Source organism: Cnephaeus nilssonii (genome assembly GCF_951640355.1).
Source record: "Cnephaeus nilssonii genome assembly, chromosome: 8".
Classification (NCBI taxonomy): Eukaryota; Metazoa; Chordata; class Mammalia; order Chiroptera; family Vespertilionidae; genus Cnephaeus; species Cnephaeus nilssonii.
Window position 1 is genome coordinate 24,584,506 of NC_137079.1, and position 106,845 is coordinate 24,691,350.

The following is a 106,845-nucleotide window of genomic DNA, read 5'->3' on the forward strand; positions in this document are numbered from 1 at the left end:
AAAAATTGTTAAAACACTGCAAAAAATTTTAAATGATGAATTGCATAGCATTTATGTTTACTAATCCATGATGTAGCTTATACCATTGAAAAATATTCTCCAATTTGTCATTATATGCATCTATATGACTATCACCATTTAATATATATTTGTATTATTTATATTTATATTTATCTAATACATTAAATTTTATCTGTCTCTTCATCTCATCCTTCAAATATTTGATACTCACTATGATATTATGGATTCTCTATTTTCCAGGCTACTCTTGGGTTCACTCTCACTTTCAAGTTCCCTGTACATTTAAAAACAAATATAATCACTTAAAATTATATTTTCTTTGAAAATTACAGTACAAAACTGTGCACTATATGTCTATACTGAAACAATTTTAAATTCCTTTCTGAGATCTAGGAGCAGCCACTATTTGAAACTGCTTTATCACTGAAATAATCTTTCACCAGTAATTAAGACTAACATGAGAAAAAAAACCCACAGTAATATAAGTTTACCTGAAAATGAACTTAGATAATTTTTATATTTATAACACTATTAGCTAAATAACTTTAAACTTTTTTGACATTTATCTTCTGCCCTGTTTCTTTTATTTATTTAATTTTTTTTCAATTGCAGCTTACTTCCAATATTATTTTGTATTAGTTTCAGGTATATGGCATAGCAGTTAGACCATCATATATTTTACAGTGTTCCCTACAATATTCCCAGTACCCACCTGGCACCATACATAGTTATTACAATAGTATTGGCTATTTTTCCATGCTATACTTTACATTCCCATGACTATTTTGTATCTACCAATTGTACTTCTTAATCTCTTCACCTTTTTCACCTAGCCCCCAACCTACATCCCTCTGGAAACCATCAGTCTGTTCTCTTTATGAGTCTCTTTCAATTTTTATTATTTATTTATTTTGTTCTTTAGATTTCACATATTAGTGAAATTATATGGTATTCATTTTTCTCTGACTGACTTATTTCACTAACTACTCTCTTGGATTTCTCTGTTACCTTTTAATAAAACAGTGCATGCAAAATTCTTTGAAATATATAAATATAAAAAATAAAGTAGTAATGGTTAATACATAGTTAATAATTAAGATGAAATAATAAAAAGAGGTAAACAAACATTTATTAGAAGTAATCTTGACTTAATTTTACCCCTAACAGAGTCCAAGTTGTTATAAGATTAAAATTTTTGACATTTAAAAAAATTATGTTCATTATATTAATCCTTAATATATTAGGAAGTATTAAGTTTCCATATAAAGATAAAATTAAATCTGAATTATTACTTGTAACATTATCATAATGTTATTAATTAATAAGTTACTATGGATATTAACAAATTATAAAAATAATAAATCTTATATATAAAATCAATATACTCATCGCTTGTATAGTCCTCAGTTTTCCATTTCTTTCTTTGGAAATAAACTTTTACCAGGGTTACTATCATTATACAGAGAATAACACAAAAAGGAATGAGTAGGAAAAATGGCCATCTCGAAGGTTTGGAAGGATAAACATTCTCAACATAGAGTCTATCTAGGAAAGAAAACATCAGTGATTTAAAAGTAATTATGAGGAATATAGCAAAGACATGTTTGTATTTCAATATAACTATTAGAATAAACTTTTAGATGGCCGCCTCCATGTGAACAAAAGATGGCCGCCAGAAGATGGCCAGCAGGGGAGAGCAATTTTGGGTGATCAGGCCAGCAGGGGAGGGCATTTGGGAGGGACCAGGCCTGCAAGGGAGGGCAGTTGAAAGCGACCAGGCCTGTAGGGGAGAACACTTGGGGGGGCCAGGCCTACAGGGGAGGGCAGTTGGGGGGGACCCAGGCCTGCAGTGGAGAGCAGTTGGGGAAGACCAGGCCTGCAGGGGAGGGCAGTTGGGGGGGCCAGACCTTCAGAGGAGGGCAGTTGAGAGGGAACCAGACCTGCAGGAGAGGGTAGTTGGGGGCGACCAGGCCAGCAGGTGAGGGCAGTTAGGGATGACCGGGATGGTAGGGGAGGGCAGTTGAGACTGACCAGGCCTGCAAGGGAGGGCAGTTGTGGGGGACCAGGCTGGCAAAGAAGGGCATTTAGAGGTGACCAGGCCAGCAGAGGAGGCAGTAGGGGGCAACCAGGCTAGCAGGGGAGGACAATTAGGGGCAACCAAGCCAGCAGGGGAGGGCAGTTAGGGGTGACCAGGTCAGCAGGGGAGGGCAGTTAGGGGCAATTGGGCCAGCAGGGGAGCATTTGGCATCAATCAGGCTAGCAGAGGAGTGGTTAGGGGGTGATCAGGCTGGCAGGCAGAAGTAGTTAGGGGCAATCAGGCAGGCAGGCAGGCGAGCAGTTGGGAGCCAGAAGTCCTGGATTGTGAGAGGGATGCCCAATGGGATTGGGCCTAAATGGGCAGTTGGGCATCCCTTGAGGGGTCTCAGATTAGAGATGGTGCAGGCTGGGCTGAGGGACACCCCCCTGTGCATGAATTTCATTCGCCGGGCCTCTAGTTTACTAATAGTTTTGAACAGTTTCCTACAGTTCTTTCTACCACACATCATCCAGTGCCAAAGCTATTGCCACACATATTTAGATACTTGTTATATAAGTACACCTTCTGGTATCAAATTATTTTCATTTATATATGAGAAAGATAGATATATAGATGTGATAGATGATGCTAGATGCTAGATAGATAGATAGATAGATAGATAGATAGATAGATAGATAGATAGATAGATGATAGATGGAGCTGTGTGAGCAACTACAAATTTAGTAACTTAAAACATTCATTTAAAATTGATCATTGTGTGGGTCATGAATTTGGGAAGGGCTTAGATGTGTAGTTGTGGTTTTGTGCCTCAATGTAATCAAATTTCATACAGAGCAAATGGGTTTCAATAGAACAAGTGGTCCAAGAAAGAGAACCAAGAATTTGTATTCTGAAAGACCCAGTCAGAATCTTTAGGAAGACTATGGAAGTCCTAGAATCTCACTTCTGAACATTTTATTGATTAATCATATTACTAAGCTCAACCTAGATTCTAGCAAAGGAGTAGTCTCCTCTGCTCATTGGGGAAATGGCATGTGTGTGCACGAACAGAAGCAATTGATTTCAATTGATTTAAACAAAGCTGCTACCTGTTGATTGTTGCTACTAAAATGGAAATAGCTCGATAATGCGTAAATGTTATAATTTAGTAATCTATTACATATATGGTCTTAAACAAAGAAATGAATGTGGAAATGTTAAGAACTACCTCTGGCACAAAATCTGAAAAAAACCTGCTTTAATTATATGCAAATTTAGGTTTTTATATAAAGTCTGGCCCTATGCATCCCTGGATATGCGGGCTTGCTCCAAGATCTATTCCTGCAGTGAACAAAAACAATTATAGGATACTACATTCACCCAGTTTATTGACTTTTTATCTTCTAGTTAGATTTATCCAATGGAAGTCACTAGATACAATTTAGAGTATCAGAAGAGTGAACTACCCATGGTATTTATCCCATTTCCTCTCCTACATCACTAATAATGGCTGTGAATGCTCCATATCTCTACCTCATGCTGGACAGTACCTCTCCTTGTGGTTTACATACTAATATATAGATTTGACCAAAGTTATATGTCATGCCACATGGCTCAGATTCAGGTTCCAGAAATGCCACCTCCTTTTATTGTTCTAGTAGGCCCAAGAAGTGATTGATTTCTGCTGTTGTTAATCTCTGGTTTGCTTCACCATTCTCTGATTGGTTTTTATCTCTGCCATTATGTCTTACCTGATGCCTTATATTAAATTCCTTCTGTATAAAAGGACTAAACTGATTTTCCTGCCTTGGCCCTGACATACCTCATCTACAATATATATTAACTATGTTCTATTACATTACTCTCTGTAAGTAAAACGTAAGTTAAATAGATCATCAAACCTTAGAGGGAAGGTAGGGGGAGGTGGGGTTAGGGGGAGAGATCAACCAATGGACTTGCATGCATACATTATATATAGCCTAACCAATGGACACAGACACCAGGGGGGTGAGGGCACGAGTAGGAGGGTTGGGGAGCAATGGGGGTATAAGGACACATATGTAATACCTTTATCAATAAGAAAAAAATATAGCTATATATGATTTACTATTTGATGTTCAAACATAATCTAAATATAAATTGCTAGACAAAACAGTATTTATTTCTTTACTTTAATAAGTTAAGATGTGTTTTAATTGTATTTTCAATTTGCTATTAATACTTACCACGATTAAGGCCTTGGGACCGTGCAACTGGAAAATTGCCACTGTCAATACTCCCACCAGGAAATGATTCTTTTTCATCTTGGCAATTTGGAGGTAAATAGCTGGGGTTACAGTGGCAGTTTTTTTTATTATTGCATACCTGAAAACAGAAAAAATGTCACTTTATAATATAAGTAGTTCAAATTATTTGTGTACAAGTAGAATTTTAAAATAATACTTAAGTTAGATAAGACCAATTTTATTATCTGGTTTATGAGTACATGAATGAATGTGTGTGTGTGTGTGTGTGTGTGTGTGTGTGTGTGTGTGTGTGTGTGTGTGTGTAGCTGTGTGTTTGATTTCCTAGGATCACTTTCAATGATCTCTATTCTTGTGTGTCATAGTACTGATACTTACACCGTGATTGTTGCATTTTTGTGCAGTACAGTCATAACCCAAGTCATTATCTATACACTTCTGTTGCTTGCATATCTAAAAAGGAAATAAGCCAAAGTAAGTTAGCTGAAATGTCATCTGGATTTGTCATCTAATTAAGATATATTGGTTTAAGAATAAATATTATATACTAACAGTAGGTAATTTATAGTGCTACTATGTTTTTATCACTAGATAAGACTCTGATTATCTGAGAGTAAACAAAACATTAAAAACATTTTCCCTGCTTTTCCTGGGATGGAAGGTACAGACGTGAAATAAATAAAATCAAAGATTAACATGTGTTAACTAGTATAATGAAAAAATAGTTACATTAAAAATAAGTACAGGGAATTTACTAATATATGAGAACAGTAAAATATTATGGAGCACTAACATTGAACAGAAATTAATCAAGCATAGAAATGAAAGACAGGTACTTGTAGAAAAATAAATAATATTTAAAATGATCCTACATTGGAAATAGTATGGAACCTTTGAAAAATATTAAGGGCAATGTAGCTGTTAGACAGAAAATAGCCATTGAATGATTGATTAATGTTTGAGTTCTACAATGTGCTTTGCCCTGAAAACACACACACACATACAAAATCCTATTGTTCATATTACAGTAAAAGATATAGAAACACAAACACAGACCAAAAAAAAAAATCCCTAAGCATGATGTGACTGAAGTTCTTATGACAGGTTTGTGTAGGACCCTCTGATCTCAATCAGAAAGTTGGCCTATTACCTTTAAGCAATTGGTTTTATTTAGAGATTTAATTGAAAATGGGAAGCCAATAAAAGTAGGTTTTGGAAAAGAAGATGGTAAGGCAAAAGAAAATGTAGAGAGATATAGTAGAATGACATTTAGTCCAGAAAAATAACCATAGAGTGAAATTGAGTGATATTGGTTTAGATGGAAACCAGTAGTTGTATTTGAGATATAGTTAAAAAGTTTAATCCACCTAAATTTAGTGATAAATATGATGGAAAGAGAGATGGGTCAATGACAACAAGGTTTCTAGCTTGTCTAACTCTTTTGGTTGTGGTACAATTAATTGAGATAAGGAAAGCTGAGCATAAAGTTCAAAAGTTTACAATATTTTTTAAGACTTCTTTCAACTTACAATATTAAGTAATACTATGCTTTAAAAATTAAAAATAATGTTTATTGCACTCATAGAAAGCCTTAGGGTAACTGATAATAAACCAAATAACACATAATTGAAAATATTATTTTTATAAAAGTTTTCTAAATAATATTGGAAATATTTATTTGGGATTCTTTTCTCTTGAAATATGTATGACCATATGTACTAATTTTTAAGGTCAGAGAGTGAATAGAATCTGCTCACATAGATTTTGCTAAACATTACTGAGCATGGGGAATACATTATTGATAGTGTCTGATAATTATAGCAACACATAACTCTAAGACTTAGAAAGAAATATACTGATGACAAGTATAGTCAGGTTATTTTGAGTGGTTGTGGAAGTAGTCTAAAAGTTCTGGATAGAGACTAGTGTTCCTGTAGTTAAAAACATATCTGTTCTGTTAGAATGATCCCTTAACACCTATCTAGAACTTAGGCAGATAAATTAGATATATAATTATCAGAGCTGTTGTCCAGAAGAAGATAAACCTAATTCTCAGAATTGTTAAACAAATTCTTTGAGCCACACTAGAAAGTTGATATTGTTTCAGTGCAATGAAATTATTTTTTTCTGATTTAGCCTGTTTACTTCTGTTGCACCATGTAGGAAGGCTAGGGAGAAACACCATCCAAAGTAGGAATCTACAAAACTGCAAAAGTTATTTATCTCCACATAAGAATAATATAATGAAAATAATGGTTCTTCATTAAACTCTCTTAAACATATCTTTTTTACATTTTTTATGAGACAAGAAATATAATGCATCTTCTTATTCTTGTCACTTAGGCATAGTAGGTTTCTGTAGAAACCTTCTTGTATGGAGTGCCTAAAATGATGAGTAACACAAACAAAAAAGGTATATATATTCTTTTAAAATAAACATATGTTTGTTACTGGAGATAAAGTAAAAGTTATTTTTAAGCTCCGAAAATGCGAGACTATGTGATTTCTCAAAAGAATCAAATACTGAAGCCAGCATTATTCCAGTGGCCATCAGTGACCAGACATATAGAATTTAAATAATAATGTTTACCCTATGAGCAGGTTTTACCTAATCTTGAAAAAAAAAAATCTGGAGAGTAAAATAGTGCACTGGGAAGTCCCAAGTCCTATTCTCCCTTGGAAATATTTTTTAAAAAGGAGGAAGAAAGAAAGGAAGGGAGGGAGGGAGGGAGGGAGGGAGGGAGGGAGGGAGGGAGGGAGGAAGAAAGAAAGGAAGGAAGGTAGGGAAGGAGGGAGGGAGGGAGGGAGGGAGGAAGGAAGGAAGGAAGGAAGGAAGGAAGGAAGGAAGGAAGGAAGGAAGGAAGGAAGGAAGGAAACCTATAGGAACTTTGGAAGCAGTCTAAGATTTAAAGCAACCAAGCAAATCCCAACCAAGAGAAAGCCAAAAAGGTAGAAACCTTTGTGGCATTTTTGTTCACCCTTGTGTCGTTCCTTTGGCATGCACAGTTTTGGGCTGAAGAAGCTGAGTTCCCAATTCCCTCCCTAAACTGAAGGGAGCATAAGAGACCATATTTTCAATATTACATCTGAGAAGTTCCTGAGGACTTGTCTCATTTACCTAATTTAAATCTCAAATGGAGAGAAGCAGTGGACACAGCTCAGGAAGACTAAGACTTTGCAGACACCTGGGGCAAGAGATTATGGGTGAAGACATACAATAGATCATCTAAGGCCCCAAAGAAATGCTTGCATGAGACTATTTGGAATAATATGACATTTAAAACATTCATAAATGTGGGAAATCAAAAAAGTCACACAGAGAGAAAGTTATTACAAAGTTTTTTAAATGCCTGAATTTTATGTGAGAATTTGGGAAGACAATTCTTCATTTAAAATTTTATTCCTAATTTTTAAAATTAATATTAGTAAAGTTATGTTGTAATAAGATTTTATTATGTATGACAAATCTATATATATAAAAGCCCAGTGACCATTACTGTGGAACAACCAGAACGACCAGTGGCTATGATGCGCACTGTGGCAGCCAACCAGCCTGATCCAGGCCCCAATTGCCCCCCCACCCCAGGCCGACCCAGCCCCTGATCAGCCCCCAACATCCCGATTGGGGGTGGGGCCAGCCACCAACCACCCATGGCCCCTCCCCCTGACTGGTCCCTACCCCAATCAGCGGCCCCCAGAATCTCTATATCACTGCTTGGCTTCCTGGTGCATGTACATTTAGTTTAAGCACAAGAAAATAATTATCAATCCCTTCTGACCCCAACCAGAGTCTCCAAAGGGCTCTGCTAATACTGCAGCCAAGGTTTGGAATTCTCCCCCCATGGCCCACAGCCCCAGGAGACCTTCCAAGTTAGCCAAAAAGGCAACCTAAGCATTAACAGAATGGCAGCCCTTTGCAGAGGAACATAGAGAGGCTGGGTGGAGATTTTGTGAAATTTCGGTGCCTTGCAGATTAGATGAGCTTTCAATCTCTCTTTAAATGGGGCAGCGAAGAGGACCCACAGGCTGCCAGGAGCAACAGTGAAGGGTAGGCACATTCAAAAACAGAAAAACTTTTAAATAAACAGACATGAAGATCATATTGGGAAACTGAGGGTAGTGCCCCAGGAAGAATGTAAAAATCATTAAAGGGCCATCATCCATCTTGATATACATTTGCAAACAACACATAAACAACTTCATCTCATGGCATGTGAAATGCAAAAGAGTTCTGTTGTGGGTTTTCTTTTGGCCATCCTTAAAGTATAATTGGATCTAGCTGGGAGAAAGCTATAGCTTCCAGGATTAGACACCCCGGCTGGCCCATCCCTGACTGAACCCCATTGGGGCAGGCTGGATGGATCCCACCTGTGCACGAATTCATGCATGGAGTCTCTAGTATTTCCATAAGATCAGGTGAAAAGAATATATTATAAACATGTATACATTTATAATGATTTACAATTAAAATGTGAAAAATATTAAGATTTCATTTATTCCTGGTTACAACCAAAACATAAATTTTTACTCCTCATTTCCAAAATAAATATTCTGCTCCTGAGTCAATTATATTTTGCCTTTCCCTCTGTTCTTCATCAAGTAATTTAATGCATTATACTTCTTATTAGATGAGAGAAAATTTGTAACTTAAAATTTAGATTTGAGAATAATTTAAACCAGCTTTGTTGTGTATTTATTTATATATACACTAGAAGCCCACTGCACGAAATTCGTGCACGGCGGGGGGTTGTCCCTCAGCCCAGCCTGTACCCTCTCCAATCTGGGACTCCTGGAGGGATGTCTGACTGCCCGTTTAGGCCCGATCCCACCAGGATCGGCCCTAAACGGGCAGCCGGACATCCCTCTCACAATCCAGGACTGCTGGCTCCCAACTGCTTGCCTCCCTGCCTTCCTGATTGTCCATAACCGCTTCTGCCTGCCAGCCTGATCACCCCCTAACCACTCCGCTGCCAGCCTGGTTGATGCTTAACTGCTCCCTGCCAGCCTGTTTGCCCCCAGCTTCTCTCCTCTGCCAGCCTGGTCACCCCTAACTGCCCTCTCCTGCAGGGTTGATCACCTCCAACTGCCCTCCCTTGTAGGTTTGGTCCCTCTCAACTGCCCTCCCTTGCAGGCCGGGTGCCTCCCAACTGCCCTCTCCTGATGGCCATCTTGTGGTGGATATCTTGTGTCCACATGGGGGCAGGGTCTTTGACCACATGGGGGCAGCTATATTGTGTGTTGCAGTGATGATCAATCTGCATATTACTCTTTTATTAGATAAGATAGAGGCCTGGTACAGGCGTGGGGGCCAGCTGGTTTGCCCTGAAGGGTGTCCCGGATCAGGGTGGGGTTCCCTTAGGGCATGGGGTGGCCTGAGCGAGGGGCCTGTGGTGGTTTGCAGGCCGGCCACGCCCCCTGGCAACCCAAGCAGAGGCCCTGGTATCTGGGATTTATTTTCCTTCTACAATTGAAACTTTGTAGCCTGGAGCGGAGCCAAGCCTGCTGCTCCCTCTGGGGCGGCAGCCATTTTCTGTGGCAGTTAATTCACCTTCTACAATTGAAACTTTGTAGCCTTAAGCGGGTGAGCCTGGCCAGGGTGTGTGGAAAGCTTTGCTTCCCCTGTTGCTGCCGGCAACCCTGGCCTGCTCTCTCAAGCTCCATTCTGCCGCCATTTGTTTGAATTTCTTTACCTTCTATAACTGAAACTTTGTAGCTTGAGTGGAGGCTTAGGCCTGCAACGGCTATGGAAAGCTTGGCTTACTCTGTTACCTGGGAAACCTTGCTCTCTGTGGCTGTAGCCATCTTGGATTGGGGTTAATTTGCATACTCGCCCTGATTGGCTGGTGGGCGTGGCTTGGGTGGTGGGTGTGGCTTATGTAGCGGAGTGATGGTTAATTTGCATATTACCATTTTATTAGAGAGGATTACTGACATGTATTTCATAGAGCAAAAATTTAGGAAGTCAGAAATTGTGATACATATCCATATGTACTATGCTATATAATAAAGAGGTAATATGCAAATTAACCCTCATGCCCTCACAAGATGGCTGTCTACAACCAGGTTGGCAGTGGGCCTAGTGAGGGACTACCAAACGACTGAACAGCAGGCTGTGTAGGGTGACCAGGCTGGCAGGGGGGTTATTGAGGAGTGACCAAACTGAAGAGCAGGCTATGTAGGATGACCGGGCCAGCAGGGGGGCCAGTTGGAGGCAGCCAGGCTGGCAGGGGGGCAGTTTGGGGTGACCAGGCCAGTAGGGGCTCAGTTAGGGGAGACTAGGCCAGCAGGGTGGTGCAGTTGGGGGCGATTAGACTGGCGGGGGGGGGGGGGAAGTGTGGGGCAACTAGGTTGCTTTGGGGGGCAGTTAGGGGCAACCAGGCTGGCAGAGAGGGGCAGTTGGGGTGACCAGGCCAGCAGGGGGGGCAGTAATTGGAAACCAGGCTGGCAGGGGGGGGGGCAGTTAGGAGCGACCAGGCAAACAGGGAGGGGGCAGTTGGAGGCAACCTGGTCGGCAGCAGAGCACAGTTAGGGGCAATCAGACTGGCTCACAGAGGCAGTGCGGGGCAATCAGGCCAGCGGGGGCAGGGCAGTTAGGGGCAACCAGGCAGACAGGCAGGTGAGCGATTAGGAGCCAGCAGTCCAGGATTGTGAGAGGGATGCCCGACTGCTGGTTTAGGCCCAATCCCCAGCCTAAACAGCAGTCGGACATCCCCAGAGGTCCCAGATTGGAGGGGGTGCAGGCTGGGCTGAGGGGACCCTCCTCCCATGCATTAATTTTATGCACTGGGCCTCTAGTTGAATAATAAAATTAAATAATAGAATGGGATGTTCTTGTAAAAAATATGCAGTTAGTATAGGTACATAAGTATGTTATATATTGATGTCCTAAAAGAATGTATATACAATGTCTGTAGATTATATTACATTCTCAGAGAGAGAGAGAGAGAGAATGGATAGAATGTTCATAAAAGTAGAAAGAGTAGTTACACCTCATTTATGTACCTTCTATTAATTTTTGCTTTACTCTATTCATTCTATGCTGGAGGCCTGATGCACAAAATTCGTGCAAGAGTAGGCCTTCTGTCCCCCGGCTGCTGGCACCAGCTTCTCTCCAGCCGCTAGCAGGCACCTGGAACCCGGGCTTCCCCTGCAGCCCCAGCTTTGTCTAGAAGGTCATCCGGAAGGATGTCCAGAAGGACATCTGGTCTAATTAGTATATTATTATAGATTATTATAGACTAGAGGCCCGGTACATGAAAATACATGCACTGGAGGGGTTGGTCCCTCAGCCCGGCTTGCTCCCTTTCACAATCCGGAAGCCCCCAGGGGCAGGAGGCAACCCGGTGATCAGGGGAAGGCAATGCTCCCATCACACTTCTGCTGCTGCCACTGTTAGCAGCGTGAGCCACAGCCGGCCCTGGTTACCTGAGCCTCGGGTTGGCCCTGGCTGACTGGGCAGCCACCATCAGAGGCTTGTCTGCACCTTGGGTCAGCCCTGGGTAGCTGGGAAGCCACCACCTAAGGCTTGCCTTCACCTCAGCTGGTCCTGCTTGCCTGCACCCCAGTCAGTGGGAGGTGCAGGAGGACCCAAGGCCCCCAGTGGGGCTGAGGGGACTGGGCACTGCCATCTTGTGAGGCCATGACAGTCAATTAGCATATTCCCTCTTTATTATGTAGGATTATTCTTATCACTAAAATGGTAATATATTACTTAACAGTTATTTTAAAGTAATTATATCATAAGATAGGTCATAACATTAGAAATACTCTGTGTATTATAATTTAACAAAATAAAGTGAATGAACAATGTGGTTCTCAGATCAGTGATTGCAAAAAAATTTCAAGAAAAGAGGCAATAAAATATTCATGGTGATATCATATATGCATGAAAACAGATTATGTATTTTTTCTTTTTTAGTTTTTTTCTTATTTAAAATTTTTATATTTTCTTATTTTTGAAATTGAATATGTATTTAAATTATAAGGAAAATACTAATCATGCATGTAAAAATAGAGTATAAATTAGAAAGTCATTTGAGACTAAAAGCTTACATACCTTATTTGTACCACAAATAGTTCCATCTTTCACCCACATCTTGTAGCTATCAGTATGGTCATGTTTATATTCCAATGAGACACAGATATTTCCATTTACATTAGCATAAATAACAATGGCTTGCGAAATTTCAAGTATATTTTCACTTTCGTGTTTACATATTAATTTTCCACACATCACGTCACTATAATTTACAAATAAATAAAAATCATTAGTTTTAAACACAAATAAATATTAGAATATCATTTCTAAAGCAAAAATATTTAAATAAAGCACTGAAGTTTTGAAAAACAATTATATGCAATTAATTGTGAAACACGGAAAAAATGAGGGTTTTACCTGCATTGATAATAATGGAACATTTTAGTAATGATGAACTGCTTCCTAGATAACCTGATAATTTTTGTAATGATTATTTTACTTTTTTGATTCTTAGACATAATCAATTTCCAGTTTATTCTATCTTAAAAAATTAGCAACGTTTATCCTTTTCAGTTTTTTAAACATAATACCTACTCTCACCATTATGGGTAAAAACTTTGAAATATTTTATGTAATAAATATTAACATGTAATCACTAAAATACATCATAATGATAGCACTGTGAAGCACAAAAATTATGCAAGTTACCAGAAAATAAGAAAAAGCATTAATAATCTCCAATATTTATAGGGAACTCATACAATTTAACAAAAGGAAATACACAATCCAATAAAAAAATGGGCAAAGGACCTAAATAGACACTTTTTGAAAGAGGACATACAGAAGGCCAAGAGACATATAATAACATGCTCAGAGTCACTAATGATCCAAGAGATGCAAATTAAAATGACAATGAGGTACCTACCATCTTACATCTGTCAGAATGGCTATCTTTAACAAATCAACAAATGACAAGTGCTGGTAAGAATGTAGAGAAAAAGGAACCCTCATGCATTGCTGGTGGGAATGCAGAGTGGTGCAGCCACTGTGAAAAACAGTATGGCATTTCCTCAAAAAATTAAAAATAGTACTCCCTTTTGACCCAGTAATCCCACTTCTAGGAATATAACCCAAGAAATCAGAAACACCTATCAGAAATAATATATGCACCCCTATATTCATAGCAGCACAATTCAACATAGCTAAGATTTGGAAACAGCCTAAGTGCCCATGAGCAGATGAGTGGATTAGAAAACTGTGGTACATCTACACAACGGAATACTACATTGCTGTATAAAAGAAAGAACTCTTACCATTTGCAACAGCATGGATGGACATGAAAAGCAATATGCTAAGTGAAATAAGCCAGTCAGAGAAAGATAATATCACATGATCTCACTCATTTGTGGAATATAATGAACAACATAAACTGATGAACAAAAATGAATCCAGAGAAAGAGAAGCACCTAACGAACTGTCAAACCTCAGAGGGAAGGCCGGGGAGGCTGAGGGATCTGGAGCATAAGAGATCAACCAAAGGGCTTGTACGCATGCATATTAGCATAACCAATGGACACAGACAGTAAGGTGCTGTGGGGTGGGTGCAGGCAGGGAGAGGTCAATGGGGGAAAAGGAGATATATGTAATATTTTCAACAATAAAAAATTTAAATTAAAAAAAGGCGATTTCACCTTCGGCCATGGGTTATGTTGTTTCTGGGGCACTGTCACCCAAATCTGGTTTACTGCTGAGCTGAGGTGACTGCAGATGCCCTTTGAGCCATGGCACTGCCCCAGGTACAGGCAGCCAGGGAGGGACTGCACTGTGGGAGGTTACCTCCAGGGCCTGTCTGGCCTGTCTCACCCAGTCCTGCCCCATCGGGTCAAAGTGACATTAATAAACAAAGTAAACAAATTATATACTGTGGAGCTATCCTATGTCCATTATTTAAAGTATTTGCAGTATTTTAACAAAATGGATATCATCAAAATTATGTATAATGGATTACTGTCCATATCTGCTTGTGGCACATGTTATACCATAAAATTTTTATTTGGTCCATGAGTTCTGTTTGAGGTCATAAAGTCTACCATACATCCATTTCTACTTCAGTGGAGTCAACAAATTCTCCTGCTCTAGAGAGACTAATCCCAGCCCAACTATATACCATGTTCTCTAAATAACGTTCTACTCAGCATAAAATCTTAGCAATAGTAAAATATAGATACGTTAGAACAGCTTTTCAGGGTGGGAGTACCAATTTTCTATGACCTGATTTTTTGCCTTTTTTGCAAAAGAGGAAAATTTAAGAGAGAAAAGTAGCCCCTGACATTCAAGTGAAGGTCTGATATTACAGCAAGGCCTTGAAATTGATACAAGCTAAGTTGCACTCATTGCTAGACCACGGTATGTACCTGTTAAACACAGGCCAGTATAAGAATATCAACTTTAGGTAAAACCATTCAGTGACTATGTAGATCAAGAAAGAAAAAGTCCACACCATAAATCATCTCTGAACATAGGAAGACAAAAAATAAATATTATCCAAGCAACAAAATTACCAAACATCCCTCTCATCCAGCCAATATGAGTGACTATTGTTGTATTACCAACTAGAGGCCCAGTGCATGGATTCATACACCAGTGTGGTGTCTTGGCCTGGCCTGTGGGGATAGGGCCAAAACTGGCTCTCCAACATCCCCCAAGGGGTCCCGGCTTGCGAGAGGGCGATTCTCGGGTGACACAACCTGGAATCGGGCTCCCTCCTCTCTGGTTTCAGGTGCATCACCTGAGAACTGCCGCTGCCAAGTCACTAAGCTCGGCAGCTGCAGTGTTGCGTGTCTTCCCCCTGGTGGTCAGTGTATGTCATAGCTACTGGTTGAAGCATCTGCCCTCTGGTGGTCATTGTGCATCCTAGCTACCGGTTGGATGGTTGGATGGTCGCTTAGGCTTATATGTATATAGATTACAGCTTTAGCTTCACTCTCTAGTCCTCCTTCTTCACATATGATTAAGATATCCAATCACAGAATTACTTTCACTTCCTGAAAACATCCAATTCAGAGCATTGATCCACTTCCTGAAACCCTACTGAAAATTACTTTAACACAAGCTCAAGTCCTATAATAAGTCTCTAAAACTCTGGAGCTAAGATGTTTCACAGTTTCCCATAGTGTAAAGTCTCACTGACTGGAAGCTATAAGAAACTAAACTTGTTCAATTGCAGGTGGGTTCCTTGTGGTTTTTAGCTGGAAGGTATTAACACAGAACTTAACTTAAGAATCATTTATACAGTTAAGAAGTAGGTTGAAGTTGGTTCGAGTTAGGTTAGAATTCTAATCTAACACACACACACACACACACACACACACACACACACACACACACACATACACACACACACTGAAAGCTTTGGAATATAACAACAGAGGGATGAATTGAATGTGATAATTGAGCCATAAGAATGGAAACTCCATATGAGACATTTTGGATTGTGGCTTTAAAAAAAAATCCACAAAAAAATACTAAATCTTCTTAGCTGGAAAAATCAAAAGGCAGAATTAGAAGATGAGCCTAATATCAATTTGGTGACTGAAAATTAAAAGGAACTGAGCGCTAAGATGTGTATATGAACTTCACCCTAAATCCTTTCTGACCACTGAACTAAGCATGTACAATGAACACTCCAGGGAATTATTAAAGTGCATCTTAAAGATAAAGAATACTATTTTCAGCTGCTGCTCATAGAGAGATATTATTTATGAGTCTAGCTATGTTCAATCCCTTCCATATCAAAATTCTACAGCCGTCTGAAATGCATAAAAATAACACAAAGTTTCATTGTATATTATTCATAGTATTTATTATAAAATAAAAAATCCTAGGCATATAAAAAATTAAAATGTGACATAGTCAAGATGCAAATAAATCACTAGATACCAATATCAAAATGACCCAGATACAACAATTAGCAGAGAAGCACTTTGTAGCAACTATTATATAAATTACCAGGGATTTAAAGGAAAACATAGTCATATTAGTTAGAAGGTTTTCTTTAGTCAGTATATATGCGTTAGCAATTATAAAACACACTTCTGTGTATTTTGGATTTGAGTATATGGAAAAGCAATTTATAAATGTACTAAGATGTACTTTATGGTGTGCATGTCATATGTCCGTCCCATTTTAAGTGCTTTTCATAGACTACTGAAACTCCCCACTGGCACCAGACCAATAATGTTAGTGAAATTAGTATTTATATTTTATATATGTGAAACATATGTCCAACGTCATACAAGTAGATAAGTGGTATGGTTAGGATTTGAAGCCATGGTGTCTAGCTGTACAGCACATGTTCTTGAGCACATGTTCTTAAACACAGTGCTTTACTACATCCTGGGTAGTAAAAATGCATGTGTTGTTCTCATTTCATTACTATAAGAATGGTCATCCTTTGTAAAATGAAAGTGACAGCATGAAAAATAAAAATAACCAGTAAATGTAACTAATGGATAATTAGTTAATATATGTGTAAATTAAACAGCCTATGGGAAAATATAAAGGGTAATTTAGATATATGAGAAACAGAAGCACAGACATTCTGTATTTCAAATAATTCTAATTTGATTAAATGAAGTCTTTATGGCCAGGTGAAATTTTTATTACACATAACCTTATGTGGTGGTATTTTCAAATTTAAGGCAAAAAATAAAGTTTCTTAGATAGATTTTGCAAAGCATACTCAGGATCACACTTCTTGTATCCTGAAGCATCAACACCACAGTTGCCAGATCTGTCAGCCATAGAATTAAGGTATTTAAAACACTCTGAAGGAGCCACAGGTAAAGCTGAAAAGGAAAAGTATAGTTAGTCACATTGAACTTATATTAATTTTAAAATAATTAACAAATGAATTTAGCATTTTAAAATAGTTTACAATATATATTGCACAAAATAATGTTATACTATAAATGGAAAATAAAAGCTAGGTTTAAGATCACACAAAACCACTTCAATGAAATATTTAGAAGTTAAAAGTGTTCTTACTATCCAAATACCTTAGATATAAACATTGCATTCAGTTTATTTTTTTTAATTTTTAGTAAGTTTAGAAATACATGTCTGTAAGAAATCTAAAGAATATCTTATTAGTCAATAATTTGTGTTTGCATGAATATCTTTTCAAGTCAAGCCAGTGAACTTATATCTTTGGTTTTTATCATAATTTCTTCAGAACAAAAAGTTTTGAAGTCACAATTGATTCATTTTCACATTTGCTATCCAAACCATACCCAGAATGTGTTTAATTCTCTTAAGATACAACCTACTTAAAGGGCAGTTTACTCAACATAACCCTCCATCATCAGTTCTTCTCTAGGATTAAGTCAAAACTCTTTGATAGAAAGATTTAACCACTCCATTATGACACACCAAAAGAGAAGCCCTAGGAAACACATTAGATCTCTGTTGAAACTCCTAACAGCGGTAGCGAGCAGAACATAAGCAGGTGATTTTATCTAGAGGTCATTTGCAAACCTGGCATGGGTGAGAAGTCAAAAGTGTCAGCCAAGCAAGAGAAGCAGGCGATCGCTGGTGGACATAAAATATGACAAAGTTGGAGATCTTTCATAACTATAGTGACAAAACGAGAGTCTCAAGGGGCATTAACATATAGTTTAGTCCCCTTTCACGGCTTGTTCCTGATTCTAAAGATGTAAAAAGCAGGAGATTAATTAAAATATAAAGAGATGACTTTTATAAACCAGTGCAGATTCTTCTGCACTTTCTGTGCTCTGGGGATAGGAACTTTAGTAAATATACCACTTTTAGAAGAAAAAGACACATTACAGTAATATCTATTCAAGAGAAGCATTTAGACTGAAAACAGAGCTCCTCAAAGGTAAAAATTAAAGGTAAAAATATAAAGTAAAAGAATCTTTTAAAAATAATTAAGAGAACCATGCTGCATATATACTGAAACATCTAAAGGCTGTAATCCTTTAGAAACCTCAGAGGACGGAGTGCACTCTGCCCAGCTCCAAAGTACCAGTATTTTCCAGAGGGGTGCTTTTATACAGGTCTAGTGCCATGATTTTTTAGGTTGGGTGCTCCAGTTTTTGTGGCTGCAGCCCAAGGGATGTCCTTAAATCATCTGGCTCTGGTGGCCACAGGAGCTTTCATTCCTGGGTGGTATGGGATGGTGACAATCAGAGAGTTCTTGGCTCTACCACTCCCAGGGCACTGGACAGATAGCAGACTGAAACACGTGTTCACTCTCTCTGTGAAAGAGAGACCTCTTGGCTGTTCCTGGAGCTTTGGTCTGAGGTAAAGGCATTGGGTTTGGCATACATCTAGAGATTTACTGATGCTCTCTGAGGGGATGGAGGATAGTGGACATCATCTTTGAGCTTTCCCTGTGCTTTGTCTCAGCTCTCCAGTATCTCTCATAAAACAAACAAACATTTTTACCCTCAGAATCACATAAGCTAATTCCTTAATTTTGATAAGTAGATAGAATGCAGTTATACATATACATATAGAAAAAAATTAATTATATTTTTTTACAGATTTTGTTTCTCTGGTGGAATCCTGGGTAAAACAGTTTATAGGATAAATGGAACTGTGATCTTTTAGTTTGGAAATATTCTTATATCTCCTCCATGGTAGCCCAATGCCAGCAGCTTTTCAGTTAATGAAACGGCCTGACCTATTTTGAACTTTTGTAAAAGTACCATACTCAGAGCACATAGTTGATTTATGACAACTTTTCAATCATGAATAGAACAAATAAACATAAGATCAGCAAGAAAATACAAAATTAGAACAATACTACCAATAAATGAGACATAACAGATATCTACAAAGCACTCTATTCAACAATAGCAGAATGCCTATTCTTCTCCATGCATTTGGATATTCTTCAAGATAGACCATACATGAGGTAAAGAAAATTTAAATGAACTAAAAAGACTTAAAATTGTACATATTATGTTCTCTGAATAGAATGAAATTGAATTTAAAAATCAATAATAATAGTACATAAGAAAAATGCAATAATATGGAAATTAAACACACCTAAATAAAAGAAATAAAAATGAAACCTTATGGGAAATTAGAAAATACATTGAGATGAATGGAAATAAAAGCCTGGCACACAAAAATGTATAAGAACCATTGAAAACAGTGCTTAGAAATTTATAACTACAAATAACTAAATTAGGAAAGAAAAATAATTTAAAATCAATAATCTAGCATTCCATCTTAAGATAATGAAAAAAATCTAAACATAAAGTAAACAGAAGGAAACAAATAATAAATATTATAGCAGAAATAGTAAAACAGAGAATAGACAAATGATAGGGAAAATCAATAAAACAAATAGTTTATTTGAAAAGATCAACCACATTGATAAATTTTAATTATTAACAGAAAATTTCCCACAAAAAATGTCTGAGTGCAAATATCTTCACTAGTAAATTCCATAAAATTTTCAAACAACTAGTAGAGTGCATCAAGACTCTTCCAAAAAATATGAATAGGAAATACTTCAATGAATCATTCAGTGAGACTTGATAGTAAAACAACCCAAAGATATTTCAAGAAAGAAAAATTTGAGAATATTCCTCACGAATCCTCTCTAATAAAATGGTAATATGCAAATTAACCATCACTCCGCTACATAAGCCACACCCACCAGCCAATCAGGGCGAGTATGCAAATTAACCCAAACCAAGATGGCTACAGCCACAGAGAGCAAGGTTTCCCAGGTAACAGAGCAAGCCAAGCTTTCCATAGCCGTTGCAGGCCTAAGCCTCCACTCAAGCTACAAAGTTTCAATTATAGAAGGTAAACAAATTCAAACAAATGGCGGCAGAATGGAGCTTGAGAGAGCAGACCAGGGTTGCCAGCAGCAACAGGGGAAGCAAAGCTTTCTGCACACCCTGGCCGAGCTCACCCGCTTAAGGCTACAAAGTTTCAATTGTAGAAGGTGAATTAACTGCCACAGAAATGGCTGCCGCCACGGAGGGAGCAGCAGGCTTGGCTCCACTCCAGGCTACAAAGTTTCAATTGTAGAAGGAAAATAAATTCCAGATACCAGGGCCTCTGCTTGGGTTGTCAGGGGGCGTGGCCGGCCTGCAAACCACCACAGGCCCCTCGCTCAGGCTGCCCCACGTCCCAAGGGAACCCCCACCCTGATCCGGGACACCCTTCAGGGCAAACCAGCTGGCCCCCACCTGTGCACCAAGCCTCTATCTTATCTAATGAAAGAGTAATATACAGATTGATCATCAATGCAACACACAATATAGCTGCCCCCATGTGGTCAAAGATCCTGCCCCCATGTGGACACAAGATGGCCACCACAAGATGGCCAGCAGGGGAGGGCAGTTGGGAGGCACCCGGCCTGCAAGGGAGGGCAGTTGAGAGGGACCAAGCTTGCAAGGGAGGGCAGTTGGAGGTGATCAACCCTGCAGGAGAGGGCAGTTAGGGGTGACCAGGCCGGCAGAGAAGGGCAGTTGGACGTGATCAACCCTGCAGGAGAGGGCAGTTAGGGGTGACCAGGCTGGCAGAGGAGGGAAGTTGGGGGCAAACAGACTGGCAGGGGAGCAGTTAAGCATCAACCAGGCTGGCAGCGGAGTGGTTAGGGGGTGATCAGGCTGGCAGGCAGAAGCAGTTAGGGGCAATCAGGCAGACAGGCAAGCAGTTGGGAGCCAGCAGTCCTGGATTGTGAGAGGGATGTCCGACTGCCCGTTTAGGCCTGATCCCACCAGGATCGGGCCTAAATGGGCAGTCGGACATCCCTCCAGGAGTCCCAGTTTGGAGAGGGTACAGGCTGGGCTGAGGGACAACTCCCCGCCGTGCACGAATTTCGTGCACCAGGCTTCTAGTGTAAACATAAAAATCCTCAAGAAATCTACAGACTAATAACCCTCATGAATATGAATTTTAAAAAGACAACAAAATACTTATAAACTGAATTAGACATAATATTAAGAACACTATAAATACCAAGTGGGATTTATTTCTGAATTGCAAGGATGGTTCAAAATACAAAAATAAATCTGTCAATTAGTCATATACCAAAATACAAGAATGAAAGGTAAAAAAACCCACCACATAATCATGTTAATTAATGCAGAAAAAACATTTCACAAAATTCAGCACCCTTTAATTATAAAAAACACTCAACTAACTGGAAGTAGAAGGAGAATACTTAATATAATAAAGGCCATTTATAAAAAAAAAAACACACCACACAATTGAAATAATACTCAATGGTGAATGACTGAATGCTTTTCCTCTATGATAAGGAACAAGAAAAGTATATCAGCTTTCATCCTTCTATTCATCACAGTAATAGAAGGCCTGATTGTTAGACCAATGGGCAACTAAAAGAAACAATATACATCTAAGTTGGAATAAAATAAGTAAAAGTATGTGTTCATAGATGTAAAGTTACACATAGACAAACACACACACACACACACACACACACCTGTTAAAATTAATTACTTCAGCTCAGTTTTAGGATACAAAATTAACACATAAATATCAGTTGCATTTCACTTCTATATATTAGCAATGAAAAATCCCAAAAGGAAATTAAACAATTCTAACTTTCATAATATCAAAAGGAAAAAAAATTAATATTAAAACTGTATGGGAAAACATATTTGGCAATGATACATCTGACAAAGGGTTAATATCCAAAGTATATAAGGAACTCATACAACTTAACAAAAGGAAGACAAACAATTCAATTAAAAAACGGGCAAAGGACCTAAATAGACACTTCTCCAAAGAGGACATATAAATGGCCAAGAGACATATGAAAAAATACTCAAGATCACTAATCATCAGAGACACGCAAATTAAAATCACCCCATGCCTGTCAGAATGGCTATCTTTCACACATTAATAAACAAAAAGTGTTGGGGAGTATGTGGAGAAAAGGGAACCCTTGTGTACTGTTGATGGGAATGTAAACAGATGAAGCCATTGTGGAAAAAAGTATGGAGTTTCTTCAAAAAATTTAAAAATGGAACTGCTTTCTGACCCAGTGATCTCACTTCTGGAAATGTATCTTAAGAAATCCGAAACTCTAATTCAAAAGACTGCATGAACCTCTGTGTTCATTGTAGTGGTATTTACAATAGCCAAGATCTGAAAATAGCCTAAGTGCACTTCTGTAGATGAGTGGATGAAAAGTGGTATGTTTACACAATGGAATACCACTCAGCTGTAAAAGAGTTAAAAATAGGAAATCTTACCTGTTGCAACAGCATGAATGGACCTGGAGATTATTATGCTAAGTAAAAAAAGCCAGTCAGAAAATGACAAAAAATACCATATGATCTAAATAGACACTTCTCCAAAGAGGACATATAGATGGCCAAGAGCACAATAAACTAACAAAATAGAAACAGATTTATGGATACCAAGAACAGACTGACAACTGTCAGAGGGAAGGTGGGTTAGGGACTGGATGAAAGAAGATGAAGGGATTAAGAAAAATAACAAAAACATATAGTATAGGGAAGGCCTAGGAGGAGAGGTGCAGAATGGATGGAGTCAATGGGGAAAAATGTGGGACATTTGCAATACTTTCAAAAATAAAGATAAATAAATAAAAAATACTATCTGGTGATGGCCAGAGGGAAAGGGGTAGGTAGAGGTGGGCAGAAGGAGGATAGAGATGGAAAGAGAATTTGCTTTGGACAGTGGGTGCAGAATGCAGTGTATTGAGTTGTACTCTTGAAACCTGTATAGTTTTGTGAGTCAATGTCACTCTAATAAATTTAATTAAAAGTCTACTTAAAAGATGTATTTTTAAAGTTGTGACAATAAATGTAGTTATAATGATTTGACTTTGGTTGGTGAGCACACAATGCAATATACAAATCATGTATCATGAAAATGTATACTTAAATCCTTATTAACCAATTGTACCCTAATAAATTTCATTAAAAATAAAATAAAAATTTAAAAATATGTTATTAATGTTAAATTGTATATGCGTCAAACATACAAACACATTTCTTCCCCTCAGACTCTTCTAGTCTTAGGCAACTATTAATCTACTTTCTGTCTTTATACATTTGCCTATTATGCATATTAATATAAATGAAATCAGAATTTGTGGTCCTTTGTGACTGGCTTCATTAGCTTGCCATATATTTTAAAATTTATCTATTTTTAACAAATATCAGCACTTTGTTAAATTAATATTTTATTGCATAGTAATATTCCATATTTGCTTTACTCATTCATCAGTTGATGAACATTTGAGTTATTTCTACATTTTGATTATTATGAATAATGGTGCAATGAATATTTGTATACAAGGTTTTATGGGAACATGTATGTTCAATGCTCTTAGGTATGTACCAGAAATGAAATAGCTCTGCTTAACATTTTAAGGAAATGCCAAACTATTTTCTAATGCTGCTACACCATTTTTATATTCCCACCAGCAATGCATAAAAGTTCTGATTTTGCCACATTCTTACTAACACTTGCCATTGCCTGTCATTTTAAATTATAGCCATCCTCAGAGGACCTGAACAAACACCTCTCCCAAGAAAATATACAATGGCCATCAGATATGTGAAAAGATGTTCAACTTCACTAGCTAATAGGGAAATGCAAATCAAAACTACAATAAGGTATCACCTCACATCTGTTAGAATGGCTATTATCAATAAGACAGATAAAGTGTTGGAGAGATTGTGGAGAAAAAAGGAACCCTTATTCACTGCTGGTGTGAATGTAAACTGGTACAACCATTATAGAAAACAGTATGGTGGTTTCTGAAAACACTGAAAATAGAGTTACCATATGACTCAACAATCCCTCTTCTGGGTACCTACCAAAAAAATAAAAACATTAATTCACTAAGCTATATGCATCCCTATGTTCATTGTGGCATTATTCACAGTCGCCAAGACATGGAGACATTCTAGGTGTCCTGCGATAGAGGATTGGATAAAGAAAATGTGGCACACATATACTATTATTACTCAGCCATAAGAAGAGACAAAATATTACTGTCATTTGTGACATCATGGATGTACCTTGAGAATGTTATGCTAAGTGCAATAAGTCAGTCAGAAAAAGCTAAGAACCATATGATTTCACTCATATGAGTGATATAAAACTGAAACTTATAGACATAAATACCAGTGTGGTAGTTACCAGAGTAAAAGGGGTCCTAATATATAGTGACAGAAGAAGATTTGACTTTTTGGGTGCTGGGCATACCGTGCAATATATAAATTCTATAACATAGAAATCCACACCTGAAACCTGTATAATCATATTAACCAATGTCATCCTAATAAATTTAATAAAAAATTACATCAAAAAATCACCATTATATATCAACACCTATTTCTTTTCAGTTTCCAGAAAAATTCATATACAGGAAATAAAAATAAGACAAATACCTTCACCAAATGATTCTGCACATTGTGATGCCAGACTCTTACATAATCCGTTTAGGCAGAGCCATTTATCCTGTTCACATGGATGACCATCCTGAACATGCAAGTCCTCTTGACATTGCGCAGATGTTCCATTGCAATATTCAGCGAGATCACATTCATGTAAGGCATTCCTACATGAAGTTCCTTTTGGTGAAAACTGATGGTGTGAGGTAAATTGTAGTGAATAGAGCAGAATGTAAACATATAGATATTATAAAGAATGATAACTTTACTTATATAGGTAATACCAAAATTTTAAGAAAACTCTTACTTTACAATTGGTACAGCATGATCCTATTAAACATTCGAAACCGGCTTTTAGTGCACATGTGGTACCGTCACAGCAATTGTCTTGGATTTGATCACACTCCTGAAAGGCAAAACAAATGCTCTTAAATATCTTCCAACTTTCATTTACATTGGATGCGTATTTTAATGATGTAAACATCATATAATACTAGCATATATTATATATATTATAGACAAATGCTTAACATACATGTTGGCAAACAAACAAACAAAAAATAAATCCACTTATTTACTCACTAGAGGCCTGGTGCATGAAATTGGTGCATGGGGGTATGTGTCCCTCAGCCCAGCCTGCACCCTCTCCAATCTGGGACATCCCTTTCACAATCCAGGACTGCTGGCTCCCAACTGCTCGCCTGCCTGCCTTCCTGATTGCCCCTAACTGCTTCTGCCTGCCAGCCTGATCACCCCCTAACCACTCCCCTGCCATCCTGATTGATGCCTAACTGCTCCCCTGCCAGCCTGTTTGCCCCTAACTGCCCTCCCCTGCAGGCCTGGTCACCCCTAACTGTCCTCCCCTGCAGGCCTGGTCCCCACCAACTGCTCTCCCCTGCAGGCTTGATCGTCCCCAACTGCTCTCCCTTGCAGACCCGGTCCCTCCCTCCCAACTGCCCTCCACTGCTGGCCATCTTGTGTCCACATGGGGTCAGCCATCTTTGACCACATGGGGGCAGCCATCTTGTATGTTGGAGTGATGGTCAATTTGCATATTACTCTTTTATTAGATAGGATAGAGGATTGGTGCACGGTGGGGGCCAGCTAGTTTGCTCTGAAGGGTGTCCTGGATCAGGGTGGGGGTTCCCTTGGGGCATGGGACAGCCTGGCTGAGGGGCCTGTGGTGGTTTGCAGGCTGGCCACGCCCCCAGCGACCCAAGAGGAGGCCCTGGTATTTGGGATTTATTTATCTTCTATAATTGAAACTTTGTAGCCTTGAGCGGAGGCCAAGGCAGGCCAGGGCTGCGGAAGCTTGGCTTCCTCCGTTGCTGGGGGCAACTCAGGCCTCCTTCTCTTTCCAGCTCTGTGGCTGCTGCCATTTTTGTTGGGATTTATTTATCTTCTATAATTGAAACTTTGTAGCCTTGAGTGGAGTCCACGGTCGGCCAAGGGTGTGCAGGAAGTTTGGCTTCCTCCATTGCCAGGGAAACCCAAGCCTCCTGCTCTCTCCCTGGCTACAGCTATCTTGGTTTAGTTAATTTGTATACTCACTCCTGATTGGCTGGTGCACGTGGCTTGTGGGTGTAGCAGAGGTATGGTCAATTTGCATATTACTCTTTTATTAGATAGGATGCTTGTTAATAGAAATTAATTAGTTACCTACAATGTGCTAGACTGTGTGTTTTTTCTGTCCCTAGAGTAGGTTTGACTATTTTGGTAGTAGGGTTTTCTGAAATCCTGGAGGCTACCAAAGCCAGCCTCCAGAAGCTCTCTGGCTCTTATAGACATAAATAGTTAAATGCAAGACATGAAAGTTACAACTTAACAATTTCCTTATGATTAGTTCTTACTCATCCTTTATGAATCTACTATATTTTAATAAGTCAGTAACTTTTATGAGCTATTCATAATTTATTTTACTTTGAATTCTCTAAATATGAAGAACTAGAAATTGATGTTTTTTAACATGACAAATTATCAACTTTATATCACTCATCCATATTTTATGATGCCTTCTATTTTATGCTATAATTCATCTATGCCCAGTGATTCTGTTTTTTTTTAATCCTTCAAACTTATTGTGACCTTTATTATTTTTGTTGTTGTTGAAATTATTATAGTTGTCCCCCATTTACCTCTTCCACCTCCTCCACCCAAATCCTTCCTCCCCTCCCTCTGGCCCTAACCATGGGCTTGTTGTCTGTGTCCATGGACTATGCTTATATGTTCTTTAGGGAATTTATTACCATGATTCTGTGTTTTTATTTATTTATTTATTTATTATTAGGTTTAATAAAAGCAGTATATAAAAAAGTAGGAAGCTGGAGAGATTATACATTCACACACACACACACACACACACACATTTTTAAAAATTCTCAAGGATTTTTAAAAATGATAAAATGATTGATTGGGCCAAATATTTCAGTAAGTTACACAAAAATAAATCATAAATTTCAGTGATCTTAACATGACTCATAGTATGATACTTAGTAGGGCACATTAATTTGCAGTGTTTTCCAGAACTATTCTGCCTAATCTGTATCATTGCTATTACTATGTACATGGGATTCTGGTTATAAATCCCATGTACGTAGTAATGGGATTAAGCTATATAGCAGGAATTTGGGACATAATTATATGATATTTAAGAAAGCCAAAAGATACTGCTGTTAATTTTTATTTAAAAATGTCAAGGTGTTTCCATTTAGATCCAAACAAGGAAAAACAGGTGGCTGCTATGAATAATTTCTTAAAAACATATCCTAAACCAGTTACCTAAAAACACACTTTTTCATACTGAGGTGAATACATGTGAATGATCTTAGCTATTACAGTATGGAGCATTGAATTCATTTCAGATTTTCTTGAGTCTCTCATGCCTATACCACTCACTCACAGTGAGTCTCACAATTTCTCTTTCCCTCGTCGTATTCCCTTTTTCTATTCTCTTACCACCTCCCTCTGATACAGCAGCTTTTTGTAAGATTTCTGTGAGTATGAAAACCAGCTTTTATGGATTATGTATGGTCCAAATCTTTTTGAGTTGAATATTGACCTGGGTTAAAATACTCAAAGCCAGAAATGCACCTCCTATGTTTTCTCTCTCAAACTTTTATATCTCTCTGAATGGCAGAGGATTTTAGGTTCAGAAAAAAATATAAGAAAAATACACAAGAGGGACAGTTTAAACTTGGGTCAACTCAGCTATAGGATTAATGACGTTGAAAATCACTTATACAGATACTATACAAACCACTAAATCTATACATGAATATATAAGTGCCTTCATTAGTATATTAAAATCCCTATATGCTTTCTTAAAGTTTTTGCAGAAAAGTGCGTGTGATAAATTATGAGAAGTAACAGTATCACTATAAAATTAAATATTGGTATGCAATTCTGGTATGTATGCTTTCAAATTAATACCTACATCTGCAGTCCCACAGTCACATATTTCTCCTTCTTCCACTTGTTTATTACCACAAACTGCAGCTTTATATGATGGATCTAAACGTGGATGATTTCGAAGACACTGGGATTTTGGCTTTGAAATAAAATGTGCAAAATCTTCCATGCTGCAGTTACTAAAGATCTTCACACCACTGGAATGACTAAAAATACATTAAACTTCAAATTTTTATACAAGCATTTTATCAATCAACTGCCTACCCTGGGAATAAACTATTTAACATTCCACCACAGAAAAAATACTCAATTTTGTTAGTGTCAACTATGCAAAAATATACAGTAAATATTTTTAGTAGGAATAAATAACTAATCAATAAAATGTTGTTGGATCTTATATTGGTTATTTGTGACATCATTTTCTCTTGCAGCTCCTATCTAACAGAGTGATCCATCTCTGTTTCATTTTTGCTTCCTTTTCTTTTCATGACTTCTAAATATTGTAATACTCTTTTATTGACAAAAGATATTGGGCTTCTCCACTTCTTCATATTTACTCATAGACAATCTTTTCAGTTCTAGGTTTTAAATTACACCAGAACCTAACAACTCAGATATTTGTTTTCCTAACTCCAACTAACCACCTAAACTCCAGAGTCCCATACCCAATTCCTTATTCAGTATTTACAGAGATACCTTTTCTAAGCACACATCTAGCATACCACCCCCTTACTACTCTTTGTTCCCTTAGTGACATTGATTTTTCTTCAACATATTTATAAAAAATAGGAATATTAATTATTTATTGATTGATTACCTTGTCCTACTAGTTTTTTAGCTCTAGAAAAAAAAGCATTTTTTTAAAAAAAATACATTTATATTGATTTTAGATAGAGGAAGGCAGAGGATAGAGAGGTAGAAACCTCTATGAGCGAGAAACATAATCAATAGGCTGCCTCCTGAACGCCCCATACTGGGGATCCAGCCATTAACCCAGGCTTGTTCCCTCACCAGGAATCAAACCATGACCTGGTTCATGAGCTGATGCTCAACCACTCAGTTATGCCGGCCGGGTGGGAAAATGCATTTTCAATTTTTTTGTTTACTAGCACAAAGCTAAGAGCTCAAAATTCACTTAAAAAAAATGAATGAGTGCATGGTTAAAACTGTTGTATAGTAGATTTTTGGTTGCAGTTTCACTATAATTTTAATTATCCTAAAAATATTAACAAGTAAAAAGAATATAATCATGGAGGTCTGTAATTTGATGACAGATATAGATAATATGAAGTTATTAGTTTTTAAAGCCATAGACTCAAATCCTAGTCATTCAGATTATTACAGGAACATGATATTTCCGTGAGGATTACAAATTAGGGAGTTTCGAACAAACTACCAATTTTGATATTTTTTGTTATTGTCACATCCTGGATGAACATACCCTTCAGTTATATTAACCATAATGAATTAATTTATTATTACATTGCCAACAATTCAGATGAATTTTATCTAAGTACCAGAAACCAAAAAGAGAGAAAGAAATAAAGATTTAATATTACTGAGAACCAGGCAAGGCAAGGTGTGTTTACTATGTGTGAACTGGTCCATAGGGCATATATATTTTGGTGATTTAATTTTTCATTAGAAAGAAAATATCAATAATAATCCTATCTAATAATAGAGTAACATGTAAATTACCATCACTCCGCTATGCCCACGATTGTGCGGCGGGAGGCTGGGGGGCGGGACTCGGGGTGGCCTATTGGCCATTGAGAGGCATGGATCTGCTGCCACTGAGGGAGGCTAACCTGCTGTTGAGAGGCGCAGGGGGTGGGACTCCCGCCCCCTGTGCCTCTCAACGGCCAGAACCGCGGCCGCTGAGGGGGCCTGCCGCGGACACCCAGCTGCGCCTCTCAACGGCAGGGTAGCCAGGTGTCCGCAGCAGCCCCCTGCGCCTCTCAACAGCAGGGTAGCCCCCCTCAGCGGCCGGGGACCATCAAAAGTGGGGGAGCTGGTGCCTGTCTGCTCCAGCACCAGGGGACAGGCACCCAGCTCCACCACGAAAAGCGAAAGCGTGTAGGGGACCCTCCACGTGCATGATTCAATCATGCACTGGGCCTCTAGTTATATCAAATTGGAGAATTTCTTTTCAGCTTGAATCATTGAACAGATTTTCTGGATATTTCTATTCCCCATTCTCTCATATTTTCTTAATTTATAGAACCTCTGATATTCAGTTCAGTATATAATTCCCTTGCATGAATGGCTACATTTTTTAGCTTCTTGCAAAGTTAGGAGTGGGCTGATATAAAGGTTAAGTAATTGGTTTAAAATGAAGCTATAAGTTTAACTTCCAGAAAGTAATGATGACAACCATGCTTCTAAGTGACCCTTTATTCTATTGGTGACTATAAACTTAGTTAATTTAATGCTGTATTTAAAGCTTCCATCATAAGTTATGACATTATCTTGGAAATGAAGGCCACTATGCAGAAATCAATGTGAACTGTCACACATTTAAGAATGTTTTTATTCCAACTAACATACTGAGATAGATAATATGAAGTTATCTATCTATGAGAGGACATGTTCTTAAAACAAGACAGCTTTTTTCTTTCTCTAGCAGCCAGTTTTAGGGAATCCCCATTTAACTGCTGGTGTGAAGTGATTGAGAAATATTGGTGCAATAGATGGATTTGCCATGGGGATTTACCTAGAATCTCTGTTTGTGTTATTTACTTGCACTATCTGGATTTTTTTAGCTTGTTCTAAAATAGACTCTTTTGGTCATCAGGTAGATTCATATGCCCACTTGATATTATAATTCTGTGGATCTGAATAAATACAAATTATGATGAAAATATTCAACTTCAGTAACATAGTAACTTAGTGTTTCCTACATGCATGCTAAAGTCTACAAGGGTCCAGTGGCCCACCAGGAGCTGAAACTCTGGGGGTCTGCACTACAAATATTTGATACTTGTCAGAGATTCCACATAAAACCTAATCTACCAGGAATATCTTTAGTTTTTATTGGACCTTAATGGACATACAAACCAAAGAATAAGACAATGCCCTGTCAGTACATCATCACCTGCCAAAAGTATCCTTGTTGCCATAAGATCACTTATTAATCCAGTTTAACAATCATTTCATAATAGTTTGCTATAGCCACTTCTGGGATAACTACTCTTATATGGGTTCCTCCCAAATTAGAGCCTGAGATAAAAATTTGAATGCAAGTACCTCTAGGAACTGATTGTGGAAGCAGGAGTGAGGGAATGGGGAAAGTGAGATGTTATCAAGTTTGTTGCTGTAAGATATCTGAAAAGCAGAAAATGCCTCCAAAATTGTCCATCAGAGAGAGAAGAAGCTGGCTCTGGTCACTGACTGGATAATGGATTCTCTAATCACTGATTATTTGGTCCTAATTTTATAAAATCTCAGCTTATATTCTAAGAATAATGATGGTAATTGCAACTTCTCTGTTTTAAGGCATAAAAAATGATACTGCAAAAGGCCTCCTTTGATAACAAAGAAAAAGCTGAATAACAGCATCTATGAAATCAATAGATGCCAAGACTTCAGTCTGAGCCAGGGCAGAATGAAGGAGATTTATGCAGACAAGACCATATTAATCAATCATTCTTGTACAGTGATCACAAGCCAGTATTTGCCTTATCTGCTCAGGCTTAAATGCTAAAATCATGCAAGTAAACGTAGTGATAAATGTAGGGGTTAGATCATATATGACAAAGCAAGTGTGACATTAGATTGGGAAATTTTGAGATAGATATTTGGGACTTGGATTATGCATTTTGATCTGGAAATCATGTGTCACAGCTTACATTCGACCATTTAAAATTATTTCAACAACTTAGACTTTAAATACACCAAACTTATTTTCATATAAACTATATGTGTAAAGCATATACAAGTAAAGCATCTTACATTGCTTCTGGGTTCATTATGCAGACAGCTCCTGAACATTGGCATTTGTCAATGTCATCATAAGCTATTCCCATGCTAAGGCTCAGTAATTGAGCTATAATGACTGCAAGTGATTCCAGACTTAAGGTTTTGGGGTGCTGAAAAAAAAAAACACACAAACAAGTGCACACTAATATTTTAGAAGATAATTCATTTACTGGGAGAATAATGCAATTATTAAAAATAGTGACATGACAAAATGGAATAGCGGCTTCTAATATGTAACCACAGAAGTGCCATCCATGTTGACTCAATTTGTTACAGGTACCATTATCAATATGAAAAGAACATAATAGTGAAATCTGAAATTTTACCAAAAATTAAAAATATAGTTCATTTGATAGCACGAAAATAAAATAAAAACTGCTCCAGTAATATAATTATATATAATAATAATTATAGTCATATTTATACTAACCAAAAAGATTTAAAGATATGCACATATACAGTGTCAAATTATTAACAGATTGTGCTAATTTATAATTTGATTATTTAGAGATAATATTTTATATCAATGTTTTTACATGATGTTTCATAAAAAAACATAAATTCACCCATTAAATTAATTTATATTATGGTAATAATGACTGATAATGAGAATGCTGACTTTCCTTCTGGATTCATTATGCAGACAGCTCCTGAGCACTGGCATTTGTCAATGTTATTATAAGCTATTCCCATACTAAGGCTATTTTCAAAACCAAAATGCCTTTATCATTTTCTTTTTGTAAATGTAAGATGCTTGTATAGAACATTTGACCATACTAGAACATATGAAGTTTAAGAAAAATCCACACATCACACTAGGTCTTCAAATATATCTAATAACACCTTTGTGAATATACTTCAAGATAGGTTTCCAGGAATACATTTTGGTATATTCTGTTTGCTTCTCTAAATCAACTTTCCATCATTTTCCACCTTGCTCTCTAGTCAGGGATGGCACCAAAGGATAATATCAAAAGGTTCTTTTCCCCCTGCTTTACTTTGGTCTAATGGGGAGGTCAGGGTAAGATTCTGTTATCCTTCACCTGGGCCCCATAGAGCATTTTAAGGAAATTGATAGTTCCCAAAGTTTTATTTTAACCTGGTTTATAATTATGTTAACTACATAATTAAGAAAAATGATCAAAATCTAAGCTTGAAATCAAAAGTAATTACTTATTAAATACTGAACACATGCAAATTTATGAGAATCTTCTAAGCCTAAAATAGACTACTATATTAATTTTCTAAAATGGATATTTTGAACTCAAGATGAAATGCCAAAAATTGTATGTGTATGAAGTTCAATGAGGACTTGCTATAGTTCAAACATTTCTTTCAGCAGCAGGGACAAAGATTACTATGTTCATTATGCAAATATTAAATACCTAAAAATTAATAAAAATATTGAACTATATATAATCTATACAGCATTTTATTTATATATCTTAGCCAACATTATACCAACCAGAGCAATGCCTCCTCCATATTGTCTATCACACATCTTTCCTTGAAAGGTTGCACCAACATAATCTGATTTTTCTCTGTAACTTAAATTAAAAAAAATCATATACATTTGTAAAACTAAACATAATTAATATTGTATTTGCCAAATATAAATATCTATTTAAATATTTATAAAATATACTCATAGATAGTTCCATGTAACATTAAAGTAACAAAGCATAGGAAGTGACTGTGAATGTTTCTTTTGAAAACAATAAAATAGATTTTAAAACAAATACTATAAAGTGTATTATCAGATAGATTTTTAAAAAATGAAGATTCAGTTTTGTGTAGTATTCACTAAAAATGAAAATATTCATAAAAGATCAAAGTAAGATAATTAAGTAAAATATCTTAAAATTAAGAAAATAAGGCAATGTAGTTGATAATAGGAAGAGTTACCTTATAGACTGAAGTTTCCCTTTATTAAGTTTGAATTAGCTTGCCAGAGTCATGCAAAGTTATGCCATAATTGAGGGGCAGACAGTAATATAAAAGATTATGATTTAAAAATATATAGGGTGTCCCAAAAAATGTATATACACACTTTGAATAATAATAAAGGCAGTGTTTATTAAAATATATTTCATTGTCAAAATTGAGCTATCAACTATTAAAGTGTGTATACATTTTTTGAGGGGGGCTCCTGTATGTATTATTTTATTTAATATAAATATATATATATAGGTTTGGACATTAATAAAAAACAATAATCTTATTAAATAGAGCATCTTATACTCTTTTAAAAGGAAGCATAGTGTGAATATGGTATATTAGAGATGTTTAAACATACAATTGTGCTTCCATTTCCTTGTTATTTATTATTTTATTTTATGGAAATAAAGCATAAAAAGAAGCCCAAATTACTATATTTTTAGAATTCAGGTACATTTCTTCAGATAAATATTATCAATGTTTTATGTATAGTTAGGGACATTATACTATAAGGTAAGAAGGCAAGAAGGCATATGGTAACAAGTTTGAAGGAGTAAATTTTAGATACAAATAAATAAATACAGTGAAATCAATAATTCTATAAAACCCATGTTTTGAAAAATAATATTCACATGATGTTGTACGTAAGAAAAATGACACAAGATATCTTTCTCTAAAGACCTTTGAACTGTCAGAAATTAGGTCAAATGTGTGTTTTTTATATAAGATTTAGTAATGCCAAGATATGCTTACACAAGTAAAAATGCCATATCATGTGGACGCAAAACAAGATAAGATCTTTTCCATTTTAAAAATTTGTGTAATAATTCATTAACATCTCCTGTTACTGGCATTTTATTTTCATCTATCCAAAGCTCCAGTGAAGACAGAATTATTGTAATATTAAATGAAGTAAAAATCTAAAATAGAACACATAAAGAAAATATATTCAAATATCATGGTCTAAATAGATTTGGAAGTTAGGTGTGAAAATAAACACTATTCTGATGACAAATATTAAACAACTGAACTATAAGTCTGTTTTGAATCTTATAATATAAAAAATACATACTACTAATGAAATATGTTGTAATTAATGTTTGAAAAGCCTGTCCTTAAGCAAGCCCTAACTCAAGTGCTATACTTAATTTAATCCTTACAATAACTTAATTAGGTTTCTACAATGATTATTATTTCTATTAAATAGTTAGAAAACAAATTTTAAATGGTTACATACTTTTCCTTATTCACACAAGATATGTATTCAGGCAGTGTCATAAAAGAAACTATGGGAATTTTTTAAGTATCACAAGCAAATGCAAAAGTTCTAAAGAGCAAACACTTACAGCATTAGTCAATCCAATTAATTGGAAAATTTTTTGAGTGACAACAGCCATATCCGAACCCATATGATTATACTGAAAAAGATAATTACACATTTTAAATCTAAATATATATTGCTTAATATTTAATTATTGCTGTGTTGTTTAAATTATCATATAGTGAGTTTGAAATGTTTTAACTACTATTTTTTGTTTTTAAATATAAATTATTATAGAAATAATATATTTATTCAGTGTGAGAAATAGGATATAATAAAAAGTACAAAAACACCTTACAAACTCCAAAAATAGAAGAGAGGGACACTTTCAAAGTCATTTTACAAGGCCAGCATTACCCTGACACCAAAAACCAGACAAAAACACTACAAAAAGAGAAGATTACAGGTCAACATTTCTGATGAACATAGATGCAAAAGTCCTCAAAAAAAACGTTGGTACACTGAGATCAACAGCACATTAAAAGGATCTTACACCAGGTACAAGTGGGATTTATTCCATGGTTGCAAAAATGGTTCAACATTCACAAACCAGTTAATGTGACAGACCACAAAATAAAGGGAAGTATCACATAATTATCTCAATTGATACATTTTACAAAATTCACCATCTTTTCAAAATAAAAACTCAACAAAATATGTATAAAAGAAACATGCCTCAACATAATAAAAACCATATATGACAGACCCAAGGCCAAGATCATAATCAATGATGAAAAGTTGAAAACTTTTCCAATATAATCAGGAACAAGACAAGAATGCCCAGTCTCACCACTTTTATATAACATTGAAATCTTAGGCAGAGAAAGTAGGAAGAAAAGTAAATAAAATACATGCAAATGGCAAAGGAAGAAGTAAAACTGTCACTATTTGCAGATACCATGTTATAGAAAGCCCCAAACTCATCATAAAAAAGCCTGTTAGAACTAGTAAACAAGGACAGTAATGTTGCAGGATAAAAAACAAATATATAAAACTATGTTTCATATACTAATAGAAACTATCAGAAAGAGAAATTAAGAAAATAATTCCACTTACAATGACATCAAAAATAATAAAATATATAGGAATAAATTTAAGCATAGAGGTGAAGGATGTATACACTGAAAACTATAAGAATTGAAAAAAAAACACAAATTAATGCAAATATATTCAATGCTCAAGACTTAAAATTGTTAAAAATGTTTCTACTACACAAAGTAATCTACAGATTTGATGCAATCCTTATTAAAATTTCAATGTCAATTAGGAGTCATAGAACATTTAGGATTGGGCGAAGATGGTTTGAGATATTTATAAGTAAAAGCTTCAAAGTGTTTGATGTTACTTATATGTAATTTTTTAAAAGAAATTGAAAATCCCAATGTGATAAAACTATATACTCATTGACTAGAAAAATTAAAAAAAAATATAAAACCAATGGTTAGCAAGTATGAGGAAAATAGCATTTTCAGTTTTAACTTAGAGAAGTAAAAAGTTATAACCTTTTCATAAATCGATAAACAGACTAGAAAGTCTACAAAGGTGTGTCACTTTATTAAACACTGAACTCGGATATCTAATACTATACTCTGCTTTCCTTGATGTTACTATGGATGAAGTTACATGGTTATGTGTCAATTATATATCAACTAGAGGCCCAATGCACAAAATTTGTACAAGGGCCTTGGCCCCGGCCCTGCCTGCTGCTGCTGTGGCTCGGGGGGCCTCTGCTGTCTCTGCCATGGCCCCTACCTGCTGCAGCTTTGTCCAGAAGGAAGGACCTTGGGTATAATTAACATATTATGGTTTTATTATTATAGATAAATCTGAAGAAAGTAGAAAAAATATAAAATTATAAAAATAACTAAATGGACATTCTTGAGTTGAAAAATACAATAACCAAAATAAAAACTTCATAAAAGGGGTGTTTACCAGCAGAAAAAAGAATAATTGAACATGATGGTATATCAACAGAAACTATCCAACATAAAAAACACACACACAAAAAAACAAAAAGAAAAAACAAAAAAAAATTATTACATAAGACAGAATTTATATAATAGGAGCCTTAGAAGGGAACAGAGATTGAAAAAGGCAAAAAACAAAAGAAAATGTACTAGCTAGTTTGGCTCAGTGGACAGAGTGTTGGCCTGTGGACTGAAAGGGTCCTGGATTCTATTCTGATCAAGGGCACAGGCTTGATCAGTTGGGCTGCAGGCTGCTCCAGGCCCCTGACCAGGGTGGGTGCAAGAGGCAACCAATTGATGTGTTTTTCTCACATCAATGTTTCTCTCTGTCTTTCCCTCTCTAAAAATCAATGGAAAAATATCCTCAGTGAAGATTAAAAATAATAATAATTTTTAAAAAGAGCAAGCAGTTGCTTTAAAAAAAAAAAAAAAAAGAAAAGCAAACAAAGAAAACAAAAGCCTTTAGTAAATAATGGCCAAAACTCCACAAATTTAATGAACATATTTAATCTACACATTATATAGGTTCAATAAACCAAGTAAGATGAAATCAGACATTCACACAGACACATCAGAGTTAACTAACTGGACAAAGGTCATAATAAAATAATAAAATAAATTTTTAAAGTGAAAAGAAAAAATTATGTATCACATAAAGAAGAAAAATAATGCATAACAAGATTAAGAGATGACTTCTCATCAGAATCAATGGAGAACAGGTAGAGTTACAAATTTTAAGTACCAAAAGAAAATATTCTCAATCAAGAATTCTATATCCAGCAAAATTCTTCCTCAAAAGTAAAGGTAACAGAAAGGCATTCCCAAGTTTAAAAAAATAATAATAATAACAGAGCTGCATTGCTAGAAATAAGAAATAATAATTAAAAAATCCCTTGAGCTGAAACCGGTTTGGCTCAGTGGATGGAGCGTCGGTCTGCGGACTGAAGGGTCCCAGGTTCGATTCCGGTCAAGGGCATGTACATTGGTTGCGGGCACATCCCCAGTGGGGGGTGTGCAGGAGGCAGCTGGTCGATGTTTCTCTCTCATCGATGTTTTTAGCTCTCTATCCCTCTCCCTTCCTCTCTGTAAAAAATCAATAAAATATATATATATATTTTTAAACTAGCGTTCCCGTTGCAGGAAAAATCCTGCAATAGGGTTTCCTGCTGCACTCTACCCCACCCTGCCTGCTCTCCTCCCTTGTCCCCCGCCCCGCGATCTCTGCCAGCCCCCCTGATTTTCTATCTTCTCTGTCAGCCAGCTCTCCTTTCTTCTTCCCTGGCCCCGCCTCCGCTCCTCCCTTCTCCCCTGGCCCCGCCTCTGCTCCTCCCTTCTCCCCCGGCCCCGCCCCTTCTCCCCCGGCCCCGCCTGCTCAACTTCCTTCTCCCCCGGCCCCGCCTCCGCTCCTCCCTTCTCCTCCCCCCCCCCCCCCCGCTTGCTTGCTTCTCTGCAGCTTTGCTCCCTTCTGCAGCTCTTGGCTTCTTTCTACGCTGTCGCAATATGCAAATTAGCCGCCATCTTTGTTTTGATAATTTGCATATTCATCCTGATTGGCTGATGGGCGTGGCTTGGCTGGTGGGCGTGGCTTGGGCGTAGCGAAGGTGCGGTCAATTTGCATATTTGTCTATTATTAGATTAGAAGATATATTTTATTGATTTATTACAGTGAGGAAGAGAGAGGGATAGAGAGTTAGAAACATCGATGAGAGAGAAACATCGACCAGCTGCCTCTTGCACACCCCCTACTGGGGATGTGCCCGCAACCAAGGTACATGCCCTTGACCGGAATCGAACCTGGGACCTTTCAGTCTGCAGGCCGACGCTCTATCCACTGAGCCAAACCGGTTTCGGCTAAAATATATTTTTTAAAAATCCCTTGAGGTTGAAAAGAGATGACAGAAGATAATAACTCTTATGTACACAAAGACAGTCAAGAGCTCTGGCAATGAAAATTGCAAAGGTAAATATAAAACACTATCTTTTCTCCTCCTAATAAAAAAAAAAACTTCCAAAAAACAATAATTTAAATTTTGACATTGTGAAGACATCTAATTTAGACAGAATGGTGTAGACTGTTGTCTCCTAGTTTCTCCCAGCTGAGCAAAGCTATGAAAAACTATAAACCCTGAAATAATATACCCCAAAAAAATTATTATGGGAGTTTCCCAAAGAGTGGAAATCAAAGGTACCTGTACAGGTATGCTAGGATCAGAGGAATAACATAGCTGCCCAACAATTCCTAACACCACATCCACTGGGAAAAAGTAGCCCAGGTAGGGATGAAGTGAGAACCCCACTAACATTCTGATGCCTAGAGTAGTAATCTGTGCCCTATAGCATGGAGTCTTCTCATGACCCAACTTGAAACAACGGGTTGCCTGGACCTAGAAAGAGCCATTGCTCCTGCTGGCAGTATCAGTGTAGCTCTGATAATATAAAACAACTCCACTCCCTGATGTTCAATGTCTCCTACTCCCATAAAGAAACATTAGCAGAATAACCCTAAAAAGGAACTTCCACTCCCACAAACAGCATTGAGAATGTAAACAGGAATCCCACTGGCACTGAGTAGGCCAGGAAAACACTTCCTACCTATGCAGGCCCATCATCTACAATCCCCTATGCAGAAGCAGCAGGAGGACAAGGAAGGCTACTACTCCTGCAGGCAACACAGTCAGGTAGCAGTGGCATCTACAAAAGCACCAAGTGAACCAAGACTAAAAGAACATCATGAAGGCTCTGAAAATTTTTGCCATTAAATACAACCACATGACTAGGTCAATACTGATGTGCTAATAAAATTAAAATAAAATAAAAAATAAGTAGAATACAGAATCTCATAACATACTAGTCAAAATGTCCAGAAAACTCTTGAAAATCACTTGCACCAAAAAGGAGTAACCACTACTTATGAAAGTGTCAGGAAGATGAAAGACTGTTAGATGCCTGAGGCAAGAGATTATAGGTGAAGATATGCATCAGGCCATGAAAGGAACTGAGGAGAAGTTTGGGTGTTTATGACTCTTTGGAAAATTGAGATATTCAAAAGCATCCCTGTATATGGTGAAATAAGAAAGCTCATCAAGACATATGCTCAGTAAAGACCTAAGAACATCCTAAACTTCCACCTCACCTGACCCCTAACTTGAGAGCAAGCTTAACTAATCATTAAAGGACTGCCCTGGCATAAAACCAATCTGGCAAAATCTGAAAGAGGTGTTTATTTTTTCAAATGCTGAATTTTCAACCAAAATCACAAGATTCCTCAGTCAGGTGTTATACTAAAAGTATCATAGACTAGGGGCTTACAACAACAAATGAATCTCTCTGTTCTGGAAGCTGATAATCTAAGATAGAGTCTCCAGCAGATTTGGTGTCTGGTGAAAATCCTCTTCCTGGTTCATAAATGACCATCTTGCTCTCTTGGCAGAAAGGTGAAGGAACTTTCTGGAATCTCTTTTATAAGGGCCTTAATCTCCTTGATAAGGGCTCCACCTCGATGACTCAAATCACTCTCAAAGGCCCTGCCCTCCAAAAATCATCACATTATATTAGGTTTTGATATGCATTTCATAGAAACACATGCATTGTTTATATCATGAGGCAAAGAAAGAAAGAAACAAATAAATAAAAAAGCATGACCCAAAGGAACAAGATAAATTGGGAGAAACAATCCTTGAGGAAATGCAGACATACCAAAGTCTTTAAAACAACTGTCAAAAGTATGCTCAAAGGGCTAAAGGAAAACACAGACTAAGGGAAATATGGAAAATTACATAGAAATAAAAGTACATCTAACCAAAAATATAGAAATTATAAAAAGAAACCAAATAAATTCTGGAGTTATAAAATGCAGCCATTGAGGTGAAAATTCACTGAAAAGATTCAACAACAGATTTGAAGAGGCAGGACAGAGAATCAACAAACTTGAGGAGAGGATAATTGAAAGTATCCTATCTAATAAAGAGGTAATATGCAAATTGACCATCATGCCCTCGCACAAGATGGCCACCCCCATGTGGTCACAATATGGCCACCACAAGATGGCCAGCAGGGTTGCGAAGTTGTGGGCAATCAGGTCAGCAGGGGTAGGCAGTTAGGGGTGAGTAGGCCAGCAGGGGAGGGCAGTTGGGGGCGATCGGGCTAGCAGTGGAGGGCAGTTGGGGGCGACCCGGCCAGCAGGGGTGATTGGGCTGGCAGGCAGAAGTAGTTAGGGGCTGATCAGGCAGTCAGGCAGGCTAGCATTTGGGAGCCAGTAGTCCTGGATTGTGAGAAGGATGTCCCCCAGATTAGAGAGGACATCCCCCAGATTAGAGAGGGTGCAGGCTGGGTTGAGGGACACTCCCCACCCCCAGTGCACGAATTTTATGCACCAGGCCTCTATTAAATTATAAAGTTTAAGGATCAGGAAGAAAAAAAGAGAGACTTCTGAAATATCATTAAGCAGAAACAATGTATAAATTATAGGAGTCCCAGAAAAAGAAGAGAGATTATTTGAAGAAACAAATAATTACTAATATAAATTGACATAAGTCAAATAAATCATAATATACTTACCAAATTTTTTTCAACTACAACATGCATTTCTATATAATTAGAGAAATCTGTAGGTGACTGAAAAAAAATCCACATGAGAGTTAAAGAATTACTTAAATATATTAGTATTTGTCACTATGTCATGAATTCATTGTTGAAAAATCCAAATTCATATATACATAAATAGAACCAAAGCTAGGTATCAAAGAATCATTTTCAGAATATTTCCTTGTCACCTCTTTCACAGCTGATCAACCATTTAATTTACTCAGAAAGTAACTTTCCTTTACATTCCATTTTCTATATTCTCATTGGTTTTGAGCTAGCTATATTATTTGCTTTCCTGAAAAAACAAACAAACAGGCATACAAAACCCTTCCACTGACTCCCATTACAAAAGGTGTGATTTTTTTATTAGCTTAAATAATGCTATTATCCATTACTACGTGGTATGGTTTTATCTATGATGCTGAAAGTGTAAGGAGCATTTCTGTGTTTAGAGGGATGATATTTTAAATCACTGCAGAAAAAGGTGAGCAGCAGAGATTCAAAATGAGCAACTCTCAAACTGAAAAATAGATACCTCAAAATGAGTTTCTGGGTATGATGTCATCCACGTAGATCATAGTGGTTAAGTTAGGCAAAAATGTAAAGCCTGATGAATTCTGTCTTATTATTTATGTGACTTAGACTCTGCCAAAATACAGGGATAAAGAAATAATTATCTTCATGATTATTGTTACATGAAGATAACCTAGGAGGAATGCACTAGGGAAAACTTGTAAGACAGCTTTGTGAACTCTTTAAGACTATAGTGTCAATAACTCAAAATATCTTGTTACTAGAATAGCATAACTTCAATCACTGGACAGATCTCTAGAAGCAGAAAAGGAGGATAAAATTTCAGAAATTGAGGAAACTTTTATTATATTTATTTTAATGTATACAGATTTTCCACTTCACATTAAAGTTTAAAACCATCCCATATTAGTAAAACTATTTTCTTTAACATATTAAATTTAGCATTGGAGAATAAGAACTATGGGATTTAGTAGAGATCAGAAAAATCGTGATTACAGTAATTTAAAGAAAAAAAGAAAAGTTGAGAATGATCAGTAAGACAAAATTAGGGCTGATTGAGCACTTATTTTTGCCCACTATTTCTTGGCCTAACCTTGGAGATTTCAGGGTTTTGTTTTAACAAATGCAGATGAAATCCCCTATGGTCTAACTGTTTTTTGTTTTTTTTTTATCATTTCTATTAAAAATTAAGCACAAAATATTGCATGATAGTTTGCTTATAAGACTCAATCTTTTCATTCAAGTCCCTAAATAAGGAAATAATACCACTTTACTGGAAGATAAAAATAAATACAAATTAATTGAGATAAACAATGTACTAAAGGATTGAAGGATCCAAAACCATTTCTTTGTTTTAACCAACATGTGTTAGTTGTCTAACATTCCCTGAAGTAATCCTTGTTCATTTTCTCTTTGAGATTGGGATTGATTATACTTAGTTAATAATATATTCATTCATTTAATGAACAATAAACCTATAGGGAAAAGATACAGTCTATTTTAGCCAAATATATTTAAGACAAGGGTACATAAAAGAATGCCAGGAAATGTGTCTGTTGAAGGGTGAGCAGGTCCAAACAACCTCAAAAGCCATTTTATATAGTAAGAGAATGTGATTATATAAGGAAAAAAAATCCTTAGCTAAGTATTACGTAAAGACTAGAGGCCCAGTACATGAATTTGTGCATGGATGGGGTCCCTCAGCTAGGTCAGCGATCGCGGGGGGGGGTGGGGGTGGGGGGAGAATTGCGGGAGGGTGGCTGACCAACAGGGGCGGGGGGCAGAGGGACTGTGGGAGGTTGGCCTGCCACAGGAGGTTGGCTGTGGAAGCACACTGACCACCAGAGGGCAGCTTCTGCATTGTGCCCCCTGGTGCTCAGTGTGCATCATAGCGACTGGTCAACTGGGCCTTCGGTCATAAGGGCCGCTTAGGCTTTTATATATATAGATGGTAACGGGCTGAATCCTTTCCTCCTAAGATTGGGGCAAGACAGAAATATCTCTTTTCACCTATTTAACATTATACTGGAGGTGCTAACCAGAACAATTAGGCTATTAAAAAAATGAAAGTTATCTTAATTAAAAAGGGAGAACATAAACTATCTTTAGTCAAGTTGACATGACTTTATAAATAGAAAATCAGAGTCCAATTAAAAAGCTAATAATTTCAACAAATTTCTAGAAGACAAAATCAGTACACAAAGTCAATAATTTCATAACACTAATAATGAGAAATACAAATTTGAAATAAAAATTAAATGTGCAATAGCATTCAAATAATAAAACTTTTAAAAATAAATTTAACAAAATAAGTTTACTTGAAGACTGAACGATGCAAAACAATGCAGAAAAATATTAAAGAAAATCTAAAAAACAAAAAGCTATTCAATATTAATAGATAGAAATAATTAATATTATTCAATGGCAATATTTCTCAGAGTAATCTACAGAGTCAATACAATCCCAGGTGGCATTTTGAGGAAATTGAAATAAATTTTAAAATTCATTTGGAATTTCATAGTAACAAAAATAGCCAGGACAATAACTAAAAAGAAGAATGCACACTTACTGATTCCAAAAATTGCTTCAAAGCTATAATAGTAAAAAAGGTGTGGTTCACAAAATGCAAGTTTCCCAATATTGTTATTACAAAGGCAAAAACACTAAAACTTGTGAAAGAAATATACAAATAAATTTTGTAGCCCTTGTGAGATGGTTAATTTATCTGTCACTTGACCTTGCCACATGCATACATATATGCACACATACATGCACACACACACACACACACACACACACATACATGTTGGTTCTGGAAAATGATCAACCTTAAAAAAAAAACTTATCAACTATAGCTGCATATCAGAGAGGGTTGAAAATCAAACTCAGAATCTCATTCTATGAGTAGATTAGTTACAGCACAAATTGAATTTCCAACATCACATGGTGTCTACTGTTAAAGTGAGGGTATTAATTGGGAAAAAATGAGATCCTGAAAATTGGAATGGGGACATATGGGAAGACTGATGAATCTGTGGTTACTGAACTCCTAAAGTCTGGAGTCTTCTTTGCCAGTAGAAGCAGCTTTTCAGTCCTTGCATAAGGAAATTAACCCTGCATCTTGAGGAAAATGTGATGGCTGCCCCTGAGGCAGCTGTCTTAGAAGAAGACCCTAGTGATTCTCCTCAGCAAATATCTTCAATATTAATGTAAATGTCATTTGTATTTGTTATATCAAAATTTTGACATAATGGGTATGGAGAAAGGAGTGAACCTGAAGACAATGAAAGTCTAGATCATAGGGTGGAAAAGCAGTGCCACTAACAGTTAAAAATAACAATTTATAGTTCTGTAAATTTGAATGACTAGTTTTAAGACTTACATATAAGTCACAAGGTTTCTGGCACATCTAGCACATCTATCATCTATCTATCTATCTATCTATCTATCTATCTATCTATCTATCTATCATATTAACTAATATAAGTAATTTGTCAGAAAAATATTGTTTTTATTGATGAATAGTAATAGCCATACAGTTACTCAAATAATCACTTACCTGTACACTTTGTATTTTATAGGGCAAGTCTCTTGGCTCAATACCCTCCTCAGCATATAAGAAAGCACCTGTATTCTTATTATTTACTTGATAAATCACATGTTCAAAACCAACTGAAGGTTCCAAGGGCTCAATTCCATAACTTACATTTTCAAACTGTAGTAAGCCCCTACAAATTTCAAAACACATTTTTAAAAAGTACATAAAATGCCATTTAGTCAAGTTTTAATTTAATAGCATGTAGATAATTTTCAGTCTTAGTTTTAAGTGATAAAGTGGGAAAAAATTCCTAAGTATCCACAAACTTACTGAGTGGCACTGAATAGTAATGCAATCAGTATTAGCGTACCTATTGATATTTCATGGTCTACAAATATATCAAATATCTTAATTAAGAATAAAGGTAGGAGGGATTATAAGAATTTTCATATTATGCTTTTCCAGAGACAGTTTTCCACAATAAGGCATGGCTCACGTTAGAACCCCTGAACATAATTTAAAAAAATTTTAAAGTTATTTCTGAAATAATACTCCATTTTCTCATTATAATATTATATATCCCAACCTGAGTCCAGTACATGTGCTAAGGATCACCATAGAATTTGGATACCCTTCAATATTCCCTTGGTAGTAGCAAAAATTCTGAAAAACAAAAGATAAAATACATTTATTTCTATTAGAATAACTCATGTTAAAGGTACTATTTTCAAATATTTAAACCAAATGTTAATTTGTGCATATGTGTCATATGCTTATGTTTCTAAAATGTATTTAAAGGATTATCAGATGAACATTTGGCTCAATTATCCAAATATGTTCCCACAGGTCCAAAAAGAATTAGTACATTTTCATATTTTTCTTGTTATAAATTAAATATGACAATCTTGGTCACTAGGAACAAGGTAATAATCTTCCAAATCTTATTTTTTCATATTCTATTGACTTAATTTTGCAAAACCAAATAAAATGAATCCAAAGGAAAATTTTTTCTTTTCAAAATTATTTGAGTGTAAAAGCAGAGTAGCTTGCTTTAGATTAACTCCCTCACCAATTACAAATATAAATTCTGGAAAAATAAAGGCAGGCAGGAAAAAAGTGAGAGAAGGGAATCAACACTAGAAAGAAAACCATGATATTTGGTTTGAATTTATATCACTTGAGGGCACCCCCAAGGCAAGGCAATGCAAGGTAGCTAAAGTTCCAACAAAGAACCCAATCTTACTGACCATGGTTTCAAGTTCCTAGAAGTGGAGGTGCATATCCAGGAAAGGAAAGAGGCACAGAGTGAGGCCCCAAAATGTGTGCTATTGATTCAGGTGTAAGTTCTTTATATACATCTGAACTGAGAACATGTGAAAGAGATCTCAAGTAGCTTAGCAGAAACTAAGGCCAGAAAAGCCAGAAATGAGAAGACATTTTGGCTATTTCTGAACACAGGAGGGTAGATTTGAAAATGGCACCAGCAGAGCTCATTGTCTGGCGGAATAAGAATGAAAGCTCTTTAGACACAAGAATCACAAACTCAAGAATGTATCATTGGATATGGCCAGTATGATTTTAAAATATTAGCTGTGCCCTGCTGGCATAGCTTGGTGGTTGAAAATCAACCTATGAACCAGGAGGTCACTGTTCGATTTAAGGTCCAAGCATATGCCCAGGTTGCTGATTTGATCCCCACGGTGGGACATGCAGGAGGCATCTGATCAATGATTCTCTCTCATCATTGATGTTTCTGTCTCTCTCTTCCCCTCCCTTCCTCTCTGAAATCAAATTTAAAAGAAGCAAATAAAATATTAGATGTGTGAATGTGGCTCATAGTCAAGAGAAAAATCAGAAAAAGAGCTAATCCTAAAATATTCCATGATTTTGCAATTAATAAAAGAAAAAGAAAAACAAAGAAAGAAAAGGAAAGGAAAAAAAGGCATCCCTAGAGGCAGCAGAAGGTAGTAGCTCCTATCTTCTGCTACCTAATAGTCACATGGTCAGACCTCTGGCAGGCTCAAGATAACTTATGAGTTGAGTTTTTAGAGGCATAAGCTCCCCATCTTCAAACTAGCTAATTCAATATTAAACTACTTTTTTCTTTCTAAAATGCAAACTCCTGCTCAGTATTCCTTTGGGCCAGTGCTGTCAGACTCAAGGAAAAACATTGGGAATCCAGTAACAACAGTATCAGCGAGAACATAAGTGATGGTGGCTGACTCCCTTGCTATGGCAAGTTCTGAATAAATAGCTTTTGCTTATTCTCATTTGTTTGGTTTTTGTTCATTTCCACAAGATATAAGCAACTCAATACATCATAATAAACTGATGGAAACCAAAAATAAAGAGAAAAATCTTAAAATAAACTAAAGAAAAGTAGCATATAACATTCACAGGAATAATAATGCAAATATTAATATATTTCACTATATATTTCTTTAGATAGATATAGATGATTAGATATAGATATAGATATAGATATAGATATAGATATAGATATAGATATAGATATAGATATATAGATGTGTAGATTTAGATGTATAGATGTAGGTATATATAGGTAGAGAGCCAGATTAAAATGCTTAAATAGAATGAAAGCTCTGGCTCCTAAAATTATGTATTAAGATAAATTATTCTTTAAAATGAAGATGTGGGGAATTGACTTCAGTATGACAACATGAAGAGCGCCACAAATCTGCTGCCTAGCAAAATAAATGAAAAGTATAAATAAACAACCATTTAATGCTCTGGAAATGGTCAAAAGGACAACTGTCGTAAGAGAAAATGAATAAACAGCTCTTCAATGAAACTTATGAAAATTCAGGAAGAAAAGTGGAAGCCTGTGTTAATTTGAGCCAAAACAGACCCTCTTTCCCCACCTCCAAGCTCAGTGAGATATAGCAGGCTGCTGTGAGGATAATATGACATCCTCTTTTACAGTTAACTGTTAGTTTACTTTTTCAGTAAGTAGAAAGAGTACACTCTAAAATAATAATAAAAAGTATAGCAAGTAAGCACATAGATCAGTAATATAGTCATTTATGATCATTATCAATTATTATGTACTGTGCATCATTGTATGTGCTATACTTTTATACAACTAGGTTTATTTACACAATAGGTTTGTTTACACGAGCATCACCACAAACACATGAGTAATGCATTGTCTACAACATTATGATGGCTATGGTGTCACTAGGTGTTAGGAATTTTTCAGCTCCATTATAAGCTTATGGAACCACCATAGTGTAGGTGGTCAGTTGTTGACCGAAACATCATTACATAGCACATGACTATACTGGTTACGTTCGAGGCCTTCAACAAGTTACTACATTCAGGACATTAATAAAGCATTCTTTGCTTTGTCTTTTTGATTATGCATTTATCTTTCATAGTTACCTCCTGGGAGGTAGGAAGTAGAGTTAGGTGTTAGGTATAACAAAATTATGCAAAATTTAGGCATGGAATATTGTGGTTGTATATCTCTTTGTCTCCTCTCTTATACTCACACACATTTACATGCCACACACACACACACACACACACACACACACACACACACACATATATGTGTGTGTATATATATATATATATATATATATATATATATATATATGTAAAACAGACACTAAAATTCATACCTGAATCTGCTGTTCAAAAGGCTTCATATATCCTGTTCAAAAGGCTTCATATATATATGACTATGTATTATTAAACATCTGTACGGACTATTCCATATATAACTCACATATATTTGCCCAGTATGTTCAGCAAAATGTAAAGCAATTATTCACATCTATTATTTTTTCTGTTAAAATCTTCATCTCTATAAAAATGCTTTAATTTCAGATTATTAGTAGATTCTCCACATAGAAACCAGTAATGCAAATGGAAAAAAACAACAGGAATTGATAGGACAGGGCAAAGGTAAAAAGAAAAATGGCATTTCAGGCATGGGTAATTCATGCAATTCTATGAACACTTCTCTATTATTCTTTCAATAAACTATTGACATGCCTGGCTAGCATGGCACAGTGGTTGAGCATTGAATTTGTCAGGACACATGCCAAGGTTGCAGACTGGAACCCCAGTGTAGGGCATGCAGGAGGCAGCAGATCAATGATTCTCTCTCATCTTTGATGTTTTTATCTATCTCTCCTTCTCCCTTCCTCTCTGAAATCAATAAAAATATATTTAAAGAACTATAGACATTATACAATGAAAATTTAATACATTCCTAAATGTGCTTGCAATTCCATATGTATTCACTAGGTCCCAGAAAATACTTCAGAAAATATTTGAATTCTCCTTTTCTTCCCTGATTTAGCTTTCCTAACATAAGTCATGCTTTTTCATTTAAAGTACGTAACAACATAGTCAACCCGTTGGCCACACAAGCACATATGTATATCATCATTAAATAATAGCTTAAAAACATCAGAATCATTTTTGGTTTGGATAATCATCTGTTTAATAAGGTTTACTGAATATACACATAAAAAAATAAATGGTTAAATTCATACCAAAACAAACATAACTTCAACTCTTTGTACTCCAGCAACAAGTGGACACTAAGAAAGGTGATCTAGAAAATCACCTAATAAAGGTAAAACAGACACTAAAATTCATACCTGAATCTGCTGTTCAAAAGGCTTCATATATCCTGTGCCATTATAACCATAAACTCTAAAACTAGGAGGCAAGAAAGCTCTGCAAAATAGAGAGAGTGTTTAATGAAAAATTTGTTTCCTAAGCTTTTATTTTTAATATATATTAATTTTGTTACTAGAGGCCCAGTGCACGAATTTGTGCACAGGTGGGGTCCCTAGGCCTGGCTGGTGATCAGGGCCAATAGGGGCCAGGCCAATCAGGGCTGGCCAATCTGGGCCTATAGGCAGGGGGGTGGGATGGGGAGGGAACGTGGCAGGTTGGTCACCGGCCCCAAGGAGGGAACCAGCCCTCAGTCCCCCGGGAATGGGGCTGAGTCCACTGCCATCCACCCCCAGCTCCTTATCCCAACCTGGGGCCCAAAGGCCCTGGCGGGGTCGGGAGAGAAGGCGACAGTCTCCGGGCCAGGCACAGAAGGAACAGATACTGGATGCTGATGCCTCTGTCAGTGCCCCACCACCATGAGGTTCCCCGCCTACCCCTCCTCATTCCCTCACTTCTGTGCCACCACGGCGTCAGGGAGGTAGGCCAATTGGGGCCTGCCAGCAGGGGAAGGGATCGGGGGTGGGACTACAGGTGGTTGGCCAGCTGCGGGAGGTTGGCTGTGGGAGTGCACTGACACCAGGGGGAAGCTCTTGGCTTGAGCGTCTGCCCCCTGGTGGTCAGGCGCATCATAGCAACTGGTCTACCAGTCATTCTGGTCATTCTGGTCATTTGGTCATAATGATCGCTTAGGCCTTTATATATATATAATTTATTTATTATAAATAGGTAGCTTAACAAGAGAGAGAGAGAGAGAGAGAGATTCTCTGATTTTGTTCTCATTTTACTCAAAGATCCTATTTGCCATTCCTCCCCTCACACACTTTACACTTTACTGTCACACTGTCCTTCTAGCATTTTTGTTTTTAATACAACAGGCAAGCTTTTGTCTCAGGGTACCATATTTCCCGGTTTATAAGACGACTTTTTAACCCAGGAAAATCTTCTATACACCCAGTTGTCTTATACGCCGGAAAATATGGTATTTATACAAGTTATCCCTGGTATGTTCTTCAGCATGGCTCGTTGTCTTATTTACTTCAAGTCTTTCCTTATATATCTTCTCAGTGAGGCTTATATTAATACGTTTATTAAAAAAAATGCAAGTTTCCCAATTATCAAGCACTAGATTTCCAAAAGATATTTTTAATTTTCTCTATAGTTTTGCTTAAACATTTTAACACTCTTCCTATCTGCTTATTTATTACTAGAGGTCCTGTGCATGATTGAATCATGCACATGTAGGGTCCTCTACACGCTTTCGCTTTTCGCGGTGGAGCTGGGTGCCTGTCTGCTCTGGCACCAGGCCTTTCAGAAGCCTCCGACTCGGCAGACAGGCACCCAGCTCCCACGCTTTTGATGGTCCGCAGCAGCTGAGGGGGGCTACCCTGCTGTTGAGAGGTGCAGCTGGGTGTTCAAGGCAGGCCCCCTCAGGGGCCTCGGATCTGGCCGTTGAGAGGCACGGGGGGCGGGAATCCTGCCCCCTGCGCCTCTCAACAGCAGGGTAGCCCCCCTCAGTGGCAGCGGATCCGCGCCTCTCAATGGCCGGATAGGCCACCCCGAGTCCCACGCCTCAGCCTCCCGCCGCCCAATCGTGGGCATAGCGGAGTGATGGTAATTTACATGTTACTCTATTATTAGATAGGATATCATTATTAGAATCATCTACTAACCATATGAACTCAGAGATTCAGATTCATTTTGTTTACTAATGCATCTCAAGCACTTAGAAGAATATCTAGAAAGTAGCAAATGGTCAATAAAAACTGAACTAATATGAAATCAATTTAACAGATTAGATGTACATCCAAGATTAAAGTATATTATTTATAAATGATAAGAATATGTTTAAAAGGCTCTATAAAGAGAAAGATAGGTGTAGGTATCCCATTTTCATTTTCCCACACAAGTATAACATAAAGATTGTGACTGCCATGGCAGTCTGGATTCATTAAAACAGGTCCAAGAACCAAGCCACTGACAAGCAGAGTGAACATTTTTGTCTTCTTGTATAACAAAAGAAAATGACCCATGGAGAGGTGGGACTCCAGAGAAAATAACAATTCGGAGTTGAAAACTGTAAAGAAATTTAGCAGGTGATATGCAGGCACTGTTTTGTGGCAGAAAAAAGAAAGAATACAAATATCCATGTTTGCCCCAGGGAGGAAGCCACTATTTGGAAGCCTAGAAACAAGCAGGACTTTTGGAGTCATACAGGCATGGAATAAAAATATTATACATTGAAATGCATCAAAACATAATCCTTTCCTGTAAAATCATCTGCCAAATTTTGATGCCACACAGAGCGACCAAGGAGCTAAGTAAACTTAAAATTTTAAAATTGACAATACAGAATTACTGAATATACTTTATGTAATTTAAACATGATTAAAGAAAAAATCACACCTAAATATATTTTAAAAGACTAATTAAGACTAAAATAAAACTTTCAAAGTATCAAGAAAAAAAAGATGTTACCATTAAAGAAAGACCAATAAGATTGATTGCTACTTGTCAATAGAAATGAAGAAAGCCAGGACAATGAAATGATAATTTTAAAGAATTAAGGTCATTTTTTTTTTAAAGATGCCCTAAAATTTGTTCCAGCAAACTAGAGGCCCGGTGCACAAAATTCATGCACACGGGGGTGGGGGGAGGGGTTGTCCCTCAGCCCAGCCTGCACCTTCTCCAATCTTGTACCCCTTGGGGTATGTTCAACTGCCGGTTTAGGCCCACCTGTGGGATTGGGCGTAAACCGGCAGTCGGACATCTCTCTCACAATCCAGGACTGCTGGCTCCTAACCACTCACCTGCCTGTCTGCCTGATTGCACCTAACCGCTTCTCCCTGCCAGCCTAATCGCCTCCTAACTGCTCCCCTGTCAGCCTGATTGATGCCTAACTGCTCCCAACTGCCCTCCCCTGCTGGCCCGATCACCCCCAATTCCTGCCTGATCACCCCCAACTGCCCTCCCCTACTGACCTGATCTCGCCCCCAACTGCCCTCCCCTGCCAGCCTAATTGCCTCCAACTGCCCTCCCCTGCTGGCCCAATCACTCCCAATTGCCCTCCCCTTCAGGACTGTTGGCCCCCAACTGCCCTTCACTGCTGGCCATCTTGTGGCAACCATCTTGTGGTAGCCATCTTGTGATGATGTCACATGAAGGCATCGCGTGATGGCGTGACGAGAACTAGGCTTTTATTATATAGGATATAAAATAATATTGACTTTATTAAAAATAATAGTAATCTCTCATTGGGGTTTAAAAGTAAGCAGGATTATGATACATTAAAAAAATGATAGGTAGAAAAGGCAACTGGAATAAAAAAGTTAAATGATCGCCGTAGCCGGCTTAGCTCAGTGGATAGAGTGTCAGGCTTCAGACCAAAGAGTCCCGGGTTCAGTTCCAGTCAAGGGCACATACCTTGGTTGTAGGCTCTTCCCCAGCCCCAGCCCTGGTCAGGGCTCATGTAGGAGGCAACCACATTTCGATATGTGTTTTTCTCACTTTAATGTTTCTCTCTGTCTTTCCCTCTCTTCCACTCTCCCTAAAAATCAATGGAAAAATATCCTTGGATGAGGATTAACAAACAAAAAAAAATTTAATGATTTAAGAATATAGGGTAATTGGTAAAAGTAAAAGTGTTTTTTAGATACAATAACTCAGGCATTAGTATCTTAATCTAGAGAAACTACTGAAAGAAGAGTAAAAGGATGTATAACAAAAAGTTTAAGAGAGGAGACATGGTAAAATATAAAAAATAGATTCATGAATTACTACATCATCATTAATTATATTACTATATATTCTATACCTTTTTTTCTAATATAAGAAAGAGCTAAAGAAACCAAATACTATTACTGCATTATTTTTAATATGCATTTTTATTTATTTCAGAAAGGAAGGGAAAGAGAGGGAGAGAGAAAAACATAAATGATGAGAGAGAATCATTATTCAGCTGCCTCCTGCATGCCCCCTACTGGGGATAGAGCCCGCAACCTGGGCATGTGCCCTAGACCAGAACTGAACCCAGGACCCTTCAGTCCACAGGCCCATGCTCTATATACTTAGTGAAACTGACTAGGGCTATTACGGAATTTTAATTCAGGTCTTATATTTCTAAGCAATTATACTTTGATATTTCACAATATATTAAACATTCAATAAATATTGTGCTTGTGATACTGATAGTTATTCATAGGATGCTTTAGGCATGACCACTGGCTCACTCTCATGGACATCACTTGGCATTCCAAAATAGTGGCTGACTGTAAGATTCTATCTGGATTTTCCCAATATATCTCTTGCAAAAATGTAGCGTTTTTTTTTTCCTTAGGAAGAAGTAATTTTGAGTCTTCCTTCAAACTGATATCATCCATTTTATATAAAACAACATTTTCCAAGGTTTATAATGTATGAAAAGATTGCTACTATGAATTCTAGAAATGGTACACATACCCCTCTCTCTCTCTTTTTAAATTTGGTAACTAGAGGCCTGGTGCACAAAATTCATGCACGGTTGTGGGGGGGTTCCCTCAGCCCAGCCAGCACCCTCTCCAATTCGGGACCCCTTGGATAATGTCCAACTGCCCAGGATAAGGCCTAAACCGGCAATCAGACATCCCTTTCACAATCCTGGACCGCTGGTTCTTAATTGCTCACCTGCCTGCCTGCCCATTCACCTCTTACTGCCCCCCCTTGCTGGCTGAGTTGCCCCTAACTTCCCCCCCCCTGCAGGCTTGGTTGCCCCCAACTGCCCCTACTGCTGGCCTGGTCACCCCATGCAGCCTTCTTGTTCAGTCATTTGGTTGTTCCTCACTAACCCCCATGCTGGCCTGGTCGTCCTACTCAGCCTGCTGTTCAGTCAGCCCTCACTAATCCCCCTGCCGGCCTGGTTGTAAGCAGCCATCTTGTGAGGGTGTAAGGGTCAATTGGCATATTACCTCTTTATTATATAGGATGTCACTTGCAGACTTCTGCCTATCATTATTTTTGAAAGATTATTCTTATCATTTAAAAAAGAACCATTAAAATTTTGATGTTTCTTTATTCCTTAGTATTTTGTGCTTATTTTCCCCAAATTTATTAGCTGGCATGGAATTGAATTTGGCTAATTACAATTACATTCTAAGTCTGTAAGACATTCTGACATTGCATGTAAACTCTAAAAAATTATCACTATTCTTTTCACCTGAAAATCCTCTATGTTCTTTCAAATAAAATTGAATATAAAGAAGCTAAAAAACAAGTCATCAAGTTTTGATAAAGATAGAAAATTATCAAAATTCATCCCCTATGAAACAACATGGATAACCAAAACAGAAATCTGGTTCAACAGGAAGGAGAAAGGTGGGAGCTTACACTGTGGATTCAGGTTGTTTAGTATATAAATTCAAGATTTACTATATAAACTTTAAGATTTTTAAAGGATAAAATAAAAGACAATGAAAAGCCAGTAACTTGAAACATTTACAAATGCAAAATAATGACATTCTGAATAAGTATAAATGACTAGAGACCCAATTCATGAGATTAATGCAAGAGTAGGCCTTCCTTCCCCCAGCTGCTAGCACCGGCTTCCCTCTGGCACCTGGGACCCGGTCTTCCCTCACAGCCCTGGCTTCGTCCAGAAAGTCATCTGGAAGGATGTCTGGTCTAATTAGCATATTATGCTTTTATTATTATAGAGTAGTGGCCCAGTGCACAAAATTCGTGCACAGTGGGTGGGGGGGCCCTCAGCCTGGCCTGCACACTCTCCAATCTGGGATCCCTCTCACAATCCAGAACCATTGGCTCCTAAGCGCTCATCTGCCTGCCAGATGCCCCTAACTGCTCTCCTGCCAGCCTGATGGCCCTAACTGCTCTCTCTTCCTGCCCTGATCTCCCTAACTTCCTAATTGCTCTCCCCTGCCAGCTTGATCCCTCTAACTGCTCTCACCTCCTGGCCTGATCTCCCTAACTGCCTATCTGCACTCCCCTCCTGGCCTAAACCCCCTAACTGCCTATGTGCTCTCCCTTCCTCTCTGCACCTTCAGCTCCAGTGCAGGAGTGCTGAGAGCTCTCCACCAAGGCCCCACCCCCATCCTGATGCCCCCTCCGGGCTGGGTGGCGCAGCGAGCCTGCGCATGCCTCCACCAGGGGAGGCCACCCCCTGAGACAGCCTCATGTCCCAGTGGTGTAAGTCTCCACCCCCGTCCCCGCCCACCAGCTCCTGTGTGTGCACAGCCTGGTCATGTCTGTGATACTGTTAGGACCAATTAGCATATTACCTCTTTATTATATAGATGATTATAAATAGAACAAAGACAGGTAGTAAAATAATGTAGATCACCTACTTTTGCATCAGGTTCACAGTATATGTTTTCCCATCGATTACAATGTTGTAAGACACCTAGTAGGAGCGTATATTAAAAAAACACACAAAGCAAAGTGAGAAGAATATTAAAAGGGAAAACTATCATTTTATATTGACAATAATTGCACTCTAAAACACACTACTACAGTAAAAAGAAAATATAATTTAATATTGATGTATTTCAATTTCTGCATGCTGAAGTACATTGTTTTAACCATTTTCTTCTCTTAATATCTGAAAATTATTAATGAATCTTAATTTCTGAAGGATATTTCATTTGGGTAAATTACTCTTTAATGCAAATTTATTTAAAGTCAGACAATTAAAGCTTTAATTTCATTGGATTCTCATCCCCATTGTTGACTTTGAGAGTCTATCAGTGTACTACTTATTTCAACATAGATGATATTTGATGTCTGGCTGCCTTTAAGATGTCTTCTTGGCTTTGGTATTTTGATTTCACTGTCAAGATGTTACTTGATTTTTATATACTCTGTGATGTGGTACTTGATCTAAGGATTCTTTTAAAATCATTTCACAGTTAATATATGTTTAATACAATCTCTTCAGGTTTTTGTTTGTTTGTTTGTTTTTTGTTTTTTCAGGAATTCCAATTATTCTACACTTGACCCTCTAATTCTATTCTTTTTTTTTTTTCCTTAAGCTATTTTTATGTTGAATCTACTTGAGTCTCTTCAGCTGTCTGGTCTTCTGTTGATTCTTGATTTTTTTTTTTTTTACTTTCATATTATTTAACATTTAGAATTTCCATTCAGTTATTTTTAAAAATAAACTAGCCTTTTTAAGTTGAATATTTTCTCCTATGGTTTTTTAAAAAAATATTTTTATTGATTTCAGAGAGAAATCAAGGGGGGGGGGAGAGAGAGAGAGAGAGAGAAAGAGAGAGAGAGAGAGAGAGAGAGAGAAACATCACTGATGAGAGATAATTGTTGATTGGCTGCTCTCCTGTATGCTCCACATTGAGTATCCAGCCTGCAACCTGAGCATGTGACCTGACTGAGAAATTGAAACATGACCTCCTGGTTCATAGGTTAACACTCAACCACTGAGCCATGCCAGCAGGGCTGATCTTTATTTATTAACTAGAGGCCTGGTGCACAAAATTCATGCACGGGGAGTGGTGTCCCTCAGGCCCAGCCTGCACCCTCTCCATTCTGGTACCCATCGAGGGATGTCTGACTGCCCGTTTAGGCTCGATCCAGGTAGGATCGGGCCTAAACCGTTAATCGAACAGCCCTCTCACAAAACAGGACTGCTGACTTTCAACTGCTCGCCTGCCTGTCTGCCTGATTGCCCCTAACCACTTCTGCCTGCCAGCCTGATCACCCCTAACCACTCCCTGACAGCCTGATCATTGACTAACTGCTCTCCTGCTAGCCCAATTGCCCTTAACTGCCCTCCCCTGCCAGCCTGGTCACCCCTATCTGTCCTCCCCTGCAGGCCTGGTCCTCCCCAAGTGCCTTCCCCTGCTGGCCATCTTGTGGTGGCCATCTTGTGTCCACATGGGGGTGGCCATCTTTGATCACATGGGGGCTGTCATCTTGTGTGTTGGAGTGATGGTCAATTTGCATATTACTCTTTTCTTAGATAGGATTACTGGAGGCCCGGTGCAAAATTTAAATAGTTAAATTTTGTTCCTCATAAATTTGACAGGTGCAGAAAAGTTATTTTTTTTCTGCCAATCTTATTTTATTTTATTTATATTTAATCTAGTAATGATTGGTTTAAGATATTGCCCTCTTAATACATCTGTGTATGTTTCTAATATAACCAAACAATTGCATGTATTTTTGTGTAAAAATAAAACTTTTAAAATACTGCTAAATGTCTTCACCTCCTTTTCCATGAAAGAGAAATTTAATGTCTACTTTAATTAAATTAAAAATTCTCATAAACATACATTTCTTTTAAAATGGTATATTGAATATTTTAAGGTTGTATTATCTCCATTAGGGTGACAAGTGGGTAGTTGCTAAGAAATATTTGCATTCAATTTACCAGAACATTTATTATTCAACTAGAAAGAAAATTAAGGTTGGGTGTATCAAAAAACACTTTTCACTTCTTTAGAAATAATTCTAGAAATTAGCAAAAGAGATACAAATCCAATTATTTCAAAGAAAAAGACATTGGACCAAAAAGAACTAAAATGGCATAAAAGAACAATCTTAATGATGAACATATTTGCAATAAAAATTTTTAAAAATCATCACATAACACTTCATTAAGTCAAAAGATCGTCATCCCACGTAAGGAATCCTTAGGCTTACTTAACAACAACAATTTCCTCCAAATTTAGCCTGTTGAGAGAGTGAGGAAAGAACCTCTGGATGGATCAGGTCAATGATTATTCAAACACTCAAGGAGGAAACAAATTTAGAAGATGGGACTTGGGGCTTTGATAATAAGCATCACTGCACAATATGTCTATGAAACATTATTAACCTAGTCTCATTTTCAAAAGGTTGTTTTTGTGGGATTTTTTTTGTCAAGAAAAATTGGGTATAAATATAAAATTCAGCAAGTGTGCATGGATAAAATATGCCAGATTTACTTCTCAAGAATGAAATAGTCGCATTGTTTTTAGATTCTGAAGAAAGATTAGTGCTTAATTACGTTTGATTCAACTCCATCTCTTGATATTGAGCGTTTTTTCTCCGGAATTATAATTTGCACAGGTAGTAGTTCAGAATCTGTAAGGTGCAAAATGTTTTGTTAGAGCAACACACATTGCCTCATGTCTCCTCCTCTAAAGTCATCATAGTCTGTACACCGCCACTTATTTTGGCTATCTTTTTCAATACCCTCAATCTGTAGTCTTTCTGGAATTACAAGACTTTCTAAAGAGGAAGAGGTTTATTGAGATAGGAATACTGACCTGTGGGCCGTTCACGGTAATTCTGGGGCAATAGGAGCAAGCATTCTCAGTACATATAAACTTGGGTCCTTTTGACCTTCCAATGACAATGTCCAGGGGTAAAAAACGCAGAGCAGTTTATAATACACTAACCCTGAGGCATTCACTCAAGCCTTGCATGGCATCTCCCCTCCCCCTCCCCGCCCCCTTCTACCCCCCCCCCGCCCCGCCCCCCTATGGTCCCAAGAAGAGTGGGAAAGCCCCCTGGCGAACAATGTGGATGTTGTCTGGAGAAGGTGGCAATGTGGGAGTGGACTGGTGCTCACAGAGTGGGAGCCCCCACAACAAAGCACTTTGCCAGAGATATAGCCAGCCTCTCCGAGGAAACCCAGAGGAAAGCTGACCTTCCTGACAGGTCAGAGGGGCGGGCCCAGGGGATAGTGTACTTACTACTACTGTCTGTCTGGAGCCCGATGAGCCCAATGAGCAGAAACAGAAACCTCAGCATGGCTAGATGTCCCTTATCCCAACCCCAGTAATGGCAGTTGCCTGGGCAAAAGGCGGTTGGAAGCGCGAGGAGAACCCGGCAGAGCAAAGATGGGAGGGAACGCGCTGTGAGCTGTGGAATGTGGGCCGTCTTGGCCCCTGAATCTAGGCAGTAGGAGGTTTTGACTCATTTGGACGCCTCTTTGGGGGCAAAACAAACAAACAAACAAAAACACAGCAGAATCACTTCCAGATGGTAGAAACAGCTAATGAGCAGGAAGATTCATACACTTAAGTGAACTGAAGTTATACATACATATATTATTTTCCACAAATCACAGGCGCATAGCTCCACTAATATTCAAGTGAATAAACAGGTGTAATTAGCACCTACTTAGAGTAAGAAATAAAATGTAGAGCCACCAATGCCCCCAAATTGTCCTCTGACAATCATTACTTCTAACAGAATAGATTCGTTTTGTCTGCTTTGGAACTCCATATGAATGGAAGAAATCGCCATGTACTCTTTAATGTTTGAGATCTTTCATTATAATGATTATAATTTCCAAACACGTTGGTAAATAGCAATAGTTTTTTTGTTTGTTTGTTTTGTTGGCACTATTACACATTGAATGAATATAACACCGTCTGTTTTTCCATTTTATTGTTAAAATATGGTTCACTTATAGTTGTGGCTATTAAAAATCATAGTTGGTGATTTTCTTTCTTATACATGTCATACGGTGAACATATGAACTTTTATTGAGTATATTACTAAAGTGAAGTTGCCTGATCACAGACTGTGATCTTAGTGGCTACTTCCAAAGTGTTTTACATGCTGAGAATTACACTTTACATCAATGCCTGTAGTTTTTTTCGTTTTATTCATGTTGGTGGACCTATAGATTTCCTGCATTTTGGTTTTAATTTATATTTCATCATTGTTAATTAAGTTAATTTTTAATTATTAAGTTAACAATAACAGTTTTATATGTTTATTGACCATTTACATAGCTTCTTTTGTACATGCTTATTTGAGACGTTGGTCCATTTTTAAATTGAGTGGCCTTGTCTCTTTCTTATTATATGTAAAAGCTAGTAATGTGGTCTAGATATGATTCCTTTGTTAAACATAATAATTGCAAATATCTTCTATACCAAGGCCTATTTTCAATGCGTTTTTATAGATACATATTTATATTTAGAAATTTACCTTTTTATCAATTTGCTGGAATTTTTATATGTATCCTGCCATGGATATTGAATTTTATAAATTGAAATGACCATATAGTTTTCTCCATTTTCTGTTAATATTGTGAATTAAAATTATTGTTTTTCCAGTGTTGAAACAAACTTGTATTCCTAGAATATACCTTATTTGGTTATGATGTATTATCCTGTTTAAATTTTGCTGGATTGATTTAGCAGCATTTTGTTTAGGATTTTTGCATCAATATATATAAGAAATATTTGTCTGTAATTTTTATTGTTGTGTATTGTCAAATTTTGTATCAAATAGATGATGGCTTCATAAAAAAAAAAGGGAAGTATTATCCCTTTCTTTATTCTTTGAAAGAGTTACTATGATTTGAATAATTCTTTATTTATGTTTTTTATAATTTAGAAATGGAGCAATTTAGACTTAGAATTTTCTCTTTGAGAGAGTTGGATTTCTTCTTACTTATGAATACAATTTTTAAAAAGTATTCAGATAGTCTCTTTTTCTTTGTGATGAAATGTCTACATTAACTACTTAGATGTATTGGCCAGTTATTTATAACTAGAGTCTTGGTGCACAAAATTTATGCATGGGGTGGGGGTGTCCCTCAGCCCAGCCTGCACCCTCTCCAATCTGGGACCCATTGAGGGATGTCCGGCTGCCTGTTTACACTGGGATTGGGCCTAAACGGGCAGTCAGACATCCCTCTCAAAAATCCAGGACTGCTGGCTCCCAACAACTCGCCTGCCTGCCTGCCAGATTGCCCCTAACCACTTCTGCCTGCCAGCCTGATCACCCCCTAACCACTCCCCTGCCTGCCTGATCGACACCTAACTGCTTCCCTGCTGGACCGATTGCCCCTATCTGACCTCCCCTGCAGTCCTGGTCACTCCCAACTGCCCCCCCTGCCGGCCATCTTGTGGTGGCCATCTTGTGTCCACCTGGGGCAACCATCTTTGACCACATGGGGGCGGCCATTGTATGTGTTGGAGTTATGGTAAATTTGCATATTACCTCTTTGTTATATAGTATATCCTTCCTTCACTATCCTTTTGATTTCTGTGGAATCAATAGAGATAGCCCATTTTTTAAATTCTCAATGTTGCTAATTTTGTGGGGGTTTTTCTATTTATTCATGATCAGTAATTTTTTGAGTTTTCATTTTTATTTATTTATAAAGAACAAAGTTTTGGATTTTTAAATTTTTTCTATTATGTTTATTTTCTATTTCTTCTTTTTTAAAAAAATAATTATCTTTATTGTTTAAAGTATTATCAATGCCTTCCTCCCCCCATCCCTCCACTAACTCCCTTCAGTCTTACCCTGCACTATTGTCTATCCATGGGTTATGCAAATATGCATATAAATTCATCGGTTAATCTCTTCCCACTCCCCCCACCCCCTTCCCTCTTAAATAGAGTAGTCTGTTGCATGTTTCAATGTCTCTGGATCTTTATTGTTCGTTATGTCATTTTATTCACTAGCTTCCACACATAGGTGAGGTCATGTGATGCTTGTCTTTCTCTGACTGCCTTATTTCACTCAGCATAATACCCTCTAGATCAGGGGTCCTCAGACTTTTTAAACAGGGGGCCAGTTCATTGTCCCTCAGACCGTTAGAGGGCCGGACTATAATTTTTTAAAAAATCTATGAACAAATTCCTATGTACACTGCTAAGTCGGCTGCTAAGCAGGACAGGCAGCGGCGGCAAAAACACCCGGCGGGCTGGATAAATGTCCTCGGCGGGCCGCATGTGGCCCACGGGCCGTAGTTTGAGGACCCCTGCTCTAGATCTCTCCATGCTGTCTCAAAGGGAAAGAGATCCTTCTCTTTTATAACTGCATAGTATTCCAGTGCAAATGTACCACAGTTTTTAAATCCACTCATCTACTGATAAGGGACCATGGGCTGTTTCCAAATTTTAGCTATTATAAACTGTGTTGCTATGAATCTTGGGTACATATTTTCTTTCTGATTGGTGTTTCTGGTTTGTTAGGATATATTCCTAGAAGTGAGATCACTGGATTAAATGGTAGTTCCATTTTTAATTTTTTTTAGGAAACTCCACACTGTTTTCCATAGTGGTTTTACAATCTGCATTCCCACTAAGAGTGTACTAGGGTTCCTTTTTCTTCACATCCTTGCTAGCGCATGTTGTTTGTTGATTTGGTGATGATAGCCATTCTGGCAGGTGTGAGGTGGTACTTCATTGTAATTTTAATTTGCATCTCTCTGATAATTAGTGATGTTGAGTATTTTTTCATATGTCTCTTAGCCATCTGTATGTCCTCTTTGGAGAAGTGTCTATTCAGTTCTTCTGCCCATTTTTTAATTGGATTGTTTGTCTTACTTTTGTTGTTGTTATGAGTACTTTATATATTTTGAAAATTAACCCCTTATCAGATGTATCATAGGCAAATATGTTCTCCCATACAGTGGGTTCACTTTTAATTTTTTTAAAAAATATATTTTATTGGTTTTTTACAGAGAGGAAGGGAGAGAGATAGAGAGCTAGAAACATTGATGAGAGAGAAACATCGATCAGCTGCCTCCTGCACAACCCCCACTGGGAATGTGCCCGCAACCAAGGTACATGCCCTTGACCGGAATCGAACCTGGGACCCTTCAGTCCGCAGGTTGACGCTCTATCCACTGAGCCAAACCGATTTTGGCTCACATTTAATTTTGATGTTGTTTTGTTTGTTTGTTTCTGTGTAGAAGCTTCTATTTTTATGTAGTCCCACTTATTTTCTCCTTTGTTTTTCTTGCCCTTAGAGATGTATCAGTGAAAATTCTGCTCCGTACTCTTTTGCACTGCTGGTGGGAATGTAGACTGGTGCAGCCACTGTGGAGAACAGTATGGAGTTTCCTCAAAAAAGTAAAAATGGAACTCCCATTTGACCCAGTGATCCCACTTCTAGGAATATATCCCAAGAAACTAGAAACACCAATCAGAAAGGATATATGCACCCCTATGTTCATAGCAGCACAACTCACCATAGCTAAGATTTGGAAACAGCTTAAGTGCCCACCAGCAGATGAGTGGATTAAAAAACTGTGGTACATCTACACAATGGAATACTACGCTGCAGTAAAAAAAGGAGTTCTTACCATTTGCAACAGCATGGATGGAACTGGAGAGCATTATGCTAAGTGAAATAAGCCAGTCAGAGAAAGAAAAATACCACATGATCTCACTCATTTGTGGAATATAATGAACAACATAAACTGACGAACAGGGACAGATCCAGAGGCAGAGAAGCATCGATCAGACTGCCAGACCTCAGAGGGAAGCTAGGGGAGGGTGGGCAAAAGAAGATCAACCAAAGGACTTGTATGCATGAATATAAGCCTAACCAATGGATATGAACCCCAGGGGGGTGAGGACATGAGTGGGGGTGGGGTGGGGGGGTTAATGGAGGGATGAGGTCACATATGTAATACCTTAGTCAATAAAGAAATTAAAAAAAAAGAAAATTCTGCTCTGTGAGATATCTTATATTTTGCTGCCTACTATATATTAGGTCCCTTTAACCCCCAAGCCCCATCCCCCTTCCCTTTGCCAACCACCACACTGCTGTTTGGGTCCACGAGTCTTTGGTTCCTATAATTCAACAGGTTGAAAATTAGAAACAATATTTTGAATTCCAGGAGGTGGCACTATAGCTCAAGTTTGTAGTCTCTCCTACCAGACTGGCTTTCAAGGATGCTCTCAGAAGCATACACAAGGAGCTGGCGTCAGAATGGGAGGAGGTTTGGATTTAGCACCTGGAGTTTTGGGGATGCCCACAGGTCTCGTGAAAGAATCCTCAACTGGGGCACTCCCTGTGGTCTGTGGGCAGACTTCCTGCTGAAATCCCAAATCAGACAACAATAAAAATATTCCCTCAATGCCCATTGATATTCCTGTCTACTGCCCACTATTTCTTCTACCTCCCCGAGTCACGGAGATCCCTGCTCAGAAATCTGGGTGAATTTGGAGAAAAATAGGTCCTTTCAGCTGTAACCTGCACAACGAAGCAGACAGGTGGTCGCTCACCATTTTTCCTTCCACATCCTTTGCCAGGAGAGGTTGCCTCTGATGAAATGGAAAGCCTTGTGCCTTGCAGTGTTGCCCTGAGGAGGGGAACCAGATTAGCAAGTTTCTCTACTTCCTCTGCCTCAAAATTTATCTCAATTTTACTCTAATACCTTGCCAAATTCCCCTGTGGACAGGCTAACCCTCCACAAATTCTTTATCGGCTGTGGGTATCTGCCCAGTTTTGCACCATCACGGTTCTTCTTTCTCCCCCAACTATGGTGTGAGTGGGGGGTGGAACAGACTAACTAAATCCTTTGGATTCTCAGCCACCACTGAGGTCCTATCTGCCCACTTTGGATGCACAGGTGAGCAGAAACCTCATGGCTATGTTAGTGTAATATGCAGGGGCACCTGGATTTGGTTATGACGTCCAATTAGGTGCTGACACCACTCTCATTAGGAGAATGAGAACCTGGCCCTGTAATTTCTCCCAGGAAGAAGAGTGAGTGTGTGAGAACCTGGCCCAGTAATTTCTCCCATGAATGAGAGGAAGTGTGTGTGAGAACCTGGCCTCCCCAGCCACACAGGATATTGCTTATGAGGCCCACTTCCTTCTCATGCTGTCCAGAGTACTCAGCTTAACTGTATGGCTTAAAGGTTGGAAGAAGCTGAGAGCACAGCAACCAGGGCATAGAACTAATCAATGGAATAAGGATCCTACTAACCACTGTGTGTACTCCATTAGTAAGCCCACCCATTAGATACTAGGGACACCTTACATGTGGATTTCCCCAGTGAATCCACAGGCATTTCAAAGCTCCATGCACCTTACTCACTCCATTCTCATGGCCAGCTTCTGCTCATGCTCCCATGGATGGTGAGTGCTAGTCTTTGCAGATGACTACAGAGAATATGTAAAAAGTTGGTCTGGCTCAGCCAGTGTGGCTCCATGGATGAGCATTAACCAAGAAATCATGGTTCGATTCCTCCTATCCCCTGGTCAGTGCACATGCTGGAATAGTGGGCTCATTCCCCATCAGGGGGCATGCAGAAGGCATCCAATCAATGATTATCTCTCATTATTGATGTTTCTATCTCTCTCTCTTCCTCTCTGAAGTCAATAAAAAAATATAAATATACCAGAAGCCTGGTGCACAAAATTCATGCACTGGCAGGGTGGGGGTGACCTCAGCCCAGCTTGCACCCTCTTGCAGTCCGGGTGCCCTTGGGGGATGTCCAACTGCCGTGCAGGTGGGAGAGGTTCCCACCACCATCGCTGCGCTTACCAGCTGTGAACCCGGCTTCTGGCTGACTGGCACTCCCTCTGTGGGAGGGCACTGACCACCAGGTAGCAGCTCCTGTATTAAGCATCCACCCCCTGGCAGTCAGTGCACACCACAGTGACTTGTTATTTTGCTGTTCAATCGATTTGCATATTAGCCTTTTATTATATAGGATAAAAAGTTGGTCTGGCTATGTATTATTGGGAGAAGGTACACAAACTTGAGCATTTCAGGGCACCAGTATAGGGAGAACAAACAGGAGGCTCTCAACACTCTTTCTCACTTTATAGTTTTGAGACAAAGCATACAATCTTAAGAATTCCCCTGCACAGAAAACACGGATTGTGGAACAGGCATATTCTTTAAAAACATCTGAAAACCTTAGAATCCCAAGCCACACTGATGAGTGAAGGTATTTCTCTCCTAAAGCCAGTCTGTAAAGACTGGGGAAGGTGATTGCTTCTTCAAATGGAAGATAGCAAGGCAAAATTTCAAGGAACATGAAAGAGAGAGAGAGAGAGAGAGAGAGAGAGAGAGAGAGAGAGAGAGAGAGAGAGAGAGAGAGAGAGAACATTACACCACCAAAGGAACAGAATAATTTTCCGGTAACTGTCTCCATAGAAATTAGATCTACAAATTGCCTGACAAAGGATTTAAAATAATAGTTTTAAGAAAGCTCAGAAAGCTATCAGAGAACACAAATAGAACTAGATGAAATCTGTAAAAAATACATGAATAAATCAGAGGTTCAACAGTGAGATGAAAATGATAAAAAACACCAAACAAATTCTGGAGCTGAAAGGTCATAAATGAAAAACAAACAAATAAAAAACAGAGAAAGTATCATTCGCAGGCTTTATCAAGCAGGCAAAAAAATCTGTGAACTCAAAGACAAGCCATTTCACATTGTCTTATCAGAGGAAAGAGGGGAAATAATGTAAAAGGAAGTTTACAAAAATTATAGAATATCATCATTGAAAAAATATATGCATCATGGGAGTCCCAGAATGAGAAGAAATATAGAAAGGGGCAGAAAGTTGAGTTTTTAAAAATGGGTGAAAACTTTCCAAATCTAGTGAGAGATATGGACATCCATGCTCATAAATCTCATAGAACTCCAAATAGATTCAACACAAAAAGGACTTCATCAAGACACATTGAAATAAAACCTTTGAAAATCAAAGACAAAGAATTTGAGACCAGCAAGAGAAAAAAAAAAAATCACATTGCATCAAAGGAATCCCCCATAAGTCTATCAGCAGTTTTCTTAACAAAAACTTTGCAGGAGCAGAGAGAGTAGGATAATGTATTCAAAGTGCTGAAAAGAAAAAGAAGAAGAAAAAAATCTGCCAACTTATACCTGCCAACTAATACCTGGCAAAGATATTCTTCAAAAATAAAGCAATATAAATTTTCACAGAAAAACAAACACTGAGGGAGTTCATTACCACTAGACCTGCCTTTCAAACTGATATGAAAAGGCAATACATGCTTAGTAACATGAAAGTAAAAAATCATTGAGAAAGGTAAGTATAGAATCACATTAGAATATTGAACTACTCTAATGGTGGTGTGTAAATCACTTAAATCTAGGATAAAGGCTAAACGAAAATGTGTTAATAAATACACAATATGAACAAATGTAAATTGTGACATCGGGAACTTAAAATATGGGGTAGATTTTTTTGTATGTGATTGAAATTCAATTATGAGGTTAAAGTAGAATATCCTCCTAGCTAATAAAAGAGTAATATGCAAATTGACCATCACTCCAACGCACAAGATGGCTGCCCCCATGTGGTCAAAGATGGCTGCCCCCATGTGTACACAAGATGGCCACCACAAGATGGCCATCAGGGGTGGGCAGTTGGGAGGGACCAGACCTGCAAGGGAGGGCAGTTGAGGGCGATCAAGCCTGCAGGGGAGGGCAGTTAGGTGTGACCAGACCAGCAGAGGAGGGAAGTTGTGGGCAATCGGGCCTACAGGGAAGAACAGTTGGGAGGGACCAGGCCTGCAGGGGAGGGCAGTTAGGGGGAACCAGGCTTGCAGGGGTGGGCAGTTAGGGGTGACCAGGCCTGCAGGGGAGGGCAGTTAGGGGTGACCAGGCTTGCAGGAGAGAGCACTTAGGGGCAATCAGGCTGGCAGGGGAGTGGTTAGGCATTGATCAGGCTGGCAGCAGAGTGGTTAGGGGGTGATTAGGCTGGCAGGCAGAAGCGGTTAGGGCAATCAGGAAGGCAGGCAGGTGAGCAGTTGGGAGCCAGCAGTCCTGGATTGTGAGAAGGATGTCTGATCCATCGGGATTGGGCCTAAATGGGCAGTCAGACACCCTTTGAGGGGTCCCAGTTTGGAGAAGGTGCAGGCTGGGCAGAGGGACACACCCCCCCTCCCCCCGTGTACGAATTTCATGCACCGGGCCTCTAGTTATTATTATAAAACTAGTGGCCCAGTGCACAAAATTAATGCATGAGTGGGTCCTTAGGCCTGGTTGGCGATCAGGGCCATTCAGGTTCCCTGCCTCCCCCCCTTCTCCTTCCCTCATTACCTGCTTCTGCCACCACCCAACCCCGGTTCCCTATCCCAGCCTGGGGGCGGGGGTCTGGCCCCGACCAGGTGATAAGGGCCTGGTGGCTGGTGGGAGGGTCCAACCACCATCGCAGCAGCGGGCAGTGGGCCAATTGGGGCCTGCTGGCCAGGGGGAGGTACAGGGTGAAGGAACGGGAGGTTGTCCACCATCCTCAAGGAGAAAGCCAGCCCTTGGTCCCCCTGGGAAAGGGGCCACTTCCACAGCCACCCACCCCTGATTCCCCATCCCAGCCCGAGGGCCTGGCCCTGATCAGTGATTGGGGCCTGCCTGCCAGCCAGGGGGAGGGACCAGGAGGTTGGCCAGCAGGCCCCATCAGCAATCGGGGCCTGTGAGCTGGGTGCAGCTCCTGCATTGATCATCTACACCCTGGTGGTCAGTGCACGTCATAGTGACCTGTTGTTTCGGTCATTCCAGTTGTTCTGTTGTAATGGTCACTTAGGCTTTTATATATATAGATGGTTTGTAGAAACTCATGGTATCCACAAAGCAAAAGTATCTATTATATACAAAAAATGAAGAAGTTATCAGTATATCCTCTTTGGGGAAGTGTCTATTAAGGTTCTTTGCCCATTTTATTTTTTTATCAGATTGTTCTTTTTCTTTTGGGTGTTGAGTTTTATAAGTGCTTTAAAAAAGTGTTTTAGATATTAACCCCTTATTAGATGTATCAGCGAATATGCTCTTCCATCCATTGGGTTGTCTTTTCATTTTGTTGATTGTTTCCTTTGCTGTGCAAAAATATTTAGTTTGATGTAGTTCCATGTTTGTTTTTCTTTTGTTTTCCTTGCCCAAGAAGATATATCAGAAAGAAATATTGCTATGAGAAATGTCCAAGTTTTACTGTCCCATGTTTTCTTCTAGGATTTTTATGGTTTTGAGACTATGTATTTTTATTGATTTCAGAGAGGAAGGGACAGGAATGGAGAGAATCATTGATTGGCTACCTCCTGCACGCCCCCAAATGGGGATCGAACCCACAACCTGGGCATGTGCCCTGACTGAGAATCAAACTGTGACCTTCTGGTTCATAGGGTGATGCTTAACCACTGAGCCGCACCAGCCGGGCTAACATTTTTAAGTCTTTCATTCATTTTGAGTTTATTCTTGTGTGTGGTGTGATAAGGTGGCCTAATTTCATTTTTTTGCATGTATCCATCCAATTTTTCCAACATCATTAATTGAATAGACTATCCTTGGCCCATTGCATGTTTTTTTGTGTGCACTGTTGGTGGAAATGCAGATTGGCGCAGCCACTGTGGAAAGCAGTATAAAGTTACCTCAAAATATTAAAATTGGAACTGTCTTATGTTCCAGAAATTCCACTTTGGGAATTTATCCAAAGAAACTTGAAACACTAATTTGAAAGACTATATGCATCCCTGTGCTCATTGCAGCATTTTTTTTACAAAAGCCAAGATTTGCAAGCAACCCAAGCAATCAGTAGATGAGTGAATAAAACAGCTATGATATATTGACATAGTAGAATACTACCCAGCTATAAAAAGGAAGAAAGGTTTACACTTTGTGACAGCATGGATTGACTGGATTACATTACCATATACTAAGTGAAATAAGCCAGTCTGAGAAAGACAAGTACCATATGATTTCACTCATGTGGAATTTAATAGACAAACTGAACTAAGAAGCAACATAGAGACAGACTCATAGATAGAGAGCAGGCAGGCCGCTTGCGGGGGTAGCGAGTGGGTGGATGGAGGGATTGATCAAAAAAGAAACAAAAGAGAGAAAGAACTATTGGACAACAGTGTGATGATTGCAGGGAGTAGGGTGAATGGGGAAAAGAGTATACAGGTATAGAGGGGATAAATTGAGATGGACAGGTAAAATAAAATAAAGAAAAAAGAAAGAAAGTATCAAACCATACACTACAAGAAATCATCATATTACAAAGGAAGACCACACAAGAGAAAAAAAGGAACAAAGGAACTACATAAGAGCTGGAAAGCAATTGACAAGATTCACCAGTGAAATCTAGTCCTGGAATTTTGTTTGCTGAGAGGTTTTTAATTACGGATTCACTCTCCTTACTAGTAATCAGTCTGTTTAGATTTTCTGTTTCTTCATGATTCAGTCTTGACAGTTGCATGTTCTAGCATTTTACCCATTTCTTCTAGGTTGTCAAATTCATTGGTATATATATAATTATTCATGGTAGTCTCTTATGATTCTTTGTTGTTGTTGATGTTGTTTTGGTATGGTATTAGTTGTAACATATCCTTTTTACTTCTGATTTTATTTATTTTGAGTTATTTTTTGCCTTCTGCTTGCCCCCTACCAGGGATTGAGCTCACAGTGCAGGCATGGGCCCTGACCAGGAATCAAACTGAGCCACACCAGCCAGAGCCTTTTTGAGTTGTTGTTTTCCTCCTCCTCCTCCTCCTCCTCCTCCTCCTCCTCCTCCTCCTCCTCCTCCTCTTCCTCCTCCTTCTCCTCCTCCTCCTCCTCCTCCTCTTCCTCTTCCTCCTCCTTCTCCTCCTCCTCCTCCTCCTCCTCCTCCTCCTCCTCCTCCTCTTCCTCTTCCTCTTCCTCCTCCTCCTCCTCCTCCTCCTCCTCCTCCTCCTCTTCCTCTTCCTCCTCCTTCTCCTCCTCCTCCTCCTCTCCTCCTCCTCCTCCCCTACCCCTCTTCCTTCTCCTTTAGTGAAGCCAGATAAATATTTGTCCATTTTATTTATCTTTTCAGAACAAGCTCTAACTTTCATTGATTTTTCTATTGTCTTTCTATTCTCTATTTCATTTATCTCTGCTCTGATCTTTCTTATTTCCTTCCCTCTACTACTCTTAGGCTTCATTTGTTCTTCTTTTTCTAGTTTTTAGAGGTGTTTAGTTTTTGTTTTTGTTTTTCTGAGATTTTTCTTGTTTCTTTATGTAGGCATTTATCACTATAAACTTCCTTCTGATAACTGCTTTTGCTGCATCTCATCAATTTTGGTATCTTATATTTTCTTCTTTTGTCTAATAGTATTTTTTAATTTATCTTTTGATTACTTCTTTATCCCATTGGTTGTTAAATATTGTATTTTTGTTTTCTACTGTACATTGTAAATTTGTATCTGATTCACATTTTTAGTTTCTCTACTGAGAAGGTATATCTTTCAATAAGTTAATGAATGCTCACATTTACCTCATGGAAGATGGTTATAATATGTATCCTATCAGGATTGGCACCTGTTGGTTTTCTTTTCCACTAACCTTTGGTCATATTTCCCTGGCTTTTTAATGTTATGCAATTTTGGATTATAATACTGTGATGCGAGGTTCTAAATTCTGTTAAAATCCTCTAGAGAATGTTGATATCTTTGTTTGTTTTAGCATGCTATTATGCTGGTTAGGTTCTGACCACAAGTTCTGTCTCATCTATCATGTAGAGTAGTTTCAAAGTCAGTTAAAAGCCTTTTCTGGGCTACTTCTGTCTGTTGGGTACATGTACCACTCAGGATTTAGTCTAGGATTTGGGCAGTTATTTAATTGTAGTTCAGTTCTTGAAGTTTACTATTCTTCTTTGGATCTGTTCTGTGTGTGCTCAGCTCAGTATAGAGTCCAGAACTTATGACAATTCACAGTAGAAGTAGGGAATGTCAATGTTTATTTCTCTTTTCTTTGTGATTTCTCTCCCACTCTTGGATGCTACACATTTTTTTTTTCCAGTTTCACTGTTCATAAAGTAGTGTTAACTCGGTTTTAACTTTCTGTAGTGTTATGCAACTCTGCATGGTTGAATCTGGTTATTGCTGAATAAAAATTAAGATGAATAAAGAATGAGGATCAGTTGAGAATGTACTTCAGAAATACAAAAGATCTTGAAGTTTGAAGATGTTAAAAAGTTGGAGATAAAATGTAGAATAATGAAGTATTATTATTCCTGCAGTCAAATGTAGAATAGATTTATTTAAGTAGTTGTATAAGTAGAGTCAAGAAAATATTTTCAAGACAAGTTTCTTTTAAATAAATAAATCCTCAGAGATTTTTATCCAGGCAGAAAAAGTTCATTACATGCCTCTGTCTAGACTCACCCATAAAAAAAGATGATTCAGGTTCAAAGAATGAACACCATAGAAATAACCACTCATTTTCAAATTCTCAATATTTCATTGATATTTTTGGCTTTCCTATCAATATGGTAGGTCAACATTTTATTTATTTATTTATTTATTTATCCATTCATCTATTATTTATTTATTTTCTCTTGGAACTGGTTTCAGTAGTAGCAGCCCCATGGATGATTCGTTTTAAATATGTGAGCCATTGTGTTCTCTTTCCTGTATAATTTCTGTTTTGGTTTCCCTTACCCTTATCATAAAAAGACCATTTTCCTGTAAATCTTCTTCCTTAAACACCTTAATGTAATAGGGAAGGACAGAGTGAGAACTATTCCTAGAACATAGTCATACAGTAATGGACTATTAAAAGTTATTCCTAGTACCAATAAGCTGGTTGACAAAACGGCATTGTCTCTTAATGTACTGAACACTAACTCCTCTTCTGCTTTTGATTATCATATGGAATGATATGGCTACTGCTTTTGCTTCTGCTTTTTTAGCAAGATTGAAACACTGACTGTAAGTGTCCATAGACCTTCAGACACCCTGAAAGTGCGCATCAAGCCTTAATTTACATTTTGAAAAAACAAACACACACCATTTTCAAGGCAGTTTAGCCCTCCTTTCAACTTTTAACAAAGTATTCAAATGTAAAGACTGTTGCCTCATCAGTCCCTAGAAGTCAGATATAGTAGAGATGGAGGAAAACCTGCCTTAAAACGACTTATTAGGAATATGGAGAAGGAAAAACTTCATCATCATTGTGAACACAGAGCAAAGACTGGGTAAGAAAAATGGAAAGGTAAAGAGGTACTATCTTTTTAAGTTTTTCATGTGCTACCATTTTTTCCTGCTTCAGAGTCATTAATAGTTCAGTATAGTTCATGGCTGTTGAAACAAGACACTAATATGTTCAAAGAACCCTGATAGGCTAAAATAAAGCCAATGACAATAATAACTAAATGATAGTTTAGGACTTTAGTCTTGGTCCTATTTATCATTTTAATTCAGAAATTTAAAAGATTCCATAAAATAAAAATGTTTTCTTCTGGTTACCAATTTTCATGACATTTTAAAATTTCAATTATGTCCATCCTGACTTCCCCTATGGCAGTAAACAGATTATATTCCCAGTGATAAAGATTTGACATAAAATATAAATGTTTAGTTTCTTTATATTGTGAACAGTGGTGCTTTTGTGATCTTATTGTTTATCAAGTTGCAAATAAAGAAAATGGAAAATGAAACTATTCCTCCAAAAGTGGAAGTAATTTCCTACTGCCTACGTGAAGTGGTGTGGTCAAGAGCTATGGCAACCTCTGTAATAAATAGATGCTCTGAGACTTCTCCACAGACTAAGGGAGGCCAGAGAAGTAGACTGCAAGAATGGCACATAAAGCATCTCCTATGGAAAGCTCTTTGGAAAATGTTGAATACCATATAGATGAAGATGTGGGCTTTGCTCTACCAAATCCACTGGTAAGAAATATGGCAAAAATATTCTCTTATTATTACTTACCTGGATAAGCTAATTTCTATTTAAATAATGTGGATTAGTAATTTATGCAGAACAAATGGATAAAGCAGAGTTTTTACAAATGGGTCTTACTTGACTTTCTTAAAATTTTCAACCTAGAAATTTAGTCTTAGATGTACTACTTATCTTACACAGATACAAAGGGTGATGAGATAAGGACACAGTAGAAGTATTTTGGTTTAATACAATTGTGTTTTGAGAGTGCATTTTGAAAAAAAGAAACACACAGTAATGACTGATTCTTGAGTCAAAAGAATCCCTTTTCTTAGCTGGTATACCTTAAATTGTACAAAGTGTATGTTTATACTTTGATTAGGTTTCTGAGATGGCACATCTAACAAATGTGTTGCATTAATATTACTTATTGTTACTAAGCATAAGAGTCAAAAGAGACAGATCTAGCTTTTAAAAAAATGTTGTTTTGTCTACACAGACTCATAGATAAAGAGCAGGCAAATAGCTCTGTGTGGGGGTGAGGAGTTTGGGGTTGAGAGGTTGAGCCAAAAAGGAAGAGAGAGAGAGAGAGAGAGAGAGAGAGAGAGAGAGAGAGAGAGAGAGAGAGAGAGAGAGAGAGAGAGAACTCATCGACATAGACAACAATGTGGTGATTGAGGGGGTAGAGGAGGATGGGTGGAGGTGGAAGAGGGCATAGAGGGGATAAATGGTGATGGAAAAAATAAAATAAAAAATTTAAAAAGTTTTGTCTACAAAGTGAAATGCAGGTCATGTTTACCTTAACAACTACATTTCCCTAATTTGTGTTCCAAAGACTGCCATGAAAGCTATCTTATCATCAATATTTTTATTGTAAAATATTTATGTTAACATTTTAACGCAAGTTACAAATATTGACTTTTCCGTCTTCATAACCATCCTAAAATGTATGTTGTTATTAACCTGATGAGAAATGGAAGCTGTGCATAATTTAAGTAATTATCCAAACTCACAGAGCTAGCAATGGCAGGGATAGGATGTGAGCCTAATCCCTCTGGCTCCAGAGTCCATGATCTGAAAACCATCATACTCTGCTGACTCTCTTAAGAGAAGAGATAACCAAGCATGCTTCCCTTCCTCACCCCCACTCTTGGATTTAACAAGACAGTGAGATTCCAGGAGAGTATTTCTAGGAACCAGTTACATGTTGCTACAATAATGTATGACAATATGTTCCTGTTTGTGGCTCAAATAGAGTCCATGCTTTAGAAAGCACCTTTAAATGCAACAAACACATTTTTAGTCAGAGTTTCTAATCTAACTGTACTTGAAAAAAATATCCCATAAATTTCTTGTGTAATACAGGCAAATCCAGAGCAAATTCTTCCTCCCAGTCCATTTTTTTCCTTCAGATTATTAAGTTAATTTAAGAATACGAAATATGGCTTTTAATTTTTATTGCTAAAAACATCTAGATAACTTTATATTTAAAAAAACAATTCTAGTCAGACTTGCACCCTCCGCATACAAGCATACACAAATTATGAGACTGTACTTATCAATGGTACAATTTAAAAAAAATCTTTTTTAGAATCTACAAAACCTCATATTTAGTCCTCCTCACCTCCCACAAAGAGTCAGTTCTCTTAAAAAATAAAACAATCATGCTAATTATAGAGACCTCCAGAACTGATTCCAAGGGTTAAAGCAAAACCCCAAACAAAGGCAAAACAAAACTCTTCCTGAGCTACTTGAAAAACAATGCTGCTACTTGAGATGCTCAGGAAGTTAGATTCAATGATCTGAAACTTACACCCAAAAATTAAGGGTTGCTTTATGTTCTTTACTGAAGATATTTTCTGCAAATAAGAAGCTCAAAAACTTCATTCCATCTCTTCTAATCAATAAGCTTCCTATTTCAAAGGAAAATAATGTCTACTAATTCCATGTGGATACAAAATACATTCTCTAATCTAGCATAATTGAATGGTCCTCTTGTTATATTTCATTTATTTAGATCATGCCATTTAGGCATCCTATGAACCAGAAGTATATTATTGATTGAATTTCACATTTGTTGAAATTTCTATGAAATATTACACTAATCATGATATGTAACAAAAAATGAATTTCTGTTATCTGGGGAAAAATAACAACCAATAATTTTGGTGTGCTATGCAAGGAAACACACAACAAAAATATATATGAATACTAAAAACATGAGAGCACAGCATATTGTGGTTAGGGAGAATTCAGAGTAAACAAGAGAGGTGACTCACTAGCAAATATATTGCATAGATCTTTCTTTTCTAAAAATCTGTTCTAACAGATTAGGACTCACCAATTGTCTGCAGCCCCTGAAATTGTTTGAATTTTATAGTATACTAGGGGCCTAGTGCACAAATTTGTGCACCTTGAAAGGAACTGTGGGCCATGAGGCTGAGGTGGGCACAGGGGTGAGTCTTGGTCCATCTTCTGTGCCCCTACCCAGACCTTCCCGCTGAGGCATGTTTGCCAGCACCCCTGCTCCCACCACCGCCGATCCCACATGCTGACGGCACCAGTGCCGCTCATACCCGCTGACAGTGTGGAGCATTTGGGTCATTGCCAGCAGTGGGTGTGAGCAGCAGCTGCTGCCCTGATCGCCCCTCAGAAGCAGGGGGAGGTGGAGAAGCCCTCAGAGGTAATTGGGACCAGCACCGGGCAACAGCAGCAGGTGCGAGTTGCAGCAATTGTGCTGGCTGCAGGTGTGGCAGGGCTGGCACCCGCAGTGGGTGTGAGCAGGGGCTCCAGTGCCAGCAGTGGGTGTGAGAGGCAGCTGCCAGCCCTGATTGCCCCTCAGGAGCAGGAGGAGGTGGAGAAGCCCTGAGGGGCGATCAGGGCTGGCAGCCGCTGCTCGTACTCACTGATGGCACCGAGCAATCAGGGCTGGTGCCGGGTGTTGGCAATGGGTGCGAGCGGCAGTTTTGGTGCCAGCAGTGAGTGTGAGTGGGGGGCTGGCGCTGGCAGCAGGTGAGAGCGCTGGGTGGGACAATGGTGCGTGGGACCAAAGACTTTTCAGTAACCACCAGAGGTTTGCCCCGATGACAGTGACCAGCACCCCACCTTGGTCTGGTGCCCCCACTCACCTGCTCCACCATCCCACCACAGCTGATGTCTGCCATGTTAATGCCATGTTAATTGCTCTGCTGCCTGCTGCCAATGCCTACCATGCTCCACGCATGCCCCCTGGTGGTCAGCACATGTCATAGTGACCGGTTGCTTGGTCTATTTGCATATTAGTCTTTCATTATATAGGACTAGAGGCCCAGTGCACAAATTCGTGCACAGGTGGGGTCCAGCCAGCCTGGTCCCAATCAGGGCAGATTGGGGCTGGGCCTGTCAGGAGGAGGAGATGGCAAGAGGTTGGCCAGCCAGCCTGCCTGGATTAGGGCCCAATCAGGGCCCCCTATCAGGGCCGGGTCAGCTGGGGGAAGAGGCTGCAGGTGATTGGCCAGAAGGCCCTACCCCCGAATGGGGTAAATGGGGAGTGCCGATAGGGGGCCAGCAGCCTGGGGGAGGGGCCATGGGAGGTTGGCCAGCTGGCCCTGCCTCTGATCATGGTGGGGGGTGGTGATCTAGGGTGGGGATAGCCAGGGGAGGGGCTGTGGGCCAATCAGGATGGTGGGGGCCCATCAGGGGCATGGCTGGCCAGAGGGAGGGTGGGAGGGGGTGTTTGGCCAGCAGGCCCAGCTCTTGATCAGGATGGGAGAGTCCGATCAGGGGCAGGCTGGCAGGGGGGCGGGGCCACAAGGTTGGCCGCTGGCCCCCCTCCCCTGATTGGGCCAGTTCACCAGCCACAGTGGGCATCACAGCGACTGGTTGTTAGGTCGTTATGGCCAAGAGTGCTCCATGCACCTCCTGGTGACCAGTCATTTGGTTGTTTTGGTTGTGACACCTCTTGGCCTTTTATTATTATGATTAGAGACCCAGTGCACAAAATTTGTGCACTGAGGGATGTCCCTCAGCCCAGCCTGCACCTCTCCAATCTGGGACCCCTTGAGGGATGTCTGACTGCCAGTTTAAGGGGATTGGACCTAAACTGGCAGTCGGACATCCCTCTCACAATCGGGGACTGCTGGCTCTCAACCATTTGCCTGCCTGCCTGCCTACCTGCCTGATTGCTCCTAACCACTTCTGCCTGCCTGCCTGATCACACCCTAACCACTCCCCTGCTGGCCTGGTCATCCTTAACTGCCCTCCCCTGCAGGCCCAGTCACTCCCCTGCTGTCCTGGTCACCCTAAAATGCTCTCCCCTGCCAGCCTAGTCCCCTGCAACTGCCCTCCCCTGCTGGCCCAATTGCCCCCAACTGCCCTCCCTTGCTGGCCATCTTGTGACCACCTGGGGGCGGCCATCTTTTAACCAAATGGGGGTGGCCATCTTATGACCACATGGGTGTGGCCATATTGTGGCCACATGGGTGTGGCCATATTGAAACCACATGGGGCAGCCATCTTGTGACCACATAGGGGCGGCCATTCTGTGACCACATGGGGTGGCCATCTTGTGACCACATGAGGTTGTGATGGTCAATTTGCATATTACCTCTTTATTATATAGGGCTAGAGGCCTGGTGCATGAAATTCATGCACTGGGGGTGGGGGGGTCTCTTAGCCTGGCCTATGCCCTCTCACAGTCTGGGAGACCTGTGATTGATCACCCTGCAGAGGGAGGCACCACCCACCCAACACACTGCCACTGGCCAGGTAGCCTGGGCCTCCCTTTTTGAGGCAATCATGGAGCTCCCCGATTGATCGCCCTGCCAGCCGGTGGCCTGGGCCTCCCTCTGTGGGGCGATCATGGAGTGATGGTGGGGCCCTTCAACCAATTGCATCACACTCGCCTTGGCTGGCCTGGCACCAGTGGGTGTCATAGTGTGGTCATCTGGATGGTTGTTCCACTGTTCAGCCGTTCAGTCGATTTGCATATTATGCTTTTATTATTATAGATTTGTCTTCTTGTTTTATATTTCATTTATAATATTAACTTTGTTTTGCAGCTCAAAAAGTCACCCATGTTAGCTTGACTTAATCTCTTAATTTGTACTCCATCCCCAGAAGTCAGCATTGGTTACACGAAGGGCATGTCTGGAAGTAGCTTAATGAAGAAGAGATAGGATCAGGGCATATGGGGAGTTGTCTGAGGATCTGAAATTCATTTTAGAGTGTTTCCTAGGTCTTTTGCTTCTATGTTTCTCTTAAAATAAGATTATAAATATGATAAGATTCAAGGAGACACTTCCATTTGGGTTTTATTTGAACTTTTTGAGCAAAAAAAATGAGCCTTTCATGAACCAAAGCAGGATATATATGTCACTTCCTATGTGTCCAATACTGTGAAAAGTCTTATAGGAAAAATAGATTTAACAGCATGATAAGACCCTTTCCATCGGGTAGTAAGATGTAAAAAGTGCATGGGCTGTTGAAAGATGGAAACAAGCTTTAATCATAATGAACTCTATATACAAAACAAGTTCGTAAACTGCCCAAGCTTTCATATTCATGACATTGACACAACAATGTTTTGGGTCACTACAATAATTAAATGAGAAATTACTGAGCGAAGTGTCTAGTCTACTACTGATATTGAATAAATCTCATTTTTCTTCTATTTAAAAAAACAAAATCTAGCTGAATAGAAAACAATATCAGTTATTAAAACATTACTTAAAATGGGAAAGGTAAATAATACATAGGGTTCATAATTGGGAATATGAGAGTAAAATGCAGTAGTCAGGAAGCTTTTAGAGGAACTTTGGAGGTGACCTTTGAAAAAGAGGCAAATGAGAGTACTTGAGAGAAGAGGGGGAATGCAGAGAAGGTCTGATAGAGCTAAACAGGCAAGTGTGTGTTGGGGCTTCATTGAACGGAATTGATTTAAAGTCAAGACAGACTATCAATGGGAGACAAAACTATTTTACAATAATATCCACTGGTGAAAAAATGTCTTTTTTTTTTTTTTTAAGGAGGAACTACCTCACCCTTATGATGCCTGGATTTCCATTGTTAAAAATCTTCCTGTCCTGATTGAGAATGGTGAACTACGTGCAGAAGTCGAGAAGGTTTGAGTAACTATTACATTGGCCATCTTTCTTATAACTTAATATTTTTTATTTGTTTTTGGAGATATAGTATCATCCATGTTGATTTGAGTCAACTTCTTCATTTATTTTCAGTTACCAATGCTCAGCATCAATGACCTCCAAGGACATAAGTTGCAGCGCCTTGCACATCTGGTCCTGGGGTATATCACCATGGCATATGTGTGGGGCCGAGGTGATGATGTCCGTAAGGTATGGAGATTTTATATTTCTTTTACTACATGAAAAATTTACATCCAATTTACATTTTTACATGATGTAAAAAACATTCAAAAACTATGACAACTGCATTTTGTGAAGCTTGAAAAATAGAAAAAGAGGTAAACAAATTATTCACTGACTTTGTAATTTCAACTGTGATCATTATTGAATTTTTAGTGTTTTACTAGTTATAAAACAGTTACTCCATTCTATGCAAATACATATATATCCTGCTTCTTTCACTTAATTTATATTGTAAGCATTTTTTTAGTTACTGTACTATCATACTAGTCATCATTTGAAATCACTTTATAATTTTTCATTAAGTTTATGAACTTTATTTATTGAATCTGGTATTGAAAAATACTTTACTTGTTTTTAGTGTTTTACCATTGTAATGTGATTCTATAGTCAATTCATTACTTTTGGGAGATATAAAAATTATATGGCTATTCTTGGTTAATGCTAAAATGCTATCTTGCATCTTTCAAGAACTAATTCAAATTCCACTTTCTTGAAGCTTTTCATGATCATATCAACCTCACCTGTGCACAAATTTGTGCACCAGGCCTCTAGTTACATATAAAAAAATATCCATAATGCAGCATCAATAATACAGTACAGCATATTCTAGGTACAGAAGTATGATAGTCCAGAGGAGTTAAACTAGAGGTTGATATGATCATGAAATGCTTCAAGAAAGTGGAATTTTAATTAGTTCTTGAAAGATTGGGTAAAGCTTATCCACAGAGAAGGGGAGCAGAAAAGAAAGTGAGACTAGAAAAAAATGTGTAGACCAAAATGTACATAGCAGAATAAAAAAATAAATAAATTTACCAGGCTGGAGATCAGAATTATAAAATAAAACATAGAAATGTATTTTATAATGTATCTAGTTTTTGTGTGTCATATTATGTTGAAAGAGATATTAGGAACTGGCAATAAAAAATACATTAAAAAGATTTTAAAAATTTAAGTAAAGAAATTGTAGGAAGGATAAAGTAAATGGACAAAAAATAAGCTACATCAATATAAAGCCCATTTTTGCTAGAGAATTGGCAAGAAATCATCAATTGAGTTTCTTAGCAGTTATCTGAATGTCTATAATAGATTAGGATGTGTATGAACATTTCCTTTCTTTTTCCTAAGTCATTTCAAATTAATTATTTGATTAAATGTTTCCCCCTTTGTTCCCTTTTGATCTTTTCTCTAATTCAGAGAGGGACATGATTTATTTCCTTTTGAAATATGTGAAAAGCACTTGCCAAACAGAATGTTTTAATTCTCAGTGGCACAAGATCTGCAAAGGGAAGCGCACATCCAATTGTTCTTTTAATAGTCAAAGATTCAATTCTAACATTTTTGTTATTTTCGTTAAATCATCATTTCCAGATGTGTTAAGCTAATCTGATGCCACTTGAATTATAGCTCCTATGATTTTCACAGAACTGTGGAGTGGGCTACATAGTCATACCATCTCTACTACTGAAGTCCCTCTACCCACTGTGCCAGATGGGCCACATATCCCTGTCCTTTGCCTGTTAGATATGCTTATTCCAACCATAGGCTGTGATGATAAGAATGACTGTAGCCGAAACCGGTTTGGCTCAGTGGATAGAGCGTCGGCCTGCGGACTCAAGGGTACCAGGTTCGATTCCGGTCAAGGGCATGTACCTTGGTTGCGGGCACATCCCCAGTAGGGGGTGTGCAGGAGGCAGCTGATCGATGTTTCTCTGTCATCGATGTTTCTAACTCTCTATCCCTCTCTCTTCTTCTCTGTAAAAAATCAATAAAATATATTTTAAAAAAATGACTGTAATTATTACATGGGGCCATCTAATTATCAACCAAAGTTGATAAGAAGTCAGGTGACGAAAGATAAAATATCAGCTTCATGACTACTACAGTAGTTGGAGAATGTGGCTTGAGTATGTGGCAACCATGGACCTGTTGAGTGCATTTACCCATCAGGATCACCCCCATGGAGATAGAAGCTTTTTACTATGTGGCCCAAAACAGAGCAGAATTCTGCAAGTAACAGGTTCTGGAAAGGAAGAGTTGAGGGGAAAAGGAGGCTGAGCTGTAGTTTCACTCCCAAACTCAGCACTTAAATAAGCTTCTGAGGAAGGGTGAGTGAAAGAGTTGAGAGAAGCCAAGAATATCACTCCAGTTGACATATTTTGCATCGAAATATTAAACAAGTGTAATTCCTCCAACCAACACAGGTAAGCATTCAAGGCCAAGCATTAATGCCACTCTATGAGGAGTTTTTCTAAGAAATCATCCAGTAGAGGGTTTCTGTCAGCACTGTGCTCTAAGAGTAGCCGTCTTCTTACACTTTTAGTATGTATGATATCCAAATGCCTTAATTACAAATGACTTTGAACTTCTTTGAGACAATTAACTATCTTTGTATTGTGGATGGATAAAGAGTACCTTGCATAGAGTAGTTGCCAAACTGATATTCATGGGATGGATAAATGAATGAATGCAAATAACTCACAGGGTCATTAGACAGTCAAGGATACAGCCATTGTTCTCCTTGCCCTCTACCTCTGTTTTTCTCTATGATTAGATTATGACCACATCAATGCAAATCTAAAACCCAAACTTTTGACAATTAACTGGGACTAAGTTATGAAATGAAGATGAGAAATTACATTTGTTTGTTTTCAAAGTGCCATTCTATATAATAGCTCATATTTGGCACTCAGGAAGCAGAAGAAAAGGTAAGGCACTTCAAAGTCAACACTAAACATTATGTTTTATTTAGGTCCTGCCAAGCAATATTGCTGTCCCTTACTGCAACATCTCTGAGAAGCTGGGATTGCCTCCCATCCTAGTTTATGCAGACTGCGTCTTGGCAAACTGGAAGAAAAAGGATCCCAGTGGGTACGTAAACAGTGATTATATTAAAAGCGAAAGGAGCACATGCTATTTAGATCAAAAGGGGGTTAGTCATTGGTTTAATTTTTGGCAACACAGCTTTCTTCTCTGTTTGGGGGTAAGGTTGCTTTGGTGTATCTATAACCACAAATGTATTGTACATATATGAGAGAGAGGTATATAATTAACATGCAATGAAATGCACAAATCCCAAGTGTTCAGTTTGATGAGTCTGTTATAATCACTTGTGTAACCCTAAAAAAGATACAGAATATTTCTATTGCCTCAGGAAATCCCTTTGTGGCTCTTTCCTTTCAATTCCCTTCTCCAACCCCAGGTAAATATATTCTGATTTGTCATATCAGAAGTTAGTTTTCATTGCATTCTATAGTGATGAGATCATAGAATATGCAGTCTTTGTGTCTAGATTCTCTTGATTAACATGTTTCTGAGAGTCTACAAATTTAATTTTTAACCATCAAGTTGAGTTTAAGAGTCAACATCTTCAGTAGTAGAAATGGCAATGGCTGGGTTTCTTAGAGCAGCCTGCTCAGAATTTAGGCCCTTCCTAACCATTTAGTGTTGGGATCTGTTACAATAAAGGGATAAGAGAATTGTGGTACCCCATGGTTCTGTGTGTATATCTACAAAACAATATTTTACACATGGGAAAGGCCCAAAATGAAAGGACTTGATCTAGGAAAGATTTTATTAGTTAAAACTAGTTTGACTTTTTACATGTATTACATATTTAATTTTAATGTTCTTATAAAATCCTAATGTAGGTGTTTTTAATGACTACTTGAAAAATATAAAAATCAGATTTTTATCTGACTATGTCTTACATTTAGTAGTACAATTAAACCTAATAACAATAGTTTTATAATAGACATTAAATTTAATAATAGTAGTATTAAGTCTAATAACAATAACTTGAAACCATTTGATTTTTAAATTGGTTTTCTTTCTCTCTTCTGATTGGTCCATTGCTTTATTGCTGCTTTCATAAGGCCCCTGACTTATGAGTAAGTATTTGATTCTTATTTTAGTCTAAGAATTATTTGTTATTTAAAGTGAATATAGGTTTATCAATATCTTCCAAATGTATTTTTTAAAGGTCAATTTAATTCAGGCAAAAAGTAATTCAAGTAATTGTTTAAAGATCAAATAATCCAAGCCCTGAATTATATCTATGACTGTGGTGTGACTGGCTATTTGATATTATAGCTATAGCTATATATGAAAGTAATACTTGAATATATATATATATACACACAAACACACACACACACACACACACACACACACACACACACACACACACATATGTAATTACTAGGTCTAAATACAAAATGCACATACATCTCTGTACCTATGACTTAATGAACTCATTGGCCAGAAACATTAAGCTGTTCTTTTTGACCAAATCCTTGCTTTATTTTTATCTATATACTAAGCAAAGGCTAATAGCTAGGGAAATAAGGTAATTGTCATAGGTATAAGCATGCCCTTATGAATGGGGAGGAAAAGAGACATGCGGAAATTATGTAAATTGGTGTATGATTAAGAGAAGAGGCAAGAAGATAAAGTATCAGAAGCTCCAACCAAATAAAAGTGATGAAGGAGGAATCTCTATATTTAGTTATTTAAGCTGAGCCCTCAAAAATAAGTAAGAATTAGCTAGAAGGAAAAAAATAATGAGAATGTTCATAGTGGAGTATAAAACAAGAGTGAGGATAAAGTAAGTGTATCCTATATAATAAAAGCCTATATGCTAAGTGTCCAGTAGTCCAGTCATCTGTTCAACCAATCAAAGTGTAATATGTTAATGATATGCTAAGTGTTCAACTACTTGCTATGACATGCACTGACCACCAGGGGGCAGATACTCTGACTGGTAGGTTAGTTTGCTGCTGGGGGTCTGGACAATTGGGACTGAGCGAGATGGGCCGGACATGCCCTGGAGGCCTTCCGAATCCCTCCCCAGCCCCGATCGTGCACCAGTGGGGTCCCTCTGCCTGGCTTGCACCCTCTCACAATCCAGGACCCCTCTGGGGATGTCAGAGAGCCAGTTTCAGCCCAATACCACAGGCCAGACCGAGGGACTCCACTGGTGCATGAATTCATGCACCGGACCTCTAGTAATTTGTATAATTTGTTAACCAGTGTCACCCCAATCCTATCTAATAAAAGGGTAATATGCAAATTAACCATCACTCCATCACAAACATGTCAGCGCCCATAGCCACAAGATGGCAGCACCCAGTCCTCTCAGCCCTGCCAGAGTCCCCTAGTCCCGATGGGAGGGAGGGTGGCCACTTAGAGCGAGCAGCGTGAGCAGCCTGGCAGAATGCTTGTGTCATCGCCCCGGCGACAAGGCAAGCATTCCACGCCTGGCCGTGGATGGGCCTCTGGGCCACAGAGAGCCTCTGGGCAGTGGGCGCAGAGCGGCCAGGCCCCACAGAGAGCTACTGGTGCACGGATTCGTGCACAGGGCTACTAGCAAATTCAATAAAAAGGAAAAAAATCTTGGCACATTATCAGAACTGAAGGAAAGCTGGTGTTACTGATAAATGAATGGTGAAAGTAATAGTATGAGAAAGAAATGAAGAAATAAACTTTAAAAAAAGATTATGTGGATTTTTGGCTAGCATAAGAGGTTTAAACAGTATCTTAAAGTAAATGGGAAGCTAGAGAATGTTTTTAAGTGAGAGGATATTATCAGTCTTACTTTACAGATAAGAACACTAATGCAGAAACAGAAGGAATATCAATGCTCAAAGTAACACAGCAAGCTACAGAGTGGTCTAGCTTCAGAGATCATGAGTTTAACCACCATGAAACTCATGGATATACAGATACTGAGACCTGTTTACACCAATACAAAACTTCAATCAGAAAGAAAATAGGGTCTATTCAGTTATTTGAATTTGTCTGTCAATTCCTTTGTAAGGCATATAAACCACTGAAAAATTGAATCAGATTCACAGATAAAAACATGGATATGAATATAGTTATTTAAGCACAAAGACTACTTCTTAAAATTAGACCGCACAGATATTTCTGTAAACCCTGAGGTTGTGTATGTGTACACATGCATGTGAAAAATTAATGCAATAACATAAATGGTCTTGGAATTTCTAGTTCCAAGTTCTAGAATGGCATTTCAAGTCCCAGCTTAATCTTTTGTTAATGATATGATCTTAGACAATGGACTTAACATTAATATTCCTGACTACATATTGGACATAGTAAAACCTATAATACTTATCTCACAAGATTATTTTGAAAATAAAACAAGACAAGTAAGAATGTTTAAAAACTGGAAAGTAGTCAACAAATATACCCATATTCTTGCTACACCCTTGACTTTTTGGATTTATTTTTCTTAGGAACATGGACATTCTGTTTTCATTTCCTGGAGGGGATTGCGGTAAAGGATTCTTTCTGATTTCTCTATTGGTGGAAATAGAAGCTGCTTCTGCAATAAAAGTATGTCAATCACCCTAGAAAATTTGTATCTTAATTCATATAAGCAGAGAAATCACTTAGTAACTGAACTCTTTTATGTATGCATAAAGTGACTTTACACTGATTAAACATAATATTTGATTATTTAATTTGAGGTAAAGGATCATCTGGCAGTAACAAATATTTTATTTATTTTTTGTGCACTGTGTAAAATATAAAATGTAGGAGCCATATATTTAAAATCAAATTTGAAACCCCAATAAGAGGAATATTTTTAATGCAACTTACATGGGAACTATACCACTTAGTGACATAAATCTAATGGTTATAACTATTAGAAATAGAAAGATATAAAACTCTATAAACTTATCTCTAAATAACAAATTCAGAAAGACAAGACCATGCTTAAGGATACATAAGGAAATTAATCAAACAAGTGGAGAGTACTCAGCTCAAGAAAGAAGTGCAAAATCCCAAGTTTAATATAGGGATTAAGACTTAGGAGGATTTTATTCCATGCTGTTGTTTGATGCTAGAAAATCTTTTGTCTTTTTTTAAGGTCATTCCAACTATATTCAAGGCAGTACAGAATCAGGACCGAGATACTTTGCAAAAGGCACTGGGTGACATAACTTCTTGTCTGCAGAGAGCCCTTGAAGTGTTTGGCCAAATTCATAGTAAGTATTCCATGCAATGTGATGTTGTAGGCCTCCTACAAATGTTTCTTATTATCTAAGATATAGAGTTGTTGACAAAATGGAAACAGAAACACTCTCAAGTAGTGAGTGTGCTTTCATTTTATTGCATCTCACTAAATCTTTATATTTTTCAACTGGTAGCTTTTATTATGCTCATAATATAGAGAAGGGAATCTAAATTCCGAGAGACAAGATAAATGATCTAATATTACATAGGTAGTAAATACTGTAGCCAGAATTCCAAGCTGCATCTATTTTTTAAAAAAATTTAAATGTTTTTATTTATTTCAGAGAGAAGAAGGGAGAGGGATAGAGAGATAGAAACATCAATGATGAGAGAGAATCATTGATTGGCTGGTTCCTGTATGCCCCCCACTGGGGATCAAGCCTTCAACCAAGGCAAGTGCCCTGATGGGGAATTGAACGGTGGCCTCCTGGTTCATTGGTTGACGCTCAAACACCGAGCCACACTGGCTGGGCCAAACTGTATTTAACTCAAAGAACCATCCTTACCTCTCATTAAAAACCTTGGAGAAAGTTGTCAAGGGTTCAGGCTGTTTTAAATTCTGAAAGACTTATCTTCTGCTTGATAGGAGCTCTATACAAATTCTGCTTTTTCACAAATTAAGTAAGAAACAACAAAGAAAACCATTGAACTCAAAAGTAATTGCAAAATTAATGGCTACAAAACAATAATGACCAAAAAAGTATGTAAGCATACTTTACAGGAGGAAATTTGCGCTCCTGGGAGGCCTTAGCAAAGATGTTACTGTGTCACTGGGATTTGAGTTACTGCTGAGTGGTCCTTGATGAGAAGACTGAGCCTCAAATCAGAGACATTAGCTGCCATAGCTAGTTTTGCTCAGTGGATAGAGTGTCAGCCTATGAACTGAAGTGTCCCAGGTTCGATTCCAGCCAAGAGCACATGCCCTGATTGCGGACTTGATCCTTCAGTCTGGGGTGTCCAGGAAGCAGCCTATCAATGATTCTTTCTCATCACTGATGTTTCTATCTCTCTCCCTCTCCCTGCCTCTCTGAAATCAGTAAAAAATATATTTTTTAAAAAAATCAGAGACATTAGCAAGTTTTGTGTATGTGTATAGGAGGGGAGACAGGGATGTGGTCCATAGGACTGTTGGGATTTTTGTTTCTTATTTTCTTTTTTGCTGAGATCTGTTTGTTTCTTTATGGAAGTAGTTTATCTGTTGTGTTAGTAAGCACATGAAGTAGCCTTAAAGAAATGCTGACAGTTTAATTGATCTGAGGGCAAGTGGTAGGTGGATCCAGGCTTTTGCACACAAGCTGTGTGCTAGCCCTGTGGTAGGACCCATTCAGGAAGCACAAGAGATGAGTGGGGCTCACCTGGGAGAGGGCAAGTGAGTAAGAGGTTGTCCTCAGGGGCTTTCTCTCCAAACACTGACATGCCTTTCCTGTGGCCTCTACTAAAATCTACTGTCAGGTGTATAAAATGTCTTCATTTACCCTTAGAACGCTGATGCTACTTAACTAAACTCATTCTATCTTTTTACAGAGTATGTGGACCCAGGCCTGTTTTTCACTGTTCTTCGCATATACTTGTCTGGGTAGGTAGCTTTATGCTTGAACTTTTTTCTTATGTAATTAACACAAAAAATACGTAAGTACCCACTGATGGTTCCCACTATCCATTGTGTTTAGAAAACATCTTTTTAATATCTTAAAATATGTGTTGTAGACAAAGAATAGACTATTCTCTCTGTTAATACTTGGCTAGGTATATGCTGGAGTATGGGCAGAAAAGCTAGTCATTTTAAAGAGAGAGGAATGATCTTTGCTAGTGCAAAGGTAGGTTCCATTCATAGAATACTCAGGCCAAATTTGTTCAAAACCGTGTTATTTATTATTCTCACAGATGCACATGGGTGGAAAGGGGAATATGGAAGAAGAAGATTGAAATCTATCTGGTGTCACCGTCTATTCTTCCTCTATTGGAAGACTTCATATCTGAAAATTTGGCAGTTAATCCAAATAATGACTTCCTTTCCTTCCTGACCTAGCTGGAAAGGCAATGCCAAGCTTCCAGAGGGGTTACTGTATGAAGGCGTCTGGGACACCCCAAAAATGTTCGCTGGGGGTAGTGCAGCCCAAAGCAGCATCTTTCAGTGCTTTGATGTTCTCTTGGGCATCCAGCATAGTTCTGATGAAGGTGAGTAGAAAATTCCAAATAATAATCATCTCTTATATTAATAAAATAGTTTTTAATATCTAAAAAATTACCTGCTCATCAACATTTTACCTGAGCTTATCTGGTACTCTTAGGAGAATCAGTAAAGTAGAGTTTGTGTTGCCATCATCCCATTTCACAGATGAAGAAGCAGAAAGTTAAAGAGGATAAGTGACTGGCTCCCTGTTAACCAGCTACAAAGTACTGAAGCCAAAACTCAAACCCAACTTTATCATCCTCTTGATCTTAACCTTTAAACATATATTTATAAAGCTTGATTGATTATGGTAAAACCTATATCACAGGTTCTGAAAATGTACAATCAGATTGAGAAAGAGAAAGTCACCTGCAAATGAGATAGGACTGTGAGTAGAAATTGGGGAGGTGGAGTCTTCAGTGATAAGAAGAGGATTAACACTACTCTTATTCAGCCATCCTGCTGCCCCAGCAATCCAGGGGCCATGCTACCCAAGTTAGAAGATAAGTCGCATTCATTATGCTCCTTCTAAGAACTTAAAAGAAGGACTTCTTTCTACTTTTCTCTTTTTTCCTAATCTTATATTTAATAGGGCTAGGTGAAAATATGCTTTTTTTCTTAGTTCATTCACTTATTTAAAATTATCCTTTAAACTTCCTTGGACTTGGTTTCATAATCTGTCAAGTACAAATTATATATATATATATATATATATATATATATATATATATATATATATAACACTGTCTATATCATTGACATCTTCAAAGGATCAAATAGAGTAGGAAAGTGGGAAAGGAAGCACAAACAAAAATCGATGTTGCCCAGGGCACAAAATTTGTGCATGGGTAGGGACCCTAGGCCTGGCCGGCAATCTGGACCAATTGGGACCTTATGGCTGCTGGCCAAGGCCTTCCTTCCAGCTGCCAGCTTAGGTCTTCCTTTGTTCCACGCCACCCCCTGCTGGTCAGTGCACGTCATAGTGAGCAATCAAACTCCCAGTCTCCCAGTCAAACTCCTTAGGGGACACTCTGCATATTAGCCTTTTATATATATATACTAGGGGCCCAGTGCACAAAATTCTTGCACTGGGGGTCGGGGGTCCCTCAGCCCAACCTGTCCCCTCTCACATACTGGGAGCCCTCAGGGGATGTCCTACTGATGGCTTAGGCCCGCGTCCCACAGGGAGTGTACCTAAGCCACAGTCTGGCATCCCTTTGTGGGAGGCAACTGGGCTGATAAGGAGAAAGCACCAGCTCCATCACCCCGCTGCTGCAGCCACTGCCAGTCACCACAGCCACCAAGGTGTTTTCATCAACACGGATTCTAGTCCCTTCACCAAGAAAAAATGACAACTTTCTTTAGGCATTTTCAAGATGTGTCTTTCATAGGATATGGATTTCTTTATTTATTTTTTATCCTCACCTGAGGGTATGTTTCCACTGACTTGTAGAGAATGTGGAAGAGAAAGGGAAAGACAGAGAGAAACATTTTGATTGGTTGCCTCCTGCATGAGCCCTGATCTGGGCCCCAGCCAGGGAGGAGCCTGCAACCTAGGTACATGCCTTTGATCAGAATCAAACCCAGACCCTGCTGTCTGCAGGCTGAGGCATTATCCACTGAGTCAAACCGGCTAGGGCAGGATATGACATTTCTTAGCCTTCCAGCAGCGGACTTTCATTTTTTTCTCCAGAAGTGTGGTGGAAAAACCTTAGATCACCTTTTTGGATTCTTATTATCCAAGTTACTAAGAATATTACCAGTGGCATACAGGAAGCTTAGCCAATGTGCATTCAGAAAAGGTGTTTCCTCTATAGTTCACACCAATGGAGGGCTGGGTCCTGCCCAGGCCTAAAGCGTCTGGCCGAAGCTTTAGGCCTGGGCAGGCCTCTCCAGCTCCCTCTGATCACCGGATCAACCCCTGCCCAGGCCTGCCCAGACCGAAAGCCTCTTGGGCAGGAGCAGACCCCCAGCTCCCTACAATCAATCGCAGGGGGTCCGCTCCTGCCCAGGCCGAAAGCAGACCCCCAGCTCCCTGCCCAGGGATCAATCGCAGGGGGTCCGCTGGTATACCAGGCTGAAGCAACACCCAACTCCCTGGGATCGATTGCAGGGGGTTCGCTCATGCAGCAGGCCGAAAGCCTCCGCTGGAGGCTTTTGGCCTGGAGCCGGAGCGAACACCCAGCTCCCCGCTTTTGATGGATGGTGGGCGTGGCAGACACCCAGCTCCTCGCTCTGATTGGATGGTGGGCATGGCAAGCAGACCCCCGGAGGCTTTTGGCCTGGAGCCGGAGCAGACACCCAGTTCCCCGCTTTCGATGACAGGGGAGCTGGGTGTCCACTCGCCACGCCCACCATCCAATCAGAGCAAGGAGCTGGGTGTCCGCCACGCCCACCATCCATCAAAAGTGGGGAGCTGGGTGTCCACTCCGGTTCCAGGCCAAAAGCCTCCAGGGGAGGCTTTCGGTCTGGTGCCAGAGCGGACCCCAGTTCCCTGCAATCCGTCACAGGGGGTCAGCTCAGGGTCCCTATGTATGCAAATTAACCACCATCTGGGTTGGGTTTATTTGCATACTCGCTCTGATTGGCTGGTGGGCGTGGCTTGGCTGGTGGGCATTGTTGGTGGGCGTGGCTTGGGCGTAGCGAAGGTGCGGCCAATTTGCATATTACTGTTTTATTAGGTAGGACTAGAGGCTCGGTGCATGAAATTTGTGCACGGGGGTGTGTGTCCCTCAGCCCAGCCTGCACCCTCTCTAATCTGGGACACCTTGAGGGATGTCCGACCAACCGTTTAGGCCCGATCCCACTGGGATCGGGCCTAAACAGGCAGTTGGACATCCCTCTCACAATCCAGTACTATTGGCTCCCAATAGCTTGCCTACCTCTGCCTGATTATCCCTATCCGCTTCTGCCTGCCAGCCTGATCACCCATAACCATTCCCCTGCCAGTCTGATTGACGCCTAACTGCTCCCTGACTGACCCAATTGCCCCTAACTGCCCTCCCCTGCAGGTCTGGTTGCCCCCAACTGCCCTTCCCTATAGTCCTGTTTCCCCCCAACTGCCCTCCCCTGCTGACCTGGTCTCCCCAACTGCCCTCTTCTGCCATCCCGGTCACCCCTAACTGCCCTCCCTGCTTGGCTGATCACCCACAACTGCCCTCCCTTGCTGGCCTGGTCTTCCCCAACTGCCCTTCTCTGCCAGCCTGGTCACCCCTAAATGCTCACAACTTCCCTCCCCTGCAGGCCATCTTGTGGTGGCCATCTTGTGTCCACATGGGGGCAGCCATCTTTGACCACATGGGGGTGGCCATCTTGTGTCTGTAAGTGATGGTCAATTTGCATATTACTCTTTTATTTGATAGGATGTGTATGTATATATATGAGTTTAGCTCATCGGGCTTTCAAAATTAAGTATATTTTACAACTGCCATTACTAGTAAGAAGACTAACAGCTTTCTAGCAGGATGGTTATAAACTCATTGTCCTATGCCACACCGTTGGCCTGTGATCTTCCACCCACTGTGACCTCCCTCTGCCCTTCCTCCCTGGATTGTGGAAAGCTTCAGTTTCTCTACTAATTCATCTTTCATTTGTTCCTTCAGCATCATCTGCTGAATTTCTCCAGGAAATGCGAACATATATGCCACCAGCTCACCAGAAATTTCTTCACTCATTAGAGTCAAAAAGTTCAGTTCGTGAGTTTGTCCTTTCAGAAGGGGATGATAACCTACAGGAAATTTATAATAAGTGTGTGGATGCTATGGTTTCCCTGAGAAAGTACCATTTGAATATAGTAGCTAAATATATTGTGATTCAGTCCAAAAAAACTCAATCATCTGAAGAGCCATCAGAAGCAGTAAATAAAGGAACTGGGGGCACCGATGTCATGAAATTTCTAAAGTCTGTAAGAGATACAACTAAGGCTTCCCTATTGAAGAAAATGTAATCTAACCCAAGCAAGGGTACATTTTGTCAAGACAAAGTATGTCTGTATGTATTAATGCTACTCATTTTATCAGACCCACAGATCAATATGTAGAAACTTCTTGATACTACATTATAAAAAATTTCAAAATAGTTTTTCTGATGTCTATGAATTCCTTACCTAAAAATAATAAAAAGCAATTATATTAGAAGTGTTATGATCTATATAATTAGAATGTAATAATAAAAATTATGCATAATAAAATGTCTAAAAGTTGATTTATTCATAACTACAATTAAATATTGCTCCAAATGAGACCTACTCCACACTGCTACCCATCAAACAGAGCACTTTCCATTTAGTAATACCACAACTTTTCATAATTACCTATTTACTCATCTATATTCTCATTACAATATAAGCTTCATAATACCAGAGACATTCTTGTTTACCAGACCCAGGCATCTCTAGTTCTTAATAGATATGTAACAGATATATTAGGTGAATATTTAAAAGATTGAGTGAATATGTGAATAAATCAATATGTGCTAATAAGAAGACACAATTGGAATTTTTCTTAGGAGGTCAGAGTTACCAGGCACTCACACTTTGGCATGAAGTTATTTAATAATGGAATCTGAGAAAGGTAGGGCTGGAGAGAGACTCAAAAATCACATGAGCCAAACTTGTTTTAAAGATGACATAGTTGAGGCTCAGAAAACTGAAGTAACTTAGGGTCACACAATCAGTTATAAATGAGAGAATAACTTAACTTTTTTGATAACTCTCCTTTTTCACTTGACTTGGAGTAAACTAGGTTAGAGAAGAAGGGAATTTTGGAAGGGAGAGGGGGAGGAAATGACTTAGTAGGATCTCATGAGGTAGTAGATGGTTAGCCAGAAATTGGGTATTCTGTTAAATATGAAAAGAGGAAAAAGTCAAGGTTGTATAGGTGCAAGATTTACATGCTCTTTCAATGTATAGAATGCCCAGCTCTGAGGAGGTGGGTTGAGTATACCCAAGTAAATTTGATGAAGGAAATGTCATTACGTATTTCTAAAGTCAAGCATACAAAAATTTTCTTAACATTGTTTCTCAAATACACCCTAACCCAAGGGTATATTTCCTGCTTGCAGCAAAATTTCACTTGATCCCCTAGAAAATACACCAAGTGTCAATGGTATATGGTACACATCTTCTTCTTTATTTTCCAATCAATATTTCTGCAATGAGTACATATAAGTTTATAATAAAAAGTATGTGTGCTTTTATACATACATTCCAAATACATATGAGAGTGTCATTTTTAAGGGATCACCAGAAAGATCACTATGTCTTAGAGTTTGGTGCTGTTTCAAAGCACTTAAACTGAAAGTCAGGAGACCAAGATCTGGGGTTCATTTTGGACATCCATCATGTTCATGACCTTAGGCAACACTTTATATTTCTGTAAAATGATTATAAAAATACTTCCTCTGCCTCATTCACAAGGTAACTGTGTGGACAGAATGAAATATAGTACTAAAGTGTTGGAAACTATAAAGTAGTACTAGAATATAACTAAGTAAATTACTAAGGATAATTTATTGGCTCCAAGTCAAGATTTTTTTTTTCCTGTCCTCGTTCTACTCTGATTACTCTGACTTCGCAGCTACATGTCACAGCTCTACACATCAGGAGTTTCTCCTCCAGAGCTGGTTTTACCTAATTAGCATTGAATCACCTTGATACACGGAGCATCTTTGGTCCCCTTAGCAAGACCCTGAATTATATCTTTTCCTTTAGAAAATCACATCTTGGGTAGAGGAAAGGGAAAGCAAAGAGCATTGTCACAGACACTGCACTGATGCTATGTAGGTGATGAACAGACTGAAGCCTCGCTTCAAGTTCTCTACAGAGAGTGTATCTGTCCAAATAAGAGGCACTAAGATTCCAAACACACTCAAAGATCCAGAGAACAAACTGATGGTTTTCAGATGGTTGGGAGGTGTGGGTGAAAAAGGTGAAGGGATTCAGAAGCACAAATTGCCAGTTACAAAATAGTCACATGAATGCAAAGTACAGAATAGGGAATATAGTCAATACTATTGTAATAACTATGTATTGTGCCAGGTGGATGTTGCAAGAAATCAGGGGAGGTGAGGACCTTTCCTCTCCATTAACAATTTCATATATTTAAACTTTACTTTTTAATCTATGAATTAATAATTATCTATAATAATAAAAGCATAATATGCTAATTAGACCCAACATCCTTTCGGAAGTCCTTCTGTCCTTCCAGATGAAGCTGTGGCTGCAAGGGAAGCCTGGGTCCCAGGTGCCAGAGGGAAGCCGGTGCCAGCAGCGGGAGGAAGGAAGGCCTACTCTTGTACGAATTTCATGCATCAGGCCTCTAGTAGTTAATAATTACTTAATTTTTCTCTGTACCTCTTACTATTATAAAACTTTCATATATATCAATTCACTTAATCTTTTCAATGAGCCTATAAGTACTAGTTAATTTTAAGGAAATTGAGACCTGATGGAGTTCAGTAGCTTTCAAAAGCTACACAGCTAGAATATGGTAAAATAAAAGATTAAACCCAAGTAATCTGACTCTGGAATATGTCAAACCGCTACAAAGTACAATCTTCCCTAAAATAAAAAATTTCCTCACAAGTGAATTCTGCTCCTTTTCAATAGTTGATTTCTTTGGCACCCCTGCCAAATTTCCAACTCCTTCATGACTTTTTCATGTGTTGTAGTAGCAAGAGAGTAGTGGAGGTGGGGTGGTTAAAAGACCTATATTTGTCCCCATTACTGTTGTGTGAGGCAACCAGCCCAAGCTTTTATTTTTCTAATTTTTTATTGAATTTATAGGGGTGAATTGTTTAATAAAATTATACAGGTTTGGGGATGCAATTCTATCATATATCATCGGTATATTGTATTTTGTATTTAGCACCCTCCAAGTCTAGTTCCTTTCATCATAATTTATTCCCCCTTTACCCTGTCCTACTTCCCCTCACCATCCTTTTCCTCAGGTAATCAACATATTGTTGTCTGTCTATGAAGGAATCTTTTTTTTTTAATGTATTTTATTGATTTTTTACAGAGAGGAAGGGAGAGGGATAGAGAGTTAGAAACATCAATGGGAGAGAAACATTGATCAGCCACCTCCTGCACACGCCCTACTGGGGATGTGCCCGAAACCAAGGTACATGCCCTTGACCGGAATCGAACCCGGGACCTTTTAGTCCGCAGGCCAACGCTCTATCCACTGAGCCAAACCGGTTTCGGCAAGGTATCTTTTTATTTTTACTTAATCCCTTCACTTTTTTCATTCAGACCCCCAAGCCTTACTCCCCTCTGACAGCTGTCAGTCTGTTCTCTGTATCTATGAGTCTGTTTAAATTTTCTTTGTTAGTTTATTTTGTTCATTAGATTCCATACATAAGTGAAATTATCTGGTAACTGTCTTTCTTTAACTGGATTATTTTCACTTAGGATAATACTCTCCAGGTTCATCCATACTGTCACAAAGAGTAAAATGTTCTTCTTTTTTATGGCTGAGTAGTATTCCATTGTGTAAATGTACCACAACTTTTTTTATCTATTAATCAACTGATGGACACTTGGTCTGCTTCTAAATCTATGCACCCCTATGTTTATTGCAGCCCAAGCTTTTCAAAATGGGAACTCAGAGGCATAATCCTGACCTTTAAGGTGCCCCAAAGGTATTTTGGAGGGTGTGCTTTTGCCATAAGAGCTGTAGCCATGCAAGATGAGCTTGATGGAAGCTAAGCCTGTTGGGAGCTGAACTTGATAGGAACAGAGCTAGTACTTGGAATATGGTGACTTGCATGGGCTAGAAGATGGGATATTTAAAAGTTTAAAATGTTATTTGCTGAAGTCTACAGAGCTGGTTTGGAAGTTACTGTCAAAATAAAAGAAAAGAAAGTTGCAATAGTATACAATGTCCAACAAGAGGTGAAAATGCATTGCCAATTGGAATATCCTTCTACTTTGGAGCTTTATAACTATTTTGAAGACAGGACTTATGTGTATCTAGTATTATAAATGTACCATAAAAGGAAAAAAAAACATACAGATATCTAAACAACAGAATGAAAGCCTTCTCAAAAAACAAAGGTTAAAATTTAATTCACCATCTCATCAAAAGAATGTTGTATCTTTATTTTCATAATATATATTATGCCAGGAACTCACCTCTTACTTATGTATAATGTGAACATTAAGATGGTTAATGTTGGGCTAGCAACCTAATTGAAAATGCTACATTAAATAGCACTGTACTTTATATGGAACTCCTAGTTCCACTTTCCCCAGAAATTGCAACTCAAAGTGCACGTGGACTTAGATACTATTAGGTCTATAGGCTGTATGCTTCATATATCTCTTATTGGGAAGCCACCTTTTGACACTGACATAGTCGAAAACACATTAAATAAAGTGGTATTTGTATATTTTGAAATGTTAACCATATTTTTCCAAATAAAGCAGAATGTGTAGAGCCACCATTGGGTTATCAGAAATGTACAGTGTAAACCATTATATCTCCTTTAATTGTTCACAGGTTAAAATCCATCAGATTGATAACCCAAAGGTCAGTAGTGAACATACTTCATTCAGAGGAGGAGTGTACAAAGTTTTAAACAGTTATTCATATATCTAGTGATTAAAATGTGATTACTATTTCCTATTAAAATGATAGAAAAGATTTTACCTTGTTGATGGGCAGTGCTCATCTACTGGCAACATCAGTGCCATTTAAGTATTAGAAGAAATTGAACTGTACTTCCCAGTTTGTTCATCTGGTGAGATCTAAGTCTCTAAAAAAAATAATCTATTTTATAGGGTACTGTAAATGCATCTTGATTGAAAATTATCTTGGTATTGATTTTGAAGTTTGGTTTTATGATCAGGCAAAAATACCCCAAAGAGAATATTTAAGTCAGATGACTGAAAAAAATGTGAAATTTTATACCTTCATAGGAGAAAATAAAGTTAATAGCTTGAAAGAGGATATAAAGATATGTTTGATCCATGCTAACAAGAGTTATTTTATTTGTTTAGCACTGGAATCTATAATTTGAGGAGAGGAATACATTATGTCCACACAAAAACCTGTGTCCGATGTTTACTGCAACTTTATTGATAGTTGCCAAAATTTGGAACCAACCAAGACACCCTTCAATAGGTTAATGGCTAAACTTAGGTTATCCTGACAATGCAATATTATTCAGTGCCAAAAGAAATGAGTGATCTGGCCATGAAAAGACATGGAGACATGTAACATGCATACTACTAAGTGAAAGAAATCCATCTGAAAAAAAGTACATACTGTATGATTCCAACTGTATGATATTCTTAAAAAGGCAAAACCATGGAGTTAGTAAAAGGTTCAGTGATTGCCAGGGGTTAGGAGAGAGGGAGTCAAGAATAGATAAAGCACAGAGGATTTTAAGGGTAGTTAAACTATTCTGTACGGCACTATAATAGTGGATACATGTTCTTATAAAATTTCCAAAACCCATATAAGAAACACCACCAGGAGTGAACTCTGTAAATTATGAACTTTGATGATTATGAGCTGTCATTGTAGGCTCATCAATTCTAACAAGTGCACTGCTCTGGAGTGGCAAGCTGTGCTTATGTGGGGCAAAAGATTTTTGGGAACTCTCTGTACTCTCCGCTCAATTTTGCTGTGAACCTAAATGTTCCAAAAAATAAAGTCTACTAAAAACGAAACTGCTATGTGAACTTAGATAATTCACTTAACCTCTCTTGTCCATTTTTGCATATCTAAAATGATCAGAGGTAAATAAATAATTTTAAATGCCTTCTAACTCTACAAGCCAATCATAAATATGATCTGCAAATTGATCCATAAAAATAAATTAACAGACTATATTAATCTAATAAAAATTATAAACAAAATATCAACATATGTTTAAATTTAGAATAACATTACTTTCAAATCATAAAGACAATAATTTTTATGTAATAACTAATTTTATCTACTTATATATTTTACAAGTTTTCAGTCAATGGCATTGTTTCCTATGCCATTGTTTCCTATGCCATTGTTTCGACTTACAGGAAGTCAAAACAGAAACTATTTTTCTTATCTTGTGGTCACTTTCAAGGTGATGGAGGCAGGGTAAATAAGAAGTGGGAAATTCCAGAATAACCTGGTATTTGAAGAATATAGATGCAAAGCCATCTAATTCTCCAAAGGCAGTGAAAGCCTGCTGCATGGACTCTGTAAAGAGCTCCAATGATCAGGCTAATACAGCCACCTCTCACCTACCCATTTCTATTTGAGAACCACTAATTTAGGCCATTGCTCAAACCACCTAACTGCTGAATTAACTTGTAGGGAATTCTTTCACAATTCTATTTTCATGTATTTATTGTATTTTTCTCTAGTATATATTTATTTTGCTCTTTTATAGTAATTATGGCTCTCTCTGTGCGTATGTGTATCTTATTTCACTTGCTAATTTTTTAGTTCCCTATAGATAATATATATGACCCTTTCATTTTTACATGGTAACACTTAGCAATGTATTTAAATTATTGGCTGTTAAAAGAATAGATAAACACTATGTTGACTCAGAGTATTATTTCATGAATGAGGTTAGATCTAATCCTATAAGCATCCAAACTTCTACCCTAATTACTCATTTGTTCAGTAACTATTTAATAAGAAAACATATTAAGCAAGTTCATTAGTTAGAAAGATTAATGGTACCAATCCTACCTTCAAGGAGCTCATTAATGGGCAATTGCACAAATTAGTTATCTCAACACAATGTAATAAGGGCTATGTAAATATAAACAGGAGCACAGGACCAAACAGCAATAGTCCCTAACCAAGACTACGGACCACAGAGGGAGAATGGGGTTTTCCATGCACAAAACTGGAAAGCAGAGGGTGGTACTAGAAAGGGTTGTAGCAATAGTAAACATTCCTAGATGAGGTAATAAGTGAAATGAGTAAATTTGTAAGTGGAAAAAAATGTTGAAACATTTCAGGAATAAAAAGAAGGATGTACAAAGAATAGAGGCATGAACAAGATCTATTTGAGCAAGTATACATTGCTTAACACAACTGAAGCATGAAAGAATTAAGAATGTAGGTCGATAAAGCTAAACTGTAATTGATTTCAAGAGCCATGCATTGAAGTAGTTTCAAATTATCCTGACAACAAAGGGACAGGTTTTAAACAGAGAAATAACTTTATAATATTTGCATACTTGAATAATATTTAAATGAAGGGCTGGCCCTTGTAAATAAATATTTAAATGGCTCTGGCAATAGTTCAAAAAAAATACAGGGATGGGGTAAAATGGGGAGTAATAATAAAGGCAGGGCAATAAGTTTGAAAGTTGTACAAGTAATTCATGTCTAAAATGATTGACAAATATGGGGTTAGATTTGAGGCAGAGAGATCAGTTAGAAATGTCTTATAATATAACATTTTAATGGCAAATGGCATGGGCTTGAAAACAATGGCACTGGGATTGTAAATAAAGGGAAACATGCAAAATATTAAGGCAGTGAGACTGGCAAGATTGGTGTTCTATTGGGTGTGACGCAGAATTGACTTCCAGGTCTCTAATTGGTCAACTGTGGCTTCAGAGGTGCTAGGGCCAGCTTCATGGATATTCAACCTGTGCAGTCACATGGGGCCTTATATGCAAAAGGGCCCCTAACTTGGCTTAATGCTCTATTGTAAGTGTCTTGAAATCCTTAATAATTTTGAGCAAGGTACTTATTTTCATTCTTCACTGGACCCCCTTAAATTATAGTGCTGGTTCTGAGAAATGATACTCACCAGGACGTGGAATAGATGAGGAAAATGAGTATTGTTCTCATGAAAAAAAAAATGACAAGGACAGATTTGACTTTTCACTAGGTTGTGGCCTCTCTGCTAGACCTTCAGCTAGTTGCTATAGGTTTTATATAACTTTGCCTCTGTTTTTATGTAAGGTATCTAGTATATGCTTGATATGTTATGATATTTTATATGAAACCTCCATAAAGCAGTCAAGTGAAGATGAAAGGAGAGATTCAACTGAAAGCAATGTTGGGATTCATCAGCCTGGAGATGATGGCTGATGTCTTGGAGTAGATGAGATAACCCAGGGACAGGGAACGAAGTGAAAAGAGAAGGAAGTCAGGACCTGAATTATGGAGATTACTAACAGTATAAACTGTAACCAGAAAAATGGGAGATAATATCCAGATAAGGAAAGTCATGGTTCAAGTGGTTAAGAGCAATGACTTCAAAGTCAGATTTTCTGTATTCCAGTCCTGACTCCAAAAAGTATGACGTTAGATTTTTACTTAACTTTTCCAACCTGCAGTTTCCTCAAATAAATTATGAAAATAATAATAGTACCTAACTCACAGGGTTAGTTAACTGTGAGGGTTAAATGAGACATTCCATGGAAAAAGCTTATAATAGGATGTAGTACAGAAGAAAAATCAGTGAGTGTTAACTATTAGTTTTTTTTCTTATTATTTTTAAGAACATAAAACAAGGAGTAGATATCATAGGAGAAGACAAGAGGAGAAGAAAGGGTTTAAAAGAAAAAGAAGAAGTAGGTCAATAGTCAGATACCTGAATAATTAATCAAGGAACGGACTAGAAAGTTCCATTGAATTTATGAACAAAGAAGTGATTAATGAGCTGTATAAGAGTCCCAGTGTACCAGTACTGTGTGGGCTGATTGTTTTTGATATTTCAGAGTTTGGACTTTAACAACTTGAAACTAAATCTATGTATATCTGATGTTGCTACCAGTAAACATAAAATGATATCCTGTTTCTCTTTTGGATTCTGTTTGATCAATTTTTAAAAGGCCCCAATGTCTAGTCTAAGAGAAACAGGCCCTTGTTGTGTACTGATACTACTGTGATTTATGGGAAAGCTGAAACTCCAGCCCCTATTGCGAAGAGAGGAAGTTCCTGGGCACAATTATGTTTGGACAACTTCCTCTTGGTAAATAAGAAAGATGCAAAGCAGCCCTAACCGGTTTGGTTCAGTGGATAGAGCATTGGCCTGTGGACTGAAGGGTCCCAGGTTCAATTCCGGTCAAGGGCATGTACCTTGGTTGTGGGCACATCCTCAGTAGGGGCTGTACAAGAGGCAGCTGATCAATGTTTCTCTCTCATTGATGTTTCTAACTCTCTATCCCTCTCTCTTCCACTCTGTAAAAAATGCAATAAAAAATTAAAAAGAAAAGAAAGATGCAAAGCAGAGCTTCATGGAGAGTGAGGCATCTGCTTTCCTTACTGCAGGGGCTGGGCTTAAAGTGGACCACAGAGACCAGCACAAAATTCTACCTAACATTAATACCCCAGTTCTAAAAATATAGAGTCCACAATAAGACTCTGACTGATTGTTCCTTTAACAAAGATTTATTGAGCTCCAGACACTATACTTGCTACTAAAGGAAAATGCAAAATTGCATTAGATATAGGTTCTACAAGGAGCTTGCAATCCAACAGAAAAGATGAGACAAATACATTAGTAACAGTCAAACCAGGTAGATCTTGAAATGTGACATGAAAGAAGTCCAAGGTGACGGTAGAATTTTTCACAGCAAGAAAGGTGTTTGGGCGGTCAGATGATAGACATTCTTGAACACCAGGCAAGGAAATTTGAATTTTATTTATTTTACAGGAGCTCTTCAAAGATTTAGTGGCAGAACCTGAGATGTACACTGACCAACAAGTACCATGTGTCTAAACCTAGGGAATAAGAAGAATAAAGATTGAATATGCGGACTTGGGGACCTGGGAACAGAATTGATAGCTAATCCTATCAAATAATAGACAAATATGCAAATTGACCATACCTCCGACACACCCACAAGCCACACCCACCATCCAATCAGAGTGGGTATGCAAATTAACCCAAACCAAGATGGCTACAGCCACAGAGAGCAAGGTTTCCTAGGTAACAGAGGAAGCCAAGCTTTCTGCCTGCCCTTGCCAGGCCTAAGCCTTCACTCAATCTACAAAGTTTCAATTATAGAAGGTAAAGAAATTCAAACAAATGGCGGCAGAATGGAGCTTGAGAGAGCAGGCCAGGGTTGCCGGCGGCAACAGGGGAAGCAAAGCTTTCCGCACACCCTGGCCGGGCCCACCCGCTTAAGGCAACAAAGTTTCAATTATAACCCCAACACAAACGGCTGCTGGCCTCAGAGGGAGCCCCAGGCTTGGCTCCGCTCCAGGCTACAAAGTTTCAATTGTAGAAGGAAAATAAATTCCAGATACCAGGGCCTCCCCTTGGGTTGCCAGGGGCCGTGGCTGGCCTGCAAACCACCACAGGCCCCTCGCTCAGGCCGCCCCACACTCCAAGGGAACCCCCACCTGATCCGGGACACCCTTCAGGGCAAACCAGCTGGCCCCCACCCCTGTACCAGGCCTCTATCCTATCTAATAAAAGAGTACTATGCAGATTGATCATCACTGCAACACACAATATAGCTGCTCCCATGTGGTCAAAGATCCTACCCCCATGTGGACACAAGATGGCCACCACCAGACGGCCAGCAGGAGAGGGCAGTTGGGAGGCCCCAGGCCTGCAAGGGAGGGCAGTTGAGAGGGACCAGGCCTGCAAGGGAGGGCAGTTGGAGGTGATCAACCCTGCAGGACAGGGCAATTAGGGGTGACCAGGCCGGCAGAGGAGGGAAGTTGGGGGCAAACAGGCTGGCAGCAGAATGGTTAGGGGGTGTTAGGCTGGCAGGCAGAAGCGGTTAGGGGCAATCAGGAAGGCAGGCAGGAAAGCAGTTGAGAGCCAGCAGTCCTAGATTGTGAGAGGGATGTCCGACTGCTGGGATCGGGCCTAAACGGGCAGTCGGACATCCCTCAAGGGGTCCCATATTGGAGAGGGTACAGGCTGGGCTGAGGGACAACCCCCCTCCGTGCACGAATTTCATGCACCGGGCCTCTAGTATCAGATAGAAGCCCAGAAGCATACTGAAGTCAAGAAATGTAGTTATAATTACAGTGCAAATATTTACATATCCAAGGCTGAAGTAGAACAAGGAGTCAGTGATTGAAACAGAAAGGATGTAGTCAGAATGGTAGGAAAGAAAATCTAAAAAGACATATTTAAAAAGAATTTCTAGAATGAGAAAAATAGCCCTTACTATTATCTATAACATGTTACACTTATGCTTTCTCATTTATTCATCACAAAATGTCTTGGATAAATATTACTATTTCCTACAGATGTGGAAACAAAGGCTCAGTATTAAAAGTTTCACTCTTGTCTCCCACTTGTTGAAAAGTCACATAGCTAACAGGTAACAGAGTAAGGATTCTTACTGAGGTAAGTCTGGCTGAGTAAACAGTGGGAAGGTTCTGGGCTCAGAGGCAACAAGTCATAATTCTAGTCCAATTCTGATGTGAACTCCCAGGATGACATTTGCCTAGTCAGTTTACTTCCATAAATCTCAGATTTTTCATATGTTTAATGAGGGTGTTCAACTAGATCATTTATTCTATAATGTTCCTTTCAGTTCTGATATTTTATGGTTCTAGGCTTTCATAATGTTGCAGTAATTTCTTGAGAGGGTGTAGAGAAGTAGATGAAACATGCTGATTGGCATAAACAAAAATAACTGGGTCATCTTTTAATCAGAGATATCAGGAAAGAAAAAAAAGATTAAACATACAAAATTTGAGAAATTCTATTTAGCACGCATAAGAAACTGAACTTGTAGACTGGCTGGATATTGGGCTGAGTGGAAGTAAAATTTGAAAATGGCTGTTAGATGTCTGATGAAACATGAATCACTATATTTGACATACAACCCTCAGAGCTAAGCCCTTCATGAGAACTGTTAAATGAATTGTTGGAGCACTTCTTACTCTTAGCTTTTATATTTACTTTAAAAAATGGGAGGACAGAGAAGATGTGGATAGATAAATTAACTTCCAAATAAATTTGTTTACAAACTATGACCTAGGTTCAAGGTCATAGGCAGAGTCTTCAGAATTCTCACACTGCAGATCAGAAGCCGGAGCTTACCACTCCATATTGCAGTAAATTCAAACCCTGATGGCATCATTGACCAACAGCCTGGTGGCCTGATTTACTAGATAGAGCAATGGCTTGGAAATCAACATACATCAACTCTAGTCTTCACTCAGTGACAATGGTTAGGGTTATTCACACGATTGTGCCTCAGTTTGGATCTGGTGGGACCTACTTCATAGGTAAAATCATCCATCTTAATGATAGATTCTCAAAAGATACTTGATAAAATTTGAGGGTTAAAGCAAATGATCTGTTCAGTGTTCAGGCTCTTCTCAAGATTTTAATATCCATTATTTCACTTGTTAAATTGAATATATATATATATATATATATATATATATATATATATATATATTCCTTTGATGTGCTGAAAGATCTTTAAAAATTATGAACTATTACTTTTTAAAGTAAATCAAACAAATTATAATCTTAGAATATATTGTTCAAACTACATATGAAACACTTCTGGGGTTTTGATATTCATTGAGTCCTCCTTCCTACCCTAATTCACCACCAGTCACTGAAATATCTACATGTAACTACCTTCTGGTTTACTCCTTTAGAATAAAGGCCCCATTGTCAAGGTTAATTGTGGATCAGATTCCTATAAGGGTATTTGGGATCAGCAATAACCAACTTGTCTCTGGGTTTAAAACCAATATTAACATCTATGAATAAAAAGGAGCAATCTTTTCTGAAGTGCTTTTGTTTGCCTATTTTTTTAATAAGCAATCT

General features: G+C 38.4%; 2 protein-coding genes across 2 annotated transcripts; one reads left to right on the top strand and one right to left on the bottom strand.

The window, feature by feature from the left end:
• Window positions 1–231: 231 nt before the first annotated feature.
• Window positions 232–59,929, bottom strand: LOC307104495 (disintegrin and metalloproteinase domain-containing protein 2-like; the record flags this gene model as incomplete). The annotated part of the gene is made up of 20 exons (XM_079779381.1): window positions 232–295; window positions 1,407–1,566; window positions 4,264–4,402; window positions 4,660–4,734; window positions 12,338–12,521; window positions 17,001–17,106; window positions 24,706–24,901; window positions 25,016–25,114; window positions 28,142–28,322; window positions 32,068–32,204; window positions 33,560–33,641; window positions 34,786–34,952; window positions 35,379–35,450; window positions 41,878–41,934; window positions 45,497–45,665; window positions 46,062–46,138; window positions 50,110–50,188; window positions 56,524–56,579; window positions 59,181–59,257; window positions 59,875–59,929. 20 exons carry the CDS (start codon window positions 59,927–59,929, stop codon window positions 232–234), a joined length of 2,232 nt encoding a protein of 743 aa, XP_079635507.1.
• A 14,462-nt stretch (window positions 59,930–74,391) lies between these two features.
• IDO1 (indoleamine 2,3-dioxygenase 1) lies at window positions 74,392–94,217 on the top strand. Its single transcript, XM_079779642.1, has 10 exons — window positions 74,392–74,552; window positions 80,550–80,645; window positions 80,760–80,876; window positions 83,659–83,777; window positions 84,782–84,796; window positions 87,164–87,263; window positions 87,802–87,919; window positions 89,472–89,523; window positions 89,977–90,125; window positions 93,723–94,217. Exons 1-10 carry the CDS (start codon window positions 74,460–74,462, stop codon window positions 94,064–94,066), a joined length of 1,203 nt encoding a protein of 400 aa, XP_079635768.1. The 5' UTR covers window positions 74,392–74,459; the 3' UTR covers window positions 94,067–94,217.
• Window positions 94,218–106,845: the final 12,628 nt, after the last annotated feature.

What these genes read in the sequence shown, in the direction of transcription:
- IDO1 (XM_079779642.1), top strand. Translation starts at nt 74,460, where the DNA reads ATGGCACATAAAGCATCTCCTATGGAAAGCTCTTTGGAAAATGTTGAA. An exon ending in TTGCTCTACCAAATCCACTG is followed by an intron (nt 74,553 to 80,549) that starts GTAAGAAATATG and finishes TTTTTTTTTAAG; the next exon opens with GAGGAACTACCTCACCCTTA. An exon ending in AAGCTGCTTCTGCAATAAAA is followed by an intron (nt 87,264 to 87,801) that starts GTATGTCAATCA and finishes TCTTTTTTTAAG; the next exon opens with GTCATTCCAACTATATTCAA.